The sequence below is a fragment of the Mixophyes fleayi genome, chromosome 6 (genome assembly GCF_038048845.1).
Source record: "Mixophyes fleayi isolate aMixFle1 chromosome 6, aMixFle1.hap1, whole genome shotgun sequence".
Taxonomy (NCBI): domain Eukaryota; kingdom Metazoa; phylum Chordata; class Amphibia; order Anura; family Limnodynastidae; genus Mixophyes; species Mixophyes fleayi.
This window is the reverse complement of record NC_134407.1, coordinates 149,303,830-149,448,008: the sequence shown is the minus strand read 5'-3', so window position 1 is coordinate 149,448,008 and position 144,179 is coordinate 149,303,830. Positions and strand designations below refer to the sequence as shown.

The window sequence follows — 144,179 nt, the reverse complement described above, 5'->3', positions numbered from 1 at the left end:
TATAAGGCACAATAGCGATAACATCGTCAATGCACATTGTCTAATAAGGCACACTGGTAATCACAGTTACTACTTTCAAGTTAACAATATCTGACTGGTGATGATGCAAGAATAATAACTCATCAAGACTCTTACGGTCACTACCGCACCCACTAGAGGGCTCCTTCTTATTCAGGTGTTTGGGGTACCATGCTATTCCCTATGGGTCAGGCGCCCCACTTTTAGCATCTACTGCTGAGTTAACTTGAATCGCAGCGGTACTACTAACACTGAATGTCACACCTTCAATATTAATAAATCAATTTTTAGGTAAATCACATAACATTAACATCATCTAAAACATTTGGTGTACCAATATTATCCCTGGTAATGTTACCATATTTTCCACTCAGTCCTGGGCTGACCTGTGCACAGGAATTTTGTAGTGTTCAAATGTCCTGCAGAGGTTTCCAGAAGGGTTAACAATCCCGATTAAGTCCCTGTACTTTCTCTCAAAAGGGTAGATGTTAAACTGTAGGCTGGGTTAAAGATTATAGCAAAACACAGGACTGTTGCTCAATTCAGTCACAAGATGGCGCTGTTCTCTCATAAATCAATGTGTCTCTAATAGCACATGTACTCTGCACGGGGGATAGAGTTCAGATATCAGCCCACGCAGGATTTAGCTGAAACGACAGTCTTAATGATTCCCTGCAGCCTGTGTGAAGGTATGATCTGAGGGAAAAGCTCCCAAGGAGGGCACAATATTCTTCCTTGTACAGGAATGCAATGTCAGTTTGGATAGATTCTCTCAACACTCTTCCCTCTGACGCTGGGGTGTGTGCAGTACACTGCAGGCTAGAACTTTACCTTGAAAAGGTTCTGTAGTTAGTCAAGACTGTCTTGGACGCCCCACTGCGTGTCCCCAGCCGTTCTCCAGCCGTGTATGCTGGCAATGTCACCTGTTCCAGCAGCAGATCAGTCTCTCTGCTCAGCTGCATGTCAGCTTCCCCTTTCTTCTACCATGCCACACACTCCTCCTTCCTGCACATCCTCTTCCTGTTACTTCCCCAGCCAATCAGAGCCTTCAACCTCCTCCTGTCAATCAGTCCTGGGTACGTCTTCAGAGCACAATTAACCCCTTGTAGCCTTGCATTTTTAAAGCGTTTATGCACTCCTCTGTGCTGTTCAACAGGGCTTTGGGGCACCACACATTTCCCTCCCATTTATTTATTCATGCCATCTCCCTTTCAGATTTAAAGTGTGATATATTAGATTTGCTGGTAGCATTTGACTTTTTGAGTCAATCAGGAAGTCAATAGAGGGCATAATTTACTTGCTATAAAAACCCTATAGAGAAAATATTTTAAGGACCATTAGTTCCCATGGTTGATGAGGGGTGGTTTGTCAAATGAATCCAGATATTTAAATTTAAACCTTATGAGAGAAGTCCAGCACACATACTGTACCTTCACATGTCTTGCCATCATCTGCCAGTCAATATCCAGCTTGACAGGAACATTTAACATGTCTGCCATCGTTGGTACATTGTTGCATGCAGATCCCAGTCCTGGTTAAACATGGGCTGCTCACTGTAGACATATATTGAAAGGATTAAAGAGGCAATTGCTGCAAACCTCCTACCATCATCATCATCAGCTATTTATATAGTGCCACTAACTCTGCAGCACTGCACAGAGAACTCAGTCACACAAGTCCCTGCCCCATTAGCGCTTACAGTCTAAATTCCCATTAACGCTTGTATCACACTATAATGGAATGCTCTCCTTTGGAATTTATATATTAATGACAGAGACTTATGTATTAATGTGTTTTGTTCTAGTAATATATATATATATATATATATATATATATATATATATATATATATATATGGACATTTTTTTTAGTATGTTGTAATGACACACCATGCATTGGTGAGTCTCCATATGTACAACAAATTATCCATTGAATAATGTCAATATTGCACATGTCTGTTATCAATATAGCAATATGTACTACTGCCACTCAGCAATTGCTGCTAATTATGTACATGTCTGGTACAATACGGCTATAGTGACTCACAATGCATTTTTTTAATCCTCTTATGCATAATAACCATTTATTAATTATTCACCTACTTCTAACAATGTATGGGGGCATGAACTATAGACATACTATAGATATACTTCTTAATTATTATTCTGATATCTGTTGCTTAAGAAATCCCCTACAGATTTTGTAATTGTGTAACCTGTGTAACTGTGAAACAGCCTGCCCCATTATTAAATTCCTCCTAGTAATGTCATTTTATTTGTCCACCAAAATTGTACAACATTGGAGTAATCAGTAAAAAATTGGTTGTATTATTCTTAATTTCACTGTTAATATAAACGCATAGTATAATTGAAATAGAAAATATATCTTTTAAGCCTGGTACCCCCAGGTATCTGCAATCTGTTGGTTCTGATCCAGCTACTTGGTTTTGGTGTGAGGTGGAAGGGACCGCGATGCCATGTTGGCACTGATCCGACGTCCACGCTGGTGATGTCGCAAATGAATTAACCACTCCCCCGCCTGGGCTGGCTACTCACACCACGTGATTACAGCCAGACAACCAGACCAGGGAGGATGCACATGTTATGAGTCATATCTTCCTCATTAACGCCGTGGCAGCTTCAGGCGGCCACCAGATTTGATCCAGATCTGCGCATGCAGAGACCCATCCTTTTAAGAAATCCCATCCCCTCTCATTGGCTAGTGCCCTCTAATGGCCAGACTATTTAAAGCACCACTTCCATTCATTTGGTGCCAGATCTTTGAGTCTTTGTTCTAGTGTGGTTGTGGCTTCTCCCGGCTCCTGTTAAAATCTCTGTGTATCCATGTTGCAGACTGTAACACCTCTGCTGATCCAGTCACCTGCGTCCAAGCAGCAGGAAGTTGAAGCTTCCTGCTGCACTTCAGATCTCCAATATGTTCCATGTCTCTTTCATCAAACCGCTAGTCATCAACCACTTCTCCAGAGACTCTTCAAGTACAGAATTTTAAAATCAACCAAATCTTGGTTTCCAAGAGCTCTAGAGGTAGAATTAAGTATCTGCTGGATTGGAGGGGTTTCGGCCTGGAAAAGCGAACCTGGGTCAAAGCATCTGATCTCAATGCTCCTATTTATGTGAAAAACTTTCACTCCAAATTTCGAAACAAACCTAGGTGTTCGGTGCCTAACTTTTAAAGGGGGGGGGGGGGGGGTACTATTACACGCCAGGCACAACGAGCCTGCAGTATGGTCCCGACTTACCTGATTAGATTTGCTCTCCACTGTTCTCTGAGGTGTAGAGCCGCGCCCCTAGTCGGCACAATCTTGCATGCGTAAACCCGTCCTTTGAAGCCTTCTATCTACTCTCATTGACAGACACCTCTCAGTGGCCACAGTATTAAAAGCACTCTTTTTCATTCATTCATTTGTCAGTTCATCCTTTTTTGTCTCTCACCAGGAACAAATGTGTTTCTTCTGGTGCCCTGTGCCTCCAGGCATTTCCAGGACTCCTGTGTATCCTGCTGCTACTATTTGATATAGTTTGATCCAGCTTCCCTGCTGCCAGCATCTCTGGACCTCAGCATCTACCATTCGTAGATTATTGCACCTCGTTACTCCTGTAACTCTGCTTCCAGGCATTTCCCAGACTCTCATGTATCCTGCTGCTGCCAGTTGCTATATTCTGATCCAGCTTCCCTGCTGACATCATCTCTGGACCTCAGCATCTTCCAGCTGCAGACTATTGCACCTTGTTGCTCCTGTTGCTAGGTCTCCAGCGATTACCAGAACTATTGTGTATCTGGCTAAGACCAATTGCTATATTCTGATGCAGTCACCCGACAGCCAGCATCTCTGGATATCTACTTTCTGCTGCAGATTGTTACGCCTTCTAGAGTTCGCCTCTTGCTCACCTACTGCACTTCTCTTGGGGAGTCTCTCCTCCTGCAGCATACCACTACCAGTTTATATCCTCTACTCTATTGTTTCTCCACTGGGTTTCACTTAGAACCAACTCAGAGAACCGTGACCTACGGTGTAAAGCAGCTAAGCCCATATCCCCTTGTGGGGGTCACTAGTGAAGACCTTTCATGTCGTTAGACTCCGCGTCTCCCAGTAGATGGCGCCAAACTAAGTAAACCCATAAAAGGACTCTCTGACCACTGAATTGTGACACATGGGTTTTATCAGTCGCTGATTGTGGGGTTCATAACACCCCTACTGTTTGATGACTGCACTTCCGGGATCCCCTAAGGGGAAGTAATAAAGGTTGGCAAGTATGATCATATTTCCAGTCACACTGGCCCTAGACTCTTCAGTATACCTGTGACTGGATCACTATTAAAAAACTATTGGTAAAAATGTATTTAAAGCGAATAGCACAGGGCACTTATTTATGTAATTGCATTTGACTTATTTTTGTTTAGTGTAAGATAGGAAGTCGTTATCTCTGAGACCCGGGTAGAAAAATTGTGTTTTTCTGTTTAACCTTGCTATAGGAAATGCCTATTTCTGATGTATATATCTGATACAATAAGTGTTTGTTTTGAAAGCCTTTTGCATATCCTAGTGAGAGGAAATGCATTCATGTCTAAGGTATATGTTTGAAGTCTGATAGCAGAAAGTGCTAACAAAGTTTTGTGATGAAGTGTCATGCCTGCTCTGGCCAAAGGCCCAGCAGGGGGTCGTTACTGTGTGGCCTTTTGCCAGAGTGAATTTCATAGATAAGTGTAAATTTTGTTACCCTTGAAATGCATGTAAATTTATGTTTGTGTCAATAGAGTATATCCTGTTTCTAAAAATAGACTATTTCTGAACTGTATAAAAGATGAGCTCTGTGAGCATGTAATCATTCTTCTGACTTCATCTGACCTGATCACACTGGTATCTTCCACCAGTGTGTGTGAGCAAATAAACCATCTTGCTTCCAAGACCTACTTGGAACCATCTTCAATATCGTTGTATTCCTGTGATCTACAGATTAGACCCTAAAATCTAATCCGCAGCAGGCACCTCCCACTGCAGCAGGAGGGGTGTATTCGTGATAACAAAAGGGAGCAGTGGCAAAGTAAGCCCAGTCGGTTCCCAGCAACAACAGACAGGGTGGCACAGGCGGTCCATCCTGTCACAATACCTACCTTCTACTGTTTCTGTAAGAATGCTTTTGTAAAAAAAAAAAATGACTGAGGTTTCCTTCTCACCGTACTTTTGTCCATCCATCTGTAATAAGTGTAAAACCTTGCTTTATATTTATTAGCAGGTTGTAAGAACTGTCCATATTCTGACTCTAAAGAGGCATGCTCATAGAATATCTGCTGGGCAAGCAGTTTGATGAATTTAATAATTTTCTGGCCAATACATGTTTTTAGTTATGGGCAAGGGCATCCCAGAAGAGTATCTGTTTTGTATACATTTGTTTACAATACATATTTAATTTAGAAGCTGACTTTGTGAAGAAGAAAAAGAAACAGCTGATCTATCTTCTCGGTTATATGCAGAATGGATTCTTTGATGTCTGCAGGGCACTTCTTATGTGTTTGGCCATGTTAGTAGCATTTGAAAATGCAATTTTAGTAATGGATGCAGGGGATAAGTTTTTCCTGAGTTAACTGTGACTAATGAGCCTGAGTCATTAAGGAGAGTAAAGCATAAAAAGGAGTAACTTTGCACCTGGGCAAAACCATATTGCATTGAAGGGGGCGGTAAATTTAAAATGTGTGTCCAGACTTGTAGTTGGAGTATGGAATTTTCTAGATGAATTTTAAATTTCAGTGTAAAAATAAAGCTATAACGTACTTGTGTGTTACTTGAAAAATTAGCCAGTATTTAACTTATGTGCAAAACAAAAAATTAGTTTGAACCCCTTGCATTGTAACATGGTCTTGTCCAGGAGACTGAAATAAGATACCTCTTCATTTAAGATTCTTAATGAATCAGCCCCTAATTTGCACCCTTTGCATTGTAAGATGGTTTGTCGAGGAGCAAACTTACTCTTTTTATGCTTTGCTCTCCTTAATGACTCAGACACAATATCTCTCCTCTGTAGTTTTTACCTCATCTATGCATAAAATCAATTATACACTATGTGACGAAACTAGTTGGCTTAACCAGCCTGTCCCTCGTTTCTCAAGCATAACAACATGTACTTTTTATAGCCCAGTTAATTTCCCCTAGCTCACCAGAGTGCAAATGCAGGGCCTAAGTCATTAAGGAGAGTAAAACTCTCCCCGTATTTGTGAGAATTTCCTTCAGGTGATCCATTTCCTCTCACATACTAGTAGGTTAATTGAATACTATTAAATTGACCTTAGTCTCTATCGATATTTCTGTGTGTGTGTATATATTAGGAAATTTACACTCTAAGCTCCAATGTGACAGGAACTGATGTGAGTGAGTTCTCTGTACAGCACTGCGGAATTAGTGGCCCTATATAAATAGTTACTACTAGTTACTGCTGCTGATGGATGCTATGTCTGCCCAGGGATAGGGTCACTAAGCTAGAAGCCTAAATTGTTTGAATACTCAGGGCTCCCGCAAGTTCCCCCTGCGTTGGGTGCAGCCCCTATTAGGTTCATTTAACTTTGCATGTTGCATCATCTCTATACGGAAGGTCGGAAACTTCAGATGTCTAAGTCTGGTTTGACGTGGCCTCACTCACGGTTGCTATTGTCGGAGATCAAATGAGACATTCAGGTTTGGTTAAGATTCTTAGAGAATTTCAATGGATTCCGCATTTGGCTCAGCCCTCAGGTTTCCAGTCAGTGATTAGATTTACACACAATGAATCGGGATTTAAAGGTGTCTGTGCTTACTTTCACAGGGATTGGTAAACGGCTCCTTGGCCGGAATCCTGGCGCCGCAGTGGCATAGTTAATAATTTACTGGTTTTAAAATTGTTCTCATAATAGTGTCCGCCGAACTGTAGTCGTCCCAGTGAGCTTCGTTATTGCAGGCTGTCTGTAACGGTCCGGAGACCAAATAGGAGCCCAGTGGCGTAAGAAAGGCAAGCCAAAGGAAGACTGAATAATAAAGAATGGTCCAACGTAGCCGGGTTCGGCACACAATAATTATACAAGTAAAGGGTTCCGTAAGAAGAGTAGTCGAAGATAAGGTGAGGTCGGTTCACGAGTAATAATAGCTGACAACAGGATGCAGGTATAGGAACACTAGATCACTGGCAGAGCACAATAATCTGGCAAGGGAGACAGGAAGTATCCAGGCTTTTATAGGAAGTCAAAGGGAGGAGGCAGAACATGCTGGAACATCAGGAGAGCATTAAAACTGGGCTAGAACAAAAAGTTAAGGCAAGGCACTGTCCAGCAGCTAGAATAGCTCAGTCAGCAAAGCAGCAGACCACAGAAGCAAAGTCCCTGTGTTCGAATCCTGTCACTGTCAACCTATTGAGACACAGTTCTGCACTGCCTAGAGCATGACTTTAATTTCAAGGCTAAGCACTTTCCCAGCGTGAACAATGATCTGCATATGTGCTCTCACGTTTTCAGTGGCATTGTTTTCGGGATTTGGCCCAGCACGCAAAACTCACTGGCACCCCTTGTTCTTCTCATGTTTGGCAGATTTACGAGCCAGCATAGTGGGGCGTGCCAAGACGACTCTGGCCTTTTCCATCAGAGTTGACTTGTTGAGTAAGGAGGACCTGTGTAAAATACAGTCAATGTTGTTGGCTGTAAAATTGTGCATCCACAACCGCATTCCTTCTGGGCAACTGACGCTGCTAGGGTACCCCATTGCTGGTACCCCTGACTTCTTCCTATAGATCAGGGTTGCTGTGGATGTATCGCCCCTGGCCTATCACACTGGCCAGAGCTGCTGGGTAGTGGGCAGAGCGGTAGTACCAGAAAGCTGGGTCCAAATCTCAGAAACAGCCAGGATTGGATTAGAGTTGGATCTAATCTGTAGGTCACAGGAATTTTAGCATGGAAGAAGCTGTCAAGCAGGTCTTTGAAGCAAGTGATGTTTATTTACTCAAGTGACCTGATAAGGACAGTTCACACTGGTTTAAGGTACCAGTGAGGTCAGAAGAAACAAGAATGATACATTTCAGTACAAACCAATGCTGTTTTATACAGTTTTGGGCACAGCCTCACAGGGGGTATGCCAGCCCTCTGAAGTCTGAGTTATTTTTAGTATCAGGATGCAATATGTTTCCCCAAACATGGATTTAAATGCAATTCATACTTAACAAAATGTACACATATCTGTGATATCCTACATCATGTGCTGTTTACAATGTTAGGCTTCCTGTGTCTAACAAGACATGCACACAGGTAACGATCCCCTATTGTGTATTCAAGTGTTGGTCACTCACATTGAATAGACTTACTTAGCTATTCCTGCTATCAGCAAAACAGACTCCCTCCCCACATATGCCTAATTGGAGATTTCCTCTAGCAAAGTTACAAAACACAAATGAATCTCTTTCCTGGCTCTGTCTCAGCCATAAATACATTTCCTATAAAAAAGTGAACATAATATAATAAAATAAGTACATTTCCAATACACAGTATCAAGAATCAGTACATTTGCAATAATATAAATTGGCACATTTTGCTAATAATTTAAATATATTATTACAGTAAGTTATTTATAAGTGATCCAGCTACACTTCCCCACCCCCTTTGTCCATGCGCCAACCAGTGGGCCATGTGCCCAGACAGTCCATCCGCATTGCTGTGAGCCTTTCCATTCCTGTGAATTATGTGAAAATCATAAATTTGAAGTGCAAGGCTCCATCTCAAAAGTCTGCCATTCTCCCCTGAGGTGTGTTGCAGCCACATTAAAGGATTAGGATCAGTCACAACAGTATAATGTCGTACATACAAATTAGGCTGAAGTATTTTCACTGCACAAATAATGGCCAAACACTCCTTTTCAATTGTTCCATACCCCACCTCCCGGTTGAGCAGTTTTCTGCTCAAATAGGCCATAGGGTGCTCTTGCCCATCTGGCCAAGTACTGCTCTCAGTCCATACTGTGACGCATCAGTTTGCACAATAAAGTCCTTGTCATATTTGAGCGCCAACAGTATTGCAGCATGATCCAGGGCTTCCTTCAATGATTGAAATGCCAGCTCACAAGCGGGTGTGCAGTCAACTACTTTGGGGACCTCCTTCTTAGTGAGATCTGTCAGTGGTTTTGTTACAGTGCTAAAGTTGGGTATGAAACGTCTGTAATACTCTGCGGTCCCTAAGAAGGCCAGTCTTTGGTTTGTGGGCCGGGGCTGGTCTTGGATTGCCTCTTCCTTAGCTGGTTCTAGCTTAACTCTACCTACCCCCACACAATGACCCAGGTACTGCACTTCTGACATCCCCATTTGACACTTGTCTGCTCTGATGGTCAGACCTGCCCACTGAATTTTTTCCAACACTTACCCTACATGTTTCAGGATTTACTGAAAATGGCAATGTCATTCAAGTAAGCCTGAGCAAAACCTTTACAACCTTCCAGCAGGTGATCAACCACACGCTGGAAGGTGGCTGGAGCGTTCTTCATCTCAATGAACTTAAACTTGAACAGGCCAAATGGGGTGATGTAGACTCACCGTTCCTGAGCCTCAGGGGTTAGCGGTATCTGCCAATACCCCTTGCTCAAGTCAAAGGTGGAAATATACTTTGTTCCAGCTAACTTGTCTAACAGAGCGTAAATTCAGGGCAGGGGATAGACATTAGACATGGTCACCTGATTCAACCGTTGGTAGTCTATGCAAAACCGCATTGTCTTGTCGTTCTTGGGAGCCAATACAACAGAGGTCGCACACGGACTATGCGATGGCTGGAAATATTGTTTATTTAAAGCTTGCGACCTAACATAACCAACTAATACACGATGCGGCACCCAAAATCAAAAGAACATAAATATTATGGGAATCCAGCATTAGTCCATAATAAATAACAGGATAAAAGCACAACATAAAATCAGAAGGGTGCCCGCACCAAATAAACCAAAAACAAAACAAATATAATACATTATTTAAAGCCACATCAAAAACCACCCAAAGAAACACTTGAAATCACCCCAACCACCAAAAATCACTACAAACCATCAAAATATTCTTAAGCAACAAAGAAATAAACTGAACGTTTAGATGTATGTAGCCATATATAAAAATACCAGTAATTATTCGCTCAAAATCTAAATGAAAAGATAGGCAGCCACAGATGGGAAGACATACCAGACTTTGGCTCCCCTACAGAGGCCTCAGACCCTGCCAGAGCCTGACCCGGTTTGCATTGGTCAACAGGCGCTTCTCCATATCCCTTAATTTCCACAACTCGTGGAGAATTTCACCCACCACCACTTCACAGAGAAGGACCTTTTGTCTGATGGAAACCTGACACCTAGCGTTCCAAGTGAAGTATCTAGTAACTAAACTAACTAAAAAAAGGGTGCCAAAATCAAAAACATGCCACCTATCCTTGAATGCACCATAGACCCATTTAGGGTAACTGAGCCCCGAAAGGCAAGGGATGCCCAAAGACCTGGAAACTCTCCTGTAAATTTCTATGTTAAAGGGGCACTCAAGCAAGAAGTGGTCCATAGTCTCCTCCTTCCCCTGACACTCCTCGAGTGGACAACCACAATCATCGACACTTCTATACTTCAGATTCCCTCTCACGTAGAGTCTCCCATGGAAAGAGAGCCAGGCAAACTTCAGATGAACTCTCCTGGAATTAACCAGGGAAAGACCTTCTGAGCATACATCACCTGGGCAGTCTCTCAGTGACAGCTGAGCCCAGAAGTGAGAGTGCAGGACTCTCCTCTCCAACTCCCTTCTAGAGAAGTTCCTGACTTCCCCCACCTCCAGGCCCCAACACCTTGTCACTTTCACTACCAGAGATGCATAGGTCGGGAGATACCCATGACGGACCCGAAAGGTCCTCACCCTGCCACCTTCCATCCAAACATTAAGAAAGGGATGCACCCAGACCCTAAAGCCACCTACCCATTGAGGAGGAGTCTCAAGAACGAGACTACTGAGGGGCAACTTTAAAAAAGTTGTTAGAAAAAACACCACTGGGTTAACCATACCCAGGCCACCATCCCTCCTCGATCTGTAGGTCACAGTTTGCTTGATCAGGTTCAGCCTATTCCCCCAAAGTAAAAGGAAGAAAACTGCATAAACCCTAGACCATAAAGACTGTGGAAAAATGCACACATAGCTAATGTACAGAAACTCCAGGATCAGGTAGGTCGTCACAACGTCTACTCTTTCCCTAAGAGAAAGCTTCCACCTCCTCCAGCTCTCCACTTTCCAGGAAGCTTCTTTCAGTTTAATCTCCCAGATTTGTTTGACATAATCACTTGGCCCGAATTGAATTCCTAAAATTTTGATCTTACTACTGGCCCGGGGAAGGCTGTCTGGAAGGTCGAACTGACCACCTTCCTCCCCCATCCAGAAAACTTCACTCTTTTCCTGGTTTACTTTCGAGTCACTGGCCTCGGAGCACCTGCAGACCAGAGTTGCTACCTCTTGTCATGGTGGAGGTAGCAGCACCTGCAAGTATTGGCACAACTACACAAGGAGGCGCGGAGTCTAACACGCCGCCGGTATTCACCAGGGACTCCACAAGGAAGTTTGGACTTCGCGGCGAACGACGTGCAGGTCGCGGCCCTCCCAGGTAGCTACTTGCAAGATGGCAGAGCTAGGAGTCAGGATCCAGGCGGGCAGATAAGGTACCGAATCAGAAGGCAAAGAGGAGTCAGCAGGCCGAGGTCAAACCGGGGTGTTCAGTGCAGGACAACAGGGAGATCCAAAAGCGAGGTCAGAGGAAGCCGGGTCGGTAACAGGAGAAGTCTGGCAATAGGAGATATTAATATAAAGCTGGAACGCTGGAGGCTAGATAACTAGTTGCTCTGGCACCCTAATGGTGTCAGAGCAGAGTATATAAAGGAAGTGGCCAGTCCTCATTGGTGGGCAGTGGGTCGGCGGTCAGAGGCTGTCACGGGCACTAGGAGTCTTTACCCAGGGATCACCAGGTGATGAGCTTACCAGAGCAGTGTAGATGGTAATATGGTACTCTGGTAGCGGGGTGATCACGGAACAGGAGACAGCAGAGGATAGAGATGCTCGTGAAAGTCTATGACTAGCAGCACTGGTAATATATATGTAGTAGTACACGAGGAACTGAATGGACAAAGGAAACGTGAGGGTAGTCAGTGGTCTGCGGTAGCAAGTTGTACCACTGCTATAGTGAGGAGGAATGTCCAACAGCAACGAGGAGGTGATGAGAGTCAGCGGTCTGCGATTAGCAAGTTGTACCGCTGTCTGGGTGAAGGAATGGAATCCAGGTGGTGGTATCTGGGGAGTCAGTGGTCTGCGTTAGCAAGTTGTACCACTGCTATGTGAGAGGACACTGGAACAGGTGACACAGGAAACAGGGATCAGTGGTCTGCCTCTAGCAAGTTGTACCACTGAATATATATGTGAGGAGGAGCACGGGGAGAGACTGCAATACAGAGGATACACGGGCACCTTGAACTTGATCCACAATGACATGCACAATATAGTAATGACTGAACAGCACTGCAATAATACAAAGTCACAGAAACTATCCGGGCAAAAGATAACACAGTCAATGATGGCAAAAGTCTCAGCGGATAGTAAGCTCCAGAGGAGAACAACTCAGTCCAGCAAGATATGCAATACACCAGCACAGTCAATGAGAAGTATGCATACTGTGGTTCAGGAGCAGGCTGTCAGACAGGAGTGCAGAGATACCTGAACGGTTGGAGGCCGGCAGGATACGAAGTCCCTGGAGGGTGAAGCGGTAATCAAGTAGGTGCAGCGCACAGGTAGGTAGACCAGCAGGGATAGTAACAAATACTCAGGAAGCAGTAGTATGTAGAACTGGACTCCTGGAGGACCCTGAAGAGTAGCGATGGTCTAGACGAGATGAAAGCAGCGAGGCGTAGATCCGATGCAGACTGGCGAGTAGACACCGGCAGGAACACTGAGAAGCACGGAGAGCGGATCAGCTGTGGCAGACACGAGTAGAACTGAGGGGTAGCAGCCAGCAGGACTCTGCAGGTACTCGGAGGTAGCGGATAGAAATCAGCAGGTGCAGTCACGATGAAACACGGGAGAGTAGAGCTGAGCTGGAACTGTTGAGCACGGAGAGCAGCGGATAGGAATCAGCTGGTGCAGACTCGAGGAAACACAGGAGAGTTGAGGTGAGCTGAAGACTGTAGTGCACGGAGGCAGCGGATAGTAATCAGCTAAACAGTCACGATGAAAACACAGGAGAGTTGAAGTGAGCTGAAGACTGTAGTGCACGGAGGCAGCGGATAGGAATCAGCTAAACAGTCACGATGAAACACAGGAGAGTTGAAGTGAGCTGAAGACTGTAGTGCACAGAGGCAGCGGATAGGAATCAGCTAAACAGTCAAGATGAAACATAGGAGGGTTGAAGTGGTCTGGAAACCACAGGAGAGTTGAAGTGGTCTGGAAACCACAGGAATCAGCAGCGCTGAATACACGAGGAAACACAGGAACACCTTCAGAGGCTCATGGGGAATGAGACTCCAAGATCAGGCAACGAGAACTCAGGTGCTTTAAATAGGGAGTGTTGCCTGATCAGCCAATTAAGTAAAGGGACAGGTACTGAAGGTTTGAAAGGGCTGCGCATGCGCAGACCCTCAGGATGGTGGACGGCCACGGTTCCTAAATACACGGGAAGAAGCACTCACAGTCTGGTGAGTGACAGAGGCGCTGACAGGAAGTCCAATATCACGTCCCGTTGCTATGGCGACGGGCGCGCATGCGCACCATGCCGCTGGAAGACACGTCCCCGTTGCTTAGCAACGGGACGCACAGCAGGAAACAGACGCCCGTCCATGCCTAAGGAGGAGGCGCAGGGACGGCGTCTGATACCTCTATTGCTTTGCAGGACTCGACAAGACGACAGTGACATCGTCAGCGTAGACCACCACCTTCAAAGGACACTCCGGACCCAACAGCACCCCTCCTATAGAGCTGCTTTCAATCTTTCGAAGAAAGGATTTATTGCAAACACATACAAGAGGGGGCTCAGGGGGCAACCCTGCCTTACTCCAATGTTGACCACAGAGGATGGACCTACCCAGCTCTCGGCCTGTTTGTAAATAGTACGAAGCCAATTCACCACCCGCACTGGAAGACCATACCTCAGAAGTAGAGCCCACAGGTACTCGTGATCCACCCCATCAAAGGCCTTCGACTGATCCAGAGCTAAAATATACTTTTCCCACTTCTCAGCCCGACACCGCTCAATGGCCTCCCGCGACAGCACTGAAGGTACTTCGCCCTTTCACAGTGCAATGTTGTAAAGGGGAAAGCATTTGACCGGAGATCTGCATCAGTCTATTAAAAAGTACCTTTGCCAAAATCTTTCTGTCAGTATTGAGAAGGACCATGGGGCACCAGTTGACTGATCCTTCCCTTTGGACAACAAAATACGTGCGGAAACCCTCATGGAGGGAGGCAATAAGCCTCTCTCCAGGCTCTCATTAAAAACCTCCACGAGGCGTGGAGCCAGAATGTCCACAAAAGTCTTAAAAAAACTCGGAGGTTAAGCCATTCGGGTCTGGAGATTTCTTTTTAGACAACTCATCTATGGCCATTCTGATTTCATCCACCGTTATATCGCTGCCCAAACACTCAAGCGAATTGCTGAGATCCTCAAGACCAGGTATCTCCTTTAGGAAATGGTTCATCTTCTCTCTGTCTAGTGATTTCTCAATCAGAGTAGAAAGACTGCATAACACCAAGGATGCCCTCCTTAGCCTTCCTGAGAACACCATCCGCATCGTACAGGCCTCTCACCTCTTTCATATCTACCAATTTCCTGCAGTAAAGCTAAGGGTCGGGCAAGTGGTACTTCCCGTATTCCCTCTCCAGAACCAAGGAAGCAAACCGGTCATATTGTACCTCTCTCATCTGAGCCTTCACTCGGGAGATTTCCCCACCATCTCCCTGTTCAGAGATCAGGAGTCCAAGTTTCCTTCTCAATGTTGAATAGGTATTTTCTCTTAGCAAGTTGTTTCTAGCTACCAGGTCACGGAAGAAACCCTGGGTCCTCTTTTTAAATATCTCCCACCACTCTGACCTACTCCAACCTGCGTCTAAAAGCATCTCTTGGGATTCAAAGAAGTGCCTAAAGGACTGTCTTATCACCTCTTCCTCTAGGAGCTTAGAGTTCATAGTGTGGCCATAGACCTAGACATGTTCCTTCTTTTTACGTGTTTCCGTTTATATCTATGCCTATAGAATATTATATTTTTGATCTAAGAGGTTACAAAATTGTCTTTATATATTACTGTATGGTTACTGACTTAACTTTACAACAACTAATTGTCAACCCTTTTTGGGTGATCTGTACTCAAATTTGGCTACACTACGTTTTATCGAGTATATTTGAGAATGCAGCACTTATTGATGTTTCGTAACATAATCTATCCCTTGTAGGATTCATTTCCTTGCTTTCTAATTGAAACTTAGGGCTTAATGCTCGATTGATCTCGTTGATCTTAGGATCTTTGTACTTTTCATATATGAGAAACGGTTGCCGCCAAACGTTGCTAAGTGTGACGTGGGTAAGGTGGCGTCTTATTACTATAGATGATCAAAAGAAGGGCCGCATAGGCTTGCCTTGATAAAGACATTAGTGAAACGCATGTCGGCGATTCGCGCTCACCGCCTACTCCACTCTATATATAAGCATATTGTTAGGTAGGGTTTGACTAGTTGATAGGGCTAATATGATCACTTTATAATATAAAATCTATGCTGCAAAAAGACGCTGGTAATCTATATGAAATAAGATGCTGTAAGCCACTATAGTGACGTATATGTAAGACATCTAAAGTGGATGTCCGTTATACTAACACTGTGGCACAGGCATCTCTACTTATCAGTTAGTTTATATTAACAACATATATTCACAGGGTATATCATCATGAGGTGATCTTTGTGGATAAGAGTATCACCTATTTGGTCAATCCCTAAACCTTATTTGGACAAAATACTCCCCTATTGTTAATTGAGACAGCCAGCATTTCATTAGTGAATTATATGATAAGGATTAAAGGGAGGAATGAGGAGTTAATGAATTCAGTAGGAGTTAAGGCGGTGTGCGTTAGCAGCTGTTTGCTGCTTCTTAACAGTTAACTCACAGCAGTCATAATTTATATTCACTTTCTTTTCTTTTATTATTTCGCTAATATTGTTTTAATAGCATAACTTAGTCTATATGGACATAATTTTATTGTATATCAGTAAAACTTATTAGCATGTTTTATAAAAAATAAAACCTTAGAGTGCCCTATTAGCCAAATTTTCTCTTTTTCTCTCATAAGATTACTGAATGGTCTTTATGTGTGAGTGAACCTCTCCTGAGAGTTTAAGAGTTTAATTGTGGTATAAGAATATAGTAAAACTATTTAATACTCAAACTCCAAGGAGTAATTAGGTTTTCCTGGTGCAATATATACACTTTTCTGGAATAATCTGGCGCTTCTGCCAGTGTGGCCTCACTGGCACATACTGAACACCAACTGGACGGCTGCTTGCAGGGTGCCTGGCTTCCTGTCCAGCGCCCACATTTTCACTTCCGGTGCACACCGGCGGTGAAATTGTTCTCGTCACATCAGCTCTATTACCTCCTGCACGGTCTGCATGGTCTGGGCAACTGCTCTGCACACCCACTTCCTGGCAGACTTCCGCAGCAGATTGACAAACTCCTCATGGGTGGCGTAAAGGTTCTTGTTAAGGTACCGGAACTTCAGAAGATAGGTCTCTGGGGTAAAAGTGTACCGTTTAAGGAGTACCCTTTTCACTATATCATAGTCCGCACACAGTCCTCAGAGGGCACTCTATGGTAGGCCTCCACTGCGCGTCCTTGTATTGTGGGCACAAGATGCTTAACCCATTCCTGTCTTTGTACAGTGTGTAGCCTGCAGGTCTATTCAAAGACTTGCAGGTGCTCATCAATTTTCCCAACACAGTCCTCAAATTTAGGGCAAGGTAGAGATGACAGTCCTGATCACCTAGGTGGTGCCTCCCCCCTAGGCTGCAAGTCTGGCGCACTTCCCACCATGCCTCAATGACCTGTGCCTGCTCAGCTGCCATTGCTTTGTCCCCTAAGGCCGCCAGCTGGATGTTTAGCACAGTGGCCCAGCCCTTATCATAGGTGTGAGTGGCTGGTTGTGCTGGCACAGTCTGTTGAGAAGAGGTTGCTGATGTCTCGGGGTCTAGTTCACGAAGCTCCTGACTGTCAACTGGACAGCTGCCTTGGACACTGCCTCCATCAGTTTCCTCCGCCTGGATACCATGCTACAGGTGTCATTCTTTCAGCAACTCTCTTATCTCCGCCCTGTTCATTGAATGGCTGAAGTCAACACCCTTGGCACTGCACAGAATCTCAAGGTCCGCCCTGGACAAGTTGGTGTGATCAGTCATCCTGTGCATTCGCCTGGCTGCAGTTATTTTTTTCCTGAATAACTCGGCTCTCCGCCTGGGGCTATCCCAACTCTTACCACCAGAAATCCGTGACAGGAAATATTTTTATTTGATAAATTGCAACAAGATACAAACAAACGTAAACCAGGTGCGGTACCCTGGTTAAAAAACAATTTAGGAAATTAGGGGTGGTATGCCCCAATAAAGACCAACATAAAGTCCAATAAATGTCAGATACAAAAACTTAAAACCATAGGGTGACCGCAGCACAATATTCAATATACACCAAAGAAGCAAACAACACCATCACAGCACACTACAATCTTTACAATAAGCAAGAAAAAACTGATCTGAACTTTGCTAAGTGTATGCAACCATATATAAAAGAAATTAATTGATCAAATCTACGGGGGTGCAGAACAGAACAGCCAAAGATAGAGAGGACCCTGGACTTCGACTCCTCATGGAGGCCTCACACCACTCCACAGTCTGACCCAACTTGCATTGTCCATCCGGGACCTCTCCATATCCCAAATTTTTCACACCTCGTGAAGAATGTCACCCACTACCATTTCGCAGGGAAGGACTTTCTGACGGATGGACACTTAGTTCATGCATTCCATGTTAGGTACCGGACTACTAAGCTAACTAAAAAAAAAGTAGTCAAATAAATATTCCAAAACCTACCTTTGAGCGCTCCATACACCCACTCAGGGTAACTAAGCCCCGAAAGGGACATTTCGAGCAAGAAATGGTCCATGGTCTTCTCCTTCCCCTGACACTCCTCCCGTGGGCAGCCATGATCATCAGAATTTCTGCACTTCAAATTTCTCCTCACGTAAAGTCTCCCATGGAAAGAGAGCCAGGCAATGTCCTAGCAAGTACTTTGGAGGAACCCTCCGGGAATTGACCAGAGCTAGTGCCTCTGAGCACACATTACCTGGGCAGTCTTTTAGTGACAGCTGTTCCGAGAAGTCTGATCACCTTTTCTTCAAGGAGCCTAGGGTTCATGTGCCAAAGACCCCTACATTTCTGAAGGGTTTCTGAGGCGTTCAAGGATACACACAAGCAAATGTGAGGTCTGGGAAATGGCGAACTTGCACATCCACCAGACTCGCCTGCCTAACCATACTAACTAAAAAGTTGGAATCATAGCCCAGAACAGTCTTTGAGCCTACCCTGTCTTTGGGCCTAATTACGGTGTTAAAATCACCTCCAAAGACTACCATCCTGGCTGTAAAATGATACGGCTTTATCTTCCTGAAGAGACATTTCCTGTAGCACTTATTCTGGATATTAATTAACCTCAGGTTGTGACACTTCAGATTGACATCCAGGATCATACACCTACCTACTTGTAGTTCTATAACTCGTTCTATCATACCGGTAAAAAGGACCGCCAACCCACTGCATGGCTCGGCTGCAAGAGACCAGAATGAAGGGCCATGCCTCCACTCTTGCTTCGCTTTATGGAGATACGCAAGCTGCCCCACTCTAGTCTCCTGCAAAAATAAAACGTCAACCTCAAGCGTTTTGAAAAAATTAAAGGCCACATAACGTGCATGCTTGGACAATATAGATGCCACATTAATGGTGGCAAATCTATTGGGTTGGGAAACTACCATTCTGTTTGCCTTGAGCAAAATCCCTAACTCAACATTTTGTGGGTTAGGTGGGCCAGGGGATTGGAGCACAGGATCCGGGGCAACTGGAGGCACCGGGAGGGAAGTGGATTGGGTAGACAGGGCTTCAGGAGAAACCAAAGGAACTGATGAAGGGGGAGGGACCTCCTTGGGAGGCAGAATCTCCGAAGGGGAAGGAAAAACCAGGGAGGAAGGTATCACTGGGGCCAATTCTTTCACAAACTCATAGGTGCCTTCAAGAAATTTTCCCCAATCAGAACTTTAGCTGTCAACTTCCCAGCAACTTTATCCTTTGGCTTTTATATTTAGGTTCTATGCCTAATTGGCATGGACTTTTAACTTTCCTCCTTCTCCTATCAATTCTGGGCATAAGATGTAAGCTACCCTCTCTCACTACCTCACCCTCTGACTCCTCATCACTTCTTGATTAGGGGATAAACTCACAGACTCTCACCCCTCAGAACACCATGCACCATGCTAGGGGGGTCACAGGTCTCCTGCAGCTGGTACCCTGGGATGACTGGGACTACCACCTCAGCCTCCATCTTTATAGTAGTGGTTACAGGGGCTGGTTTATTCGAAGCAGGGCCTGGGCTAGACACCTGAATCTTCACCTCCTTAGGGGCAGCTGGGCTTGTCTTTAAGCTGGTACCAGAGGCAGGTTTGCTTGACACAGGACCTGGACTAGGTCCCTGCATTTTAACCCCCTTAGGGGCAGCTGTACTTGCCTCCTTGCTGTTACTTGAGGCAGACTTACTTACTGCATGGCCTGGACTAGACTCCTAAATTTTCACCCCCTTAGGAGCAGTTTGGCTTGCCTCCTTGCTGTTACTTCAGGCAGGCTTGCTTGACACAGGACCTGGACTAGGCCTCTGTTGCTGGAAATTGCTTCCAGATACAGGCTTTTCTGGATCCTTGACTAATTTTACCTCTTGAACTTCCAAAGAAAGGCTAGGCCCAGAAGCCTGGGGACTTTCCTCCACACCTCCCCTGGGATCCTCCATCGTTTCTTGGCTTGATCCCAGAATCCGCTCTTTTTCTCTGCACACCCTGTCTGTTGTTGCTGGGAACCGACTGGGCGCAGTACGAGGGGCTTAAGCTGCTGCCACCACTGGACTCATTAATGGCATCCAGAACCACGTTACGTCTGGGTAACTGTTTTTGCTAGGGTACCTTCCCTTGCTGGTACACCTTGGGTGGAACCCCTGACCTCTTCCTATAGATCAAGGTTGCTGTGGATGGATTCCCCCTGGCCTATCACACTGGCCAGAGCTGCTGGGTAGTGGGCAGAGCGGTGGTACCGGAAAGCTGGGTCCAAACCTCAGAAACAGCCTGGAACAGATTAGAGTTGGATCTAATCTGAGTAAGTTTTAGTGTCAAGATGTTTCCCCAAACATGGATTTAAATGAAATTCATACTTAGTAAAATTTACACTTATCTACATCATGTGCTGTTTACAATGTTAGGTTTCCACTGAACAGCAGGGATCGGGTGTGGGTCTTAATGACATGTTTAAGCCCCACCCCCGCCATTCAACGACGTAAATTTCACCGAATCCGGGAGGTTTTCCTACTCTTCGGGACCCTGCTGGGAATTCCGGGAGAGTTGGCAAGTATGGTTTATGACTGGCAAAGGCAGTTAGGATAAGTTTTCCTGACAAAATAGAGGTGATATATTGTCTGACTGTGTGAATATATGATAAGATATTAAATCAGGGAGTAGCTAGAATTGCTTATCCCTGACAATAAAATACATAAGAATACTGCTAAATGTATGTGTGGATGCACTACAGAAACTACACAAAAGATCCAGTTTAAACAGCAAATTAGTCCTGCTAGGAAAATTTACAAAATGAGACTTAGCAAATGAAAGAATATGCAAGAGCATATAATTGGACTGCTGGAAATTGTAGCACAGCTCAGATCTATAGGAGAAGATTTATAATGCAACCACATAGTATCCATACTCCTGTGCAGTTTACCTGGCACCAGAGCCATCGTAACAACATTTTGGGCCCCCGGGCAAAGCAGTGCCCCGGGGCCCCTATATATATATATATATATATATATATATATATATATATATATATAAAAATGATTTTATATATGGGCCCTGCAGCCCAAGGGGCCCGTCGGAGGCAGCACAAAAAAAAAACAACCTGAAAAAAAAAAGAAGACGATACTTACCTTGCGGTCAGCTGGAGATTCGACTCCCTCCCTGGTCTCCTCCTCCGTCGCGCTCCGCAATGGATGTCGGGCGGGCGTGATGCCGTCACGCCCGACATGCACTGCGAGCGCTGCATGGAGGAGGAGATCATGGAAGGAGCAGGATCACCAGCTGACCGCAAGGTAAGTATTGTCTTTTTTTTTTTTTTTAAGGTTTTTTTTTTTGTGCTGCCTCCGACGGGCCCCCCTGGGCTGCAGGGCCCCCAGGCACCTGCCCATTGTGCCCAATGGGAAAGACGGCCCTGCCTGGCACATACAGTGCACTGACAAGTGCCCCGGAAACAAGGCCAGAAGCAGAACTCACACTATATTTTGAGAAAACCAGACTCATAGCTGAATATCAGCACAGAAAAGAAATTACCCTGGATAACATGGAAAGTGAATCAGAAAAAGCACTTAAAGTTAAGGATACCAAATTGCATAATAAGGAAACGAGAGCATGTTTTAGATGTAAGAAAATGAAACATTTATAGAAAGACTGCTTAATATAAAAAGCAGAACAGCAGAAACTAATTTTGAAAGGGTCAAAGCAAAGCCTTAAAACTACACTCACAAACATATGCACAAACAAGGGGAGTGGAACTTTTAAAGCGACAGTAACTCATCTAACCAATAGTTGATATATAGATTCAGGAACAACATGTCACATAACAAGTGACAGATATTTCTTTACTGAACTTGATATGAATCATAAAAAATAAAGCTATCTTGCAGATGGTATCAATATTACTGCGGCAGCTATAGGGCATTGTCTACACATATGCTCCAATGCAAATGGCAGCAATCTACCAATACCAGTAAAATATGTATTGCATATTCCCAGATTGGAAGCCACACTATTGTCTATAAGGTGCATGGCTGCTAAAGAACTTACTATTAAATTCCAAGATAACGTGCATTATCCGGAATGGAAGAAAAGTATACCTGTATCTTCTTGACATTGCAACACAACAGGTGAGATTAAGCACACACAGACACATTGGGCCTGAGTCACTAAGGAAAGTAAGGCAAAAAAGGAGTAAATGTTCTCTGGGTCAAACCATGTTACAATACAAGGGGTGCAAATTAGTTTATTATTTTGCACATAAGTTAAATATTGACTGTTTTTTCATCTAGCACACAAATATTTGGCAGCTTTATTTTTACATTGAAATTTGAAGTTGTTCTAGGACATGCCCTTCCCCAACTATAAATCTGTCCACACATTTTAAATTTACCTCCTCCTCCAATGCAACATGGTTTTGCCCATGTGCAAAGTTACTCATTGTTGTGCTTTGCTCTACTTAATGACTCAGGCCCAATGACTTTATTCATATGTGGCACAGACGACTACGACACAGACACCCAGACAGCATTACAGAACTGCAAAAGTGAGACCTAACAAAGGAGCTCACAGTATCCGACTACTCAACAATCATGAGGTGAGAATGCTGTATAAAAATAAAAGCCACAAGAATAACAATCCCAAAAACAAAGTGAGAGCAGAGTATTGAGACCACTTCATCTTATAAACAGCGACGTGTGTGGCCCAACGAAAGTGGTAATCGCAAAAGGGATAACAGATATAGTGACTTTCAGTGATGACTACTCCAGATACACAGACACTTACCTAATGCAAAGCAAAGCTGAAGTACTGGACAAGTTACAGGAATATATGGAACAATGACCAGAAATAAATTTCATAGAAATCCACTTGCATTTCATAGCGACAATGTAGATGAATTCTCTGGACACAAAATAGAACACTTCCTAAGACAACTCAGCATAGAGCACCACAAGACAGTACCCTACACACCAGAACAAAATGGGGAAGTCCTACGGAAGGACTGAAATGATCAGATGCGTGTTGACAGATTCTGGACTATCTGAAAAATATTGGGGCAAAGCCGCAATGACAGCGACTTATTTACAGAACAGACTATTCTCCAGAACAGTAGAGAAAACTCTGTATGCATTGTGGCATGGCAAGAAACCTAGTATATTAGAATTTTTGAGTGTAAAGCATTTGTCTACATTCCTGCAGAAAGAAGCAGTAAACCAGGCAGTGGAAGGAATTCTTGTTGGTTAAAGCAAATGTTCCAGAAACTTAAATCAAAATCAGAATAAGTAACTATAAGCAATAGTATGACATTTGTTGAGGAACCAAGAAATTAGGTGATGATCTCAGCAGATCAAGAGGTTGAAATCAGCTGCAAAGCAGATATCAAAGATGAAGAGACACAGGAGTGCAATGCATATGAAGTAAAGCGCTGAACCTGAGAAAACAAAGGTAAAACACCTGTGCGCCTCTCATTTAAAGCTAACGTAATGCGGTAATGTTTGCTGCAGGCTGCACCCAGACAGAGTGAAAGCTCCTGGATAAGTGCGATGGAATGTGGGAAACAAAAGGGCTGAGAGACTAGTGCACTGAACCTGAGAAAGACATCGCAGACTTACTAAGCTGCGGGTTTGAAAAAGTGGGGATGTTGCCTATAGCAACCAATCAGATTCTAGCTTTCATTTATTTAGTACCTTCTACAAAATGACAGCTAGAATCTGATTGGTTGCTATAGGTTACATCCCCACTTTTTCAAACCCGCATCTTAGTAAATCTAGCCCTGTGTCTTAATATTGTTTGAGTGACTACACTGGAGGGACATCAGGTGGCGCTGTTAATAAATGCGTTAATGTGTTATCACTCTGTATTATAGAAATGTACTCTGTTGTACAGGAATGTTCTAGTAATTGTTTTGTTCATATAAGATCCTGTCATGTCTGTATGCTAATAACTAAAGAGTTTTTTATAAAATTTAATACCACAAAGAACTTCCCAGTGTGTGCCTATTGACAGAATATGAAAGAATAGTTGAACTGCTAATAAGAAGGAATCCTGCTTTTGATTTTGAGAATTGTGCTCCACTGCCTGTCCTTGATGTACAGGCATTGTAATCATTGTTTGAGCCAACATTATAGATAGTCTTACATAATGTGTTTCTATTACATAGTTGGTAATTAGAAAATATATATAGGAAATAAGGGTAGCAATATATCAACAGTTTAAAAGAATTTCAACAAATTTACAGTTTTTGTAATTTCTCACTTTTTCTGTGTCTTCATATTTCTAGACTAAGAACTTTCTGTCAAGGATATATTAGATCTGAAGCTTTAACCTCCTGGTATTGACGCTGCTAAGCTAGGAGGCACGGAGTCTAACCTTCAAGTGTTCTCTGAAACCCACCTCTTCAGACAAGCTTATATTATCCCTCTACCACCCTCTTAATCTCCCTAGGTTACCCTATTACTGCCCACTACACAGTAGAGGGCAGTAATAGGTATATGTATGTTTTACCCAGTATTGTTTTATTACTGTTTATTCCCAATTGTAAAGCGCTACTGAATCTGCTGGCGCTTTATAAATAAATGATGATGAGTCTAACACGCCTCAGTTCTTCGCAAAGGACCCCCGCAAGGTAGTTTGGAGTACACTGCAAGAGACGTGCAGGTCACGGCCCTCCCAGATAGCTACCAGCGAGGTGTTAGCTGAGTAAACGTTGTTGTGCAGTCTTAGGTCAAACCGTGTGATCAACGCAGTTACCGAAGGAGCGGGCAAGAGCAGAGTCAGGAAGCCAGGGGTCAATACCAGAAGATCAATATATCCAGAGGGAGATCCAAAAGGAGAGTCAGGCAGAACTTTGTCAGAATCCATGGAGACAGGCAGAAGGCTAGTAAGCTGACAAGAGTGCTGGAGCATAGGGATGACTAGATACTCTGGCACCCCAAAGGCGCAGAGCCAGGTTTAAATAAAATAAAGAGCTTTCTCATTGGTGGCAGTTGAATTGGCAATCAGAACAGCTGACTGCTGACAGTAAGAGGCTGCTGGCATCTTCATTGCCTGGCAACAGAGACACGGTTGTTTGCACATGCCAGAGTGGTAGAGATGAAATCTCTGGTGGCACCGGAGGTCAGAAAGGGGCCGCAAGGACTGTCCAGAGAGAAGGCAGCCATCCTTGACACCTATTGTGCATGCGGGGATGGCTGCCTGACAGTATCACCCCTCTGCACAGGAAGATGTGTCCATCAAGGATTGTCTTTTGATGAAATCAGCCAGAAGATGAGGAGCATGGAGATCCTCCTTATACACCCACAACCTCTCCTTGGGACCAAAGCCCTTTCAATGGAGCTAGTACTGGGAGTGTCTACGCAAGTTGCAACCATTGAGAATGTGACTGATCTCGTACTCGTTGCCGGATGCAGTCAAAATGGGCTGTGGATGAGAGGATGTGAGAGAGAATTTATTGAGGATCAGTGGTTTAAGCAAGGAAACATGTATTGTGAACCTTCAGAGAGGGAGGAAGGTGGGGTCTGTAAGTTATAGGGTTGATGACCTGTATCACTGGGTAAGGCCCAATAAAACGTGTATTTCCAATTTCATGAAGGGCAACCAAACTCTCAGGTTCTGTGTGGAGAGCCACACCTTATCTCCAAGATGGATAGTGGGAATCAACTTACGGTGACGGTCAGCTGCATGTTTATACCGTTGTGAAGATTTCAACAAATTTTCCTTAGTTGAGGCCCAGATATAAGCAAAATCTCGAACCAGAGAGTGAGCAGCAGAAATTGTTGGTTCTAAAGTAGATGACAAATTGAGTAGGATGGGGTGGGCGCCATAAACTGTAAAGAAGGGGGAGGATTCAGAGGAACCATGTGTATGATTTTTATGGGCGAATTCAGCCCATGCGAGTAAGTTCTTCCAGTTATCTTGATTACCAGAGGAGTATAGAATGGAGAAATAGTTCAAGATCTTGGTTTACATGTATATTTAGATAAATATGTTGTCATGTCTTTTTGCAGACTATGGGCCTGATTCATTAAGGATCTTAACTTAAGAAACTTCTTATTTTAGTCTCCTGGACAAAACCATGTTACAATGCAAGGGGTGCAAATAAGTATTCTGTTTTGCACATAAGTTAAATACGGACTGTTTTTTTCATGTAGCACACAAATACTTGATAGCTTATTTATACACTGAAATTCAAAGTTGATATTTGTGTGCTACATGAAAAAACAGTCAGTATTTAACTTATGTGCAAAACAGAAATCTAGTTTGCACCCCTTGCATTGTAACATGGTTTTGTCCTGGAGACTGAAATAAGATACCTCTTCATTTAAGATCCTTAATGAATCAGGCCCTATGTCTTCTTCTAAAGTTTGTTAGTTTTGTTTGTATGTTGTCCTGGAGTTTACATGCACTTATTTCTCTCACAGTCCAAATAGGTTAATTGGCTGAAAATAACCCTAATGCATTTGTTTGTATGGTAGAGGACTGTAAGTTCAATTGGGGAGAAAAGTGACCCCGAACCTGAGACCACACCTGGATTTGAGTTTGCAACCTCAAATCCCTCTCCCTATTTGTCAGAACAGCAGAACAGCAAAGTTTAATGTTCAGTACCCCTGCTGTTTTAAAAATCTGCATTTTCAACATTCCAGCTTTTAATGTTTCAAGAATACTGACTAGATGTCATAAAACTTAAGGTTAATCTTAAAACTAATCGCCACATGTTGCAAAGTGCTTTCATATTTCTGTGACAGTCTGTTCCACATTCTTACTAAAAGTGGAAATGTCATCGGGTATTCTAGGATTATGTTTTGCTTTACTACATAATAGTGCCTTGTGCACAACATACTATGCAAAAACATGGGGTTTCTCCAGGACTTCATTCATTAAGGATTCAACATTTTATTCAATGCGCTATGATCCCTCCCAGACAGAGTTCATCTAGCCTGCACAGCAGCTGCCAGAGTTCCACTGTTGTGTGGGTAGTCCTTTATGCTGCTTTTACTTGTCTAATATGCCTGCATGATGTAAAAGAAAAAAAAATCACAGACAGACAACAAGTAATGTAATACTAAGGTTGTAAAACTGATTTAAGTCAGTATAAATTACTGATTTATTCCATACTTGCCAACTTTTTTCAGATGGCTTCCGGGAGCTGCGGGAGGGAGGTGGGCGTGTAGGGGCGGGGCTCCAGAAATTGCGTCATTTTAGCCCCGCCCCCGTGACATAATGACGCAAATGGCGTCATTTTACAGCAGGGGGCGAGGCCAAACGCCGCAATTCACTAGGAAGTGGGCAGATCAGGGAGATTGCCACACTCTCCCGGGAGTCAGGGAGACTCTCGCGAAATGCGGGAGTCTCCAGGATATTGCGGGAGAGTTGGCAAGTATGATTTATTCTTCCATTAGTATTAATAGGTAACTCAAATATGTAGTTTTTAAACCAATTTAATTTAAACTGTTTTGTTACCTAGCTTCCACACAGGAATGTACCTTTGTAAAGACAAATATACATTATTATTGCTATTTATTTATATAGTGCCACAAGTCCAGGAGATTCCCGAAATTCGGGTCAGTCTCCAGGGCTCCCGTGAGAGCTGGCATTTCTCCCGCATCCCGGAATTCCCTTGTTAAAATGACGCAATTCACCAGTTTGCGTCATTTTAGCCTCACCCCCCGCAACAAAGTGTCATTTTACATCCCCCCCATTAGTCACGCCCCTCTCTTGGACGTCGCCTACTGAAAGTAGGCAAGTATGATTTACAGTGCATATTTAATAATTAACATCAGTTCCTGTTCCAATGGTGCTTACAATGTAAATACTATACCACACTGATACGAAGGAGTCTAATTTGTCAACAGCCAATTAACTTACCAGTAAGTTTTTGGACTAGGGAAAGAAACTGAAGCACCTGAAGAAAACCCACATAAATAGAACCGATAGAGTCATTGTCAGAACTGAACCCATGTAACATCCCCTTTCTTGTAAATAATGTCAACATATTGCTCAAGATTAGATGCGTTTTTAAAATATTATTATTGGTCTTGGGTCTATATACTTTATCCATTCACCTTATCATTAGATTTTCAGTAATGGATTTCAGACTCTGAGGGGTATATTTTTCTAAACTGCTGGGCTGCAAAAGTGGAGATGTTGCCTATAGCAACCAATCAGATTCTAGCTTTCATTTATTTAGTGCATACTACAAAATGACAGCTAGAATCTGATTGGTTGCTATAGGCAACATCTCCACTTTTTCAATCCCGCATTTACCCCTAAATCTGCAACCACTTTACAGCCCATGAGACTGGAGTCTGTGTTACATAACTATCTCATACCTGCCCAACTGACTTATTTTAGATAGGATAGTCCAAATTTGCTATGGCTAAATAGTTCTGGGTTTCGAGATTTGGTGTCTGATCTAGCCCATTTGGTTGTAATGCCTGAGTGGAGCAAGGCCTTGCCTAACCATATCAGATGGGACCCAATTTGTGCAGATTTTCCAATTGGTAATATTGGGATATCCAGTAAGTCTGTCTCAACAACTCCAAGGCTCATGGGTGGGAGGGTATTAGGTCAAAATGGTCTTATTGCATTTAGGAACAAGAAGATAAGGTGACAATGCAAGCTATGTGTGTATATATTCTATACACAGCTGAAGGTAGTTCAATCAATAATTTTTAAGCAGACAGCCACCCATGTGACCTGAAATTTGCTTAATCCATAAAAGCTACACCATGCTTCCATTTGGTTCCTTGATATTATGAAACAATTATAGGAAGATATTCCCAACAATTCCCTCAGTGTGGATGCATTTGGATTCTGATTGCAAAAAACATAAAAGTTCAGGTATGAATTTGCAGTGAGAAGAATTGTTCGTGTCCTAGGAAAACCTGGAGACATAAGGGAAGTATATATTCCTGAGAACCAGTAGAGAGGCTACAAAGCAAACGGGAAGAATGAAGGAATACTTCTCTGTTGAGGACCCCAGTCTCCTAGAAAGGCAAAAAGTAAATTTGCTTTAAATATATATTGCACTTCATGAACCCCACCAGCTTCCACGCATTAGCTATTTCCACAGAACTGGATGTGCGATAGTTAATACAGAACATTAGTTCACATGAAAGATTGTTTGTCTTTATTATTAAATAACATTTAACTTACCACGGTAAGAAAACTGTGACCTTTATAGAGCTTCTATTTGCTGCACTTTAATGGGAACATTACAAAATGCCAGTAGAGACCGCAGAGCAAGGACAAGCTGGGACTCAAACAAATTAAAGTTTGATACAGCTGGCGGAAGGAGGATGATTGTTGTGTATCTCAGTACACATTGTCTGTTGTTATATTACTTTTCTATCACAAGCTTGACATTCTGAATGCTTAAGACGTATGACTGGCCTTTTCCCCTACAAATTTAACCTTAGAGTCATCTAATTGTGGGCTCTGACTGACCCAAGCTAAACTTGGAAGTATTGGAAGAAAAATGGGTGGCACCGTTTGCTTTCTATAATATGTATAATATGCAGAAGGTGCTACATGTTTATGGCATGTGGTGTTCAGGATGAATTAACGATTTGTAACCTGAGACTGTCTAGCAGTTATACATTATTGCTCCCATGATCCTTTCTCAGTAAGTGGCTGGTGACTGGTAAGTTAAAAATTAGAACAGCTGCATCATCCTTCCATATAGTCCCACAAGCTGTCGTTCACAGATTTCTATTACTTCAGTCACTGCCAATTCTAACATACAGGCACTGAATTAACTTTAACACTGGCCATACAGCTCTTGGTTTGGACTTTGGGACTTATGGGCATAAATCTGTCATTCAATGGTAAAAATCCAGTTCAGGTTAAGACCAGAACAGTTAAAAAAGTATTTAAATTTGTAACAGCCTCTCTTCTTTATTATATACCATTTTTCTGCTCCATATCTCTCAATAGTCCAGATTATAGCTGGAAAGTCCTGATTTGTACCACAACAGGGGATAGTGTGTCAGGAATGGACTTTGTGGCAATGTTAGTCTGGTTAGGTAGTTTCGGTGTGGTTTGGGCAGTTTAGGGGTGGTTTGATTTGGATTATGAACAGGGCTTTTGTTTTCCGATGTAGGGGCCTGATTCATTAAGGATTTTAACTTAAGAAACTTCTTATTTCAGTCTCCTGTTACAATGCAAGGGGTGCAAATTAGTATTCTGTTTTGCACATAAGTTAAATACTGACTGTTTTTTCATGTAGCACACAAATATCAACTTTAAGTTTCAGTGTACAAATAAGCTATCAAGTATTTGTGTGCTACATGAAAAAAGTCAGTATTTAACTTATGTGCAAAACAGAATACTAATTTGCACCCCTTGCATTGTAATACCGCTTTCATACTACCGCCCCTGCAATATCCCTGGTTTTTCAAGCCGTGTTTTTGCTGGGGCTCGGAGCGTCCCAGCTCAGAAATCATACTGCACTTTGGACCCGGGAATTTCCCGGGTTGACCCCATTCATACTGCACAAGTCTGTGCCCTGGCAATTTGTGGGAGTCATCACCAGAGCACTTTTCATTGGCTGAAAGCTGGAATACGAAACGAAACAAAATCTCTCTCTCTCTCTCTCTCTCTCTCTCTCCTTCCTATGCAAAAACCCGGGTTGCACCATTCATAGTGCAGGCGACCCGGGTCCGACCCGGGAATTACCCCTCGATAAATCCCGGGTTGAAGACCCGGGTTTTTAGACCCGGGATTTTTCACTTGTACCATTCATACTGCACCAAGACCCGGGTCGTTTGAGCTTGCCCCGGCAAATACCCGGGATTTTGGTGCAGTATGAATGGGGTATAACATGGTTTTGTCCAGGAGACTGAAATGAGAAGTTTCTTAAGTTAAAATCCTTAATGAATCAGGCCCTAGGTTTTTAAAATATTGGAAGAAATGCTGCTCCCTCTGTTTACAGGAAATCACCAAGACATTGTTTTCCATGCTAATTCTGATGTTTAGGCTGTGCAACTCTGTGTGTGGCCACTTCTACAATTGACAATGTGAAATGCTCAAAGCTCTGCAGGACCCTTCTGTTGCGTCCCTGCAGCAATATAATTATATATATAATTATATATAATATTATATATACCGGTATATATATAATAATAATTATTATTATTATAATTATGGTTTAATACTGGCAAGCATAAAACTGATGACACTTAAATAGCCTTAAATAAGTTGGATGGACAGCAGCTAAGACAACATTAGGCAATATTCGGAAACAAAATATAAAATAAATAAGCCAGTGTTCAGTAAATCCCATATTGTCCAGGAAATCAGCTGCATGGCAAGTGAATTGCCCTATATGGATACAAACAAAAACCAGTTGTCGCTGCTTATCCTTATTATTGCAAATCTGTTTATATGATGGTTTGAGGTATTTGTTCATATTTTTATCAAAACATTTAAGATTGCAACCTACAGTATTTAAGGCAATTTGGGTGTGGTTTATAAACAGGCCCTATGTTGCATGTCAACTTCCATACATAACAGGTCAGTTCATTTGATGTCAACTGCATTCCAGTGTTGTTTGAAGCATAGATATTTTGTGTAGACTTGCAAACATGAGGACACTTAATGTTGTCTGGTGTAGTACTCTGTTACCAATCTATTTCATATCGGGCCTCCTTTGTGGGGGTCAATTTCTTAATGTATCCCTAAAATGTGAAGGATGGGATATTCAGAGGAAGGACTAGTGGAGGTTAGTTTATTTAATGTTCCTTCAAATAATTAGAATTATTCTTAAAAAAAGAAAATCTGGCATATACAGTTTTGTGACAATGAACTGCATCTGAATTTCTCCAACTATTGCTCTGAGGATAAATTACCAGCTTGACCCCTATATCTCCAAAAACAAGTCTTGTAAAACTAATATTAACAAAAACAGGAAATACTAACATAGAATATGTTATATGGACACAGGTGAAGAAACATCCTCAGTGATCTGAAATTAATGTAAAATGGTTTTTTTTCTGGCTGTATAATAATCACTTATATGTTTCTTTCATCTGTATTGTTGTTTAATTGCACGGTTAGAACATCACAGAGCTTTAGTTCCACAAGTGTTTTCAGTTTCAGTATATAATTATTAATCACAGTACTTCAAGGAAACTGTATATGTTTAACTTGTTCATTTAACTGAAAATGTATCAACATGCAGACCGTAGATATACAGTGCATACTTTTATACTTGTTTATAATGCAGCACAAAAACTGGTATTCTTGAAGTGTAGTGCTGTATACAGGGTAGGGTTGCTCAGGCTAGGTTCCTCGGAAACTGAACACACTCGAACTTAGGGGATCCGAGTACAGAGCCGAGTCGGTACTTTCACACTTTTTCAGATTATAAAACTAGGCAAAACGCCATTGTGACGTCATTGGATCTCGCAAGTTTTGGAATCTATAAATACCGCCCTCCACGGCGATCTAGCGCCATTTGAGAGAGGGATGCAGAAGAGGTAGCATAGAGTGTAGAGCAGTTGGGCAGGCAAAGTTAGAGAATTGAAAGAGGAGGGTGGTAGCAGTGTTAAAGTAATCAGTAACATTCAGAAGAGCTCCATATCTCCAGTGTTAAATCTCATTGCAGAAAAATACAAATACTAATGCTGCTGGCAGGGTTGGTGTAATTCTGCAGTCCAATTCTACGGTGTTATATAGGTAACACACAAAAAGGAGAGCTGCATTGGTAATTCTCATTGCATAAAAATAAAAAAACTAGTGCTGTCAGAGTTGGTGTAATTCTGCTGTAAAATTCTACAGTTTTATATAGGTAACACAAAAAGAAGAGCTGCGTTGCTAAATGTCATTGCTGAAATACAAATACTAGTCCTTGCAGGCTTTTGTTCTGAATTTGCACCAAAAAGTGTACAGTGTTATCAAAATGGATACACAGCAGTACACAGAAGAGCAGGAGCAGCAAGCAGCTGCAGTCACCAGTCCTGATTATAAAAAACCCTGTACGTCATCTGGTAAAGCCTACCTTAAAATACATAGGGCTAGATTTGAAAAAGTGGGGATGTTGCCTATAGCAACCAATCAGATTCTAGCTGTCATTTTGTAGAAGGTACTAAATAAATGAAAGCTAGAATCTGATTGGTTGCTATAGGCAACATCCCCACTTTTTCAAACCCGCAGCTTAGTAAATCTAGCGCATAGTCTTTTTAAGTCAGGGAAACCAACATCTAAAAAAAACACATTTTACCGTGGTCAAGAAAAAAAAAGCTGTAATTCAAGCAAAGTCATCTGCCGAAGGAAAAAAAATGCCAACATCCCATTCTACACATGCAGTGGCAAAGAAATAATGAGGCCTTCACCTTTCTCTATGAGTGCGAGATCTAAAACTGTTACTGAGGCATCTTCTTGTAAGGTCACTCGTTACCAAGCAAGACCAAGTAATTTGGCCTCCAAAAGTGGTGCCCGATAACTTTTACGTGTAAACGCCGACCTGGAAGAAAACAGTAAGGCATTAGAGGAAAATGTATGCTCAGATTCAGAAATGACACCAATCCCTGAGGAGAGTCCATCCACGAGTGCTATGTGTAATTGTGACCATTCTGATAGTGTACCCATAAGAAGGCCCCTTTCAGCATTTCTGCTGATGTGTCCCTGAACAGCCCGAGTGTAGCCGGTGATACACCAATTGAGGATGCCACTTTGGAATTGGAACAGGATGAGGGGGATATTTGTATAGCCAACGAGGGGGCTACTGAGGATGTTGATGAGGATGATGTTGTTTGTGTAAGTCCTGCACTAGTGGAGGCAGTTATGGCACATGATAAGAAGAAGGCCATTGTCATGCCTGGACATAAGAAAAAAAAGCTCACTCCTTATGCGTGGAATTATTTCTACCCAAATCCTGCCAACAGTTGTCTAGCCATTTGTACTGCATGTAAAGCCACAGTCAGTCGAGGGAGGGACCTTAACCATTTACGAATCTCATCCATGTTACGTCACTTGACGCGATTACATGGTAAGGTGTTGGGAAAATCAGAAAGTTATGGTAAAAAAATAACAGCAAGCAGTCCATCATCAGCTAGGACCCTTCTCTCACCTACATCCCGATGCCTGCAATCTACACCCATAACACCGTCCTCATCAATATCCTCAGTAGCGATCCGAGTTAGTCCTGCATCCATGTTGCGAAGGCTAGATGATTCCTGCAATATCCTTGATTCCTCTGAAGAATTCTTGAGCGTTAGTCTCACTGCTGCTGCTGTACCTGCTGCTGGAGGTGAATCTTCATCCCATAAGCAGACCAAGAAGAAGACTACTAGTATTTTACAACAATTGACTGTTAAACAATCTTTTGCAAGAGGAAGCAAGTAAGAAAGCTGTCACCCAGTCGCAAAGCAGATCCCAGATGCCATGGCGACTATGCTCATATTAGATCTGCATCCAATATCAACTATTAATGCAGCTGGTTTTAGACAGTTAATTGAGGTATTGTGTCCCCGTTACCAAATTCCATCACGACACCATTTCAGTAAAAAGCTATTCCTCACCTCTACCAGAAGGTTCGTAAAAATGTTATTATTGGGCTGCAAAATGCCATTCTACCCACTGTACACTTAACCACAGGTATGTGGAAAAGTGGAACTTCATCTCCTCCTTCATATTCTCTAGTTGCTTTTCCAAAAGTCTAATTAAGGGAATCACTTGACTCAAGCTAACAGTGTCTGAGCTCACTTCACAAGTGACTATTTATGGTGATTTCAGCACCTTACACGACATGGAAAGTATTCTTCACTGCGCTGGACTAAAGTACATTCCCCTTCAAATTTGATTCTTCTTGTCCCAGCTGCAATCTCCTACATGCTGTTGTAGAATGCCGAAAATTACCCAAATTATTTCTGGGCACAGACAGCATCTCCTGAATGTCACTGTCATTTTAAAAAAATTTCGCTACCACCAAGTTGATTGTGTGAGCAAATCAGGAAATGTGATGAAATTCTCCCAGCTGTAATGGTCACCCAATATTGGTGGCCTTATCACAAATGACATATCCTCAAGAGAGTCCAAGTTGGATAAGCCATGTTGCAATGACATCCCTTAGTTTTTCAAACAGGTTGTCAGCGGTATACCTCTTAGTGTAGCAGGGGATACACAAATGTAGTATGCCACTTTGTATTTGCAAAAGGATGAGGGGGAATTTTCTGTAACTGATGACGGTGCTAATGAGGATGTTGATGAGGATGATGTTGTTTGTGTAAGTCCTGCACCAGTGGAAGCAGTTCTTGCCAGTTATAAGAAGAAGGCCATTGTCATGCCTTGGCAAAAGACCAAAAAACTCCATCTCCATGTGTGCAATTATTTTTACCCAATCCTGACAACATTTGTCTAGCCATTTGTAGCATATGTAAAGCCACACCGACAACACCTTCCTCATCAATATCCTCACTAGTGATTGGAGTTAGTCCAGCATCCAAGTTGCTAAGGCTAGATTACTTCTCCCCATCAAGGATTACTCTGAAGAATTCTTGAGCATTAGTTCTGCTGCTGCTGCTGATGGGGGTGGATCTTCAACCCAGAAGTAGACAAGGAAGAAGAATACTAGTAAAGCTGACACCCAGTTGCAAAGCGGATCACAGACACCATGACGACTATGCTATTATTAGATCTGCGCAAAATATCCACAATTTATGCAAATGGTTTTACATAGTTAATTGAAGTCCTGTGTCCCCGTTACCAAATTCCATCACAATACCATGTTACTAGAAAAGCAATTCCTCACCTATACCAGAAGGTTCGTAAAAATGTAATTATTGGGCTACAAAATGCCATTCTACCCACTATACACTTAACCACAGATATGTGGACAAGTCGAACTGGGCAAACTAAAGATTATATGACTGTGACAGCCCACTGGGTTGGGGTATTGCCTTCAGCAGCAGAAACAGCAGCAGCATGTACCCAACAATGCCAGATTATTTAGAGGCAGGCTACTCTGTGTATCAGCAGCTTCACTAAGAGACATACCGATGACAACCTGTTTGAAAAACTACGGGATGTCATTGCAACCGGACTCTCCTGAGGATATATCATTTATGATAACGCCACCAATATTGTGAGAGCATTACAGCTGAGTTCACACAATCTACTTGGTGGTACAGAACTTTTTGAAAAATGACAGGGACGTGCAGGAGATCTTGTCCATGGACCAAAAAATTTCGGTACATTTTCGGCATTCTGCAACAGCATGTAGGAAATTGCAGCAGCTGCTAGAAGAATTTAGTTTGCCCTGCCACCATCTGAAGCAAGAGGTGGTAAAAAGGGGGAATTCCACACTTTCTATGCTTGTGAGGATGGAGGAACAGCGAAAACCATAGACGCTTACTCCACAAGCCGTGACATTAGGAAAGGAGGGAGAATGTATTTTAGTCCAGCGCAGTGGAGAATACTTTCTGTGTTGTGCAAGGTGTAGAAACAATTTGAAGTAGTCACCTGTGAACTGAGTTCAGACACTGATTGCATGAGCAAACTGATTCCCTTAAGAAGACTTTTGGAAAAGTACCTTGAAAAATTAAAGGAGCAGATGAAACAAAAAAGTATGCTAAGTAAGTCGGAATTGTAGATGAAGTACTTTAATTGCTTTGCCAGGATCGAAGAGTTATCAATTTCTAGAAAAATTGCTAAATATGCTAAAATCATATTTGTGGTTAAGTGTACAGGGGGTACAATGGCATTTTGTAGCCCAATAATTAAATTTTATGGAACTTTCTGGTAGAGGTGAGGAATAGTTTTTCTAGTAAAATGGTGTTGTGATGGAATTTGATAAAGGGGACACAGGACCTCAATTAACTGTCTAAAACCAGCTCCATTAGTAGTGGATATTGACGAAGAGCTAATACTAGCATAGTCGCCATGGAGTCTGTGATCCGCTTTGTAACCGGGTGACAGCTTTCATACTTGCTTTCTCTTGCAAAAGATTGTTTAGCAGTCAATTGTTGTAAACTACTTGTATTCTTCTTCTTGGTCTACTTCTAGGTTGAAGATCCACCCCCAACAGCAGCAGGATTAACACTCAAGAATTCTTCAGAGTAATCCTGGATAAAGGAGAGAACTTGAAATCAGATCACTAAATTTTAGCAACTGTGCATGATCCTATGTCTTCTCTTTCTTCCAGCTGACCCAGATCTCAAGTGATGTAATGAGCTCCTGGACAGCAAACTGACAGCTCAAGTGGTACATGATATGATAACTCATCCTCCTTCAGTTTATTTGGCAACTGCTGCTAGGAAAAAACTTAGCTTACCCAAGATGCCCAGTGGTGATGCAGATGAGTCAGCACAACATTTTGACATTTGGTCTAGTGTAAAGGAATTGCCCAAATATCATGACAGCTCTGTCGTAAAATGAACTACAAATTCCACGGGAAGGCCATTACCTACAATTACATCTAAGTACAGAGACTTCTGTGATGGTGGATTTCAGTGGGGATGAATTAGTATTGTGTGAGGATGATGTACACACTGATGAGGGTGAGGATGATAACAGTGTAGATTGCAGGTGCTGGAATCTAGCTGAGAGAAGGGAGCTAACTGATGCTTGTATGCTTGTTAATATTTTGGGTAGAATGGCATGTTGGAAATTGTATACTTTTCTACAGTAAACTTTCACCTTTATTAGAGAGGTTTTTTTTTCTTTAAAAATATGCAATTTTTTTTTATACATTATTGTTTCCCTGACTTAAAACCACTATGCACTTGAACAAAGGCTTTAGCACATGACATAGAGGGATAAGTATCATCATGACTGAGACTGGAGAGTGACAAGGACACTGCTACCCCTCCTGTTTCTGTATGAGCTATGGCACAGTAGTATATCACTGGAGACTTTTAAGAACACTGACAGCCCTATTATTACAATTTCTGTTTCAGCACTAAATCCTGCCACCTCTCCCTTATCCCTGGGTTAGCTATGGCACAGTTGAATGTGACTGGAGACTTTTAAAAACACTGCCAGCCCTATTATTTCTATTTTACTAATGATAATTTGCAATGGAGCAATGGCATGTAGACTGTAGACTAGCAACAACACTGGGACCTCTCCTGTTTCTTTGTGAACTATAATAACACAGTACAATGTGACTGCAGATTATGAAGAACACTGACATACCTATTATTTCTATTTCACCAATGACAATTAGTAATGGAGCAATGACACATAGACTGTAGACTGGCAACAGCCAACAACACTGGGACCTTTCCTGTGAAACTGCCAAGAACCATACTACCCTTTCTGTGTCTCTCAGTGAAATGACGCTATATCTCCGTGAAGGGCAGTAGTACCAAACCAGCTCGGTTCTGTACTCGGATCGGTGAAGTTTGGGTGGTTCTCTGAGAACCGAGCCCGAGCATCTCTAGTATCAACTAATGCAATTTAACCACACCCGCTAGCTCTAATAGAGAGAAAATAAAACAAACTTAATAAACACACAGAAAAACAAATCCCCTTAAATAAGCACTCAGAATAATTCCTCAATGTATCTCACATTCTCAGTACAGCACTCCTTACTGGATCTAGCGTCACAGTTTAAACAAAAAACACTTCCAAATGCAGTTGAAATAACCAGCTCCATTAAATCGCTTACCACATCATTATAAGTACTCTTACTAGAACGTGGCTGAAGAAAGGATACACCAAGTCTGCGCCTGTGGCATTCCTGTGGATATATTTACTAAACTGTGGGTTTGAAAAAGTGGAGATGTTGCCTTTAGCCAGTGCTTTTTTTCCCATTGAACGCTGGGAACGGCGTTCCGCCACCTTTTTTTTTTAACTTTTTTTTAACTTTTTTTTTTCTCTGCTGTGCTGCTACAGTGCAGCACCGCATCTGTGTGTGTGTGTGTGTGTGTGTGTGTGTGTCCTGCTTCCGTCGGCCGGAAGCAGGGCAGCGGGAGGAGCAGCGATCGAACTAAGAAGAGTGAAAAGAAGTATGTAAAGAAGATAAGTAATACTGACTACAGAAAGCGGGAAGGGGCGAAAGTAGAAGAAGGCTACAGAAAATCAAAGGGCGAGCAGAAAGAAGGCTACAGAATAAAGGGGGAGCAGAAAGAAGGCTACAGAATAGAGGGGGAGCAGAAAGAGGGCTACAGAATACAGGGGGAGCAGAAAGAGGGCTACAGAATAAAGGGGGAGCAGAAAGAAGGCTACAGAATAGAGGGGGAGCAGAAAGAAGGCTACAGAATAAAGGGGGAGCAGAAAGAAGGCTACAGTATAGAGGGGGAGCAGAAAGAAGGCTACAGTATAGAGGGGGAGCAGAAAGAGGGCTACAGAATAAAGGGGGAGCAGAAAGAAGGCTACAGAATAGAGGGGGAGCAGAAAGAAGGCTACAAAATAGAGGGGGAGCAGAAAGAAGGCTACAGAATAGAGGGGGAGCAGAAAGAAGGCTACAGAATAGAGGGGGAGCAGAAGGAAGGCTACAGAATAAAGGGGGAGCAGAAAGAAGGCTACAGAATAAAGGGGGAGCAGAAAGAGGGCTACAGAATAGAGGGGGAGCAGAAAGAAGGCTACAGAATAGAGGGGGAGCAGAAAGAAGGCTACAGATTAGAGGGGGAGCAGAAAGAAGGCTACAGAATAAAGGGGGAGCAGAAAGAAGGCTACAGAATAGAGGGGGAGCAGAAAGAAGGCTACAGAATAAAGGGGGAGCAGAAAGAGGGCTACAGAATAAAGGGGGAGCAGAAAGAGGGCTACAGAATAAAGGGGGAGCAGAAAGAGGGCTACAGAATAAAGAAGGGGAGCAGAAAGAGGGCTACAGAAAAAGGAGGGAGGTGGAAAGAGAGGGCCACAAAATAACCAGGGTGCAGAATAGGGGTGAGAATAGCTAGCGGCCATATGTGAGAAAAGTTGGTAGGCAGCCGCAGCAGGTGATATGTTAGTGTGTAACAGGTGAGTGATGTCCAGTTGTTATGTTTGTTTTATTAAATTAACAAATGGGGCCTCCCCTCTAGATATCCTGCGTTTACTCCATCAGTCATCTGGACTGCAGCCTTGCCAGGCAACCAGGAGGAGGTAGGAGTTATTATTTTTATTTTACAATTGTCAAGTGTGTGAGGGGCAAGGAAGGGAGTAAATTTATGTATATATATATATATATATATATATATATATATATATATATTTATTTATTTTTTTCCTAAAAGATAAGACGTGAGTTCCGGCACCTTTTTTTTTACAAAAAAAGCACTGCCTTTAGCAACCAAACAGATTCTAGTTAGCATTTATTTAGTACATTCAACAAAATAAGAGCTAGAATCTGATTGGTTGCTATAGGCAAAATCTCTACTTTTTCAAACCCGCAGATTAGTAAATATACCCCCTTGTCTCTCTTACTTGCTTGTCCTCAAGTACCCAGCTGCGGATGACTCATTGTCATAAATCATCAGAATACATTGAGATTAAAACCTTACTACCTTTTACTTTCAGGTTTTCATTATACCATATTGATTAATTATTTCTATAACAGGAATTCAAACTATTCTTACCTCTAATCATTTCATCATGAGTTTGATTTCGACCAGGACCACCTATTTTTTCAAATTACATGTTCATACCTGCCCTGCTTGTGTGGGATTCCAACGGGTGCTCCGGTTTCCTCCCACAGTCCAAAAACATACTGATAGGCAGGGCCGGACTGGCCATCTGGCTCTTCTGGCAAATGCCAGAAGGGCCGATGGCAGTGTGGGCCGGTCCGGCTCCCTGCGATACCCCGATTTAAATTAAAAAAAATTTTTTTGGTATGTAGCCGTCATGACGTCACACGTCACACGATCGCTCCCCCTACCAGGGGCTTGCTGCCGACAGCTGCACAATATGTGCAGGTCCGTTCAGCAGTGACAGTGTGCTGCCTGGCTGCTCTGATTGTGTTTTAAACACAATCAGAGCAGCGGGACAGCACACTTTCACTGCTGAACGGACCTGCACATACTGTGCAGCCGCCAGCAGCCTTAGAACACAGAAAGGGGGCGGTGCCTAAATCGCCCCCCCCCCCCCTAAAATCGCCCCGGGTAGGGCAAATGTCTGGGTCCGCCCCTGGCAGGGAGGGGGGGGAGACAAACGGAATATGTGTGCAGGGAGGGGGAGGATGGTGAAAATGTCTGCAGGCGGAAGAGGGGGTGATTGAAAATGTCTGCAGGGGGGGCAATGGCTGTAGGAGGGGGAAAATAAAAATGGCCAATGTGTGGGGGGAACAGTATTTGACTATAATGTGTGTGGGGGACAGTTTATGACTACAATGTGTGCTATTAAGTGAATGTGGGCTGTTTGGGGAAAATGAGGTCTAATTATTAAATGTGATTATGAATTATTTAATGCCTGGGATGTTTGTGGGAAATGGTTATTTTTATTAAACATAAATGCTATTTAATTTCTTGCTGAGGTTGTTTGGAGGAAGGGAAATAGATTTATTTATTAAATGGGAATACTATTATTTTAATGTTGGGGCTGGAGTGAGGCCTAATTTCATAACGTGGGTGCTATATTGAGTTAAGACCGGTGCTGTTTGGAGTTTTCTAACTTTCATGTACCCATTTTTTGTTTCCAAACAGGGCCCCCAACATTCCAGGATCCAGACAAGCAGCAACTGATCTAAAGACACCAGCAGCTACAAGTGGTGACAATGACAAGACAGGTAAGAGAGAGCAGGACAGTCTGCCAACTGTCCTGAATTTGGTGGGTGACTGTCCCGCTTAGTCAGGATTTGGTCTGACTACAAGGACAGTTGGGAGGTATGTCCTACTTCACATTGTACTGCTTGTGAAGGCAGTACTGTGTGCACCTAACAGTAGTGCTCACAGTATTGCCTATGTATTTGTTGAAAATGTGTCTAATAACCATATTACATCATAGGAGCCCCTTGTCTTAAGTGCCTAGGGCCCCCTGAGACTAAGTCCAGCTCTGGTTAGCAGGAGGGAGCGGATAGCTACTCCCAGTTCCCGGACAGGACACAGCCTGCAGAGCAAGCCAAGAAGCTCTAAGTCTCATGAGATTTATTAATCTTGTGAGACTAAGAGTTTCCCTGCTCACTCTACAGGACGTTCCCACTCTGATGGATGTCAGCAGCATCAGAAGCATAGATAAGTACAGTGGACTGGGGGTGTTGTAATGTGCTTCTGGGGTGGAGGGGTGGCATGATAGGGAGGGCCTGATAAATGTAATGTTTTATTATAAGGTATGTAATGTATGTATCAATGCCCCATGTTGACCACGCCCCCAACATAATGTGGCCACGCCCTTAGCGGCACCCAGTTTTTTAATGCTCATCAACAGAGATGGGCCTGTATGCTTGAAATGCCAGGGCTGATTTTTAGTCCCAGTCCGGCCCTGCTGATAGGTGAATTAGCTTCAGATTAAAAATGAACTCTAGTTAGTGTCTGTGTTAGGGAATTGATGATTATGGCTTATTGCTTCAGCTAACAATCTGCAGGACATGCAGGAACATATATTTTAATAACGGCAAATGAAACATAGGTTACGTTACTTTGCTCTATACATATTCAATAGTAAGCAGAGTGCAGTAGGTTTCAAGGCGTCTCCTGCAACTCTTTCACTCTGTCATTTAAACTGGGCATTTGTTCAGAAACCTGTCAGCTTAGTATAACATAAGAGGTTTTCATCAGTCACCCATTAATATGCCGTCCTCGCCACACACTCAGCCCTAATATCCAAAATGGAAAGTGTTAAAATTGAGACTCCCCTGACATAGAAAAAGGATATAGAGATGAAAGAGTAATCAATCTCTCATAAATTATATACAGCAGCGGATAAATTATATATTAAAAGCTGCAGTAAAATGATCGGGAGGAATGATAATTTATTCTCCTGAATTCTATCAGATTAAATCCTTGGAAAGATCAAACAAAAAGTTATAAAATAGGAATTAAAGGTAATAAAGGCTCCTTGACATGAGATAATACTGCGAGCTGTAATGCATAATTAAGAGCTCCGGGGTTAACGTTAACGCTTTGCAGGAGTTACGTCTCCCACTCAGCCAGTTTGTTATTAAGTGGGGGTCACTCTTGCTGTTAGTAATAACGCAGACAAGCCTATGAGACACCAGTTTTTAATTCACTTAATTACTATACTAAACCAGTTGGAGTCAGCATAGCATAGCTTTGTCTTTGTTAGACTTAAAAGTGGGTTATTACAATTCTCAACTTCTCAGTAGTTAGAGTTGTGGTTATCCTAAACTTTGCAAGGAAATACACAAAAAGCTAGTGTTTGCGCACTCCATATGTTCTTACTCTCCTGGAAAAAATAGAGGAAACACTAACCTTCAAAACTGAAATTTTCAGATATGATCCATGAAAGTAAAACACATTGTTAAGTTTTAACTTGACGTTCCAATGCGGCTCTGTAAAAAAATAAAGTATTAGGTGCTTACTCCATCACAGGCAGCGAATGCTCCAACAATATGTAGGAAAGTGTCCTAAGAGGATTTGAATACAGGTCAAAGTGTTACTGTCAAATCCTAGCCCTGCCCCTGCCCTTGTAGTAGAAACAACCAATCCACCATCCATTTACCTTTATTTTTTAATTCCCCACTGTGTATCATGTCATTAAAGAGCCACCAACACCTACTTCACTAGGAAAGGGTGCTTGCACTGGTCTCCTGGGAGTCCATGAGAACTCCTAGAAATTCTGTAGTCTCCTGGACTTTCCGGGAGAGTAGGAAACTATCCGCATGGTGCTTTACATTATTTGCTGCAGAATGCTGAAAGAGAGTATCCATTAAATTACCAATTATGATGAAAGGGAGTACCTAAGCCATACCAATAAAAGGTCCCCGTTTATAAAAAATATAGGGCCAGAAATTGATTTGCCATGACACAGGCTATAGTTTTTCATCCAACCTGTACACCTTTTCCCCTTACAGTTTTTAAATGTCCCCATCTCTAACAGGACAGTGGGACTAAGGCACAAAATCCACCGATGAGTTAAAAACACCTGTACAAGTATGCACATAGCTCCACTCTCTTACCGTGATCCTTTCTCTATGGCTGTTAATTTAGTGTATTAGTGAGGGATTCAGTCACCATGCCCCCTAACCAGTCCAACCCATCTCCAAATGCTTATGCAATGGCAGATAAATGAGTCAGTAAACTTGCTGAGAGCAGCGTTGAGAAATCTAAGGTTCTGCCAAGCCTGATGTGGTCAGACAACTAATCAGTGAATTGATAGTGGAATGTGAATATCTACTCTGAGAGGCATCCTTGTAAGGGTGAGCATGCTATAATAGTCCATCAGAAGGCAGACCAGCTAAAGGTGAGATCAGCCCAAGAAGAGAGACTCTTAAAATGCTGATACTTAAAGAGTGGAAAGTAATCCCAGTATGAAAGAGTGTTAGCTCTCATGCCGTCATGTGAAGTAATGCAACTAAATAATGACCAGTTATAAAAGTGAAACTTTATTTCATAAGAGAGATGGACTGTTGCCTATTCATTTGCCAACTGTAAATACACTGCACTACGTAAGCTGCACATTTGACATTCACTTGTTACTAAACCTGCATGTGCAGGGGCACCTGTGCGGATAACTACCCACTGTATATCCACTGTATACTGAAAGAAAAGGACTGAACTAAATCCAGATGGTGGTCTGTCTTTTTCCAGAAGTAGGTCTCTAAGGGGGGAATTCAATTAGCGGTGGAGATTTTGATAGAAATCTATGCTTATTTTTCCCCGCATTCCATTGAGGTGAGAGGAAAAATCAGTGGGGATTTCTACTATAGTAACTGAAAAATTGCTCAGTCGCGACGTTCTTCAGTATAGGGTAATTCAATTCCCCCCTAAGTGTATGCATCTACACTACCCCAAATACTCACAAGGAGCTACATCTCTCAATGAAAATCTAACCAGTGAGGTCTAAAGTTTTCTATTATATACGTTTAAACTTGAATGTCTAAAGAGGTGATAAGATGATCCTATAGTAGATGGTATTAATCTACAAAAAAACTTTTCTTTCCTTCTTCACAATCGATTCTAATGTTAGCACAATTAAAGTCTAAGAACAGAGCTTGCAAAACCCAATGGTACACAGAAAAAGGACGAGGACAGTGAATATGCTGACATTGCATGCTTAACGCCTCATGCTGAGAAATGAGCTTGGGACAGGGGAACTAGCTGTATCACTACAGAGACAAGACTAGGACATGCTGTACTCTCCACAACAAGCCAGGAAATAACAGAATGTGTCTAACAGTATTTATTCCCACATGTACCTCGTATTTTAAAGAAGTACATGATACATGTGCAATTCCTTGCAGCTGACTGAAAGGGTCACTGAAAGCCTATCAAATGTGTGCTGTATTATACTAGAATAGTGAAAAGACTCATGCGTGTTTAATCGCTGACAATTTTGCTGCCTAGAGTTGCTGAACAAAAGAAGGAATGATTCACTCAAGAGATGACCCTTATTCTGTGGGGAAAAGCAATATTCCAATGCACTTCTGACTTTCTCTTCAGCAAACCAGGAAGTCCCTTTATATAGTTTTTCATGTACAAAGCAGGGAGCTGTTGAAGTAATATACAGGAAAATATTTTGCACATTACTGTAACAGGGATGATTAAGCCAGAGGGAAATTAATACCTGCAGTGTGTGTTTGTAACTTTATTTGTCCCCTCTCTCAAGGGGTTAAGTGGGCAGGCAACCTGAACATTGTGTTGGCCCATGTTGTGCCACTGTTGGAGGTCACTTGAGCACACTTGCTAACTCTCCCGGAATGTCTGGTAGACTCTCGAAATTCAGGTAGGTCTCCTGGACTCCCGGGAGAGCAGGCAAGTACCCCGCATACAGCAACTTGCTCCTCAAAATGGCGCGATTCGCGGTGAATCACGTCAATTTGGCCTTGCCCACCGTGATAAAATGGCATCTTGCAGTGGGGGCGGGGCCAACATGGTGTGAATCGCCGTGTCCCGCCCCTCCCGCCCTCCAACCACGCCCCCCTGCCCGAGATCTCCTGGAACTAAGTTTCCAAAAGTTGTCAAGTATGCACTTGGGCCACATTATAAAACTTTCCTGGCTGACGATGTTCTGTATATTAGTCTGGAAGACGAGTTGTAGTGATAAGTGTTGCATTTTACTAGCTGCTCACACTGTCTTTCTGTTTCCTTTGTTCCTCTGCCTCTTTTCTCCCTTTTTTTCCTGCTCTTCACTTTAATATTCTTCATTCCTCTGTCTCATGGTTTTTTTTGCTCCCACTTCATTCATGGCTTTCTCTCTCTTATTTTTCCTTCTAGATTCTGTCCCTTCTCTCCCAACTTCCTTTTATTGCCTCCACATGTGTTCCCCTTCATCCTCTCCAGCTCCGGTCCCTTTTGTCCGCAGTACCTAGTGCCCAACTGCAGTCTCATAGAGAGCCCTAGCATCACCTCTACAGACGGGGCCCCGGCACCTGGATGCATCACCCCTCCATCCCTACACTAACTCCCAGGGTTTCTCTTGTTCGCGATCACCGCTCAGTCTCCAGGTGAGTGAGTGTTCGAATCATGCTGCCAATATTGTGGTCTGCAGAGGAAGGATAAACTTCCACCCACTGCATACATGGCTCAAAGGCATTCTAGGTGACAGGGTAGTACGGTCAGTGCTCTGGCTGGATCCCATATCCGCGCTGCCTCACATGCGACAGGCTCACCGCTCATAGTTTTCGCAAAGCCAATTGAGCAGTGGCTGCAAATAAGGCTGAGGGTTATATTGTACTTCCCCCACACCTCTCCTCCTGACACTCACATTTTAGACACTCCAGATGGCAGGAGCAGCCCCCTGTGCCCCCAGCCACACTTAGTGGCATGTCCTCGCAGGCTGGCAGTTGCTTGGTGCATTGCTATCAGGCAGTTACATCGCCCCTCACTCCTTTTTGAGGTTCTTGGTATCCATGTTAGGTCTCTTTGCTTCCCTGAAACTGTTTAACTGTTTGACACAGACTCCACCCGCGCTGCCTTTTTGGTTCTCAAGGCCGGTGCTTGGCCATTTTTGCTTGGGGCTTTTGTGCCCTTGTGAAGGCCAGTTTCCCAGCTTTATTCATGGTCACTTCAGTACGCTAGCCCCCCTTGTGGATACGCCTTTCCTGCTGCATTTCCTGCAATACGAACAACATTCTCAACCCTATTAGCAGTTGCTGCCCTTGGGTCCCATGGGCCATTCCAGCTTAGGAGCCCCACTTCTGGTACGATATCCTTCCCCATTGGTGAGTAAGGTTATGGAGTCCCCTGTTGATTGTGCTAACTTTCCTCTTCTAGCAAGTGTTTCCAATGAAAGAGACCAGGGCACTGAGGGGGTCCATTGATTGGAGGGACTATGCTGACTTGTCATCCGATCACCGGGGATTAGCTGCTGCTTCTGGCTCCATGGATGGCTCTGTCCGGGTGGGTGAAGATTATTTGTTCTCTGTTAATGAAGTTGTACCTGAATTCTCAGATTCACGCAGATTTATCGACGACTCTTTGGGTCCAGTACCTGCCCCCCCCAAACTTGTTAAAGTATTGCTCAAGCATTTTGTCAAGAAGGATGGCCCGAAGGCGCAACGGCAAGATTTGGTCAGTCGTGGGGCTCATGGTGGTACTGGCCAAGAAATAGTGCGCTGTGCCTGTAAGACTATTTTTAGCAGAGTTTGTCTGTCTGTGCACGATAATATCTACAAGGGTCGTTACATGGACATGTAAGAAAAAGGTGACTGCAGTTCAAGCTAAAGGGGCGGTGGGAAAGCCAGCTACAAGACTTATCATATCTGGTTGAGTGTTGTGTATGTGTTTGCTACCTGCTACCTGGAAACAAGACCTCATGAGCACATGGATATATTTAAATATATTCACATGATCCATGTCTTCTTCCCAGTTTCATGTTGAGATCTGGTTGAAGGCTTCTGAGAAGGGTAGAGTTGGGGCTAGAGGCACCTCGACTAGAAGAATATCTTTTCAAGGGATGCTTGGCATGTCATATCATCTGCACGGTAAATGCTATACCTTCAACAATGCCACTGCTATAGAAGGATGGCGTGCAAGGCTTTTTGCACATGTGTCTACGATGTGGTGGGGGTCATGCGATAAAGCCACGTGGGGCATATGCATATGTATGTCCATGAGGTCATGTGGTCTGTTCTTTATTGAGATTTATTGGAGTTTTTACTCTCTTTTAGAAGGGCTAGTGTATAAACAGTATATGTCATACCACATTTTTGTGGATGTTTGTATGCGATATATGTATTCGGTACATTCTCTAAGATTTTATTATTAAATATCTATTAGGTACTTCTGTGCAACTCTCTGTTTTTTCTTTTTTGTACGTAGGGGTGATAGGACCAAAAGCTCTGAGATAGTTGTTGCTCGGTAATGAGTATTCCCTGATTATACTGGATAGCCTTGGCAGATTGCTTCACCGCTATCTGAATAAAGTGTAGACTGAATTTTTGTGTTTTGGTCTGTTTCTGGTTTCCGCTTACCAATTATGTGGTCGGTTCAGACCTCATCAATTAAGAATTTAAAATTTGCATTTGTGTTTCCAGAGGTGCTGGCGGACAAGGTTAGCAGGGATACCTTATTGGGGCTTGTAAAAGGGTAGCTATTTCTGTGCTACTTCCCTTGTTATCATGAGGGTCTAATTATGAGGCAAATATTCCAATAATGCTAATACTGTAATAACCATTTAATAGCTACCTTCATTATCACTCACAAAGGGTAGGTTGTAGTTTAAACTCAGTTCTTATAAAGATAATTCGATTTAAATGTCTGCTCTATTTACTCTCATTATCACAGTATAATACAGGTAAGAAAGAATATCATATCATATCAAAAAAGAATTTCTACAAAGTCTCATTAAAGATAATATATATCCTTATTAACAATAGATATTTTCAGTAACAGTATTTACCCATTACTTGGACGATTTTTTTGGTAGTGGGGATTGGTCAGTCCTCGAAATGTTCGGACACCTTGTTTTCTGTTACTGCTCTGTGCTAGGGTCCCAGTACCCATCTGTCTTATTTGGGCATGAAATTAAAATGGTTCTAGCGCTCTGTCTGCTGCCCGCCGATAAGGTCTGCAAACTGCACTCGATGATCGTGGAATTTAGGGGTCCCCAAGGGCTGCATTGAAGAAGGCATATTCTCTTTTTGGCTTTTCAATTTTGCCTGTAGAGTTGACCCTATGGGTAGGATTTTTTTACGTATGAATAATGGGCGACTGTAGGTGTTACCAGACCTCACTGCTGTATTTCCCTTTCCGAGGATATAAAGGAAGATTTGGCAATTTGGCATGTGTTTCTCTGGGATTTTAACAGGCTAATCTTATTGCCCGTGCCTCCAATATCCAGAAGGGAGTTACAACTTTTCATTGAGCTGTGGGAGCTGCTGTGCTTGGTGCGTATTTTGCCGGTGAGTGGTACACCACTCCTTGGCCTGGGGGTCGGGTTAGTTCTGGATGGACTGTTAACCTGGTTCTGCTTGAGTTGCTTCCGACTGTGGTGGCGGTTGAGTTGTGGTCACAAACGTTTCAAGGCAAGCAGATTATCTTCTCGTGTGATAACCTAAGCACTTTGCAGGCCATTAATAAGAGAGAGCATTTATTTGTTAGCTACAAAGGTTTGTTTTGCATTACTTGCTTTATAATATTAGTTTCTAGGCCAGACATGTTCCAGGTGTCAAAAACGGGGTGGCTGATGACTTGTCGCGTAGATTCTGGGATAAGATTAGGGCTTTGATGCCTGATGTGGTCCACATTGGTCTCCCTTTATGTCTGGCAAATTGTCAAGCCAGCATAGAAGGTTCGGCAAAACTATCATTGCCTGTGATGGCTAGTGTCTCAAACATTAACTCCTAGAACAGGCAGTAGAGGACTTCACCTATAGCAGCTGCCTTTCCTGTAGAGCACACTTTGCTCACAGGTATTCACATGCCCCCAGGTCTTAACACATAATTAGTAGGAGTTTAAGTTTGGAGACCGTAGCGAGAGAGGTAGGGGGAATTCCTGGAGTAAAGACCAACTTGGAATACTCCAAGCTACAGGCCAAGGTCTGAGGCAGCTGGCAGACAGACGCGGTCCAATAGTCAGGCAGAAGTCAGGGCCATAGATGAACAAGCAAAGTCCAGAATACAGGCAGTGCCTGATTGCCCATTGCCCCAACCTGTGAGAGTATTCAGGCATAGGTTGTGGCAAGAGGCAATCAGGCAAGGTCAAAGGTTTAGGCAAGGGTCACAACAGGAGATCAATCAAAGTTGAGAAGATAAATAGCAGGTCAGAAAAACACAGGTAGTGAGCGTTATAAGCGGCAGGGAGGCTAAGCCTTAAATGCACAGGTTGACCAATCAATGGGGAGGATCCTAATAACATAATCTGCCTTCTCAGGCTGTTAAATAATTAGTCTGATGAGGTGCGCATGCTCCCGGCTGTCAGATTAGCAGGAATGCGGTGATGCGAGGTGTAGCTTCCTGGCTGTTGCCCTGGTAGCAGCCGGGACGTGAAACCCAGAAGTGATGTCCTGGCTCTCAGGGCAACAGCTGATTTTATGGCCCCTGCTGTGAGTGACATTGTCCCATCACCCTGAAGAGGTATAGAACCTCCTGGCAGTAGTGGGTAGAGATTCGGAATCCTGTGGCCTACATAGTCAGAGGTTTACACCAGTGCATGCTTTCTTTCATTTGGGCCAAATACAAGAACGGGTGGTTATATATAAGGCCTTGCTGTTTATCTCCTTCTTTGGTAAACTTCATGAAGGTTGATGTGTCTTGAGGGTTTTTCATCAGCAAAGTATTGAGCGGTTGGTCATGGCACCGGTCCAGCCTGATCAGAGGAGGCCCGTTACCCTTGCGATGTTAGGGGACATGTTGCAGGCTGCTGAGGGAGTTGAAGGAGTTGCGCATGACACCTTTGAATGTTTGCTGTTTAGCACAACATTGATTATGTTGTTTTTTGGTGCCTTGCGAATGTGCGGATTGGTAGCCTCTTCCAGGTTGGCACCGAAATGTTAGACACTTTATTATTGCCAGTTCTTCTCCTGCAAAGTGCAGAAGCTGAAGACTGAATCACTGGGCAAGGGGCAATGGGTTGTTGTTCAAAAGTTGATAGTGAAAATGTCTACACCAAAATGTCTAAAGTCATAAGGTTGATACAGTTATAAGGGCGACAGTTATAATGTCTACATGTACAGAAGGTCATACTTAAAATGTTGATGTGTAAAATATGTGCAGGGTTGTAAAGAGGACAGTGAAAATATCAACATAAATCACTAGATTTAAAATGGCAATACATGAAAAAAAATGGTCAAGAAAAAAAAACCGACGTGAACTCCCCCTCCCCTCAAACAGCATAACCATCACTGGTGCTGCAAGCCTAGGCTGGTTCTAGCAAAAACAGGGGTGGAGGGGGGTCAAAAAGTGTGGGGTCACACCGTTTTTACTACTACCAGCACTAAGATTTGCAGTGCGGGGTCCTCCTGCATAATGCCATACCAATCACAGGTTGGTTAGCACATGGCTGGATTACCTAGGGAGAACGTGTCCAAACAAAAAAATGCATATACCTTCACCATAGGCTTACCTAGCCCCTATGGCTATTCCCACATCTCTGGGCAGTGTGGTGGTGGGGGGGGGGCATAATAATAATAATTTGATAGCAACAAAGCATTTTGTCCCAGGTGCTCTACAGGTCGAAGCATGTCCAGGCTGCCATTAAGTGTTTGGGCATGCTGTCGCTTGTAGTACTACAAGCACCAGAATACCCAAGACTGCCAGGGCATTGCAGCACTTGGGAAACCACAAATGACAGCATGCCCTGGCACCCAGGGCCTGCTGGGACCCCTGTAGTGCACCAAGAAAAAATGTACATAAAACACAGACACCAGTGTAAAAATTAATTAAATTGAAATAAAAACTACCTACCAATTCCTACACTACCCTCATTCACCCTTGTTATTGCTTACCTACAACCAGGGTCTTCATCTGTAATACATCCAAGGATCCTTGGAAAAATAAAAAAAACATGATATACAACGCAAGACTAGCTCCTAAGAACTCTGCCGCAAAATGAGCTGTTAGCATCAGTATTATTTAGAGCAGTCATATTTATAACATGGAGTTCAAGCCATGGGAAATACCCATGTTATAAATATGACAACTGCCACTATCAGCACAGGGATGGGTAAACATAGGGGGGGTCCAGCATTTTTTTTATTTTGGACCCTTTCTCCATAGGGAATTCAGCTTTGTGCTACCGTCCTGGGGCTGGCTTGGCATAATGCAGGTTTCCCTAATAGAGTGCCTCCAGCCCAGGCAGGCAAAGCCTAGTGCAGGTAATAATAAACTCTGAGGCACCTTACTATTTTTTTTCCCACCATTTTGCTAATACCAGTCTAGGTTGTCAGCACTAGTGCTGGTTAAGCTGTTTTGGGGGAAGGCTGTTTTTTTTTTAACATGTCTTACAAATTTGTTTTTTTTTTAATGTATTCACATTTTTAATCTAGTGATTTATGTTGACATTTTGACTGTCCACTTTAGACTTGTAGATGATTAGCAGGTTGTTTGGCACTCATTCATTTTGAACAGGGACAGCCACACCTGCGGCTGTAGTTGATGTATCAATACAATGCATCCAGGAGTTGGAAAAGTGGAAGTTGAAAGCTTTTAGGAGGTATATGAAGCCTTCTCTGCTGTCCTGATTTTTCGGTTCTGTTTTTCATCTCTTTTTGCCTGAGTTAGATATAGGGCTTTGGTTACTTGTTGCTTTTGAAAGCAAGGGTGCGAAGGGATTTTATCTGATTTTTACTCTAAAGTGGGCCTAAAGCTGCAAGGTTTTTTTATAGAGATGTTCACTGACCCCCGTGTTCTGGTTTGGGTTTTGGATCTGGATTAACTTTGTGTTTTGGTTTCTGCAAAACCACCCTCATGTATTTTGGTCTTGGTTTTGGATATGTATTTTTTAGGAAAATTGCTAAAATCACATAATTTTGCTTTTTTTGTTCCTACATTATTATTAACCTCAATAACACTAATTTCAAGTAATTTTCAGTCAATTTTGACCACCTCACAGGTCACAAAATTATTTTCATACACTTTAGGAAAAATACTGCAGCGACCTGGCTGGATGCTAAGCAACAGAGCAATGACTCAAACACACGGCATTTCCTAGCACATCTTGAAAATATTGGCACACAGCAGTGGCAGAAAAGAAAAGTGGTGCAAGATGGATTTGTCCTTGGATCATGAAACCAGTTATGGTTCATTTGATCGCTCCACCCACTTCTTGGATAACTGTGGTAATTCTACAACTAATCCATGGCAGCGAGTGCTGACCCTCCTGGGATGCGTGTTTTTATCAGACTCCAATCCAGGGTGCCAGAAAATGCACTAAAAAGAGCCATTGTAATTCCCAGCAAAAAGCAAGTTTATCAATGAGCTTCAAATCAGCCCCAATAAACCGCTTATGGTGGACCACATACTATATCATCTTTAACCTTTACCAGAGTTAACTTAACAAACTAAAATAACGACACGGAGACTTGAATTGGCGTTTGAAAGGTCAGGAATTTATTAGAGGCGAAACCTTCTGGGGAAAAATTGGTGGCCAACACAAACAGACCAATCAGCATCCAGGCCACACCTACCATTTGTAAATTCGGTCCAAACTAATTTGGACCCAACTAGGCGTAAAATGCCAAACTCCCCCATTTGGCATATTAGCTGAGGCCCGCCCACCTAAGCGGAGCCCCTTAACCCCGAAGGGCTATTCTGACTAATTGCTCAATCCCTTTAAGAGGAGAGTGCCTACTACGCCTTTAATGTAACAAAATGGCCGCTGATTGGGCTGCTTACCGCCACTTGTAAACACAAGTACCAATACCACAAATAGGGGATGGGTGGGTGGGTAACAAATCTTTCTGGCAAGAGGAAGTCACATCCTTTTCCTATATGTTATAAGCCTCCTCTGGAAAACTAACCCCTCCCCTTCCCGCTCCACTGATTGGATAACTCAGGTTTCTACCACCACCCAGATAAGTTAACTCCTGGTATGCCTGCACTTTTTCCTTTGCCTGCCCCCTCAGCGTTTATATCACCTCGGTCTCATTCAATCCCTCTGTTGTATTAAACCGCTTATGGTGGACCACATACAATATCATCTTTAACCTTTACCAGAGTTAACTTAACAAACTAAAATAACGACACGGAGACTTGAAATGGCGTTTGAAAGGTCAGGAATTTATTAGAGGCGAAACCTGCTGGGGAAAAATTGGTGGCCAACATAAACAGACCAATCAGCATCCAGGCCACACCTACCATTTGTAAATTCCGTCCAAACTAATTTGGACCCAACTAGGCGTAAAATGCCAAACTCCTCAATTTGGCATATTAGCTGAGGCCCCCCCGCCTAAGCGGAGCCCCTTAATCCCGAAGGGCTATTCTGACTAATTGCCCAATCCCTTTAGGAGGAGAGTGCCTACTACGGCTTTAATGTAACAAAATGGCCACTGATTGGGCTGCTTACCGCCACAGCTAAGGTTCCCCACCAGGATCCGCAGCCCGCCACCAACTGACCTCTCATAGCCAAACAAGAAAACCAAATATCTGCTCTATAAAGTATGCCATACCCAAATCAGACAAATGTACACCATCGGGCCTATAGTACTGCGTCAACACAGCCCTTATGGACAGATAATTAATGCAGCCACCACCTATTTCCTGAAAGATCTTCCGAACCGCCCTATTTACCTTCCCACGGGCTTTCTCAATCCTAGCAGGTTTATCCGCCCCTCTCCAATTACGCCTAGGGATAATATCGGACCATATAAGATGAACTGTTGGCCAATGTAACTTGATGGCCCCGACATCAGATCTTATCTGTTCAATGAGCTCTAAACTGGACCACTAACCCAGGTCATTTCCCCCAAGGTGAATAAAAAGTTCTGAAGGGCGCCCAAACCTACTCTCAGTGTCTTTTAGAATCTTCAACAGAGATGCCCAACGCATACCCCTAACACCTATCCATATTATTGAATCCGCCCAGGGAAATCTGCTCACATCATGAGCAGGGCCGCTCTTACCGGCCCAAAAAACAAATGAATGGCCGACCAGCCAAATACTCCTCCCATCCTGACGTACACCTGCAACATGGAGTAATAATGCACGTAAATTAAAATGGAAAACGTAATATAATTAATACGAAAAACGAAAAATTGCCACATTCGCGCATGACGCAGGGTGACCCATGCGGAGGTAAAACCGGAAACCCCAGGGTGCCACCGCCAATCAGGCCCACAGAGAAAAGAAATGGCAAAACCCTCCGTGCTCCCTTTCAACAAGGTAAGCAACGCAACGTCATAGGTCAGCCGTACTACATCGCACTGCCTAAGTCTAAAGCGCCACAGCCGGCCTAACATACCGCTTAAAACACTTAGACTTCCATCTACCCAAAGCCATAATGCTCTGCTCAGACACACCTTCTTCTGCTGCTACCGTAGCTGCCCCTATCCTAAAGGAATGCGTCCCATAGTCCACTGCACTCAAACCAAGCTTAACCACGCAACTTTTGAATACTGTTGAAAATTGAAACTTCGTAAGGGGAAAACCATCACTATGCTTAAGCCAATTACCACCGGGGGCAGGAGACATATCCCTATACAATGTTGTCAATTCTACTGGACAAACTGCTATATCCTGGTTCTGCTGCAAAGTCATCCACTTCCCTCTACCCAACGCATCAGTCTTTGATCTATGAATTTTACAAGCAATACTCTCCTCCTGCACCACAACATTCCTAGAAAGCAAGCCTGAATCAACAGCCGTCCTAGACGAGGCAACCAACTCACCTATTCTAAAAGCCCCGAAAAAGGCCATAACAAAAGCCAGCCGAAACAAAACTGCCTCAAACTTATCCGTCGCCACAACCGAGATAACATTCACAAGGTTCACTAACATTCTCTTATCAATAGGTCTACGTTTATCTACTGCCGGGGGGGAAATTCTAGCCCAGCCCTTTAAAACCTTACGCACCAATGCCTGTTTGGTAACATCCCGACTACCTGTAATCTGCAGAAAAAACGAAATACCAGCCAAAGCGGACACCATATATGCTTTAGATCTACCCGCTTGAAAACAATACCACACAAACGCGAGCATGCGCTGCCGCCCCGTCTTACCTCGAGCCTCCTCAGATCCACAAAAACCCTCCCAGGACGACCAAGCTTCCCGATACTTTTTCAACGTCCCAGGTGCAACCGAACGCCTAGCAAGATCCTCTATGCCGGCCTTATAATCTGCCAGACAAAATCGGGGCATGAAACACCAGACACATCAGCCGCGGAGCTAACAAACGAAACTTATTCCAATCGAACCTAGACAAAGCATCCGCAATCCTGTTATCTACCCCAGGTACATGCCTTGCCCTAAAAGTGATGTTGAGAGTCAAACACCTATAAACCAAATGTCTCAATAGCCTCAGAGCTGGCAGGTAGGTGGCCCTCTGATTATTAATAGCATGGACTACCCCCAAATTGTCGCACCAAAAAGATATACTCCTATTATGCAGACAAACACCCCACAACTCGATAGCCACGATGATGGGGAACAACTCCAACAGCAAAAGATTCCTCGTGAGACCCTCCTGACGCCAAGTATCTGGCCAGGCACTGCACACCACTTCCCATCCAGGTAAGCCCCAAACCCGAAAGACCCAGCAGCATCTGTAAACAATTGCAACTCCACGTTATTGGCGCCAGGTAGGGGCCACAGACAAACTCCATTAAAACTCTCTAAGAACAAACGCCACATGGCCAAATCATCCCTAATCTCCTTGGACATTCTCACAAAATGCTTCGCCTTTGTAATGCCAACCGTAGCCCTCTCCAGCTTCCGGCAAAACACCCTCCCCATGGGAATGACCCTACAGGCGAAATTAAAAAGACCAAGCAGTGACTGCACCTACCTCAACTGCACTTTACACTCATCCTGGACTATGTCAATTACTCCCCTCAATTTAGCCACCTTCTCTGCTGGGAGCCTACAACAACCTGCAACCGTGTCAATCTCAATACCTAGGTATGACAACCCGGCCACGACACACCAGTGTAGAAAAGTGCTAAAACATTCAAAAAACGCACATGACACCGAACATCCCATAGGTAGACATTTATCCACGTAATAACCATCGGACAACCGAAAGCCCATGTACCGAAATGAAGAAGGATGCAGGGGCAACAACCTAAAAGCATACTCAATGTCCAATTTCGCTAACAGCGCACCCGCGCCACATCCCTGAACCAATAACAATGCATCCTCAAAAGATTGGTAACAAACCGAACATTCAGACTCTGCAATCGCATCATTCACAGATGTACCCTGCGGGTGAGATAAATGCTGGATTAGCCGAAACTTCCCCACCTCTTTATTTGGCACCACCCCCACCGGGGAAAGGACTAAATCCTGCACTGGAGGAACCGCAAAGGGGCCACACATTCTTCCCAAAGACACCTCCTTACACACTTTCTCGTGCACCACCATAGGCAACTCCGTAGCCGATTTCAAATTCCGTGGCGTACCAGTCTGCACCACACCTGTCACCGGCAACATGAACCCAACATTGAAACCATTCCATAAAAACTCAGCAGACCCCCTATCAGGGTACCATCCCAGCCATTTCCCAAGCTCAACCAATACAATGGGCGTTACCGAGCCGCGCCTCCAATGGCGGGTCTATCAGTAGTGGCAGGACCGCTCCTTCTGGGACACTCTCTCCTTGGGTGACCCCCACTGCATGCTGAACATACATAAAATTTTTTTTAGCCCAAAAGGGATTAGGGCGCACACTGGAGGTAACTGGGATAATGACTTTGAAAAAGTGCTCTATAGGGGCACGAAACGCGTCAGCGGGGTTTCTGTGTACTCTATATCCGGATCTGCATGTGCCTTTCACTGAATTATGTATGTGTGGCATATCTAACTGGCAAAATATCCCCCACTACTAATCAAGTGTTTCTGGGGACTTGAGTATTACCTGCTGGTCCATACAGAGGGCTTTCATCATAATTCGCTCTAAGAAAACCACCCGAGTGTGCTGAATAATCTCCAGCTGAAAACAAGACGGCATTGTATCTGGGATTTAAATCGCTAGTGGAGCCGGCACTCTGGAGGTGAGCCGCATTTGGAGACAGCAATATTGTCCGTAAATCGGATTATTAGATCCTCTGGTGGACCACTACTATATCAGGTGACTGAGAGTTTGTTGTTACTTGCCATACACATTGTCCGTATATGGAGGAGGCCGTTACAACGGGCGAATACTCATAGCAGTTATTATCTGAGACCATACTATCAATCAGTGCACACTGTTAAGTTTAATATTTGGATCCATAATCAAGGTTCTACGTGTATATCTGGACTATTTTTTATGTGTACACCATCGTTTTCTGCAGCCGCGGTTGTTATTTGTTTGTTCTGTTTTCGTTTTTAATTTATTGTCAGTTTATATACGTGTTTCTATACAGGTTATTTGGATTATTAAGTGACTGTAAATTTAGCTCACTTTGAACATAAAACCATTGTCAATTTGATTAAATACAGAGTTATAATCTAACCAATGTGGATTGTCTTTTCTCAATTGAAAAGAGAACCTCCGTATTAATTGTTTTCTAAACTGTTCACTACTAGCAGCGCGACCCCCATCTGTTGTTTTATGCTGAACATACATGCCTGAATCTGCAGGCCGCACCTCTCTCACATTTTCCCCTGTTGAAAGCGAAACACTTCCCTCGAAAGGACTGACCAAAACGCACCGGGGACTGCCTCTGTCTTGCCACACCCACATCATTACCAGCCATCCTCGGCTGTGTCACATCCAACCACACCTCCACATCCTTACACCCGAAATCCATCAATGCCATTCCATCCTGCTTCCTCCGAAAGGCTTCGTCATACCGCCTCCACATGATACCCCTGGATCGGGTAAACATTCCTTGTATCAAATAAATATACTTAATCACGTTCATGTGCTCAGCTGGCCTGGTTTCAAGATAACATGCGGCAAAAACTAGGAAGTCCTCCAAACCAACTTTGAAAATTCCTATATGCTTCCTCTCCCACGCCAGAGCGTGACCGTGCCGCTATCAAGCCATCTTTAGCCCTCTTTGTGATGGCAAACATGTCAACGAACCGACCAGCGCGTATCTTACTGCGCACACTGCTCCTGATATCACGCAGGACCGCTGTATTAGCACAGCGCACAACATCACCACCTGAGGTACCACTGTCCTCCCGAGGCTCCCCGCCTCCAACCTCCGCCCTACGGGGGGAACTATGCAGTTTCCTCCTCAGGAGCCTCACCAACTTTGCGTCTGCATTCTCAGACCTGGTCGGCACCTCACTCTCCGAGGCTGAAGAACTAAAATCGGAGCTAGAACCAGACCCCCTGCTGGCATGCTCACAGATTACGCGGCCACCTCCTTCCACACTAGACGATGGGCCCACCGTGGCCGATGATGTGGCTTCCGCAGAAAAAGCACACCCAGAATTCCGTCCCGATCTCACACGCCCCGGCAAACCTGCAGACGGGGGAACAGAAGAAGAACACTCCGGCCTGGGACCCCCCGGTTCCCCCGCTCAGCGGCAGTGCCAAACTTTGATGTCTAAAACTCTGGCTAGATGCCATTACCGCACCTGCCTGCCGGCTCTGTGTACTCGGCGTCGCCGTGCAAGGAACAACCCGAGGACCCACCGGGGAGGACGCTGAACCCTGCCCGGAAACCGGCCCCCCAGTCATCAACTGCACGTCGCTATGCCCTAACAGCACTGACGGTGAGGAAGCGGGAACCCGAGGACCCCCTGATCCTGCCACCCCAAGAGTGCCGGCCCCTGTGGAAGAAGCATTTGAGGTTACAACAACACCCGGCGAGCCGGGACCAGAGAAATACGGCCCATAAGCCGATGGAGGAGGAAAATAAACCTTGACCTTGTGGCCCCCCGTCCGAACTAACCCCTTGTCACTGTAAGGGGGACTGTTGGAACCCTGTATCCGGCACCTGACCCGGCCCATATCTCATTGCCCATGGAGGATAAAACCCCGCCCCAGGAGGGGCAGACATCGCCGTGGGTCCTACAGCGGCCTCGGGGTTGCCCCTAGGGGGAAAGGACGTGTGACCCCCCCGGATATTGAATGCCTGACCCCGTTGAACAAACTGTAGTGAAACTCTGTGTAGCAGAAACTGCCGCACCTGTAGGGGGAACAGGCCAGGGAAAAGAGATGGGACTAGGGAACCAGGAGAAAGGAGGGGGGGATGAAGGGAAAGAAATACCCGGAAGAAAGAATGCCCCAGGGGGAACATGGGGGGGGAGAGGGGTGGTGGAACTGCTGAGACTGGGACGTTGGAGGAAGGGGGACCTGAACAGGGCTGGATGTGACAGGAGGGGGGGCAAGGGGGGTAGAGACACTTGCTGCCAGAGAGGGAGAAAAGATAAGGTACCTTGCTGGGATGGCCAGGGAGGAAACTGCAGCCGGAGCTAGCTGACAGCTAGAGTGTATGTGGGAAGGAGGAGGTTCTAACACCTCAACAGACCCCTCTTGAGAAATGGCACAGCCTGCAGCCTCTCCCCCCTCCGCACAAAGGACCCCCGGGTCCTCGGCGGGGGGAGGATCAGGAGAGACCCCCACTACAGTGGGAGAAACAGCTACTAAAATGGCCGCCGGAACCTCCGCTCCAGACAGCGCATGCAGGGCCGGACGCGCGCGCCCATGTCCGCGCGCTCTCCATCGCGCAGAAGCTTTTTTCGCCGCCGCGACGGCGGCAGAAGGACCCACCCTACCCGCTACCACTGAGGGGAGGGGGGCGGACACCTCCTGCGGCGAGTCCCGGAGCTGGGATCGCCGCTTAGCAAGGGGGACAGAGTGGATGGCGGCCTCGACCAGGCGGTGGGGGGGACGCGGACACGCTTGGCCCAGAGCATGGTGGCAGCACAAGCACAGGGAAGGGAGGGAAGAAGGGGAAAAAACACTAATTCTGGTCAATTCTTTTACAGTAGACAAGACCAGGGGGTAAATGTATGAATCTCCGGATTCTTCATCTCTGGCGTGTTCAGCCTCTTCAGCGCTTAAATTTAAAGCGGCGCTGCATTGTAAAGGGAAGTTTCCCTTTACAATGCAGCGCCGCTTTAAATTTAAGCGCTGAAGAGGCTGAACACACCGGAGATGAAGAATCCGGAGATTCATACATTTACCCCAGATGTCAAAATGTTGTGCTGAGTCATCTGCATCATCAATGGATTTTTCTAACCACACAACAGTATATAGCACATGTAGGTAACATTGGCACACAGAGGTAGCTGAAATTTGAAGTGGTGCAAGATGGAATTGTCCTTGGGCCCTTCTACCCACCATTATGTTGGATCTTAAAAAGGACATGCACACTTTAACAAACCAAGCACTTCAGCAACAAAAGTGCCACTCCTTGTGGCTGAAGTGCTTGGTTTGTTTGGGCCCCCACAAATCAAAGTAACAATGGGCTTAAGACACCTAAGGTAACAGTGCTGTTAATGAACTCTACTGTGGAAAGATGTTGTTGCCATCATCATCAGCTTCATCCTCACCCTCATCAGTTTGTACATCATCGTCATACATTATTAATTCATCACCGCTGGAATCCACCATTACAGAAGTCTCAGTATTTTAATGTAATTGGTGGGAAATGCCTTCCTCGTGGAACTTGAAGTTCATTTCTATGAACGTCATCTCTTCCACATTTTGAGGAAGTAGCCACCTACGCCGATCGCTGACAAAGTTCCCGTCTTTGCTGAAAACTCTTTCCGGGTACACACTGGAGGGTGGGCAGCTTAGGCAGTGCAAAGAAATTTGGTACATGGGTCTCCAAAATTCCTTTATTTTCTCCCAGTATGTAAAGGGACTGTCTCATGTGTCTATTTCTATGCTGTCATGAAAATATTCCTCAACCATCCTTTGGATGTTGATAGTAGGATCAGGTGGAGTTACAACAGAAGTGTCACTTTTTTGGTTAATTCTTTTAGAAAATGTTGTGCTGAGTCATCTGCACCATCCCTGGGTCTCTTGGGAAAGCTAAGTTTTTCCTAGCAGCAGTTGAGTGAGAAACTGAATTAGGAGACGCCGTCCTGTCACCTAACACTTGAGCTGTCATCTTGCTCACCAGGAGCTCCTTGCATTTCTTCAGATCTGGATCAGTTGGAAACAAAAAGATGACATAGCTCTTAAGCCGTGGATCAAGCACAGTCTGATATTTTAAGGAGCTGCTGTCTGTACAATGTTATTTAGAAAGCCTAATATATTGCACAGGTGGTGCCTCCTTAAATTACCACCTTAAGAACAGCAAACATAATGTGCGGCATGAAAGTGACATCATCCTTACCTGCCGTCTTCTTCATACGTCACCATGGTTTACGGTCACTGTTTAAAGCTGTCAGTATTACCAGTTTGCCGGGGAAAACACCTTTGGTCTATTCTTGTCGACGTATCTGCTATCGGCGAGATAAACATCGTAAAAGGCACCCCACCCCCGGTTATAGCGTGGATACTCTCTGTTGCTGATCTGCTCCTGTCCTATTCCTGCCTTGTTCCAGTGTTCCTGTAGATACTCTGTTCCTCTGTTATTGGACCTACTGTTGTTGATCCTTTCCTCTGTTTCTTGATTCTGCTTTCGTGCTGGTGACCCTGACCTTTTGGCGTGGTATTTGACTACTCTGTTTGCTTCGGACACCTGACCTCGGCTTACGTCTGACCATCAGTTACCATCTGAACTGCCTCCTCTGGCCCTTTGTGATCGAAAAATGTTTTGATTCTAAAAAAAGTCCAAGGTCAAGTCCATTTTCTAGTTCAATGGAAAAATCGTGGTTTGGAGGAACGGTTCTGGGTTCCACGGAAGCATCTACACGCTGACAAACTTATCTGGAAGTTCTTCAAATAAATTTCTAGGAAGCCAGGGTGTCGGGGTCCCTTAATCCCTCCTAAAGGGGGGGGTACTGTTACGAGCCACGGCGGCAGGCACCACCATGACTCCCTTCCTTCTGTCTCCTGCGTTCTGGACGTCTCCTTGACGATCAGGACTTCACTTACAGCCCAACCAGCTACAATAAGAGTTAAGTCCTGGGGGTATCTGATTACCTGTGAGCACATCAAGCTCTACGGGAAAGGCAGCTGCTATAAATAAAGACCTCCACCGCTAGTTCATTAAGTTTATTACAAGACCAGCAGTCTAACACAATGGAGCTCTCCTCTTTGTGTGTAACCTATATAACACCGTACACTTTGACTGCAAATTCAGTAGACCAAGCCTACCAGCTCTAGTATTTGTATTTCAGCAATGACAATTAGCAATGGAGCTCTCCTCTTTGTGTGTGACCTATTTAACATTGTACACTTTGACTGCAAATTCAGAAGACCAAGCCTGTCAGCCCTAGTATTTGTAATTCAGCAATAACAATTAGCAATGAAGCAATGGAGCTCTCCTCTTTGTGTGTTACCTATATAACACAGTACAATGTGACTGCAGATTTACACCAAGCCTGCCAGTCCTAATATTTCTATTTCAGCAATGGAGCAATGGAGCAATAGGGCACTCCTCTTTGTGTGTTTCCTATATAACACATTATGTAACTGCAGATTTAGAAGACCAAGCCTGCCAGACCTATTAAATCTATTTCAGCAATGACAATTAGCAATGGAGCAATGGAGCTTTCCTGAATGTCACTGGAGACTTTGAAGAATACTGCTATCCCTCCTCTTTCTATGCTACCTATGACGCTAGCCAAATTCTCTACAGACTGCCACGAACTGTGCTACCCCTTCTGTGTCCCTCTGTGAAATGGCGCTGGATCGCCATGGAGGGCAGCACTTTTAGAATACAATACTTGCAAGATCCGACGACATAACAATGATGTTTTGCTTTGTTTTCAATTCCGAGGGCTGGCGAAGGTACCGAGCTGGCTCGGCTCAGTACTCGGATCATCTAAGTTCAGGTGTGTTCGGTTCTCGGGGAACCGAGCCTGAGTATTTGTAGACTTTTATGTTTTTTATCTTCGCATGTGTCTCCTGTGATTTTTCTCCGGTTGTCCTCCTCCTGTTCTTTGTGTTTTTGTTTCTCAGTTCTTCTTCCTTTGCTCTAGTTTGGCTTCCATTGTTTGCTTTCCCTGCAGTCTCCTTTGCAGGACTGTATTATTTTCTGCAACTGTGTACTGCATTGATCAGATTTCCCTGCAAATCTGTTTAGTTGGCCACACCTTTGTTCACTGGGCTGCTTTACACTGGGCAGTGGTAGACTCTTCTTTATTTCCCAGGTCTGTGGTGGTTTCCTAGCTGGGTCAGCTGGGTTTGCCCTGTTAAGGGAAATTGTTAGGTGGGTTTTGGCCATGTTTAGGTATGGGTTTAATTTTTCATATACAAACTGACCTGTCTTGGTTACATTCCTTATGGCCTGACTTGGCCCGTTGTATTGCTGACTATGGAAAATTACATCACGTGAAAACGAGAATCCTCTTAAAGCGGCGATGGACGGACCCGGCTGCCATTCATCTAATGTATGTATAGGGTTAATGGTATTAGGGTTAGGAGTTAAGCATAGGGCTAGAATTAGGAGTTAGGAGTTAGGGTTAACCTTACCTTTACAAGTCAGCTCCGGCTTGTAAAGGTAAGGTTAACCTTAACCCTGACTCCTAACTCCTAACCCTAACCTTAACTCCTAACCCTAATACCCCTAAACCTAACCCCTGAAATAATACTTACGTTAGATGAATGGCAGCCAGGTTCATCCATCGCCGCTTTAAAATGAGTCACGTTTTCACGTGACGTCATTTTCCACTGTCAGCAAGACATCAGATCGTCACATGAAGTCATCTGGGCCATGGTAAGTCAGTTTTTTTTCATGTCGGGGTAGTAGTCCTTCGGAATCCTCACGTCATCATTGTCCATGTCAGGGTAGTCAGTATCATTAATAGGTACTACATCCGGTATTGGAATGGGTGAAAGGGTAGGGGGCGCTACGAGAATATTAGCCTATGGTGGCCTGAACCCTTAGTCAGGCCCTGAGAATCATACTCACTGCTGGAAACAGAGCTAGTACACGTGTTCCCTATGTTCAGCCGCAGTTGCAGTCATCCTGGGGGAAGTGGAGATAGCAGACATAGCAACAGCAATGACAGTTGACAGCAATGACAATTAAACTCAATGGGTTCATCAGCTGAATTGAGATGGTATTCAGTAGATCCTCAAAGTAATTTGCAGTGAGGACCCAGTGAACTTACCAAGTAAGGTCCAGCTAGAACAATGTCAATTTGAAATGTGTAATATTAAGGAGAGACAGTGTCCTATATTTAGAGGCATAAACCTTTAAAAAAAAATAATTAATTAAAGTACACACATTGCTTACACACATTTGGAAGCAACCATTTTATGGACTGAACTAGTGTTAAGAAAGACTAATGAGCCTTTAGGAACTTGCATGAGGCAAATAAGTGCACTTCAGTGATGTCACTATAGGGGATATACAGAATAGTCTGTGCCGTACCTTTCTACAAATCACCTCTACTGAAATCAGAAAAGCAATAGTAAGTGTAAGAAAGTCACCCCCTTTCCTTCTGGCCTCAAGAAAAATGGGAGAACACAAGTAAAAAATCTGAACCTAGGAGATGAAGTGAGTTTCCAATAAACTTTACAGGTCTGTTATTAGATTCAGAGATATGCTGAAAATATATAATACAACATTAGGAAGTTCACTATGTCACACAGGGAGTTCACTATATATTAAGGCTCATTGTTAAACAGAAAAAAATGCAAACCTTCTTAATTTGCAGCTTTGTCTGTCTTCTGCATTTTGAGGTGCAGGTTTACTTTCTAGTTCTTGGAACTGCCATCAAAAAAGGGGGATGTTTTATAGCTCCAACTGAACATGGTGGAATTAGAGAAAAATGTAGCATGCAAGTCTTAACTTTATTCCTCTCATGTCCTTACTCAAAATAGTACACACCCCCTCCCTTAAATGCTCTTTTTCATCTAATTTAAATATTCTTGTCCGCAGAACAAAACTTTATTTTTGCAGGTGGCAGCAAAAGTAGATGCACTCAGGTTGGGTACGAATTTCCATTTCACAAAATACAGTCACAAAGAATACTGACACGAAAATGCCAACTCTGAAATTATTGACAAGTAGAAAATACCTAAAATTGTAAACACTGACAAATTAGAAATGCCGACAGCCTAAATACCTACATGGAAGAATTCCGACACATATGAAATAATGAGTGTGATTACCGACAGTGAAAATGCCAATAGTCACACTGCCGGCATCAAAATGCCAATGCGAGCTGGTCAGGTGACATTTAAATAGTACAATTAAAAAATTGCTGTCATGGCAAACCCTCTAACAATATAAATATACCTTGCATCTTATTTTTCATTCAGTGTTGCGTGTTCCTCCATAGAGAACAAGGTACCATCATTTGTTATGGTTTATTTTTTTGCCAAGCCTGTTCCAGTGGAATAATTATGGGGTCCTTGGTACTAAAGCAAAGAAGATTTCTCAAGACAGTTTGAAATATTTTGGGGTCCTTTGGACTGAAGAAAAGAAGATGTTTACATGGATTATTGCAATATTATGTGGTTCTTTGGACTGAAGAAAATATGTTTTTCATGGACTATTGGAATATAATTTTTGGTAGGCTTTTCTTTTTTTTTGAACTACTCCTGGACCTGAAATATTATTTTTTTGGACAGCTACAGGACCTTTGGGAATATTTTAGTTTTGTTTGGGTATTTTGTTTCAAGCCTTATTGGATTGCAAACTTAGAAGATTGAATCCTATACAGATGAAGACATCTGATGGTAAGTATTTTGGTTTTTATTATTTTTAATAAAAAGATGTGGTTATAAACAGGGAGTTGTGTTTTATTTCAGAGGTTTTATTATTTTTTTAAACGAATGTGGTTTGAAAGAGGCTATTGTGTTTTATTTACATTTTACAATGTGGTACTACAGGTCACAGCAGACCCTGGGTGTCAGGGCAAGATGGCACTTGTGGTTCTCCAAGTGCCAGCATGCCCTAGCTGCCATAGATATGCTGGTGCTTGTAGTTCTATAAGCACCACCATGCCCAGAATGTTAATGGCAACCTGGGCTGGCTGAGACTTGTAGTTCCACAAACTAAAATGGTGTTTTTAACTTTTTGATACAATACACTCACTTTATTACTATACACTGACCACCCCAGGGGTATAGGAAAAGCCCTAGTGCTTTCAACACAGGGCTGGAACTTCGTAGAGGGGGGCCCCACACTTTTTTTACGGACTCGCTAGGCAATCCAGCCCCGTGCTAAACAGCCTGGGGTTGGTTTGTCATCAATTAAGGGGGTCCCCTGCCGCGTCTCTCCTTGCCAAAGTGCACCCCACCCCAGCTGGTTGGCCTAGTGCTGGTTTTCATGAAATCGGGGGGACCCCAAGATCCCCCCCCCAATTTCACAGAAACCAACAGTAGCATGGCAGCACTAGGGTTAATAGTGTTTATAGAGGGTGGCCCCACGCTTTTTATTTTTTTAAATTGTTCTATTTTTAACAGTATACAGCCACCAGACCCACTCACATTGCCACCTTAATGCCAGCATTTTCATTGTCGGCAATCACACTGTCTGTATTTTAAGTATCAGGATTTCTTACATGTAGGTATTTAGGCTGTTGGCATTTCTTACTACTCAACGTTATGTATTTCCTACTTCTCAATATTTTCAGTGTCGGCATTTTCGTATCGCTATTATTTGTGTTGGTATTTTGTTAATAGCAAATATGAATACCACCAATGCATTCATTCTCTTACGCCACCTTCAGGAAAGACAAACCTGATCTACTGAATTTCTGCCATCAGATGGTGTATCACCACAACCTTTGCTTGACAATCCCATCGCCTACCACTGAAAACAGGTGCATTTGTGCAATGAGGCTTAATGTCAGAAAACAGCATTTGCATGGTTCTTGTGCAATTTTGTAAATGAGCATTAATGTGCAGGAGTACCAAGAGAGGGGCTGGTACCATACGGGGTACAGTGTACTGGCCCCAGGCCTGCCTGTCAAAGAGGGGCTTGGTCGGGGTACATAGGAATTTGCATAGACTGCAATCTTGAGTCCATTGCCATAGAGAGGCAGCACACCATTTACTTTACACAGGCACAGTGCGTGCATATGTTCAGGTCTCATCCCCACGTTTACTTCCTTCTATTTGACCACATGTAAGCATCACATGAGAGAGTCTCCTCCTAGTTTCTCTATTGGCTGGATGAAGTAATTGTGAGTGGCTTCATCTAATACCACTATCATACTGCCGCACCTGCAAATTCAAGGTTTTTCAAGCCAGGTTTTTGCAGAGTCACAGAACATCCCAGCTCAGAGACCCCATTCACACTGCACCTTGGACCCAGGAATTTTACTGTTCAACCCCGTTGGCTGAAAAATGGTGAGGCAGAATTCAAAGACCATGAATGGGGTGGAGAACCCAGGACACATTATCGGGGATGCAGCTTACCCCTTTGCTGCGATGGTTGATGAAGGGCTTCACCCAGCAAAATCAACTTTCTGTGCATCAAATTTGATTCACTCATACCCTCAGCTCTGCTCAGATGGTGGTTGAAAATACCTTTGGACGATTGAAAGGACGTTGGTGGTGTTTATTGAAGCGCAACGACATTGATACCAAACTTGTACCCCATGTAGTTGCTGTTTGCTGTATTTTACACAATATTTGTGAAATACAGAAAGAGTAGTTTCTAGCAGAGTGGAATGTACAGGACTCTGAACTATTATATAAACTGCCTGTTGATTCTACAACTTATTAGGGAGACCGTAGAAATAACTCTGCAGGACTCATTCGTACCACCATCACCGCGAATCTGTCATCAATAAGTGAGTAGAACAGACAAAGGGTTACCTGAACATAATATTTTTATTCAAAATATTTTTTAAAGGGTACATATTACGTCATATGCACCATTATAAATATGTATCAAATATAAATCAAAATAAAAAAATGCGTGTTTTTTCAAAAGGTCACAACACTATTGTAGTAAAAAAACATATAAAAATATACAGTTTGGACACACATGTGCAAATACAGTAGTGCAAAATAAAAGTGCTTACATAATAAACATTTTGCATATATAGAACATTTTAAATATTGTTGCCTTAAAAACAGGCAAACATTATAACTGTACTTACATACTTTCATTACCTATAACTGACGGTAATGTGGGTAATCAGGGTTTTGTAGAGTAGCAGGGTACTCAAGGTTATGGAGAGTAGCCGGGTAGTCAGGGTTATGGGGAGTAGGCGGGTACTCAGGGTTACTGGGAGCAATTTGTGGAGGATGATATGTGGTGATTAGTGGCGTACCAGGGTTAGGGGGAAATATTTGTTGCCCTCTATTACATGAAGGGTAAGGGCCCTAAATTTAGTATGGAGTTCTGGTTGTGGTTGTGCATGTCCTTGAGGTCATGGAATAAGGCGATCTAGGTAAGCCATCATGAATTCACGGTTCTCTCTCAGAATCCGCTCCTGCATACCCATTATTTGCGTTATGAAAGAGTCCTGCAACTCACAGTCATTGTCCATGAAGCATTGGAGACGTGCGTCTTCTTTGGCCGCCATAGTCAAATCCATTACCTTGAGCTGCTCTACCATTACTGTGGTCATGGCTTTTGTTGCTTGTTCCAGCTTATTAAGCTTCTTCTTCCTTTTAGGAACATTGAAAACTACAAATGGGAAAAAGAAAAAAAATACATCAGGGACCCCGAGGATGAATGAATATTGCTTCAAAATTAAATAATAGTATTGTAAGCTGATATGAGCTTGAGGCCTCCTCTCTCCTACAAAGTAGCTTAGTGCTACAAGAAAACGTGTTCATGTTTTAATATGTTTTTACATTTAGTTTTGTAGATATGGAGTTTTGTATAGTTTTAAGTTTAGTTATGTTAAACTTTCATATATTTATTTATTTTACTTTAAATATGTTAACATTAATAAACTTACTGTTTGAACGTATTGTTGGGTTCTACGACGATGTCGAAGGTTGTGCCGCTGGCAAAGGTTGGGTCTATTGCAACGCCTGGTTGTCTGGTGAAGGTTGTGCCGCTGGCAAAGGTTGTGAGTCTGCCAATACCTCTGCAGACATATTAAGGGTTTCTTCTGTCACATTTGAACACTCCAAATCAGCATGTTCTTCCAGCGGATCATCGCAAGTCATCAGGGATGGCACGGTTGAATAACTGCTTTCATCTGTAGGACTTTGAGCAAGCGGCAGCTTGATGATGACAATGCGATGGGATTTGCCAGTGCAGAATTGCCAAACACTACGTTACATTAATCATAAAATTGCCATTCCATGCGGGCAGCACCACTCTTTCTCCTGTTGTAGTCATGCACTTTAGAGTATTGTTTGCAAAGTGATTTCAATATATTTACCACCTGTTCTGGCTGCGCTTTATTCCACGCTGTGTTAGTATTTTTGAAATGTTATAGTACACTGTTGCATCCTTAACAGTGCCTGTGCTCTGTTTCTTTATTTTCCCCTTTCCTCTAAAGGCCAACACCTCTCACACCTCATCATCTAGACAGTGTGCCATGGTTGCTCCTTACTTTCTTTTCTGAGCATGGAAATTACATCATCCTCCAGCGTCCCTAACCCCCCAATCAGCATGTTTATGTTACTCCCGAGTCAAAAAAGCTGGGTCGCAACGTTCACACTGCTCCTAGACTGACACGGGAATAACCCTTCAAAAGTCCGGGGTCTAATTCCAGGGTCTGATGACCCGGGATTTTGCACTGACCGCCTTTCGCACTGAGCCTCAATGCGGGTCATCGGAGCTCGCCCCAGCAAAAACCTGGGTTTTTTAGTCTGTGTGAATGGGGTATTAGTTGCGCTGGGGCTGTGAAGTGCACAGTAATAGGCCTGGTCCAGTAGAAGAGGAAGTGGTCAGAAGTCCCCTTACTAATGGGTCTCTGATGTGCAAGGTATGGCCCACTCTCGACTCTTTCCCTTCCTCCACCCATGTGGGACTGTCTCTATTACCCCCACTATTTCCCCTTTGTTTCTCTAAGTATATCTTGAGATGCTCTGCACCAACAGTACAGAAAACATGTTATATAAATAAATGTTCAATTATGACATCTAAAATACACATACAATATGCTTGACATTTAAATATCCCTGAAAATTATATAACACCTCCTAGTGGTGTCTTAGTAAACCATGCATCCCAATGAATACGTGAGGGGTCATCTGGGGTTCGAGTTAGGCATTTTGGAATTGACTCAAGCTGCTTGCTATGGTGACAATCCAGCCCAGTCTGCTGGTGTCAGAAAGTGACACAGGGAAAGAAACACAGAGAGACACAGAGAGAGAACAGAGTTGGTGTGATATATAGCTGGGGACCTGGGAGAGTGGGGAGGATGCTCCCAAGCTCCCCTGGCATTGCCTGGGGGTGTGAGCCCGCTGACTGCAAAAGGGGCAAGAAATGTATGCCTGAATAGGGGGAGAGTTCACAGAGCAGAGACCTCTGGAGAGAAGGGGGAAATTTATGCAAGTGCCAGCATGCATACACGAAGCAATGTAAGAGCTGCGTATGTGCTGGAGATAAACTACACTGTGATTCTGACTGAACTGTAAGTAACTATGTAACTACTGTGACCAGGAGAACCTGATATGCACGGTGATAAAACCAGCACTGTGGCTGCATATACAGAGGGAGGAGTCACTAATCCCAGAGAGGGGGAGAATCCCATATCACTAAAGAGAACCCCAGTGAGGGTGGCTGTAAGAGGTTTGGTAGCTGAAGTGTCAGAGCCAGACGTACATAGAGAGAAGTGTCAGAGCCCAAAGGAGAAATCATCCCCGCAGAAGATGGGTGAGCTGCAGTTGAGAGTTACACAGCGTGTGTCAGAACTGCATGGAGGAGAAGCTACCTGCCTCTTAGCATCAATGTCAGTGCCCCTGCAGAGGAGGGTGACTGCAGTGAAGTATGGACCACTGAAGTGTAAGACATGTGAACTATGTTATATTACATCTAGATAACATTAAAAAATGTTCAGTAGGGGTAAGGAGATATATTTGCAACCATATCCATATTGCTCATTACGAACTATATATATATATATATATATATATATATATATATATATATATATATATATATATATATATATAATCGTGCTAGAGGGAGAGGAGTGTAAATAAAGAGTTCAGTTTGTCATAGAGATGACCTGACGCCTAAATTATTGTGACTTTTGTTGCACTGCACCACAAAGTGACATCACCTGTGTCCCGCTACTTACAAAGAAACACCTGCATGTTCAGGGTCCCCCTGGTCATTTACACCCATGCCATCAGCTAGCCAGGGCTTGAGACGGAGGTGCATTGTGTCACCTTTGCACCTACCCTACACACAGTGACAGGGGGTTACAATAATTTTGTTTTTTAATGCATTTTAGTAAGTGCTCAGCAATGCAATTAACTGCTATAGTATACTTTTTCTTCAACAATAAACTTGACAATACATATGACAAAAGTTTATATGTGAAGTACTGCTTCAGTTTGAAATCAGCTACATTTTATCTGCCTAGCTGCTTAATATCTGCAAATCCCAGTATCCAAATCCCTCCATGTCTGTCTGTCTTACCCTGTTTGTTTCTACATCTCCCAGTATCCCAAAGTGTGTCTCCCCCATTTAAGGTTAATCATCGTTCTCCTTTGTTCATGCTTTGTATATTTACAAATGTTGCCCTGCCTCCCCATGTGTTTTTCTCTCTCTCCCCCCCTCCATTCCACTCCCCCATCTGTTTCTGTGTGGCTGGAAGCATCAGTTCCATCTGCCTATGTAGTTGCTTCATTCATCACTATCAACTTTGGCCAACAGGAGGTTTTTGACCTTAGCCAGCTCCACAGGCAGGGTCACTCTCGACTCTTAAAGCCCAGACTAAGATAAAAAGGGGTGTAGTACCTATTAACGGTACTGACTACCCCGACACAGAACAGAAAGACATGAGGATTCTGAATGAAGTCTACACCGACCTGTGAAAAAACCTACTTACCGGAATGCAGATGACTTCACATCACGACTCCCTGTCTTGCCGGCTGCAGAAAATGACATCATGATCAAACGCAACTTAGCTTAAAGCGGCGATGGATGGCTCCGCCTGTCATTTATGTAAAGTAAGTACACTTTTAGGGGTTAGGGGTGTTAGGGATATTAGGGTTAGGAGTTAGGGTTAACCCTAATCCTAACCCTAACCCGAACCTTAACCCCTAAAAGAGTACTTACATAACGTAAATGACAGGCTGGTCCGTCCATCACCGCTTTTAGTCAAGTCTCGTTTGCTCATGACGTCATTTTCTGCAGCCAGCAAGACAGGGAGTCGTGATATGCAGTCATCTGCATTCCAGTAAGTAGGTTTTTTCACAGGTCGGTATAATCTTCATTCGGAATCCTCATGCCGTTCTGTTCTGCGTCGGGGTAGTCAGTATCGTGAAACTGACTACCACCAAGCTCAAGACCATAAGGTCTCTTTGGTTAAAACCTGCATCAGAGACTGACATGTTCAATTGACTTTTGTAGCCCAGGCAAGAATGAAAAGAAGACAAAAGAGGAAACCAGGAAAGAAGACAAAAGAGGATGAAGACACAGAAGAGATGGAATGAAGCTTATTTTAACTTTTATATAGGTATGTAGGGCATATATGATATTTGTATATATTATTATTATTATTATTATTATTATTATTAATAATGTATTCTTACATTTATTATTATTTTATTATTGGCTATGTATTATGAGATCTTTTTGCATAGTTATGGAAAGGGTTTATGTGCTGTTTATATTAACAGGTTGCATCAAATTTTGTAAGAAATATACACACATTTGCTTTTTGTGCTAGATGTTATGAATGGATCAAAGATTTTTTTGTCTTATTTCTGTTCTGCATGTTTGTCTGTGTTTTGTGTGGCTATGATTACTATTTGGAAAATGGCAAAGAATAATACAAATATTGATGTGATTTCTCCATGGATGTATTTTGACATGGACATATTTGACATGGTTAATCCTGAAAAACCCCTCAAACATTTTAGAACAGACTGATCTTTTTTGATAAATCGTTCAATTTTGTTTCTCAGTGTTATAACTCAACTCTTTTATGTGGATATTTTTTTCAGTTTATCAGCCCCGTTTTATGGCCCAGAGTGGTATTGACAACTCACTTCATCCATTGTCACCATTTAACTGTCTGGTTATGTCAATAATATATAATATAATCGGATGTGTAGATCTTACTGAACTATTGCATATCTCCCAATTGTGTTGATTTAGTTAGGACAGTCACAATTTGAAGGCTTAGTCTTGCCATCTTGACTGGCCCAGTGTAGTCCTAATTAGGCCAGAATGTTGGGAGGTATGAAAGGGCACTGAGAGGTGTGTGTTGTGTGCAACTAACAATGTGGCCACTCTCTTGTTGGCGATGAGTTGGTGCAGAAACTCTGTCCTAACGCCATTACTCTCTCCTAATTCTCCTGGAACTCTCGGCTGCATTTGACACCGTTGACCACTCTCTTCTCATACAAACGCTGCAATCCCTAGGTCTTCAAGACACTGTTCTATCCTGGTTCTCATCCTACCTCTCTAATCGCTCTTTCACTGTTAATTTCTCTGGAGCCACCTCTGCTCCTATCAGTTGGAGTACCACAAGACTCAGTGCTAGGTCCTCTGCTGTTCTCTATCTATACCGCTTCTCTTGGAAATCTAATACGTTCCTTTGGCTTTCAGTATCATCTCTATGTGGATGATACCCAAATCTATCTATCCTCTCCTAATCTCTCGACATCTGTGTTGTCCCGTGTAACTGACTGTCTTTCTGCCATATCATCTTGGATGTCCTCTCGCCAACTCAAACTTAATCTTTCTAAAACAGAGTTAATAATATTCCCACCCACCAACAAGAGCATACCTGACATTTCTATCTCTGTTGATAACATGACCATAAATCCCACCCCACAAGCTTGCTGCCTAGGTGTAATCCTTGATTCACACCTATCCTTTGTTCCCCACATTGGCTCTATATCTAAATCATGCTACATATATCTAAAGAACATTTCCAGAATCCGCACATATCTCACGCAAGACACTACTAAAACCTTAATTCATGCACTTATCATCTCCTGCATTGACTATGGCAATTCCCTTCTTACTGGTCTTCACAAAAACAGACGCAAACCCCTACAATCTATTTTGCATGCTGCGGCAAGACTGATTTTCCTTGCAAATCGCTATTCCTCTGTTGAATCACTCTGTATGTCTCTACACTGGTTGCCTGTCTTCTACCGAATCCAATATAAAATACTTTTACTAACCTACAAGGCCATCAACAAAGCTGCACCAACATACATCTCCTCTCTTGTCTCAAAATATCTCCCAACTCAGCAACTCCGTTCTGCAAAAGATCTGCGTCTCTCATCCACCCTCATTACATCCTCCCATTCCCGGTTACAGGACTTTTTTCGGGCTGCACCCACTCTATGGAACTCTCTCCCTCGCACAATAAGACTCTCCTCTGGTCTACAAACTTTTAAGCGTTCTCTGAAAACCTACCTATTCAGACAAGCTTATAATATTCCTCAACCACCCTCTTAACCTCACTACCTTTAGCCTGTTACACAATTTCACACAAGACAACTACCCCCTGACCAACATTGTTGTGTGACAGGATCATTTAGCATATGAGTCACTTTTGCCTTTGCAGTCTGGCTGGGCCAAGATGCAAAATGTATACTTAACCTCATGTGTCAATCTCCCATTATCCCATAGATTGTAAGCTTGCGAGCAGGGCCTTCTCACCTCTTTGTCTGTTTTACCCAGTTTGTTTATTAGTTTATTATGTTTGTCCCCAATTGTAAAGTGCTATGAAATATGTTGGCGCTATATAAATAAATGATGATGATCATGATGATGATGTCCTAAGCATCTATGGAGGGGGCCTCCTGTTAGTGTGTACTGTACTAGTACATTTATACTAAATCTAACAGATAGAAAGTAATACATTACAGTGTCAGAACACAGAAAGTACCACACTAAAGAAAGCACTTCTGCAGCAGAGGAAGACGCACTGTAGTTCACAGCTAGAGTAGCACTACATGTTTCAGCATGTCCTACTATCCACAGGCTCATTGTTTCACCAGAGCTGGAGAACTACAGGTTTAGTTATTTTGTTGTACAAGGTAGCACATGGCAGAGAGCCCTATATAATAAGTATATTTGGTGTTGATGTTGACACTGATAATGTGTGACTTTGTGTTATAGCCAATTAAGGCTTCCTAATAAAAACATTTGAATATTAACGTTAGGAAATGCTCTTGTAATAGTCCCGTTGAGTTACCATTACTTGTAAAATTCAGATAGATGTAATGTACACATCTAAGATATGAATATGTGGAAAGCGGCACTGATCTGGAGCAAGAATTTCCTTGTCAGTAATTAAGCAATAACCACAGATGGTGAAGTCTATAACTGGTGCTATATGAACTTCCCAGAGGTGATAATCACTGTTATAAATCCTAACACTCAAAAGACAATAACAAAATATTTTCCATGTCTTTAGACTGGCACATACAGCTGCTTTCTATTGTACAAGTCAAAAATTATCTCAGGATTTTATCTGAATAAATATATATATAGAAAAAGAGTATGAAAGAAAGTACTCCTGGGACTTCATTTACATGGCGTTCAAGCTTGAAATAGGACCCTCCATCAAGGATCCACTCACATGCCCCCACTCAATGGCTAATCTAGTAAATACTAATTACTACACTAATTAGATCATTAGTTTAAATTAATTTTATTGTTGGCAGCATAAGAATCATTAAACTCTAGTCCAGAGCCCACAAAAGAAGAAGGGAGAGGACGTGGTGTAGAATATTCTGCACTCCCTTCTTGTACTCCTCTGGTGTGCTGTGTGATCATGTGATGCGGAAGGACTGCTCCCATTCAGTCTTATTCTGAAAGCAGAGACTAAGTCAGAGTGGGGGCACAGAGCTGGGGTCAACAGGTGAAAGTTTTCTGGAGTTTCCTACTGCAGATCACTCTGCTAGATAGCATCACTGTACACCCATTATAAAACCAAGGGGTATATTTAACAACCCTGCAATAGAACATTTTCTATTGTCCAATTTATCAATAATAGCATGCTCTGCTACCCAGTGATACTGGCTGGCAGTTCTAAGAGTTTAATAAAATAGAAGAAAAAAATAAATAAATTAAACAAGTAAAAAAAAAAATGCTTTATTTTACTAATACAATATTATTTCCTTAGCTTACCTCCAGCTATCACCATCTTTGGTGAATAGGCAAATAGGCTTTGCAAATTTGGTAAATTGGAAAATAGTTTCCTTTGTGCTTAGCATGGATAAGCTTTGCTGGAGGCCCCCGCAAATTTTATAGCGGGCAATAGGCAGTGATAGCCTTCATAGGCCTGGGGGCTTTGTTAAATAAATTATAACTTTGATAACTAGAGCCTCATGTCACAGAACTGAGTGGAGCTTGCTTATTAAAACTTGTAAATAGACAGACTTATCAGATAAGTACAAAACAACTAATACCCCATTCATACTGCACCAAAATCCCGGGTTTTTGCCGGGGCGAGCTCAAACGACCCGGGTCTTGGTGCAGTATGAATGGTACAAGTCAAAAATCCCGGGTCTAAAAACCCGGGTCTTCAACCCGGGATTTATCGAGGGGTAATTCCCAGGTCGGACCCGGGTTGCCTGCACTATGAATGGTGCAACCCGTGTTTTTCAACCCGGGTTGCACAGAAAACAAGCTGATTGGCTGTCTGCCTGTCTGTGGAGGATGATGTCATAGGTGGGAACTCGTGGAAGATTCGAGAAGGAGTTTAGGAGAAATGGAGAAATTTTTCAGCCAATGAAAACTGCTCTGGTGATGACTCCCACAAATTGCCAGGGCACAGACTTGTGCAGTATGAATGGGGTCAACCCGGGAAATTCCCGGGTCCGAGGTGCAGTATGAATGGTGTTTCTGAGCTGGGACGCTCCGAGCACTGGCAAAAACCCGGCTTGAAAAACCCGGGATATTGCCGGGGCGGCAGTATGAAACCAGTATAAATGTTAAGGTAGTTGTGCATACCAACATGGAACACAATTTACCATTAGCATATGGGATTAGACAGTTCTCTGCCATTGCCAATACACCATAGAAAATGTGTAAAATTTCTGGAACTCTGCAGCCTTTAAGTTGATTGGAAAAGGGATATTAGTGGTACTATTCACCTCCTGGAAAGCAAAAGAAGAAGGGAGTGTGTTTAATTTAGATATATAGCACATTGCAGGGGCGGTGGGAAAAGTAAAAATACTGAATGAATGACATGATGACCTAGCCCCTTATACTTCAATCTTGCCTACATCAAGCCATGCTCAAATATTCTGTGCTGCTGTTAATATTGCATATATTGTCAGAAAAGTTGTGCCTGCAATGTCCAATTATGTATGCCTACCTGTGCAATATGATAACCCTTTAACAGTAACCTGATAGACCAGGTTCATTGGGCATGTGAATTCAAGACAAACGTTTCCAAAGTAAAGACTTTCAAGAAGTTTATCCAACAGCAAAACTTGATAAGATAAACAGTAAACTCTCTTACTTTAGATATATTCTTTACCTGCTCTCAGGCACACCGCAGGTACACATAAACACAAAAACTTAAATACAATTTTGTAATGAGGATTGTATTGTAATAATTAGTCTTTTTGACTGTTCCAATTACAGTGGAATTGTGCACATTTCCCCGCAAGGGTGAGCTCCTTCATCCCAATAGGAATAATCGTATTTTAAAGTGTACAGCAATGAACAGCAAAAGTGGGACAGGAGTTTCCAACAGGATAGCTGGCTGACAATTGATGGCACTACATTCTTTACATTGAAAGGTATATTTTTATTAATCATATTGTTCCCACCACCACTACCCTTAAGCTCTGGTAATATATAGCAAGAACAGTTTTTTGAACCATAGTGCAGTTCAGTATAAGTTCTTGGCTACTTTCTGTAACATGAAATAGGAAACTATGCGTTGGAAGAGCAGATGGATAGCCCATTCCCCTTTTGGTACATTGCAGAGAAGCACAAAAGTTAGATTTTCTTATGTGTGTAAAATAGTTAGAAACATGCAAAGTTAGAAATTTGTCAACTACAAGGGGCTCCCTAACAATAACTATACAAAACATTCTCTCATCTCACTCTCTCCTTTTTGCAAATTGCTGTAACACCTGAACTGCTTCCTCTATCATAGATGGAGGGCTGGCACAAAGTAGCTATCAATTATGTTGGTGGTGGTGGTGGAAGGAGCCCCTTTTACCCATCCACAGCCCCAGATGAATTGATGCAGAAAAGTGAATACGTGGACCAATAGCTTCCTATTGTTCCGTGAGGTCACACCTATCCTAGACTATGCACCCAGCACTGACTTTTCCCAAATCTGCACAAGCTGCCCCCATGAACCATAGAGAAACATCTGAATCAGGGCCAAAGATTCCTTTGTGGCCTTGAGTGGGAGCATTAACATAGAAAATCTTATAAGCATATTGACAGACCCTTTCCTCCCCATATGTGGAGTCTTGTGCTTTCAGACTTGTTGCTCTGACTGAATACTTGAGTCTGAAAAATGTTTTTGTAACTTGCAAATAGGGTGCTCTTTTCCCTACTGGCATATGCTTCAGGTAATGACATGTACAGTTCACCATTGAGGAATGCAGTTTTGATGTCATGATGCCTCACTTTCATCTTCTTTCTCTTTTCAACTTCATATTTTTGCAAATATCCCTTTTCCTTCATCTTAAAGCACCAATCCCCCACCCCTCCCAGTTACATGCTATCATGGAGAGCCAGTGGTCTGAAGTTGAAAAATATCTTCATCAGCAGTTTTAATCCACATCTGCTTATCGTGGATAGGCAATCTTTGCATTTCCTTGCAATAGTCTGATTGAGGCTGTTTTTGTTTGTTTTTGAAAAATATTTCCCGGTCTTTTTCCAACCATCTAGTGCATTTCATGATCAATATTGATAGTATTACTGATCTGTTCTTTAGTGAGCTTCCTTATTACTTTGATATTCCTATGTCCTAGTTGTTAATGCAGTGTATTAATGCACTTCATACTGGATATCGGGTTTGCTTGGCAGTGTTGAATATTCCTTTGTCCTACAGCCTGTAAAAATCCATCAGTCATGTTTCTTCCGGTAACAGTGTGACTCCCTTTTGTGATGCTAAAGCTGCTATTCTGGAATGTCATGTCACAAATTGCCTTTCTTTGTGAGGTTCTACACTGGCAACAGGTTGCTTTTAAAACTGGATTCATACAGGTAATTATTTAATGATATATTTCCAGCGTGTGTAGGAGCAACATGGCAGTGAAGATAACTTTCCCCAATTGCCTCTGATGTATTAACCTGTTCATTAGCTATGGTAACTCTTTCCATCTTTATTTCATCTATGTGGGAGAAGAATCTGACTCAGGAGTCAATGCACCACTGATGCTTTGATGACGTAACCACTCTTTAATACCTGAAGTGTTTTCAACCACTTTTATAGCAGTTTTGGCTTTCTCTTTTGCTTCTTCATCTGATTCATTCTAGTTTTACAAACTTGGCAGTTGATCTTCTGAATACAAAACATGTCTAACAATGCTGACAATAGTTCTTATCCCAATCTTGTTTCTTTTTAGAGTAGATTGTAGTCACATTGTTATTGCTTGTGATCTTTCCCACTTGCGTTCAAGTATGCCCTTAACATTTTTTTAATGTGAGCTTGTTGTCTGGTCGAGCATTAAGTTCGGTCACAGGCATTTTGGAGATCACTGGGTAACAACCGGACAAGGACGATTTTTAGTTCTTTTCCAACATCATACAATCTCTCTACCATTTCTAAGGTAACATGGAATTATAATTAGTCCCGCATATGAGGGCACTTGGCTAAGTTTATTATAGTTTTCTGATTAAATACAATTTTTTACTGTCATCTCTCGTTTATGCACTATCTGTAGCTTTTCCCACATTGCGTTTACAATTTCAAGTTTACATATGTGCACAATTTGATCATCATATATGTGAAGGGAAATGGTGCTTTGATCTTTTTGACCTTTCTCACTACAATCATCTAGGAATGGAAAAGGCCTGGTCTCTTGTGTATATTTCCACATACCTTCCCTTAATATCTGCATACCCATTTTAAACTTTTGACCTTCACTATTCCCTGGATTTTAGCGCTCAAAGGAAATGGAAGTAATATTGAAGGGAATTTGAACTTGAGCCCACAATCACTCCATCTGCCTCTCATGTACTGGAGCAGATATTCCAATGCTCTGATCCCATCAAAGATAACCCGACACGCCCCGGTGTGGTACTCTTAATAAAGCCCACAACAGGGCCCCTATCTACTAAGCAGTGGTCAGACATGCGGATATTACATAAATAAACATTATTCTTGCAATGTATACAAAAAAGGAAATCAGTCCCTGGCAATGTAGCCTTAAATAGTTGAATTCATTATATAAAGGTAAACAAAGTTACATGTTCAACCACATTGACAAGAGTTCACATTTCACAATAAACCTCATACTATCTCTTGAGTTTTTTTAAATACATGATTCACCCTTACAATTATGTGTGTTACCAGTCTTTGTACACTGATAAGAATTCAGGGGTTGGCTGGCCTGAATGGACATATGCCCCCCAGGGCGGTCACATAGTGGGCTACCTTGGACTGAGTCGCTGCGCCACCTTCTTTTTTTTCCATTAAAATGTTCCTAATAGGCTGCTAAGTTGAGTCTTGCACCCCAGGCTAAAATTTACCATCCCACTCCTGTGTGGAATCCATTTACAGAGGGCACTGGTTGGTACAAGCATAAGATCTGCTCCCTGCTTTCACCCAAAGTGCTCCAAACATTATCCTTTTGCAGCTTACAGATAAATGGAAATCATTTTGATGTCAGTGTACATGGCTGGAACACCCCCTAATGATATATAGTGCCATTTGCAGTTCTAATCTAGGTAACATAATAAATACTCTATCATCTGACTGGGAATAGTAAATTAACTTAGATAAAACTGTTCTACATTCAATCACAACCATTAAGAAGCAGAGGATGGGGACTGGTGGGCAAGAATTGAAAGTAATAATAAGTAATGAATGCATTAACTTCGGGTAAAGGGACAGCTCTGCATTCTACTCTATCAAACTGAAATTAGAAAAGGAGTAAAAGATGCTGGCACAATCATAAGCATTTGTATTTATTACATCCTCCATGTGTGCTGGGAGGGAGCATGTTTAAGTGTCAGTCATATTAGGATTAATGGATTATATTGAAAGGGGTGGTGGTCCTGGAATCTGTTAGCAAGTTATGAGTTATATTTGTAAAAAAGACCTTTAAATATAAGGGCATGCAATGAGATTTATGAAATATATTAAAGTGTATGTCTTGCAGTCATCTATAATGTGATTTATATGTTATTCTGGGTGAAGGAACATCCTTGCAATCTGTTTATTATAATTTCTAGTTGTACCTAAAATGAGAAAAAAATTACTTGTGATCTAAAGTACCAGCTGAATTACTTTGGATTAACTTTATAATCATGTTCCTACAGTCCTATCAAGTATCTATATTCCTAAAGTTACCTACTATGCTATTCATATGGTAGAGTACATCACATATTTTTTTAATCTTAAGTCACACATGTTGGATTCTAATGGGTCACTATTATTCATCTACATTGGCTCAACATAGTACAACATGTGGCTCTTCTAATGACTTGTCTGAAATATATAAATATGAAACAGAAAACCATACAGACTGAAGTCATCCACCGGCAACAGTAAGTGCCTCCTTATTATTATTTGCACGATTTGAGAGGCGGAACAGGGTAGGGAAGGGGCTGACTAACCTAGGCCATGTGCAGTAAGGACGGTCTAATGTAGGTGCGGCCGTTTCAAGTCCTGGGTTTGTACTCTTGTTTTCATCTGTATATTTTGCTTCCACTACAATGCCGACTGATAGCGACTGCTGACACGGCACAGTCTTTGATTTCAAACTACATGTATGCATGTCACTAGCTATCACAGAACAACTATATGCAACTAAGATCATATTTATTTATGTACATATTGTAAAAAAACTAATATTTGAAAATAAATATTTCTATAAGATTATACAGTTAAGAGTTATTCTTATTTTAGGATATATAAGAATGTTTATGTATTCTGATGTGACCTTTTATTGCACTTATGTATGTGCGTATACTGCAGTCATCAACATCATCAACATCATCAACATTTGTTTATATAGTGCCAGAAAATTCCGTAGCACTTTACAATTGGGAACAAACACAGTAATAAAACAATACTGGGTAATACAGAAAGAGAGAGAATAGGACCCTGCTCGCAAACTTCCAGTCTGTTCTTTATGTCTATGTGCGGCAGGTACCGTTTAGGCAGAGAGTAGTTTCACCCAGATTCAAATCAAAACATATCTTGAAATACGATTGGATTTGAATATGACCGGAACTACGCTCAAGTTCCATATTCTTTTTTAAAATGTAACTTGCAAGCAAGTTATGTTTGGACATGAATCAGTACAATGGATAGTACATTTGGTCTACTATACCTGGGACCGCGCCCTAAGATTGTTTTCCTGACAATACTTGTGCGGTTAGTGACTTAATTTTACTATACTGTCTGGTCCATTCCTGTATTCCATATTTTTCTCTTGCCCTGTTTCAAATAGCACCCATTAGTCAGGCCTCCATTAAAGTTAGGCTTTGGGTCTGTCCCCACTGTATTGGACCCATTAGCAAGCCTCCATTAAAGGCAGGCTTTTGGTGTGTCCTCACTTTATAGATGGTAAGCAGTGAGAAATGCTGATGCAAAAGGAAATATAAATATATGCATATATTTAAAATACAGCGCTAAATCAGTGTAATAACAAATTATTAATTTGCAATTTTAGAGCAAAGCATGTATACATATGAGAGTCAAGGTATAGTAGTGGTGGACAATTCATGTGATAAATAAAAAATATGAACATGTCTCTTATGAGATTTCAGAGAGATTTCATAGAGACATCATAGATATTTTATCACTGGCAAGCTGGCAAGTGTCCTCAAAACCCAAATAGATGTAAAACTGTAATGGAAGCTGTAGTTTTTGATGACTGTGTTTTTCGTAAATTGGTTCATGTATTGTGGACTCTCTTTGTTAGCATTCTCAATTCCTGGGCATCCAGTTTTGTGAAAGTGATGGGAGAAAGATATGTGCTTGGTTATTATTGAATTTATTTACCAAGTGAATAGCAACATAAAAACTTAGAGTTATAAAGTGGTTGAACAATACAGAGTGATGTGATGTGATGTGATGTGCAGCACCTGTTGTTCCTGACAATTGTGTGTTTTCTTTGTTGCCCTAGTTCACCATAACCCCTGTGCTCTCTCCATTTGTGTGATGTATTTCATTTAAGATTTCAAAGTAAGGATGTTGTAAGAAGAGGCTCTTTGTACTAAGTGCTGGGCATTCATGTCAATAAGTCATGTTTTGTGCAGGAAGAAAAAGTAGGCAGACTCCCAATCTTCGCAACAGTTCCCAATAAACGGTGCATACTTTTACACCCTCCCCTGCAGCTACATAAATAGATGTAATTGGACAAAAGCAGCATTTGCATCTTGGGACTGTACTTCTGCCTGTTCGCCATTGGCCCTTTCTCTCTTTAATTACACAACCCATATGTTTTACTGAACATTTATAGAGAAATAAAGTTAAAAGTTCCCAGGAAGTGTATATTTTATTTTTGCCTCATTTGGTATTGTTATTGTTTTAGTGCTCTGTAGACTTGTATATATTTTGTCGTTATGTGTTCTTAATACATAGTTGCCAACTGTCCCTAGTTTCCAGAGAACGCTCTAAGTTTTAAATATTTGCTACTGGACAATGTAGCTCTTGGATATGTCCTGTATTTCAATATTCACCAACTGCATAATAAAATCCCTCTTTTTACAAGTTAGATGCAAATGTTACATCTATTCTTCTGTTATGGTAATAACAAATTGATATTTATTGAGGAATATTTTAAATGCATGGTATATGCTATAATAAAAATCAGTAAACCTGACATGATGCAGATTGCAGGGCTCAAAAGTCCATCAAGGCAGAAACGCGATTGACTAACTTACATGATGCAGCTCAGCAGCAAAATGTCCCTGGAAACTATTTTAAAATGTTACCAATCATGGATAATAGTAATTTAAAAATCACCTTATTTCAAAATCAATTAGAGAAAAAAATCCACTTTCCCATTTAACTGGCCTAGATTTGTTTAGTAAAGCTAATTATACTGTAGTAAAGAGAAATAGATTTAACTCCTGCTACAAGAAACCTTTAAAGTGAGTTTCTCCCCTGCTTCCATGTTTCAGGTATAAGAGTATATCAGTTTCCAAGATGCTGGTACAGGCACAAGAGACATAAACATTTCAAACTGCGGTTTAAAGTGCATCATGAACATCTTCTGTTTACGAGTTGGTTTCCTGCCTGGAACCTGTTCACAGATGTATGTTTGTAGAAGTGGATTTACTGTTCACTCTCAGTAAAATCAGGTGAAAGTCTATTTTAATTATCTTCACAGTGCCAGAGTGAATAATAGCACTGCCTACCTATTAACAGACTAGTAATTGTGACTAGTGCTATCTCCATGATCATCACACCAGGAGAAATCAGCTCAAGTGAGCTAATCAAAAGAGATAGATGTGAGGAGCAATTATCAGCTGCTACTTGAGAACACTCTGTATTGCACATATACAAGTCCTTTCCTGTGATGCAATGTTATACATTAACATCTGTAAATATTTATTATAGTGAAAATATACTGTATTAGTATACATACTAAGCAACAGAGAACCTATCAACATTCCTGGTTGTTAAATTTGGGCAAAATAGGCCCCTGAATTCACCCAAACCATATCCATATCCAAATATGCCCAAACAATGCTCCTTTTAGATATTCCTGCATATGTAAAGTGTGTATGTCATCTACACTTAATACAAAGTATTATTTGTGAACTAAACCTATATTCATGAAAAGGGATTCATTTACATGTAATATACAGTATAATATGGAATGCATTTTCATTTTCATTTGATCATACCTCCCAACCATCCTGTTTCCAGTGGGACATTCACGATTTTGGTGCTGTCTCAACCGTCATGTATCTTGTCCTGATCAGTGGAGGAGAGGCAGAGAGGTGTTTGTTTTATTTTCATTATTAATGTGTAACTGGCCATTTTGCAACAGAGCCACTTCCTGACCAGGATGAGAAGTGCTCTTCCATACAAGATACTGCTGATCTTGATAACAACATTTCAATAAAGTCTATTTGGTTGAGTGCCTATCTTGGAGTTTAATATTGGGGTATTAATGTTTCAAGGTGACTGAGTGGTGTTTTGGGGTAATTGAGAAATGATGTATGGTGTACAGTATTTTGCAGCAAGCTATTGGTGATTGCCTGGGGCATTTAGGCTGCCTGTGTGTTTTGTGGTAATGAGGCATTTGAGGTGTATATTTAGGTGTCTTGGGGGTAACAAGAAGTGATTTGGTGTGAGTGTCGGTGGCTAGAGGTGATGTGGTGTTCAGGGTAAATGTAGGTGTTTTGGGAGACTTGGGCAAGACACCCCACTTCTCACAAAAGACATGCCCCCTAGGCAGTGCTTCGTCATGACAGTTTGTCTCTCTTTGCAAATTTTAAAAGTTGGGTGGTATGCTTTGATACAACAACAGAACTGCATAACTGTTTATTACTACATTAACAAAACTGTGAAAATACACAAGTGACGCTAGCATAAGTATATGCAACTCTCATAGCGGCTGAGATCACAGGATTCAATGCAGCAGCAGGGATCTGTCTTAATGACGCCAGGATGAGAGGCAGAGTGGTGAAACCCGACGACATGGGCTACCAACCCAATGTGCACAAACGGTACCCAATGTTAGTATAATTAATGTTTTATATTGTTTAACACTTGTTAGCTAGTGTGAAAGAGATCATGTCCAAGTGTGACATTTATGATTGAATTCCGCTTGTCTGTGAATCAGGACCACCATAAAATTACGAGTGGTGTGCTTTATCTAGTACTCTGATATAAATTTGCAGCTGAGACCTAAGAGACCTCCATACACTGGATTACTTATTTTATTCCAAACTTTACTGTATTTGTTGTCACTATTCATAAGCCTTGGATGGGACTTTTAGTTCCTAACTAATTTATCTGATATATTAGCTATATATGTGAATTTATGTGAAAGTTGCATACACCAGTCATATATGTTTTAATTTAATTTAATAATTTTGCTTAACCTTTAAATGTGCTTAAGATGAATACATTTTGTAACGTAAATGTATAATAGGTTTTTGTAGTATATGTTTTTTCTTTACTTTTCTACATTTATCTACAGTCTTTTTGTTTTTGCAATTTAGTGCACACATTTATTGATCCTAGGCTCCACTATACCTATTTTTAACAGGAAATTTTAAAATATTTTTCTTAATGAGATAACTAAGGCAAATGAATCTTAGTTGTAAAATAACAGTTGTTAATATCTGTGTTATGTTATAACACCCACAGAAGTGTTGGTATGCTTGTGAATTCACACATTCACATCTAAACAAATTTCAAAATTAAAATTTTCAGCCTCTGAGTGCATAAGGATTAAAGCCAATTCTGCAGCTGGAGGAATCTCAGTTTTATAAACTAAATACAGTCTGGAGCTGACTGATATACCACAATTTGACAATAAAATATGGTAAATGTATTTTTCCTTAAAAAAAAAAAAAAGCAGGGACTTTTTTTTCCAGCAATTGGAACACAATAAAACATGTCAATATTTTCCTTTGAATTGCAAAGCATTTGAGAACTAAAAGAAAATCAAAATGTTTGTAAGGCTAGCCCACATTATAATACTTTGCCAGAGAATTTAGAAAACATTATTGTTGGAAACGCTGATATTTTACATGAGCAGAATAAGCCCAAAATAATATATGGATTTGTGCATGTACTGTAATACACAGAGCTGCACATGCAGTGCTGAATTACTGGCTCAGTAGCATAGGCACTCTTCAAAGACTTGATGGTGACCGCTGCTAACTATACATAATTGGTGATATGTCTGCAGTTATGGATTTCTAGATTTCGATCATTTCTACTTGGTTAAATAATTTTGCTGAGAGGGTAGGAGAGAGGAGCCCAGTAATGTTGGAGGTGGGTCTACCTTCCATATAGGACCATATTAAAAAAAGTGGCATTTGCTCTTGCAGCCCACTGTTCTTAAGTAAACTCTGGACAGATATGTTCCAGAGGTGTAATGTGTTGCATGAAGTTACATTCACGATTAGTATACTCAGTGGCTACACTTGGATCAGTATGAATTTGGCTTGCTGCAGGTAACAGATGTGACCTTCTCCCACCAGGTGTTATACTGGGAGAACCCCTGCCTGTCTAGGCCAAAATACATATTAGTAGTGCAAATATAAAAATAGGATAAGCCAAAATTGTATGCTTATTAGGGCACAACAATGTGAGGATTGTCTGACGGTAGACACCGAATTCCCAGAATAATCCTCTAGTACCTGGCTAGTTGTAGTCATTAGCAGCCCCTTTACCCTTGCTGGTTATGATTACAGGTAGTCAGTTGCCCCCAGGTCTGGTGCACGCAGTTCTAGACAGGTGCCAGCACAAGAGAATATTGGACATAAAGGCCAAAACAGATGTGTAAGGCAAAGGCAAAACATACACAGAGGGCTGTGCACCCAGATGAAATACAAGAAACACTTGCCAGAATAGTCTAAACTGAGTCTAAAGTTCAGGCAGATGTCAGGGTATGCAGTATTCCAAACATTAGTCAGCATCTAGACAAAGGCCAGAGCAGACCACAATTCAAAGAACCAGGAGCAAGCAGAGATCAGTATTAAAGTCATCTGCCAACTTTTAAATGGTATGTGCAGGTTAACCTTAATATAAATGATTCACTATTCAACAAATTTTAAAATATTCTCTGTATCTGGCATGTGAATATGTGTTTTCGTCTAATTTAGGGATGCTGAATTCAGTGGAAAAATCAGATTATCTCTAAAACGTTACATTTATTAGATACACACAAATAACAAAAGCAGTAATAGCTATATCTGAAAAAAGTAAGATATGTGAAAATTTCAATTAATCTCTATAGAATTGAAATACTCTCATCATCTAACCTTAGGGGGTAACCACATGTCCTGTGTACAGTCCTTGGGGTAAAAAGTTCCCATGAAAGTTCTCTGTATTGACCTTTAATGTATTTGTGCATATTATTCATGTATTTGTGCATATTAATCATATCCCCTCTTAGACGCCACTTTTCTAAAGTAAACATGCCTAAACTTGCTAACCTTTTCTTATATCTTAATGAGGCCATACCCTTTATCAATAATGTCGCCCTTCTCCTTACCCTTTCTAATTCCAAAATGCCTTTTTATATAGTGATCAGGTCCTAGAGGATTATTCTGGGAATTCGGTGTCTACCGTCAGACAATCCTCACATTGTTGTGCCCTAATAAATTCCTTTTTATATAGTGGTGTCCAGAACTGGTCTCCGTATTCAAGATGAGTTCTTACCAATGATTTATATAGTGGCAAAATTACACTATAATTGCACAATGTAATTGTTAATAAAAGATAAAATGTAAAGTCGCTTTGCTTTAGGGAAATAGGATGTACAAACGCTTTCCCCTTGTAGAGTGTCTCATTGGTCTCACTATAAAAGAACCAGCAGTAGTCTGCACTCATTGAAGGGTCCCATAATTTTATGAGACTCAACCAATGGAGGGTACTTGACGTTTTTCTCTCCAGCAACATATGTTTCTCTCTCTGGCCACTTCTTTATGATTCTTTATGGTCGGATTCATTAAGAAAAATTAAGCAAGTTTTCTGGACAAAACCATGTTGCAATGCAAGGGATGCAAATGAGTTTATTATTTTGCACATAAAGAAAATGCTGGCTGTTTTTTCATGTAGCATACAACTTCTTGATAGCTTATTTGTACATTGAAATTTAAAGTTGATCTAGGACATACCCTACCCCAACTATAAATCTGCCATCACATTTTAAATTTACCTACCCTCCAATGCAACATGATTTTGCCTTACTTGTTTACTTTTGCTTAACTTTCCTTAATGAATTAGGGCCAGAGTGATTTTTAATGTGTTCTATAAACACAGAAAACAGCAGTACTTTGTGAATCCACTTTGCAAACCTAAAAACAGTGTAACTACCTTTAAGTCACAACAAAGATTCCATCCATTATCCTCATGCTTGATTCCCTTCAACATTTCCATACTTTCCTAAGTATCTTTCATGTCTACTGCATACAGGGGCCAAATTTCTAGTTGAAAATCTGTGCTTCCCTGTTTGTGAGAGAGGTGGGTCTGTTGCCTTTGGGAATAAAGAAAGGGGAAGGTCCCAAACCACTAATGGTTAAACATGCAAAAACTGAAATCCCAGGCACAATATAAATAAGTAGAAGATTGTAGTGTTGTAAAGGGACAAATATAGTGTGCTAAAATGCAATTTCAGGTACACAGAGTAATGATAAAGGTCAAATAATGGTACAAAACAATGTATTATGCAAAACAAAACAAGTTCCAAGTGCATTGGATAAAAATAAGTACATATAAGGTAAAATCCAATTTGGTCTCCATAGTTTCAAGCAAACATTTTGAAGCATAGTGGTCACACATGAATGCAATAGGTGCGTATACTGTGGGTCACATCAACAGGGCATAACACATGATAAATCCTGATATAAGACCTCCATCTAGGTGGGAGATATAGGTAAGCAATATCAATATGGCACTGAAATGTAATGTGATCTTCAGAATCTATAAGCTATCCAGACAACAGATATTCTATATTGTCAAAAAACTGCAAATGCCAATCCTGTTTGGTAGCTGTTAAGTTAAATGTGGGCTACTTGGATGAATGCTGCTGGATGATATGCTCTAAAGTAAGTAGCAGAGGGAATGTTCAACAGTCAGAGACGCCAGGTGTTTAGTGGCATAAATAGTGTATCGGAGCTAGTAGCTCCACTTTTCCGTGATGGCAGTGATGATCAGTAAGATAGCGGGACTGGGGTTGTGGATGTCACTCACCCTTGGAGTAGGTTGAATCCCCGAAATGTTCGGTCCGTTTCACCGTCCCTCTTATTCACCGCTGGATATCTCATGGATGTTGTGGCGACTGCTCACCTTTCTGCATGCGCTGTAAAGGATCTTGTCCTCTGTTTGAGTGTAGTAAATAATGAATGAATAAACTAACTTGTTATTTGAGGAAGAGTCTGGATGTATTACCTACGCATTTCGTCCTTGTAGGCTTCGTCAGGGATGATCAGAATAGAATTGAATGTAAAATGCGGTTCCTTCAATTTAAGAGGAAAACCTAATTAGCATAGTGAGGATTGGTTCTCTCATGATTGGCATGGCAGTTAACTGTCCCGAGCGGTCCTTAACTTTCCCTTTTATCACGATGTAGCAATAAATGAGCATACAAAATTACAAAGTATACATGAGCAATGATGTTATTTCTAATGTTTTTAATATAATATGATGCTCCTTGCTATGTTCTTATCGATGATCAGCATAATTTCTTAAGCTGTGTGATAGCTATAGTTTTTTCATCGAGTTCCGTTAGAGCTAACGGTTTGGATGGTTACTTGTGTCACGTATAGTTTTATGGAAGTGGAGAGGGCCATCCATTCCCGGCAAGAGAGAAGAAGCGGTAATGGCGCCTGACAGTAACCTTTTAAAGATGTAGAATAACAAACTATAATGGATTGCTGCTAGAGTGGAGAAAATAAAGTAATACATTTTTTGTAGGGGATCAAATGAGTAGCTGTCACGGGCACTAGGAGTTTTACCCAGAATTCACCAGGTGTAGCTACACTTACCAGAAGTGCGGACCTCTGGGTAGTGTGGTGAATCAGTGGAACCATACAGTAGAATAGAGGAAAGGAATGTCAATAGTATAAATGCTGAGTCTTGGCACCATGGAACTGTGATGGTACAGCAGTTTAGTAAACAGGATAAAATGAGGAAAGGGTCCAAGTGCCTTAGCATGCAGGTAGCATATAGCAGGCCAGTACTTGATAACTGGATAACGTTAGGCAAAGACAAATCAACAATATAGTAGAAGAGTCAGCGACTTGCAGCTACAATACAGAGGCGCTTGTAGACTTTAGTCCAGCTAATAGGTACCATACATAGTAGTAGCTATATCACAAGGTAACATGAATGGTCTACAGCTGGTAAGTTTCACCACGGATATGTAGAGAAGACTTGTCCAGCGCAGGTGTGTAACAGAATAGCGTGAGTGGTCTCCAATAGGCAAGTTGTACCACTGATGTGAAGGGAAGACTTGTCCAGGTGCAGGTGTGGAACGGAGTAACATGAGTGGTCTGCAATAGGCAAGTTGTACCACTGATGTGAAGGGAAGACTTGTCCAGGTGCAGGCATGTAACGGAGCAACGTGAGTGGTCTGCAATAGGCAAGTTGTACCACTGATGTATAGAGGAGACTTGTCCAGAAGCAGGCAGGTAACGGAGGTAGCGAGAGTAGTCTGCAGCGGGTAAGTTCTACTACCGATGTGGAGAGGAGACTTGTCCAGAAGCAGGCAGGTAACGGAGGTAGCGAGAGTAGTCTGCAGCGGGAAAGTTCTACTACCGATGTGGAGAGAAGACTTGTCCAGAAGCAGGCAGCTAACGGAGGTAGCGAGAGTAGTCTGTAGCAGGTAAGTTCTACTACCGATGTGGAGAGGAGACTTGTCCAGAAGCAGGCAGGTAACGGAGGTAGCGAGAGTAGTCTGCAGCAGGTAAGTTCTACTACCGATGTGGAGAGAAGACTTGTCCAGAAGCAGGCAGGTAACGGAGGTAGCGAAAGTAGTCTGCAGCAGGTAAATTCTACTACCGATGTGGAGAGGAGACTTGTCCAGGAGCAAACGGATAACACGAGCAGAAACAGGAAACACCTCAGAGTCTCAAGGAATGAGAACCAAGAACAGGCAAAGGTAATAGGGCAACAGGTGCCTTAAGTACTGAGAGGTGATTAATTAACCAATGAGACTAGAGGCGAGGTATTAACAGTTCAGGGTTTCTGCACATGCGCAATCTTAGTCAAGATGGCGGACGGCCGCGGCTCAGGAGAGGCGCCAGCAGGAGCGAGAGAGACCCATGTCCCAACCTAGAGGCACTAACAGTCCGGTGAGTGACACACCTATTGCATTCATGTGTGACCACTATGCTTCAAAACATTTGTTTGAAGCTATCGAGACCAAATCGGATTTTACTTTATATGTACTTATTTTTATCTAGTGCACTTGGAACTTATTTTGTTTTATATAATACATAGTATTATACCATTATTTGACCTCTATCATTACTCTGTGCTCCTGAAATTACATTATATCACACTATATTTTTTCCCTTTACAACACTACAATCTTCCACTCATTTATGTTGCACCTGGGATTCCATTTATTGCATGCATACAGGCTGTGCTGGGGGGCAGAAAGGGGGCATCTGCCCTCTGACCTGGTCCAAAAGTGGGCTATCTTTGGGTGGGTACTTGGGCCACCTGCATTTTTTTACTTTAAAATGTTCCTAATAGACTGTTGAGTTGAGTCTTACCCCCGGGCTAAAATTTCCCAGCCCTCCCCTGACTGCATAGGCCAGAGGTACTGACGGGAGCTTGTTCCCATTATGGAGTAATATTGCTTTCAGACTACTCTTCAAGAACTCAATAAACTGTCACCACTCGCTAGTATTGCTGTCACGGTCACTAGGAGTCTTGACCCAGAATTAAACAGATGTAGCTTTACTCACCAGAGGTGCGGAGTCTAACACAGTGGCTGGTCTTCTCCAGGAATTCCCGCAAGGAAGTATGGGTTTTAGCGGCTTCCACTGTGCAGGTCGCGGCCCTCTGGAGAGTATGGTAAATAGACGGATACAGCTATACACAATGAGAGCAAGGACCTCCTTGAGCTGGATAGGAGGAGGAATGCCAGAAGATTAGATAGTCTCTGAATAGTAGTAATAGTAATGACACAGCGAGATTGATGACCAGTAGTAACTGGGAGAGAGAGGTTCCGAAGTGCCTAGAATGCAGGTAAACTGTAACAGACGAATACTTCACAACTAAAGGAAATATTATACGAGCAGCCAAGTAGCAGGGAAGTTAGCGACTAGCAGATATTACCACATATACAAAGTAGAAACTCAGTCCCGGTACTAGATAACATACAAGGTAGCGTGGAGCAGTTTGCGACTGACAGGTATTACCACTGGCGTGGATTAGAGAATTGTCCAGGTGCAGGCAAGATACGAGGTAGTGTGGAGTGGTCTATGGCTGACAGGTTTTACCACTGGTGTGGAATAGAGACTTGTCCAGGTGCAGGTAAGATACAATGTAGCATGGGATGATCTGCGGCTGACAGAATGAGGACCAAGAACAGGCAAAGGTAGTAGTGCAGCAGGTGTATTAAATAGTGAGAAGTAATTAATCATCCAATGAGGAGAGGAACAAGGTTTTAACAGTCTGTAGGTCTGCACATGCGCAGACCCCTGGTCAACACGGCGGGCGGCCGCGGCGCAAGACAGGAGCCGGCAAGGCGGAGAGAGACCTAGGTCTTGAGTCAGAAGAACTAACAGTCCGGTGAGTGACAATTGCGCTGAGCGACAAACTCAATCATTAATCGTTAACATCAGTACACAAACACACATATTATATATATATATATATATATATATATATATACATATATATATATATATATATATATATATATATATATATTATACACATCAACCTTGATTCTGTCACATTTATATATATATATATATATATATATATATATATATATATATATATATATATATATAATACAGTCATGCCCTTATATTAAGGTTACATTTAAAAAACGACATTATATCATTGGAGATCTGTTAGAGGGGGGGCATGGTGGTTGAGGGTCTAGATTTTAAAAAGTATTAAAGCTATTAAGCTGAAATTTGACATGCAAATGTAGAATCGTCCATAGGTGCCACATGCCAAATTTCTGAAAAAAAGAATAAAAAAATGACAATGTAGGAACAATCTAAATTTCAAAATCTCACTGTTTTTTTCCACTTCCTGTTTTGCAAAAGTCGCCGTTTTTCTGGGTTTTTTGGTTGAAGGTAACTCGGTGTACAGGGCGTTTAAAGACATGTGGTAGGTTTTGATAGAAAGCTATTAGAGCTGAAGAGTGCCTTTGAGGGTACACAAGTTTAACAAAGTTAGTTTTTTCACAATTTGGTAAAATATGCCCCATTTTAATGATAGGGGATTTCATAACATTGCGCATGTCTGATAGAGGTGTGTGCTGGGTGTACTGAAAGTGGCTTCACTTGAGAGTACAAATATGGCTGACTGACCCTTTCACTATTTTCTTCTGTGAGCAGGAGAATTTAGCCATATTTATTGGGTACAGGGGCGATGGTTGGTGTTTTGGGGCTGAAGGGGGCACACTATACTAGTATTATCCCTGGCACCGCTCTAATTTCACGTCACTGAGGGGTGGGAAATTGGGGGACCCCACGCAAAATTTTTCCCCAATTTTCACAGAACCAGCAGTGGGCTGGCAGCACTAGGGTTAATAGTGAATAGAGGGGGAACCTCACACCTTTTTTTTTTTTTTTTTAAATCAACACAGAAAACCTCAGAGCACTTTTAAATTTTGTGGAACTACAGGTCCCAGCCAGCCCTGGGTGTCAGGGCTTGTTGGCACTTGTGGTTCTCCAAGTGCCAACATGCCCTGGCTGCCGTGGGTATGCTGGTGCTTGTAGTTATACAAGTAGCAGCATGCCCACACTATTTAGGGCAACCTGGCTGGCTGGGACTTGTAGTTCCACAAAACAAAATTGCGTTTGTGTTTTTTTTTTTTACACTTAAATCGCCGTTATTACCCTACACCCACCGCCTAATTTTTCCCCGATTTTCACGGAACCAGCAGTGGGCTGGCAGCACTAGGGTTAATAGTGAATAGAGGGGGGACCCCATACTTTTTTTTTTTTTGTAAATCACCGCAGAAAACCTCAGAGCACTTTCAAATTTCCCGTTCTTGGTTGTCAGCATTGATATGCTGACTAACACCATATTATTCAGCACTGTACACAGAATATTTATTAATTGACTTCAGCCTGGCCGCAGTGGTACTTACTATTTAATTTCCCTAACAGGAATAATACAACACACTTATTAACCCAAGGCATCAGTGAGAAGTAGCAATGGTAACATGTGCTTCCATGTAATAGTATAGTCCTATTGCTCAATATACTGTACATTATGCAGCATATCCTAGTATACAGTAAGCTACATCATTCCAAGTATAGCCCTATTGCAGCTTTACAATATAATTCTGGGTATATAGAATAGCTACATCACTATGATGCAGTCTGTATTGTACACCTGGCTGCTCTCTGTATTGTTTTAGCGTTAACTAGGATGCAGTCTATAGCTATGTTTGACAGTTCCGATATTCCTCCCTATTCTTCTTGAGCACCCAGGCAAGGTAATAGTTGTCTTTCAAACTTGCAGAATGCTCAAATAGTATCCCCTAACTACAGAATAATCCACAGTTGTTTTAGTCATTTGAGTGCAACATCTCTTAGACTAAGCACAATTGTAACGATTGTCTTAGGAGGAGAGCCCTGGGCTGATAGATACACATGTTAGCCTGGTTTAGCGCTGGCCAAAGAGAGGAGCAGAGTCCAACAGGTCCCCCGGTCTTCACCAAGAACTGCCACAAAGCGAGATGGACTTTTGCTGCCAGGAACATGCAGGTTGCGGACCTCTGATCAGTCACTAGGCGTAACACAGTGGAGATAAAGTGAAAGCCAAAAGCAGGTCAGTTAGCAGAGGAATGGTATATTGGGGTTAGCTTGATACAAAATCAGTGTGCAGTAGGAAAGGTCAATAACAAGCCGGAACCTGGTACACAGGCAGTAGTGCAGTACAAAATCAGGATCTGAGAGAGAGTGGTTAAAAACAAGCAAAGACAGATATATGAGGGGTTGACAGGCAGAGAGACAAGCAAAGGGAGAAGCACAGGTAAGCTCATCTTCTGAAGCAAACAAGGAGTTAGACATGCAGGAAAATCTATTGCTCTAACACTGTTGCAGTGTCAGAGTGAGCTTTATATACTCTGCAGATCTGAATATGCCACATCCCAGTCACCATCATATGACCACCCGAACCAGGAAGTGTTAAGCTCTACACAGAGACAAAGGAAGCAGCAGCACAGGAGTGTGGAGCAGGTAAGTTTTGTGACAACAATTTAGTAAACTGTGGCGCATAGTCAAGATGATTGATGGTACTGTCCCAGGGAGGGGAGTGGTGAAATTGGAGTATTTTAAAAAGCCCATATTAGTCCCATGGGGTCATTGGTTTTCAGAGATTCCAGAAGTGCTACGATTAGATATACTTGAATTATTCGAAATGCTTTGAAATTTGATTGAATTTAGACAGTTTAAGGGCCATGACCTTATTTGTACAATCTTGATTTTTTGGTCAAGTCAATTCGGGTTTTAATATGGCATTCGATATCCTATTTTGAGTTTACAGCTCGCAGTTAAAACAAAAGACATAAAAATTAACTATAGAATATTGTCTAAGCCTAAATGGCTACATTTTCTAGTAATTCTAAAACTTTTTTTTTACTTCGAACAGCGAGCATTACTTTGAAGGTCAAATTCTCCATTCACATTGAAAACTGTTAAAACTAGTTTACAAGGTCAATTATTGATTTTAGTTAGTATCTTTTTGTTTATCTAATGATCAATAAATTATTGAAAGTTTTGAACTTTGCAATCACTTTGAAACAAATTTGAGCATCTCTACTGTATTTTAGTGGTTTGAGTTCAAGAAGTCTGGCATCTTACCCTAAATGACCTCTAGGGAGTCTTTTCAAGTCCATCGTTCTAGTTTTGACCTTGTCTAGCACTTGACCAGAGATACGTTAGGCCTAGGACTGACAGATGAGCCAGCGATAGAGCTGCACTTTAATGATATATAGCGCAGAGTTCCAAACAGCAATAAATATTTGAAACTGTTGAAACATTGAATACATTTATGGACAAGCTGAGACCAAGACCAAAACTGTCTAGTAAACCTGTTTAGTGAGTAAGACTGTGAAGCCATGCAGCCTGAGTATGATGAATAATAAGGCCTTGGTAAATTGTGTGATGTCCCATGTCTAGCAAATGGGGCAAGAGACACGTGAGTGAAGTGGAAACTGACCAGATGCTAGTTGGTCAGGAGACTTATCCACATGGACACAGTGGACCTGATTCAAACCTGGACACAACTTGCCGTAAGAGACGTTTTGCAAAAAAATTGCGCTGAACTTGTGCACAGTTCCGACCGTATTAAATTCCACGCATATCTCAAGATATGTTTTGATTTCAATCTGAGTGTAAGTATGCTCTGGCTAAACAGTAAAAGGTGAACAAAAATGCATTCAAATGAAATATAAAAGGATGGAATAAAACATTTGAAAAATGACACAAAATAGACAAAAATGCATTCAAACAAAATATATAATAGAATGGAATAAATTCCTTTATGCATTGATGTGTATCTTAGATCTTAACAGTATATTCATATTTTATTTTTTTACATTCAATACATAAAGATGCTCGATGTGTATTGTACAAACAATGTGGCTTTATAGTCTCTTAGTTGTATACAGAAGGATTCAGCTAGCTAGTGACATGCATGCATTTACTTTTTAAATCAAAGACTATGCTGTGTCAGTCATCAGTATCAGTCAGCTTTTACACCTGCTTGATTGTGAGTGCAAATGATACTGGTGAAAACAAGTGTACCTACGAGAAATACAGGACTTGAATCAGTCGCACCTGCATCGGAACGCCTTTATTGTACAGGGCCTATTTTAGTTGTAAGCTGTGTTGGACAGGATCATGAAGGACCCATCGGGGGAAAGCAATGACCATGAAATATTGTGTACACCATCGCAAAGCTTGAAGAGGTGTAGACAGCCTCCAGAGGGGGACAAGGAAATTAAAATAACTGCTCCACTCACCTCACCTCTAACTGATTCTTCTCTACTTTTAGCAGAGTGTCAGAAAGCAAGAATCATCACTCAGTTGACTGGGGCAGTGAATATTTACTTCCTACACAAGAGACACATGGTGGCTTGTAGTTTGTGTAGGGCAGAGGCAAATGCAAGATTTCTCCAGAGGGTTTCCTTGCCATTCTACCAAAGTTGGCAAGAAGATCTGACATCATTGGCTATCATTTTAGCCAGTGGCTGCTTTCCAAACCCTTCCCAACCACTTTAAAATCACCACCATTGCTGCATGCACTACTGCTAGGTGCAGGCAGCTCACCTTTCAGGAGCAAAGTAGTTTGAAAAGATATATCTCCAAATGGTTCTTGCAGTGGGGACAAAGTCCTGACTGACCAGTAATCCAAAATGTTCCACCTGCCACACCATAATCAGGACAATTGTCAGGCTGTCCTGCCCTCTCCTACCTGTTCTTGCAGGTTTCACTTTGTGAAGATACCGGGTTTTCTGGTCCAATTCTACCCACTTCACGCTGGCTGTCCATCCAGGGGTGCCATACTATGCCAGGGAAGCCTACTCTAGTGACTTCTAAGGTTCGTATAGTCCAGTGATAGCTAACCTGTGACACTCCAGGTGTTTGCGAAACTACAAGTCCCAGCATGCCCTGCCAGCTATTAGATAGTTATCTACTGGCAAAGCATGCTGGGGTTTGTAGTTTCACAACACCTGGAGTGTCACAGGTTAGCCATCACTGGTATAGTCACTCAGGCAAATGCAGTTAAAAAGTAAAACAATACATTTATTGTAATAAAAATAATCACTAGAATATAATATACACACAGTAAATGAATGTCAGGCAGGTTCACCACATTATCTGTCCCTTACACCACTAGCTTAAGGTGTTACAGTCACCTGCCTGTCCTGACTTGACGACCCATGGATCTGCCGATGTATTTCACTGGTAGAGAATGGCAACTCAACGCCATATCATGCACCTTCCAGGAATCAAATCACATAATCTTCTCCCCTCCTGGAGTGGTTCTTTATATTTAAGTTCAAATTTCCACAGTATTTCCCCCTCCTTGGATAAACCCCTGTTTCTCTCCCTCTTAAAACATTGGTGGGTGCTGGATCGGGGAGTGTAAGGGGGTAGTGGAGATGAGCTGTGCTTCCACAGGAGCCCCCTGCTGGGTTGCAGACAAAATGTCTGGACTAGTCCTATGGAGAACAATGGATAATAATAACTGGCCTCCCCCACATCCAAAAATAGGGTAGCAGTCAGTCCCTCCCAAAATTAACCCCTTAAACTACCTTGCTTCCTGTAGAGAAAGGAGAGGGAGAATGAATGTAGCTACAGCCCCTCCTCTGTATCCTGGAATCTCATCCTTATCCATAAGCCAGCTTGATTCCATGAATTGCTACAGTTCACATTGTAAAACCTTCCTCCACTCTGCAACCTCCCTGAAGTCTCTCCAGTTGCTGAATTGCTTTACTTGTCACCGTCTTCGTTCTTCCCCTGCTCCTTTTGTCTGATGCACATGACCTATTGAATGGCACTGCAGTGCTGTTGCGGTTAGTCTTAAGAGTGCAGGTAGCAGTGCACAGACTAGGTGTATAATAAAGTTCATCTACTGTTTAAACCTTGAGATTTATACGCAGGATTCAAAACATTAAAAATAGAAATATCACCAAGGGTAACAATCTTTTAGGGATGATTTTTAAAAATGAGACCGTTGCTTTTAGTTACTATGTCCTTGGCCCTCTACACTTTTGATTGTACACTTCCTCACTGGGTGAACTTATCAGCTTCTTCAGCCTCCAGTACCACCTCTATGCCTTCCCTCCTCACTAAGGTATCCTGCTCCCTCTTTACAATGTCCTCCTGGGTGTCTGATCATTTGCTTAAATTCAAAATAGACAAATCCAAATGTATAATCTTCCCTCTGTCTAGACACTTCACCCCTCCCATTCTCTACATCACTATTTGTTATACAAACATACCTTCTTCTCCCCAAGTTTGGGGAGAAGAGGGGATGTCACGTATGACTTAACCATATCCTTAACCCCCCCACATCCACTCCCTTACCCAATCCTGCCAATTCCATCTTCACAATATCACCCATATCAGACCCTTCCTCTCCACTGATGCCACTTAAACTTTCATCAATTCTCTGTTCATTTTCCACCTGGATTACTGCATCCTCCTCCTTATTAACCTCTGCAGCTCCTGACTTGTTCCTCTCTAGTCCTTTCTCAATGCTGCTATCCATTTAATCTTTCTCTGTCGCTGGTCTACATCTAGCTCCCATCTCTATCAAGCTATACACTGGCTCCCCCTCCGCTATAGAATTCTTTTTAAACTCCTCTCCTTCACCTACAAAGTCTTCTGTAACTCCACTCCTTACGTCTACAACCTTATCTCCATTCAAACTCCCTCTTGTCCTTTACAATCTGCTAACAACTGTTGCCTCACCTCCCATCTGGTTACCATGTCTCATTCCTGCATACAAGATTTCATCAGTGCTGCCCCCTTATCTGGAACGATCTCCTACATTCTATCAGGCTATACCCTAGCCTGCTAATCCTGAAACATTCCCTCAAAACCCACCTGTTCAGGAAAGCCTACACTTCGTCCTACCTCTTCTTGATCCTCTTTCACTCATCTCCCTCTATCCTCCTCTGCTTCTCTAACTATCTTCTTGCTAATCTCCCCCATCTGAGTACTGAGTATTGCTCCCTCACAATGACGCCCTTCCTCATTTCCTGTCAGCTTGCCCCTTCCCTTTAGATTGTAAGCTCCTGCAAGCAGGGCCCTGTTTTCATTGTGTCCTCCTCCTCCTCCAGTTACTTCTGCCTTCAGTTCCCCAGCTTAATTTTTGCACCTCGACAATAGGTCCCTGCCCTTGGATCTCCTCTTCTCCCTATCCTTCCAATCTTCATCACTACTCTGTCCCTGACAGTCGCGCCCCATCCCTGGGCTGAGGTCAGCCTGTCTCACAGCCCATCTCTCCACCTCTACTTTCCTTGCTTCTATTCTTTTTGATATCACTTTGTCTCAGCTGAGATGTTTTTTTAATAGCAGTCTGTTTTTGAATTTGTAATGCCCTGTATGACGGGGTTTTTGTCCATGCTCTATGTATAGAGGCACGGAACATTGTGGTTCCATTTTAATAAAGGATAATAATATATAATAATAATATGTTGGTGGCTCAACTATAATAGAGCAAATTATTAAAAGTGGAACCCTCAAATGTACTTTGATTTGAAAAATGATGAGTTCAAAATAAGTTAATTCACATTGTTATAAGACTGAAAAACAATATTAATATTATATACTATATATATATATATATATATATATATATATATATATATATATATATATACACACACACCACTTTTAGACATGCGCTAATTCACTTGTCTCTATTTTAATACAAACATTTTATAGAGGTAGCTTCCTTGAAAATAAATAGATAAATCATTGAAAAAGTGGACTTACAATTGATGGCGCACAGCAGATTGTAGGTGCTAGTAATAACCATCCCAAAATACTTTTAATGACAACTTTTTTGGGGGCGGGTGAAATATGATTACTCTGCAGTGCTCAGAATGTAGTGCTTCTATTTAACTATCACTTTGAACAGTACTATGCCCATAGATCTCATCAGCACCACCTTTGACTGCATGAAGGAAACATTTATCATTAAATTGTGGTAGATTAATTCCTCAGCATTAGCAGAATACCAAAGGATTGTTTAAACATGTGTTAAAACACATATGGTTTAACTGGACAAAACATACCTTCAATAAGGTACAATCCTTTAGACAGCACCCAGCCAATAACTGGGTGCTGTCTAAATGGGTTGGTTTGTCATTATGGCAGGGGGACCCCTGCCGAGAGTCCCCTTGCTATAGTGCCAACCACCAGGGCCTGATTAAGGGTTCTGGCCGCCCTAGGCTAATACGGCCGCAGTGCCCCCCCCCCCCTCCTCCGAATATATAGGTGTATAGGAACACTCCTGAATATGAATGTTCAGGTGTATTCTCCAGCATTCAAATTTAGACAGATTGTGCCATTGTCTCTTACCTGTTCTTGCTCTTCTCTCTTGCAACTTTGTTATCCTCTCGCTGGCTTCTGGAAAGTTGGCGTCCTGTTTTGAAAATGCAAAAATGTATTATAATGCAAACCCTGAATGATTAGGCCCTTTAGTAAAAACAAAACACTCCATTATGGCCAGCTAAAAGTACCCCATTGGACAGGCATATATAAGCAATATCTGAATATTTGTTGTCAATCAAATACAAACCTCTACCAGCCCCATCTCACTAATATTTAGTATTCTAGTGATTGCTGAGACCACCCATGTGACCACCACACAATCATGAGATTCTGCCCCCCAAAGCTGCTGTATTTTTTAAATACCCCCTGCAGCCATTTTCCTTAACTACAACCCCCCCACAGCCATTTTCCTTAACCCCTGCTGCAGCCATTTTCTTTACCTCCCATCCTGCATCCATCCCCCTTGCAGCTATTTTCCTTACCTCCACTCTGCTAGCTAGCTATCCCCTCCCCCGTCACATATATCAGCCCCCCTCCTCTGCCCTCCTTCATACATATCAACCTCTCTCCCTCCCTATAGATTTTCATGGCAGCCCCCCCCCCTCCCACCCTATAGATTTGTATGACAGTCCCCCTCTCCCTCCCTTTACATATGCATGACAGTCCCCCCTCTCCCTCCCTATAGATATGCAGGGTAGTCCCCCCCCCTCCCTATAGATATGCAGGGCAGTTCCCCCCCTCTCTATAGATATGCAGGGCAGTTCCCCCCCCTCCCTATAGATATGCAGGGCAGTTCCCCCCCTCCCTATAGATATGCAGGGCAGTTCCCCCCCCTCCCTATAGATATGCAGGGCAGTTCCCCCCTTCAATTACCTGTAGTTGTGCCAGCGTCGCTCCTCTCCTCAGATCAGCAGATAGGAAGTGAAGACGTCCTGCTTCCTGTCTGCTGCACAGCAACAGGCAGCCTGGCGATTGGCTGTGTGTTGCTAACCACTGACCACCATTGCTTTTGATTGTCGAGCCCTCCACCCCCCCGCGGCGACCCCCCCCCTCCCCCACCCCGAAAAAAAAATGAATGGGAAAAAAAAAAAATGTAAAAATTTGTTGTTTTTTTTTTTTTAAAAATACCCACAGGGCAGCGCCCCCCGGGACCCAGCGCCCCAGGCTGCAGCCTGGTCAGCCTAGTGGTTGATCAGGCCCTGCCAACCACCCTGGCTGGTTTACCTAGTGCTAGTTATGTGACAACCGCGGGCACCCAACGCAAATGTTTCCCTTATTTTCACACAACCAGCAGTAGGCTGGCAACACTAGGGTTAATAGTGCTCGGACGGGAGGACCCTATGCATTTTTGTTTGAACATTTCTCTATTTTTACACTTTTGACAGCTGCCGGACCTCCAACTTTATAGACGGGGCAGTGTAACAGTGATGTGTTTACTTGGAAGCAGCGTGCAGTATGTAGCGGTTTTTACAGCAAACTCGGGAAAGTTTGCTTAATTGCAGCTTCATACATTTGAGACTTGTGTAGCTAGAGTGGCAAACAGTTGGGACTTTGATCTCTATCGATTTTGGAAATGCCAATTTTGACAGACACACATCTCTGGTGATTTTACATAAAATCTTACTTTAATACATCTGCGAGATGAAGCACCCGTGAAAAAATTGCGGGATATTTAAAATCGGACCTTGATTTACCCCCTAGTGTCTGTCTACTGGTTAGCCGTTCCTTTGGGGTTGTATACGTGCTGAGCTTGAGACAGCAGCCTGATCTAACTGGAGTGTTTTAAAAGGTCACCCATGATATTCAGCTGAGCATTCAGCAGTATTATTATTATTATTATCATCCTTTATTTGTTAGGTGCCACAAGATTTCAGCAGGGCCGTACACAGTACAAACAGAAGACTATACAGGGTGAAACAGTACTGAACAATAAACAAAAAAAAACCAATACTTCAGAAACTCCAGACAGGCTAATGAACAGGTTTGGAGACAGGAGGGTAGAGGGCCCTGCTCATTCAAGCTTACATCCTAAGGGAGGGTAAATAAAAATCAGGTACAGAGGGGAGCCAGTTAAAGCATGGGGGAGAGAAAAGGGGGACCGGGAGGAGAGAGGGGAGAAGGAGCGGAGGAGATGAGGGGGTTAAGTGGATGGTTGGTAGGCTTTGAGGAACAGGTGAGTTTTAAGTGCCCATTTAAAGGAACACAGATTAGGAGAGAGACGGATAGAGCGAGGAAGGTTGTTCCAGTGAAGCAGGCCACACGGGAGAAGTCTTGTATTCTGGAGTGGAAAGAGGGGATCAGAGTGGAGGAGAGGCAATGGTCATTGGCCGAACGCAGGGAGCAGGCAGAAGTGTGAATGGAGATGAAGTTAGAGATATAGAGGGCAGTAGACTGGGAGAGAGCCAGTGTAAGGCAAGGCAGAGAGGGGAGATAAAGGAGGAGCAGCGTGAAAGGAAGATAAGTCTTGCAGCCTCATTGAATTTAGAGCGGAGGGGGGCGAGATGGAGTGGGGGAGGCGTGAAGGGAAGTGCGTGGATGATAGTATTGGTGGCATCCTAAGAGAGAAAGGACCAGATACGGGCAATGTAGCATAGTTGGAAGCGAAAGCTTTGGGCAAGGGATTGAATGTGGGAAGCAAAAGAGAGAGAGGAGTCGAGGGTGACGTCCAGGCAGCAGAGTTAGGTGACAGAGGAGATGGTGGTGTTGTTAACAATGATTGAGAGGTTATGGTGGGAGCAGAGTCTAGGGGGAGGAAAGATAAAAAGTTCAGTTTTAGAGATGATAATTTTGAGAAAGCGTGAGGACATCCAGAAGGAGATGGCAGAGAGGCAGTCAGATACACGAGAGAGGAGGGTGGAGGAAAGATCAGGAGAAGATATGTAGAATTGAATGTTGTCAGCATAAGGCGATACTGAAGACCGAAGGAGGAGATGAGAGCACCAAGGGAGGAAGTATAGAGCAAAAAGAGTAGAGGGCCGAAAACAGAGCCCTGAAGGACTTCTACAGGGAGAAGGGAGGGGGTGGGGGAAGTGCCAGACGTGGATACAGAGAAGGAGCGGTTAGCGAGGTATGAGGTGAACCAGGCATGGACAGATCCAGAGACGCAGAGAGAGAGAGAGAAGAGTTTGCAGCAGGAGTGGTGGTCCACGATGTTGAAGGATGCAGCGTGGTTGAGGAGGAGTAGGGAGAAGTGACCCCTGAATTTGGCTGATAGGAGATCATTAGTAACTTTGACCAGGGCAGTTTCGGTGGAGTGAAGGTGGGTGGAAACCGAATTGGAGAGGGTCGAGGAGGGAATTGTCCGAGAAGTGTCTGGTGAGGCTGCTGCAGACAATCCGCTCAAGTAATTTGGAGGCATAGGGGAGAAATGAGATAGGGCGATAATTAGCAAGAGAGGTGGGGTCAAGATTGGGTTTTTTGATGATAAGAGAGATAAGAGTGTGTTTAAATGAGGAGGGGACTACGCCAGAGGATAGTGATAGGTTGAAAAGGTGTGCAAGGTAAGAGCAGGCAGTAGGAGAGAAAGAGCGAAAGGGAGAGAGAGGGGATTGGATCGAGACGACAGATAGAAGGTGGAGAGGAAAGAATAAGGGAGCGAACTTCTTCACCTGATGTAGGGCAGAAAGAGCACCAGAGTTGGTTGTTGGAGGGAGATGAAGCAATGAGAGTGGCGGCAGAAGGATGGGAGGAGGCGATGTTCAGAAAACTGATGGCCTCAATTTTGGAGGAGAAAAAGGTGGCCAAGTCAGAAGCGGAGAGGGAAAGCAGGACAAGAGAGGGGGTTGACAGTGGCAAAGAGGTGGCGGGGATTGGAGGACTGAGAAGAAATGAGGGACTTAAAGAAGGATTATTTAGCGAGGGTGAGGGCAGAGCAGAATGAGAAGAGGATACATTTAAAGTGAAGGAAGTCAGCCAGGGAACTAGATTTTCTTCAGAGACGTTCAGCAGTGCGAGAGCACTTTTGGAGGAAGCAGGTGAGTTTGGAGTGCCATGGTTGGGGAATGAGGCGGCGCCGGCGGATATAAGAAGCCAGGGCAACAGCATCCAGGGCAGTAGTGAGGGAGTGGTTGTAGAGCGAGAACGCCTGGTCAGGGCAGGCCAGGGAGGGAAGAGGTGATAGGAGAGTTTCAAAAGAGGAGGAGAAAGAGGTAGGGTCATTAGCATGAAGGTTGCGCCTAGTGAGGGTAGATTTAGGCGAGGTGGGAGCAGGGGAGGAGGACATATTGAAGGAGAGGAGATGGTGGTCAGAGATTGGGAAGGGAGAGTTGGAGAAGTCAGAGAGATTGCAGAGAGAGGAGACAAGGTCAAGGGAGTGACAAAGACAGTGGGTGGGGGATGAGGTCCACTGAATGAGCTCTAATGAGATGGTAAGGGTGAGAAGTTTGATGGTGGCAGGGTCAGAGCAGTTGTCAATAGGGATGATAAAGTCACCAAGTATGATGGAGGGTAGGTCAGAGTAAAGGTAGTGGGGAACCAGGCAGCGAAGTTGTCGAGGAACAGGGAGGTGGGGCCGGGGGGACGGTAAATGACAGACCCGGAGGTGGATGGGAGAGAAGAGACGTATGGAGTGTACTTCAAAGGAGGAGAAAGAAAGGGAAGGTACAGTGAGAATGACCTGAAAAGTGCAGCTATGAGATAGGAGGAGGTCCACTACACCTCATGAGGGCTCATCCAGTCTGGTGGAGTGGGTGAAGGAGAGGCCCCCATAGGAGAGAGCGGCGGGTGAGGCGGTATCAGAAGTAGTAAGCCAGGTTTCAGTGATGGCAAGAAGGTTAAGAGAGTTGGAGATAAAGAGGTCATGGATGGAGGACAGTTTGTTACGGATGGTCCTGGAAGTCCAGACACCACATGAGAAGAGGAGGGAAGGAAGTGGGGAGATGTGGATGAGATTGTTAGGGTTAATGGAGCGTGGGGGAGGGTGAGAGATGGGACAGTGAGAGTTTGGACAGTGAAGGGGGCTAGGGGAGAAAATGGGTATAGGAAAGGAGCGGGGTGGCATGGTGAGAGACAGGGGGACGGGGAGCGAGAGAAAGGGGCAGATGAGGCATTAGGAAGGGTAAGGTAAAACCTTAGGTGAGGGCAGCAAAAGGCAGACAGTAGTAGACCAGTGCAAGTTTAGGATTAACAGAACAGAGTAAAACAGTAAATTAGGACTAAAGGACGAAGTAAAACAGAAAGGCAGTGGCAAAAACAATATAATGTAAAGTAAAAATTAGAATAAGGTTAGGATAAACATATGGTGAATTGAAATGAAACACATGGTAATAGCTGTAATGAAGGGCTACAGAGAGCCGGTACCAGAAGACAGTAAAGATAGGTCCTACCAGAAAGAGGGTCCAGCCCGGGGGCTGTAGACCGGTCCAGGAAGAGTTGAGTGAGCCCGTGAGAGGGGGGTGATTGTAGGATCAGGCGACCAAATGGAGGATTAGACCACAGGCGATGACGTCGTCTCCAGGGTGGAGTGGGCCTAGATGAATGTTGGGTCAGGCTCACCGGAGGGCTAGTAGGGAAGCAGGTGAGGCCAGAGAGTAGGGCCCAAGCCAAAGCCTAGAGTAGAGTGTGATATCAGACAGCTAGGCCTGTAATTATACTGTCATGAGCTGAGTAGATGCAGGGGCAGAAAGCTCTGCAGCAGGTTCCATATAGATTTAGCTGGTGATCACTGTGTGTTTACTAAATAGTTGGAGCAGGAGTAAAATTAGGTGAAATAATAGGGAAGTTTATTATGATTAACACACATGGTGGCAGTTTAGTAGAGTCCTTTAGGCTGGAGAGTAACAAATAATAGTGAACAGCAATACAATCCAGTATATGGAACAAAAATAATAACAGCCAAAACATATAAGATATAAGCCAATGTCATTGAAGTGCAGTTAAACTCAAACTCAAAATAATAATACGAAGTTGCAGTCTTACATGGTAAAAAGCTGGAATATACAATGATGAAACAGTTCAGTCAAAAACCAAGTAGCCAGGATCAGAAATCAAAAGAGATGCAGTAATATAGGAAACAAACTGGTGGGACACTGGAACAAAATGTTTGGCTCAAGCTGGAGATGAGAGCAACAATCTGTACATAGGAACAAACAAACAATGGCCAACAATGAACAGAGCAAGTGGCAGGAATATGAAGCAGGGAGGCAGGCACAAGCAATCAGGTGAGAGAGGAGAGTAACACTTCCCAGGTAAAAAGTCAACGAAGTCGACAGCCGCAGCACCTCTGGTGGAACAGAGAACTGTATGAACAATAGCTGTACAGGACACAGTCCTAGCACAGCGTAGAGATCTATAGTTAAAGTAACTATTCCTAATGTAAACACTGTCAATTATTTATTACTATTTTTGCAACTGACAAGTATGTGCTGGGTGTGTTCAATAAAGGATTGGACTTAATCAAGCGATGTTCTGGCACTCGTTATTTTACCATCTCTTATGTGAACTATACTTTATTCCTGTGCCATTAGCATACTGGTTTTCAAACATGCATGTGCAAGGGCCCCTTCTCATTCTTCCCAGCCACAAAGAAAGGGGAGAACGAAAGACTTAGCAAGAGACAGGTCCACGTGGGGCTACATCAGTCAATTGGCTCATGCTTTAGTAATTGAGGTTTATAAATATTCAAATATTATTTCACTCTTTTTATTCTAAATGCATCTTCTACTGATTATATATATATATATATATATATATATATATATATATATATATATATATATATATATATATATATATATATTGTAACAAAAAAGCACCCTTCTCTTGGCACTTTTGTTACCTTCTGTTGCAAGAATACCCAGTAGACATCAGCAACACGAAACTTCTTATTTTCAATCAAACATATTTATTGTTGGCATCACAATAAATAACACTTCTGTCAGGATGACACCAGCAAGCAATACCTTTACTTGCACCTCCTGGTGACCCTAAACACTAACTAGACATAGCCCAGCTCACTAATGACTGGCCAGCTAGTTCAGCGTCAGTCACCTCTGACAAGAGCACAAATCCAGGATTAAATACAGATGTCTCCTCCCACAGGCTTGGATGACTGACAGGCAACACTCCCACCTTGTTTTTAAAGGATGGCTCCTCAGGTGTTCTGTAACGCCTAATCAGCACAGCCACCCCTATCAGCTCTGTGGATACAAACACGTTAAAGCATGCAAGTAAATCACTTTTTACATCTACTTTACAACATGTCTCTGACCTGTACATTACTGAACTTAAGCCCAGTGCTACACCTGTATATAACTTGGTCTGCAGCCTTTTACCTGCAGACAGTTAGCACCATAGCTAATTCCACTATTAGAGGCCTGTGGAAAACCACTCCCATTGCCACAGTATGTATATATATATATATATATATATATATATATATATATATATAAGGCTAATGTTGCTCCTCACCTTTATAAATACACACACAAAACACAGATACAAAATTGGTAAAATGTTTACAAATGACGCTTTTGTGTACTTGTCTATTCCTACTGACTAGATTTTCCTCATTTCTTGGGCTTGTTTTGGTTGATTTATTTAGATTTTTTTGTGTGGCAGATACCATTCATTTTATTTACACTTAGGGGGGTATTCAATTGTTCGCCCGGACCGCCGAAAAACTCGCGCTCTAAAACTATTACCGTTAATACGGTAATATTGCGTGTAAAAACCGTTCATACGGTAATTTACTGAGTGAAATTCAGCGGGTAATTACCGTATTAACGGTAATATTTTTAGAGTGCGAGTTTTTCAGCGGTCCGGACGAACAATTGAATACCCCCCTTAGTGTTAAATTAATAGGCAACAAAGTGTAACTGCGATGCCACCTAAAAGGCAAATGTCTGCTGTGGGAATAACTGCACAACAAGAAGCAGCAAAAAGACGAAGGGCAGAGCTGGATAAAGCCCCACGACAAACTATGAATGATGACCAAAGAGAATGCGAAAGTGATCATCATCGTCATAAAAATATGACTACTCACCAAGAGGTAATATCACATCAATGCATACAAAGTCAGTGAATAAGATGTCACGCCACACCATTCTTGATGTCGTAACTTAAATTAAACAAATATTAATGCTCACAACTGTGGACCCATGATATTACTCTCATTTTGACAGACTTTTAACTAGTTGCAGATAATAGAGAACTGAGGTAGGTCATGATGCCACTGCTCTGCTCCTAAGAAGTAAATCCTAGTGGGCAGAGCCTTGTTGCCCTACACCACTGACAAATGGACTCCTATAGCACCTGGTTTCTCGATATACCAAAGAACATACATTAAAATTCTGCTCAGTTAGATAACGGAAACATTACTCTTTAATGTGCCATTTTTGCTCCCCATTACACTCAAATGGCTCTTTGAAATGTGATTGTATTCTCACATTCACAGACTTATAGATTTGTTCTTGCTTGAGCATTTTTAAAAGAAAATCAACAATTTATAAACCTGCCACAAACATTAAATCCAAGTAATTAATTGCTAATCAATCTAGAGCCAAGCCGACACCAGAAAAATGAATCAATTTCCCTTTCTCATCAATAGGATACTTTAAAGACAAAAATACATTGTGCTATTGGAGAAAATGGAATTTATTAGAATGAATAATATCTGAAGTTTCCTAACTCTTTTTTTTCAACCATCGCCCAGTTATGAGTCAGATGAAAGACTAATAACTAGTAACTTTCTTCATATACAAAGGCATTTGTCCCATTAAGCTGTGTACTCTTTAATAGCATAGTTTAAAAATCCAGGTTTTTCATGAAGACACACTTTTGTTTTAGGGGGCACCTAAATCACTGAATGAGTGACATAATGTCACTCATCCATTGTCTTTATTGTCACCTTCCTATGAGCAGGCCGCTGACAAGGAGGGGAAGCAGTCTTACCTGTGAAGCAAAGGCCAGTCTGACCACACAAGGCAAGAAATGGGTGGGATAGTGCTCATCAGGTAGACTAGTGGGCATTGCACAATGGGATGTGGACAGAGCACCACCTCGATAGCTCAGCCCTGATTGTGTACAGATTGAAGACAGAAATTCTAGCATTATACAATATTACACAAGTGTCTTGTATGAGGTGGTCCTCATTGGTAATCTGTCAGGTATACATTCTAATTTGCTGTAGAGATTTACAGTCGCACAGACCATTTCATATTTAATTTCCAAAATAGAGAGAAAAGTCCATTGCCTCATTAAATCCAATTATCTTGTATATATAGAGGAGAGTGCTACCTGGCAACTGAAAGATTTATAAACCAAAAGAGATACAAAGCAGTTGGTTAACCTAGTGCACTTTGAAAAAATGAAATGTAGTTAAAGCTTAATGACTTTTATTTATTTAATAATAAAATGAAATGAATGAAAGTAAATATGTTTTAACTATATTTGACTACAATACATTTGTACACTAGGTTTACCAATTCTGCTGTGCTTTTTTAGGCATACATTCCATCATCCAGCACTGCATACCAACTACAGGGCCATGAATGAAACAACCCCCCACATCTAGGGGAGGAAAGGAGTACCCGGACTGCAGGAGAGAGACATTACAGCTCGCTTGAGCTGCATCACTACACAAACGTGAGTAATCTGTTAGGAACTATTTACCACGCATATACCTGGACTCTCATGTATAATTCTCATGTTTGGAACTATTTATGATTATTCTATACTACTCTAAACTTCGTTTGACAATACCATTCATATTGACAGTCATCAGGACAGTGGATTATATTATACTTCAGAACAATACTTTATTGAAATTCTTCAATTGAACCAATCTTGTTTGAGACTTATTTGACCTCTGTATGATATACTATTTGCATTTATTTCTAAATGCACAGATCCTGCTTGGAGCATAGTTTTGAACACTTTTGAACACTATCAGAACTATTCATAACCACCCATTGGGTGTTCAGATCCATGTACTATAACTTTTACTTTGTTTTGTTCTGGCCAGAACTTATGTATGTGTTATCTGTTAATAAAGATCACTTTTTATGACAAGTTTCACTTTGATATACACCACATTCATACCTAGAAACATACTACCCTTATGCGTCCAGGAACCTATATTTTCTCTATACATTCCATCATGTACCACATTCACACTAGGGGCTAGATTTACTAAGCTGCGGGTTTGAAAAAGTGGGGATGTTGCCTATAGCAACCAATCATATATTAGCTATCATTTTGTAGAATGCACTAAATAAATGAAAGCTAGAATCTGATTGGTTGCTATAGGCAACATCCCCACTTTTTCAAACCCGCAGCTTAGTAAATCTAGCCCTAGGTCATGTAACAGAAGTAGAGATGCTGACTGACCCCTGTGTTTTGGATCTGGATTACCGTCCTGTTTTGGTTTTGCCAAACCGTCATTGCATGTTTTGGTTTTGGTTTTGGTTTGGTTTTGTTTTGCCATTTTTGAAAAAAATTAATTTGTTTTGGTATAAAATAACCTAATTTAGTGCTCCACTAGTTTCTTGGATAAGTGAGGTACTTCTAAAGCTGATAAATTATGAAAAAAACAGTTTATTCCCTGGTAGGCCATCCTTAATGTGAACACTTGCCTGCAAATTATACAGACAAACCTGGTTGTCTACCTCCTCCATCTTTGATTATTGGCAATGTAGCCATCGTCTTTGGGTGTATATTACACCCTCCACTTGTAGTTGAATAGAAAAAAGCAGCCTGCATAGACTGTGAAATTAGAAAGTGAAATTAAATTGACCAAGGTAGTTTGGTAGCTGTCTGCATCAGACCCCCTCTCCACTAGGAGTAAAATAGAAAACTATTCAGCCGTTATAGAGCCTAGAATATAAATAGAAATTGAGAAAGGCAATTTGGTATCTGTCTGCATCATAATCATCAACATCATCATTAGTGTCCTCGTCGCGTACACAAATCTCCCCCTCATCCTCTTCTAATTCAAAAGTTGCAGCCTCAATTGGTGTATCACCGACTACACTCGGGCTGTTTTGGCACACATCAGCAGAACTGCTGAAAGGAACCTTCTTTATGGGTACACTGTCACTAACAGAATGCTCACGATTAGACATACCACTGGTGGATGGACTCTCCACTGGGATTGGTGTCATTTCTGATTCAGAGAATATATTATCCTCTAATGCCTTACTGTTTTCTTGCAGCTCGGCTTTCACGCGTAACAGTACTTGTGCACCACTTTTAGACTCCAAATTACTTGGTTTTGTCACGAGTGTCCGTACAAGAAGAAGGCTCAGTAACATTTTTTGATCTGCCACTAATAGACAAAGGTGAAGGCCTCATTCTCTCTTTGCCACTGCGTATGTAGAATGGCATGTTGGCAAAAACAAAAATTATCGGCAGATAACGCTTCCTCAGTTACACTTCTTTTTCCCTTCAACTCGGTAAAAAATGTTTTGGTGTGTGTTTTTTTGACTGATTTCAAAAGACTGTGTAGCTTGACATCGCCTTTCCCAGATGACGTACTGGGAACACTAACATCAGGACTGGTGACAGAACCTGGTTGCTCATTCTGCTTATATGTGGACTGCTTTGAATCCATTATGAGCCCAAAGCACTTGTAGTGCTACAAATTGTTTTAGATACTGCTGACAAATATGACAGCCAGAAATATTAATGCAAACGAAAAGCCCTTGGGAGTGCTAAATATTATATTTTTAGGCTGCTGAAAAATAGTACTTTTGACAGCCAGAAATATTAATGCAAAAGAATGGGGGACACCCCAAAAGCACTTGTAGTGCCAAATATTGAAAAAAAAAGACTCCTCTATCCTCCTCTCTTCTCTATCAATTGTAATCAGAATTGTAATCAGAATTGTAATCAGAATTGTATTCTCTGCTCTCTCCCTCTGTCAAATGGCGATGGATTGCTGTGGAGGCAGGTATTTATAATTTTGAAATATCGCGAAAACATAGTCCCGAGATCCGACGACATCACGATGACGTTCGGCCTCGATCTGGAATCCGAGCGGGCGGGAGAGTCTCGGTATTCGGATAGGCAAAGTTCGGGTGGGTTCGGTTCTCGGGGAACCGAGCCCGCCCATCTCTAAACAGAAGTGTTCTGGTCTTCCTTTTATGTACATAAAAGAGCAAAAATGTGATTCTTGCCATTGCTAAACCATACCTAGTACCATATGATATGTGACCAAAACTTTGCTGGGCATCCACAAAAATATTTAGGTTATAAATGGATGGCATTGAGTACATTTCCCCAAATTTACAATATAGGTGACTTGTATTCACGACCTTATCAAATAAAGCAAAATAGTGGGGTTCTCCATGTACGTTTTTCTTTTAACCCAGCTTTACTGAAGGCGCAATAACTAGATAGATGTTTTCTTTCTAGAGTTGAATTATCCAATTAACAAAGATTGAGGCTCAGTGTTGCAAACCATGGAAAGGATATGACAAAGCATCATTAACAAATTCAACAATTGTTTTTATTAGATCACAAGCTTATGTTGTATTTTCTTAGCGAATGTCCGTGAGGTTCCCAAATTGCGAGGATTCCTCCTAGACTCCTGGAAGAATAGATATTTGGATGAGACTTGGCTCAGTAGCCTATTAGTAACATTTGAAAAGACAAAAAATGCAGGTAGCCCAGTCACCCAGTCCACTATGGGATTGGCCTGGAAGGCAGATGCAACCCTGTCACCTAGCCCAGCCAGCCATTGGTTGTTAGGCCCCACCCCACCACTCAATGGTTATGGCATCACCATGCCCCCTCCCACACTTGCCAGCTGACTTTCTTTACGGGATCTCCCAGAGAAAAGCAAGGGAAATTTGGCCAGTATGCATATGTCTCTGCAATATCATATAGCTCAGTTGACTCACAGGCTACTAGTGAATGAGACTGCATTCTCGTGGTTACGTCTATAGATCATAATATTACAAGGAAGACCCTAATACCTCTTTGTCTATCTGTTAATACCCATTCTTTTTTTTATCACTGAGTTGGTTTCCAATTGTTAAGCACTGCAGAGTATGTTACATGCAGTCAGGTGGAGAATATTGGGTCCACAAATTATTGAGGTTGGAATAAGCAGATTAATATTCACACACAGGAACAATAAGACGTGTTACATATGAGGTTTATCTCATTGTGCTAATTTGTTAACAGAGCTTTATAATGTTTTCAAAAATTGTATTTTTCTGGCTAGTAATGAGCGGACCCCCAACTGGAGTAAGCAGTGAATACATTTTCTTTGAAGTAGAATAGAGAGATGTATTGTTTACTGCATATTAACCTGTCAATGGCTGAAGTAAATTGTGCTCTTCTATTAAGATATACAGTATAATAGGGTAATATTCAATAATCTTTTCCCTTATTATGCAGTTTAATGAAGTATTTCAGCTTCTAAACAATAAAAATCCTTCCCTTGACTTTCAGCGTTTGCAGAGATTTTTTGCCCCCATTTGTGCTAATCACAGCTGTTCACATGGGAGAGATCTTCGGAACATTGTATATGCAGAATTGCAATCCTGCTTTTATCACTACAACAGCTGCCTCAGGCTAAACATTTCATCCTGGGATGCAGCTTTGGTGACCTGCAGACTCTCAGCGAATTCAAACCGAATTCAGCAGAGCAGCTTCTTCACTAAAGACTTACAGGAAAGTTTCCTTGTACTCAGTAAATGACTCAGCAGGGGCTATTATGTCACCATATCCCCTTCTGCTTCTGTTAACAATACCTGTATTTTACTACATTAGAACAGACTGAACTCCACCCTAGTACTTCATAATTCCATTATTCATACTACAATGATTATTCTAGGGTTATTAAACACAGTGTGCATAAAATACAATATATTTATATATATATATATATATATATATATATATATATATATATATATATATATAAATAGCAGGGCGCCTCATACTGTAGTATTGTAAGTAATATAGTAATCTATATAAAGGTGTTAGTTATGCGTACCAAACATAGACTTGCCAATAAACGTATCAGGTTCTAACTCCTTGTGTGGCAGAGTACTCCTTCTGGTCTCATCATATGAAAAACAAATGTATGGAAAAGCCAGTAATAGTGCAGTAATTTAGTGTAATCAATATCACACCCGGTGACATAGGAGAAGATAAGTGAAAAGGTCGGCTCACAACCACCAAACCAGTGAGAAATTTTTCACAAATAAATGTGCATCTCCAACTCCCAATGGTATTAAGCGTACCAAATATTAAAACATACAGCGCTTATCTGTCACTGATCCAGAAATGTCCTCATAGGCACACTTTTCTTATATAGCTCAATTTCCCTATGTTTTCCCCTTTTTTATCCTTCATCAATCATACTGTTAACTCCTTATCTGAGGGTTGGTCTGACCCAGTTGGTATGGCTGCAGTTCTTGGGACTTATCTGTACCATGTACCTAAAACTCCTCGTTCAAATCCCAAAACTCCATTTCTTTCACCATGATTCTCAGATCCATGTTTTAGTATTCTTGTAAAGTAAATCATTTATAGTCCAGACTGGAGATTAAAGTGGAATCAAAGATGTACCCCAGAAGCCTCCAAAAAGCAATTCAGCGCCAGTACTCCCCCCTCAGCTACTGACGCCAACATGCCTCTCAGAAAAATACCCAAGAACTGCAGCCATACCAACTGAAACAGACCAACCCTCAAAATTTCTCACTGGTTTGGTGGTTGTGAGCCGACCTTTTCACTTATCTTCTCCACTCTGCCACACAAGGAGTTACAACCTCATACGTTTATTGGCAAGTCTATATTTGGTACTCATAGCTAATACCTTTATATAGATTACTATATTACTTACAATACTACACTATGAGGCGCCCTGCTATTTTATTCTAGATCATTTTTCCAGACTAACCATCCTGTGTTATGCAATTTCGGCTGCCGCTTGGAAATAAGACAGTATATGTGATACCTGGGAAGACTACCCTATCATGCATTTATACATGTTTTTGTAACATATATTGCTTCGTGTTTATACATCTGCTAAACTCGATTGTATAACCTAGCGCCATTTGTACTATTTTTTGTATTTTGAGATAGATATATATATATATATATATATATATATATATATATATATATATATATATAATATAATATATTTATATATAATCATGTAGTCCCTCGGATGCTGATGTCAGATGTGGATGGATGTTGATGGATGACAAATTTGGCCAGGTGATGACTGTGTATGACAATGTATGTTTTCATCTAACGGCGCTAATGGTGCCTCTTGGTAGTAGAGAAGAACGATAGGGTCAGTCTGTGAACGGAGACCTTTATTAACAGACTAAGCAGTCCGGCTCACACGTGCACATATGTACAATGTCTGGCCTGGAAGCGATAAGTTTTCCCTTACCACTTTGCTAGAATTGCAGGGGCAGCTGAGTATCTCTAACCAGTCTTCGCTTTAGATTTTTGTTAAATTGTGTTGTCATAGGAATTTTTATCACTGCAATGAGCAGTGAAAGGGGAATATTGATAGGTCCCCTGTCCATGGTGCTGACGGAACATACACTTCCAAAATTAAAGTAATTTGTCAGACCTAAACATAATATCAGATGACTCCACAGAAAATAACTCATTAATATTTTTCTTAAACACAATAATTATAATTTACAAGACAATTGACAACAATGAGATTTCCTCATAATCGTCTGTCATATAAAACAGTACTATTCTTGACAAAGTACATTTGTAAAATCACATTTCTCAAGTTTAGTTAAAAAAACAGTTTAATATGACTTTAGAAAAACACAATGTGGCTTTTAAATAAGCTTGTAAGCTTGTTGTTCCCTGTGCGGCTTTCAATTGGCTCACAAAAGACTAAAGATTGCGAACTCATGACCTTAAATAACTTTGCCACTTTCTCATTATGCCTGATAGGTGTCAGAGGAGAGTGGAAACAGGAGAGTTTAAAGAATCGATATTAAAAACCAAAAATCATTTTTTGAAAGCTATCTTGAACCTCTTGATGGTACAAGGATTCAAGGGACAACCAAAATCTTAAAACTCTACCCCTGTGTAAGCCACTCTGTTAATGCTGTTGCTGTTAATCCCTCCTTTTTATAACTTGATTCTCATCCATGTTTTGTAACTGAGACAGAAAACAATTTCTCCATTCATCGCTATAGTTACTGTTCAACGATATCAGTAAATTTTCTCTCTTTTTCTAGGCATCATGCTCAATTTGAGCCAATCGGAACTACGTTCAAAATATTTGTTTTTTTTCAGGTGGTTTACGATCTGGCTTTGCAAACACCACTTGATACATTGCACCATTTTTATGTTTCTCAAGTATAAAAAACCAACAATGCGATTTCAGCTTTGGTGGTTTTAAATCATGCCGTTTAATGTATGGTATCCCTGTGATACATTGCGGTTTGCAAATTGTACATCACGTTAAAATGGTAGCTTGACAAAATCACATTTTAATAAATACTGGCCTAGGTCTTATTTACGAACATTGGATTTAGATGCACAAATTGCACTGAACTGCAGCAACTAATAAAAAAATAGTTTTTTTTTTTCTTTTGCAAGAATACTTGCAAATTTCCAAGAGTCCTGGCCACCATCACAGATTCCGCTTCCCCTTCTTGCAGTGGTGGGCAGGGCCTGATGATGCAAATAGCTTAATCATAACCCCGGGACTGCTGTGTTAAGAAACAAGTTGTGTCTTGTGTCATTGTGCAGCAGGGTCATGATAATGCAGAAAAAAATGTCCAAGTTAGACAATAATAGCAACTGTGTGAATTGTTGCTATGATTTAGATCAAAGTTTTTACCTAAATGCAAGGTAAGTCAATACCCTTAGTTATGTAAATTTAGAAACAAAACTCAGTAATGACCCCACTAGGTATAAATGCACTGCAATCCATAGAATCCAGTTAGGTTATAACTACCATTTCCCTACTGCAACTTGAATTGAAAGCAAACATTTGATTGATTTTTATGGGTTACAGCATAGATGTACAGGGTGCACCACGTTATTAAATAATCCAGTATAAAGACTATTTGCTGAAAATGTACTTTTATTGCTTTAGTGCAAATTAGACAATGTCTGGATTGCTGCACTTTAACACTTTTGCATTTTGTTAGGTAATAGTCAAGTATGATTTGAGTTAGTGTGTAACCTAAATCTCTACTGTTGACAGTCCTTAGGCGCCTTAAATGTATTCCTCTATGGGTAAATTGATAAAATTATGTATTATTTGACTTGATATTTTAATTAGCAAATAAACCCACAAGCTTACATAAATGCATGTATTATGCATCCATCTAAAATAAGTAAAAACTTATAGTGAACCTCTCCAGCTATATCTCCTCTATGTACAGTATGTTATACCTCTCAACCTTCTGTTGAAGTCAGCAAATTGGATAAAGTCATTTCAATTAATATCGAGCAAGCTTGGTTGTCTTTGTCCGAAAATATGCGTAGAGCACGCTACGGCGTGGAAGGGCGTATCCAGCCGCAACACGTGACAAACAGTTTCTACACTTTTACACATATTTGTACAAACATATACAGTTGTAAATAGTACACATTAATTGAAGTTGCAACACATAGTCATTTATGTCGAAATATAGTAGTATTCATGTTTAATATTATAAGTTATATGCATATTAGTAAAACCTATGGTTCAGGTGTCTGATATCATTTTAATCCCCTATTCATCAGCAGCTGTCCGGTTTATTCGGCGAAGAGATCGCACATTGCATACTCTAGTTATTGATGTTAGGGAATAAACCTTTAATATGATGCTGACTATAAAATGCTAATGGACTAGTTGAAACTGGAGTCTTGGCGGGAAAAACGGAGCACATTGCCTGGAGAGATGACCCCCACCTTTGGATTCTTTAGTTTGAACTAGCCTATGATCTATAACCCCCTGGACCTTCCTGAAGCCTGGACCAATAGAAGCAAGCCACACCACCTGCATTGTTTTACTGTATTTCTGTTTGCATATAAGCAGCTTTTCATCTAGTGTTCAGTCATCTTGACCACAGACTTCAGACCTGAATGACTGTTCACTGGATCCAGAGAGCCTGCGATAAGTAACGGCTGTACTTATTATTATTTCGCCTGAATTATTCTGCTACTTTTTGAGAATAAATATTTGGGCGTTGGAAACACAAATCGAGATTCGACAATCGTTATTGGATAGCGACAAAACGTGCATAACACTTCCGAACTTAGGTGGGACAATCCTGATTATAAAGTTCTGTCCCGTCATCTCAATAGGAACAGCTTTGTCCTGGTTTGTGGGAAAGGTGGGAGGTATTCTGTTCACTGCTGCTCTGCATGGATGAACAGTGATGAAAAGGAAACCAGTGTGCACAGAAGCACTAACCATGGCCTGGGGGTGTGGTCATGCCCCATCGGGACATGACCACGCCCCTCAGTCCCGTTGCTGTGTGGCCAAATGTTGGTAGCTATGGTATGTTGAAAATGAGTGATCTTGTTGTGATCGCCTACAACCCAGTTGTATGTTCTATCAGCAAGGTGCTTAGTCAAAAGATTCTTTCGGCTCACAGCACATAACAAATATGCATGCCACCACACTCCACACTTAAGAGAAATATTTAGAAATGATTGTAAGCAGTATATCATGATGAACATGGACACATACATTTTATTAGTGCTCACTATTGCACAGTAGAGGGTTAATGCTTTAAGTAAGCAGTTTTTAGTTGCTACACAGGGAATGTAACCATTTATGTGGGCTGATCCAACGTTCATGAGAATACAGCCTATCAATTCACTAAGATATAGGGACACCAGTGCTGCTTTTCACAGATTAGCAAATTCTTAACATTTGGGTAGTGACCTCGCGACAAGTTGGATTGTATTGGAATTAAACCAAGTGAAGTGAAACAATGGAAATTGTTCTAAAAGGTGATCTCTGTGGTTGGACTTACTATCACCTATATAGAAACTAGGTAGCAAATGGCTTATAACAAAAAAAGTGCTACCTCCCCATAATACTTACTTTAGACAAATACAAAATAAAAATAGAAAATATTGTGGGAAGGTCCTTTTATGTATCATAGTCGCACTATTGGGAGTTGCAGCATTTAGAACATCTTTTGACTTGTCAGCTGCAGTGGAACTACAAGCCCCAGTACTCTCTTCCAGTTTATGTCAAGCAAGGCAAACTGTGTCTTTAATTCCACAGCAGTTGAAAAGTCACATGTTACCTTCCTCTGTTGTAGCACATATACCTGCTGTTTGCTTGGGCAGAAAAGAACTGAGCAACTAGAGAATAAAAACACAAATTAATTTCATTAAGTTCCATGTCCTTTGCTAATGTGTTCTTTACATAGGTGATAAACCTGATTAATTGCATACAAACTGCATGCCGCATTGTGTTGGGGCCGTCATCTTATCAGTACAGCCAGATTGTGCTGTGTGCAGCAGAACAGACACATGATGTGTTTATAGGTCTACGCTCACATTTAATCTGGGATATTATGAATTTATGGAGAATCTGATACGTTTATGGGTGCCATTAATAGGACGCTAAAACAAACACATAAAATCAGTGCACCTTGCCTCAGCTGTTTGTGTAATTATGTGGGAACACATCCTATGAAGATCAAATAGCATGCGTTTTATTATTATTATATCAATGGCTGCAAGAACATTACGAGCAGTAAAAATTTCAGTGCTGGGGTCAGCTGTTTGATGCATTGAAATAAGTTAGGACTGTAAAGAATTATATTCCATTAAATACTATTGTGCCTATTTGTTAGAAACTAGTGATAGGAATTGTTTTGTATCACTGAGATAAACCTCCTATAACCATAATTTGCTAATAAAATATCAACAGGTCAGCTGATACTCATCTGTGCGGCGATACTGGCTGGGAGCAGTAAGACTTAAATTACCGTTTCAGCAAGAAAATCTCCAGGAATATGCGCATTTTTATGCACATCTAGTTGCTATCCAATAACGACTGTCTACTTCCAGTGATTTGGTTCCAAAGCACAATTTGATTTAATAGCAAAAGTAGCAGAGTAACAATTCAAAATAAAATAAGTACAGCCGTTAATTTAGCAGGCTCCCTGGATCCAGAATACAGTCATTCAGTCCTGAAGTCTGTGGTCAGAGAGACTGAACACTGGTCCCAGAGCCCCCGCTTATATACATTGATACAGTGAAAACAATACAGATGATTTGACATGTTTCCATAGGTTCAGGTTTCAGGAAGGTCCAATGTAATGCAGGTCATTGGCCAGTTCAAACGATGCCATCCAAGGGTGGGGGGGTCAGCTCTCCAGAAGGTGCATACTAATCTTCCCGCCAAGAACTAGTTTAAACTGGTCTATTAGCATTACACACACACAATACCATACATGATCATTTATTCCCTATAATTCATGTCTAGCAAACGCAAGGTGCAATCATTTTGGCGATTGAACCGGACTTCTGCGGATAAATAGCGGATTAGAATGATACCAGACATGATATGTTTCCTGTGACCTGAACCTTAGATCTCACTAACATGTATATAACATTATAATATTTCACCATAAACCCTGCTACATTTCATTACAAATAACTATGTGTTGCAACTAATTTTAGTATGAGCTAATTACATGTGTGTGTATGTTCGTGTAAATGCGTGTATAAGTGTTTGCACGTTTTGTGGTTAGATACTCTCCTCCACTCCGTAGCGTACTAGTCACATAACTTCAGACATAGATAATCGGATTGTTAGATATTAATTTGAAATGGTTATATCCAATTAGCTGACTTCGACAGCATGTATGACCTCGCTAGCAAAAACAGACTTGGGCTATCAGTTCTACTTGTAGAAAATAATGGGATTTTTTTTTTTAAATAGATTAAAAAAATAATAATAATTTAAATAATGAAACCTTTTCAGTGCTATCCACATAATGAGAATCAAGGCTATATATTTACCGCCACAATCCTTGTTATATATTCTTCCCCATGAAAGCCATTACTGGCAGTGCTATTGCCGGTGATAACTCCTTGATTGATAGGGAGACTATATAGGGAGAAGCCCGACCTAAGGCAAAAACACCCATTTTTGACAGAGGTAGGGTTTTTCTCACTTTGATAAATAGAGCCCAATACGACTTAATTACTGAACACAGAATATGCAGATGCATAGCATATTTTGTTTTGTACCAATGCACCTATTTGTTCTAATAATAAGGTGCTCATAGAATTCCTGGTTTGGAAATATTGGCAGCATGGCAGAGAGTAAAGGGAGAGCACAGACAGCATGGCAGAGAGTGAAGCAGGAGCCCAAACAGCATGGCAGATAGTGAAAAGGGGCAAAGACAGCATGGCAGAGTGTGAAGTGGGGTCAAAGCAGCATGGTAGAGTGTGAAGGGGGGTCAAATCAGCATGGCAAAGTGTGAAGGGGGGCCAAAACAGAATGGCATAGTGTGAATGGGGGCCAAAGCAGCATGGCACTGGGTGATGAAGAGGGGCCAGGAGTAGGAGGGGATGGCAAAAGCAGCATGGAGGGTGCAGTGTGATCATAAGGAGGCACAGAATGGTGATTAAGGGGCACGTAATGTATGTGTGGTAGGTGTTGACTAAATAATGGGTGCTATTTTCTTTGTAGGGTGATGATGGGGCAAATTTAATTTTATAGTGGGGACTATTAATTTAAGATGGGGTGGTTTGGATGTGGGGCTGAGTTTGAGGAGCATGAGTTCTATTTATTAAATGTGAATATGAATTATTTAATGGCAGTGTCGGTTGCAGGAAATAGGTATATTTATTATATGTAAATGCAATTAATTTATTGCAGGGACTGTCTGGAGGGAAATAGGTTTATTAAATGGGAATACTATTACTTTAATGTTGGGGCTGAAGGAAAGCCTAAGAATTAATTGTGGGTCCTATTGATTTAACGCCGGGGCTGGTTGGAATTTTCTAAATGTACCCATTATTTTTTCCAAATAGGGGTCCCAACAATCCAGGATCCAGACAAGCTGCAACTATAGAAACCAGTAGCCACAGGTGGTACAGGTGACAAAAGAAGGTAGGACAGTCTGTCAAATGTTTTGAGACTAGTGCATGCTTGGCTAACCTGTGGCACTCCAGGTGTTGTGAAACTAAAAGCCCCAGCATACCCTTCCAGCAAAGAGCTGCTATATATTGGCAAAGCATGCTGGGGCTTGTAGTTTCACAACACCTGGAGTGCCACAGGATAGCCAAGCCTGGTCTAGTTGGACAATCCCGATTTATGGTGACTGTTCTGCCCAATCTAAAGGGCAAGTCAAGACTGTGTACTCTTTATATATACACACTGCATTCACACTACACTATGGTGCTAGCTGTCCTTCATGACTGGCCACACCCCCACTGGTGGGCCCCTAGCATTGCAGCCCCCCGGTGGGCCCTTCATGACCCAGTCCGACACTGTATATATGTATATATATATATATATATATACATATACATATATATATATATATATATATATATATATATATATATATATATATATATATATATATATATATATATACACACATATATATACATATATATACATATATACACATATATATACATACATATACATACATACATACATATATAAACATACATATATATATATATATATTAATTATATATATATATATATATATATATATATTAATTATATATATATATATATATATATATATATATACACACACATACACATATATATATACATATATACATAGTCAAGTCCATAAATATTGGGACATCAACATAATTCTCATTTTTTGGGCTCTATACACCACCACAATGGATTTGAAATAAAACAAAGATGTGCTTTAACTGCAGACCTTCAGCTTTAATTTGAGGGTATCTACATCCAAATCAGGTCAACAGTGTAGGAATTACAACGGTTTCTATATGTGCCTCCCATTTATTAAGGGACCAAAAGTAATGGGACAAAGTAAAGAATCCTACATCAAACTTTCACTTTTTAATACTTTATTGCAAATCCTTTGCAATCAATTACAGCCTGAAGTCTGGAAGGCATAGACATCACAAGACACTGGGTTTCATCCCTGGTGATGCTCTGCCAGGCCTCTACTGCAAATGTCTTCGGTTCCTGCTTGTTCTTGGGGCATTTTCACTTCAGTTTTGTCTTCATCAAGTAAAATGCATGCTCAATGGGATTAAGGTCAGGACATGGACTTGGCTATTGCATAACATTCCACTTGTTAGCCTTAAAAAAACTCTTTGGTTGCTTTTGCAGTATGCTTCCGGTCATTGTCCATCTGCACTGTGAAGCGCCGTTCAATGAGTTTTGAAGCATTTAACTGAATATGAGCAGATAATATTGCCTGAAAAACTTCAGAATTCATCCTGATGCTTTTGTCAGCAGTCCCATCATCAATAAATACAAGGGAACCAGTCCCATTGGCAGCCATACATGCCCACGCCATGACACTACCACCACCATACTTCACTGATGAGGTGGTATGTTTTGGATCATGAGCAGTTCCTTTCCTTCTGCATACTTTTCTCTTCCCATCACTCTGGTACAAGTTGATCTTTGTCTCATCTGTCCATAGGATGTTGTTCCAGAATTGTAATGGCTTTTTTAGATGTTGTTTACCAAACTCTAATCTGATCTTCCTGTTTTTGTGGCTCACAAATGGTTTACATCTTGTGGTGAACCCTCTATATTCACTCTTGTGAAGTCTTCTCTTGATTGTTGACTTTGACACATATACACCTACCTCCTGGAGAGTGTTCTTGATTTGGCCAACTGTTGTGAAGGGGTTTGTCTTCACCAGGAAAAAAAATCTTCTGTCATCCACCGCAGTTGTTTTCTGTGGTCTTTCGGGTCTTTTTGTGTTGCTGAGCTCTCTGGTGCGTTAATTCTTTTTAAAAATGTTCCAAATAGTTAATTTGGCCACACCTAATGTTTTTGCTTTCTCTCTGATGGGTTTGTTTTGATTTTTCAGCCTAATGATGGCTTGCTTTACTAATAGTGATAGCTCTTTGGATCTCATATTGAGAGTCGACAGCAATAGATTCCAAATTTAAATGTCACACCTAGAATAAACTCCACACCTTCGACCTGCTTAATCGATGATTAAATAATGAGGGAATAGCCCACACATGTCCATGAAATAGGTTTTGATTTGATTGTCCCATTACTTTTGGTCCCTAAAAAGGTGGGATGCACATATAGAAACTGTTGTAATTCCTACACCACTAGCATGATTTGGATATAAATACCCTCAAATTAAAGCTGAAAATCTGCAGTTAAAGCACATCTTGTTAGGTTTAATTTCAAATCCATTGTGGTGGTGTATAAAGCCTCAAATATGAGAATTGTGTTGATGTCCCAACATTTATGGACTTGACTGTATGTATGTGTGTGTATGTATATATATAAATATATATACCTAAACATGTATATATGTGAGTGCATATATATATATGTGAGTGCATATATATATATATATATATATATATATATATATATATATATATATATATTTATTAGAACAAGATATCTACATGGCGCTTAACCCAGTGTATGGACACTTTCACAAATATGCAATGTGATATAATAAAGAAATAAGTTATAAAAACACCTTTACAAATATGTGTGTGGCTGCCAGTCTTCAAAAGCGGATGGTTAGTCCGGAAACAAATAGCATAGCAGATACAGAAGGACAGCGCCTTCAGGTGTATATAATATGCAGTCGGTAGATATAATACAATAATCGCAGAACAGTCCAGAGGGTGTATAACTAGACGGTAACTACTTTAGTAAACCGTATATATAGTTCATATGACCAATGTGCAGGATAGGTGTAGATTATTCATAGACGAGCCAGCACATATCAATAAAACACCATGCAATAAAGTAATAGGATGGCGTGCGTACCAAATATAAATAAGATTACCGCTTATCTGTATGCTCGCTCCTTGGTCATCCCGAAATGTAGTCTTTAACCAGGTCTCCTTCGGCCGTGGGACAGCGATAATAAATAGAGTATGTTCTAATAATATCACAACCGCAACACCATTCTCATCCGCTCATTAGGAGGAGAAAATATATGAAAAGGTCATATGGTGTAGTAATTTATGTTAACAATTTAATCAGCAGATAAAATATTAAAATGCAATCTCACAATATATATAAAATAGAAGAGCTTATCTGTAGAATACAGGTGAGATCACTTGTCTGTTAGATCCCCTGGTGGTAATAGATGTCCCTCAGCAGGCTCCATACAAAAGCTCTATAGATATAATTCCCAGGGTACAGCAGTATTCCCCAGTGTGTGCAATAAGGGCCTCAAATTTCAAAGACTAAGGTCAGTAAGATCCAATGGCATTTGCTTCAAGATGAAAAAAAATAAAAATAAAATAAAAATAAAATATATATATATATATATGATGTTCACTGGTCCCCATGTTTTGGATTTGAATCTGGATTAACTTCATGTTTTGGTTTTGGCAAAACCGCCTTTGCGTGTTTTGGTTTTGGACCCCGATTTTTTTTCTAAAATCCCATATTTTTGCTTCCCCCCCCTACATTATTATTAACCTCAATATTACTAATTTCAAGTAGATTGCAGTCAATTTTGACCACCTCACAAGTCACAATATTATTATTCATACACTTTTAAAGAAAGACTGCAGCGACCTGGCTGGATGCTAAGCAACAGAGCAATGACTCAAACACATGGCAGTTCCTAGCACATCTAGAAAACATTGCCACACAGCAGTGTCAGTAAAGAAAAATAGTGCAATTAGCAATGGAGCTCTCCTCTTTGTGTTTTACCTATATAACACAGTACAATGTGACTTCAGATTTAGAAGTCCAAGCTTGCCAGACCTGTTATTTCTATTTCAGCAATGACAATTAGCAATGTGGCTCTCCTGAATGTCACTGGAGACTTTGAAGAACACTGCTACCCCTCCTCTTTCTATTTTACCTATGATGCTGCCCAACTGCACTAGAAACTGCCAAGAACTGTGCTACCCCTTCTGTGTCCCTCTGTGAAATGGCTCTGGATCGTTATGGAGATCGGAACTTATAGAATCCAAAGCTCGCGAGATCAGACGACGTAACAATGACGTTTTGCCTCGTTTTCAATTCCGAGGGTGCGCGAAAGTACCGAAACGGCTTAGCTCGGTACTCGGATCTGCTAAGTTGTGTGTTGGTTCTTGGGGAACCGAGCATGAGCATCTCTAATTTATATATATATATATATATATATATATATATATATATATATATATATATATTTATTAGGTTGTTGGATTGAAAATGTACTAGTTGTGCTATTATACACAAGAAAGAGGTAAATATAAATTCAGTGCATTTTTACCTCTTTAAATGTTTTTAAGAGAAGGTCTACACTGGTCACAGTGCTCTGCAATAAAAGCAGCTTACAAATATATTTATAGAAGTAGATAAAGTTAGTCACCACCAGTGTCGTTTGTCATTGAATCTAGTAGAAGCCGCCAGACAACACTGGGCGGTTGCTGCTTTATATGAACATCTGACAAGTACTATGACAGTTTATCCTTGATCTACTTTTAGTTTGGAAGCTGTTTTCAAAAACATATTGTGGTTTTAAATAAAACTTATATGTGAAATCAATATTGCAATCAGGTTTGCAATTACGGGGATTCCCAGTTGCCCCCTCCCTACTTCCAGGACTCATTGACAGGCTGGTCCCTCCCTTGGGACCAGCAACTTTACTGCTGTGGATCTGTTCTGCCCTCCCTTCTACACTATATGTCTCACTCCACTTTTTACTGCACTGACATCCCAATGCACGTGGGATGGGCAGCACATGACATAGTTAATTCCCACTGATGCAGGAAATAAGAGAGGCAGATAGTAGAGTCTGCCTCTGAAATCTACAGAGCCGAATGGTAGAAGGTAAGTGTGGCAGGAGGAGAGAAAAAAGTAAGGCTCGTACTGTAATGGAGGTGAAGGCTGGGGATTACTTTCATAGTTAGGGTGGGTGATAATCATTTAATAGTGGGTGGGGAACAATAATTTATTAGTAGGGGCAATTTATTTGATGGTGGAGACTATTTAATTTAATAGTGGGGACATAGTATTAATTTAAGGGAGTGTGATGGCATTATTTAGTTAAAGCTAAGGTGGTTTGGGGATTATTTATTGAATGTGGGACTGAGTTTAGGGGAGAGGGAGGACTATTAATTTAGTGTGAATTACAATTATTTAATATTGGGGGAAATAGATCTATCTATTAATTCTGAATGCTATTAATTTAATGTTGGAACTCAATTTGGGCAATTATGTCTATTTATTAAATGTGAATGATATTAATTTAATGTCAGGACTGGTAGGGAGAAAATAGCACTTACATTTAATAAATAGACCTATTTCCTCCCTACCAGTACCTGCATTAAATTAATAGCATTCACATTTATTAAATAGACTAATTAATTTAATATAAGGGCTGGTTTCAGGTAGAGAGGCCTAATTATGGTTCACGCTCAGCTAGACTTTCCATATGTTATATACTGTTCCTATGCTTTTTCTGTACAGAACTCTACCTTTCCAGGATCCAGACAAGTAGCAACTAAGCGTAAGACATCTGCAGCTACAGATAGTGAAAGCAGCAAGAACAGGCAGGAGAAAGCAGCACAGTCAGCCAGCTGTCCTGATTATGGGGGGCTTACATCCCAATGATAGTTGGGATGTATGTGCCACTTCACACTGTACTGCTCATTAAACTTTACCCTAATTTAGTAGTGCATTGTGCAGCAGGACATATCTCCCGACAATCCTTGCAGCTGGAACAAAATCCTCATTGAGGGAGACAGTCAAACAAAGTTAGGACTACCCCACCAGAAACAGGACAGTTGGCTACCATTGCCGGTGTATTTGAATAGGATCGTAAAAGTTGTAGAGCAGCCTAGCAATGTCTCAAATTATAGCCACACTCCTTACATGCACTCTGGTAAGGATGGGGAGAGGCAAAATGCCATGCTTTCAAATATCTCCAAGGGGTAAATGTATCAAGCTGAGAGTTTTCCGGCAGGTTTGAGATACCAATCTAGATTCTAGCTATTTATTTAGTACATTCTACAAAATGATAGCTAAAATCTGATTGGTTGCTATAGACAACATCTCCACTTTTCAAACCTGCCATAAAACTCTCAGTTTGATACATTTACTTCCATGTGTCATAGAAGATGCAATCTTGTCACGCAATTGCACATGTATATTTTCAAAAAGCAGCAAAAGGTTTTTATGATGAGTGGCCACAATATTTCCAGTTGGTAAATGCCACATATAGTCTAGTTAGTCGAATAAAAGCTCTTGTAGTCATAGGAAGGAGCTGGTTAAATTACTTCCATTAACCCATTAAAGGATTAAGTTTGTTTAAATTAACAAAATCTGTAGATTTTATTTTTTCAGAGTAAACAACTAGTTCATTTCAATCAAGACCTTGGTAATTATTTATTGTTACACACTGATCTAACAAGACAAATGGTTGTTATCTCAAATTCTTATTAAAGTGATGAAGCCGTAAAATCCACAAAGCATGGTATTACTATTTTATATTCAATATCCTCTAGCCATTTACAGCTGCGCAAAATATAGACAGAGACAGCAGGTGGTGTGATGCCTTCATCTTGGTATTGAACCTGACACAGAAGTTTATGCTGACATGTCATCACAGAGAGCTGGGTGTTATAGTGATGAATATTCAGTTACAAATGGTTAACACAGGTGATAAAAAAAGTGAAAAATAAATAGTGATAGATGGAATGTTTAGATGTTCCACGTCCTCCCTCTGGGTGCATTTACATTGTTAAATTCATTCAGGAGCGGCTGGTAGCACAAGATACTTCAAAGAAGCTTGTGTTGAGCTTTGAAGCCGTAATATTATCTGGCAGCGGCAGAACATGTGGTGGGAATCACAGCTTTAATTTCAAACAAACTGAAGCCGCGTTAACACACAACATAAAAAGACAGATGAATCTGGAATTGGTCAGTTTGGCAAATTGAACAACATTAGCGTCTTAAAGATATAGCATGTATTTGAACACGGTCAAAATTACTTTTCATACTCAAGATGGAACATGAAATGAATGTTAACTTCAAATCATGTAGGAAATGTCTGTAAAATGTAACAGATTGTGCAATATATCTCATGTCCTACTAGTAATGTATATACTCATATATTAAGTATACCTGTCACTTACACAGAAAGAGGCAGTCATTTTGCTGAAGCACCAATCAAGAGAGTGTGGCCTATCCATTCACAAAGGAATAGTGGCATAACTAAGACTTGAGGCATACAGTGCCTCATGCCTCAGTAATTATGATTTTTATTGTATTTAATAATTCACATCAGCTCTTGACCCATTGAAGCTTACATCTGAAATTCCCTACCACACAAACACACACTAAGGTCCATTTTTATCAGACGCCAATTAACCTATCAGTATGTTTCTTGTATTGGTGGAGGAAACCGAAGCGCCAAAAGGAAACCTATGCAAACATAGAGAGAACATTCAACCTCCACACAAATAGTGCCCTAGTCAGGCTCAAAATGAGGCAGTGTTAACCACTCTGCCAGTATATCATCTAGTGATGTTACTGTTTCCTAGTGAATTGATAACATACCACTGAACATTCAAAAAAAAAGCAGGACTCATTAGGACATTCCCCACTGAGGCCATAGCCTATATGTCCAACTAGTCCCAAAATTGTGTTTTGGCTCAGTCCACAAAATTACTGCATTCACTGAGTGTAGGCAATGGATATACTCAATTGTACACATACCTTTTAACTCTGGTTGAATGTTCTGCTATCGCGTAACACTTGCAATCCGATATTTCCACACGTATTGTTAATGTTAAACACAGGGCTTGCAGTGGTTGCATGGAGAGCATCTGCTTTGCGGCCTGGGGACTTAAGGGTCCGCCTCATCAGCGCCTATTTCCCTTTGAAAGCCACAATTTTGTTTTACCTTTTATGAACTCTGACCTTGGGTCAGTGACCTCAGAACACCTTGTACACGAGGACAGTAGAAGAACATTGTAAACCTGTTACTTACCTACTCTCCCTGACCATGAGACTCTTAGGACATCTGCCCATATCATGCCCATTTCCTAGTGAATCACTTCATTTAGACCATGTCCCCATGGTGCAATAACGTGATTGTGGCAATGTACCTTGGGAGTTGAGGGCCAAAACTACTCAGTTTGAGCCTCCCCGCACACTGAGTTATTCTGTTCCTGTCTGCAGATAGTGAAAGCCAGATTGCCTTACTACATTATAAAAACATTTTCTACAAATAATATAGGATAAAAATAAGGTATAGAAAAAGATCCTTCTTAAGCTACTTAAGTTTATAATAATCACAGTTTATTAGAGTAGGTATTTGTGAAACATTTCACATAAGCAACAATAATAAAGTGACTACATGCCAAAACATGCCCTATTTTGGAATAAATTGCACTGTGCGTGCCCAGAAATGGATTTTATGCCAGTAAATGGAAGAACATTCAATTCATCTTCGAACGCAAAGGACACTTCCAACAGCCATGAAACGGGCAAGGGAGGGGACGTATTCACATAGTCAATGTACAGTAAGGGCGTGTCATTATTATTATTATTATTATTAATAATAATAATTTTTATTTATAGGGCGCCACTAGATGTCCGTAGCACCGTACAGGGACAAACAATTACAATACGAGGTGAGACGGCAGGGTACAGTAAACAAACAGTAACTCAATAAGGTCAAAGCACAGCTAGAGAGAGGGAGGAGATCCGCAAACGCCGGAGCCCAAGAGGGAGAGCGTGGATGACGTAGAGACCCCCACAGAGGTGGGGGATAGATGCAGAGCAGAGTTAGAAGTGGAGGAAACAGGAGGAGAGATGGCCTTGCTCAAGGGAGCATACAATCTAAGGAAATGGGTAGACAGACAGAGAGACACAGGGGTGAGAAAAGTGCGCGCAACCACATCTGATTCAGGCTTTGGGATTCTGTATGGTATGTGTTTTTCAGTCATATCCCTTGCGCTAGCTACAGGTCAGGTGTAAGTGCGGATCGCTTATGCATGATAAAGCATGTGTTTGCAATCAAGAGCAACTGAGCTACTGTAAAAATGTATATTATGTACAGTAGACATTCATAACATTCTGATAGATGTATTTAATTGAAAAAAGAATACTCTTTTTATTAATTATTATATTATTAACAGATTACAATAAGTGATTTTTTTTTGTTTTCTGTACATTCTACTGGGACATTATTTTCCACATAGGTATTGTACGTTTGTTGCAGTGTATCGTGTCGGTCTGAAGATGGCAAGTGCTGTATATGCCGAGCGTACCTATACCCATATTCAAGAGACATTTCTTCAAATCCGCTTGTAGTTAAATACACACCTGCATATGCCTGAATAACGCATATTTTGAAATAAAAGCACACTACATTTCTTTTGTGTGCGTTAATGAATCAGGTCCACAGTGGGTTTTTTTAATACACTTTATTTCTCTTGTTTTTTAATGATGATTTGATAGTAAAAAACCTCATAAATTTCAAGAACAAAGCTTATGTTTTAATAAATTAAGAACAGTATTTTAGGAGAAAAAAAAAACGATTACAGGTGGAAATTCCCAATAATTTGAATTGCCCCAATTCTGGTAGGACATCCCGATTCGCGGATCCCAAAAGAGACAGGGATTAATAGAAAATAGGTGGAGTTCTACACAAATTTGTCCATTTGTAGATAGAGTTTGGTTGGAACGGGGTTGGGCTTATTTTGTCTAAATGTTTTACACCTTTGCTGTCATTTGTCTGCTGCATGCTATGTTTTATTAAAAATTATATGTTAAAAGTCTATTGCAAAGGATTACTTTAAACATCAGGTGAAGATCACTATAGTGGGCCCCATCCTCCTTTGCAAAACAAAATTTAATATCTTGCAATGAAATACTAAAGCTAAGATGTACCTAGTGCAAATGGTGCTGTTCAAAGGATTTTTGTATTTCTAGATTTTTGAGAGAGGGATCAGCATTCTTGTAAGGATAAGGTCAGTTTTCACTCTAGCAATATGATTGTACTGAATTTTTATTTAATTTAAGGTCAAATCACAGTGGACATCTCTTTTAATCGGTTGAGCCTTGTCTTCCTAGAAGATAGACTGAATTTCTAATAGTGCAAATGTTACCTCTTAGTGGAGTGGACACTTAACAAATGTGGCCCACCTCTTTCAAATGAGAATGCAGAATACCACATCCAGAATCCAGATACAGGGAAAACAATATTGCTGTAGATGAATTCCATACACAAATAAAATTTGTGTTAATAATTTTATGCACAAAGGTCCACACATTCGCCTCATTCAATTTTTAATCCTACAAAAGAGAGTTGATAGGTCTCAGGACTAAACCGCGCAGACCTGATGAATTGGTTCAATCAAAACTACTTTATTACACGCTAATGACTTTACTTGTTCAGTCTGCTCTGGCATATTGTACGAGTGGTTAGCAGATTTTATAATCATCTTTGACAGCAATGAATTTTTTTCAGCATTAATATCTCCCTAACAATACACACTGCTGATGAATGTACTGGAAAATGTAATAAGTCAGGAACTAAAGAATGCATATTAAACTGGATTTGGCTGTGAAATTTTAAACCTACTCTTTAATATTTGTTTCACTGTGCTGGTAATATATTCATCATTAACAAATTCTTTATTAGGCCCCAGGGTCCCAGAATAATTTTGTAAATTGTGGAAGGGTAATCAAATGTCACCAGCAAATAACGCTTACAGTCATGTTCCATATGGGACCCATTCATTCTCATTACACTAACTCCTTACCTTATAAACAGTGGACATAGAGTTGACAAAAGCAGATTGACAAGAGTTTAACATGTGGCAAGGTTAGTGGTAGAGTGTTAGTCGATCCATCATGACGATGGAGTGTGAAAATGGAAAACAGTTATAACAAAGTTAAAACAACTTGGCTAAAGGAAATAAATCACTTGTATATATCATGTAGTCACCTAATGAAGCTACTTAACATAATTTAGGGTCAAGAGCCATACTTACATGGTGCAACCCATCTATGTGTCTGCAATTAAGCATACGTTCATAGTATTGGTCATCTGCACATCTTATAGTATGTATGTATTGCAGATTTAAATGCCATGCACAACAAAATCATTTGACCCATCCCCATTGTGAATTACAATTTTTTTCACAATATACTGCTCATTCCATCTGAAATCCATATAAACCCTAACAATAAAGGGACATTGGGGCTGCTTTTATAGAATGTCAAAATAAGGGATTAGGTACTGTGGAAAAAGTAACCACAATAGGCCCTAGCCAGCAGGAAAAGGTGCAGCCAGGGTTAATGATCCTGCTGGTACCTGCAGAAAGGAGCACATTCTCAGGTGCACGACATGGGTGTGATTGCTGTGTGTGTGTGTGTGTATATAAAGGATTGTGGGAAATAGTGGGTGGTGCTTCCGATGCTGGCAAGCAGTCGGACGATAGTGAGGGGCTGTGGTCATAGTTAGCTTGTCAGGAAGCTGTGGACTTTACTGTTTATGTTATGTTGTTTATGCTGTTTTATGCTGAAATAAAACAGCTACTGTGTAAGAAGCCTAGACTGAGGAGTCTCTTATTTGGTGATTACTACAGTACCTTTAGATAATTTATAATATTTAGCACTATTGGCCACAGTAAGGTGTACCAAGAAGGCTATCACATGATTGTATGTAAATGTTACACGATTAGATGTGATGTCCATTTTGATCATGTATGCCTTACTGCTGCCAGGCATCTTGGCCATTTACGGTAAATATACCCATTCTGCCATTAGTGTCAATCCTCTTTACATCTGCATATATATATGCTTCTTCTGCCTTGTGGATGAAACAGAGTGCCAGGCATCACAAATAAAGGTTTATCCTGTTTGGCATGCCCTCTCGCCAGTACTGCATTAAGCATTGTGTGTATATAAGTATATATACATTATATTCTGAAATTATGTGACTACGGTTCTTAAATGTTGTCATGTGGGTTCTTCGGGTGCAGCTAGATTCCCTAGGCAATTCCCTAAAAGAAAAACCAACAATTGTGACAGTTGGGGCACCCAGTTCACTGTCAATGCCCCCAAGAAGTTTTTACAGCCTGTAGCTCAAGACTCTGTGGTACTCCGTCCACTGACGGTTGACCACATGATGTCAGAAATGCTGATCGATCCCAAATCCTGCATACTGTAATAAAGACTAAAAAATGGTTTTCAGGATTTAGACTTAGGTAATCAGAGCCTTTAGAGCACCCTGTTTATGCCAGGGCAATGTCCCTTTGTACCCCACTAAGCCACTTACCACAGGGTATCTTCTACAACCTGAGGACTTAGGTGGAGGCTCAGGGGCTGCCCTCTGATTAAATGGACACCAGTCCTGACCAGGGAATGGGAATTATCTAAAGATTGCCTGGTGGTAGCCACCATAGGTACCAGACTGGGCATAAAGAGTGTCTCCATACCAGACTCAGTGTTTCTTATTTAGGACAGGACCGACTCTTGTTGGGCTGGTCTAGGATTGCACTGGCGATCAGATCTACATGTCTCTGCTGGCATTGCTACTTTGTGGACCTGCCGAAAGAAGGAGGACATTGGGCTTAGTCCTTGCACCACTGGCAGAGGAGTGAACAACATGGAGACTACGATAGTGCCCCAAGGGAACTGGTGACTACAGCCCGTTTTGGGTACGGTGTTTGGTAGGTTTTGCTACTTGTTTATTGTTATTATCCTGTGTGTTTGAGATATAGATATATATATATATATATATATATATATATATACACATACACATATATATATATATACACACACACACACACACATACAGTCAGGGCCAAAAGTTTTGAGAATGACACAAATATTGGTTTTCACAAAGTTTGCTGCTTCAGTGTTTTTAGACCTTTTTGTCAGATGTTGCTATAATATACTGAAGTAAAATTACAAGAATTTCATAAGTGTCAAAGGGTTTTATTGACAATTACATTAAATTTATGCAAAGAGTCAATAATTGCAGTGTTGACCCTTTTTTGAAGACCTCTGAAATTCGCCCTGCCATGCTGTCAATCAACTTCTGGGCCATATACTGACTGTTGTCACCCATTCTTGCCTAATCAATGCTTGGAGTTTGTCAGAATTTGTGGGCTTTTGTTTGTCCACCTCCCTCTTGAGGATTGACCACAAGTTCTCAATGGAATTAGGGTCAGGGGAGTTTCCTGGCCTTAGACCCAAAATATCAATATTTTGATCCCAGAGCAGTTAGTTATCATGAATGATTTCAGGATGCTTTACTGTTGGCATGACACAGGGCTGATGGTAGCGCTCACCTTTCCTTCTCCAGAAAAACGTTTTTCAAGATGCCCCAAACAATCAGAAAGGGGATTCATCAGTGAAAATGACTTTACCCCAGTCCTCAGCAGTCCAATCCCTGTACTTTTTGCAGAATTTCAGTCTGTCCCAGATGTTTTTCCTGGAGAGAAGTTGCTTCTTTGCTGGCCTTCTTGACACCAGGCCATCCTCCAAAATTCTTCGCTTCACTGTGTGTGCAGATTCAATCACACCTGCCTGCTGCCATTCCTGAGCAAGCTCTGCACTGGCGGTGCACGATCCCGCAGCTGAATCAACTTTAAGAGACGGCATTGGCGATTGCCGGACGTTCTTGGGCGCCCTGAAGCCTTCTTCACAACTATTGAACCTCTCTCCTTAAAGTTCTTGATGATCCGATAAATGGTTGATTTAGGTGCAATCTTACTAGCAACGATATCCTTGCCTGTGAAGCCCTTTTTGTGCAAAGCAATGACGATTGTCCTTGCAGATAACCATGGGTAACAGAGGAAGAACAATGATTTTAAGCGCCACCCTCCTTTTAAAGCTTCCAGTCTGTTATTCTAACTTAATCAGCTTGACAGAGTAATCTCCGGCCTTGTCCTTGTCAACACTCTCACCTGTGTTAACAAGAGAATCACTGACCTGATGTCAGCTGGTACTTTTGTGGCAGGCCTGAAATGCAGTGGATATGTTGTTTTTGGGATAAAGTTCATTGCCATGGAAAAGAGGAACTTTGAAATTGCAATTCATCTTCTTACTCTTCATGACATTCTGGAGTATATGCAAATTGCCATCATAAAAACTGAGGCAGCACACTTTGTGATAAATAATATTCATGTCAAAAATTTTGGCCATGGCTGTGTGTGTGTGTGCATATATATATATATATATATATATATATATATATATATATATATATATATATATATATATATATATATATATATATATATATATATATTACAGGGGGGTAGCATTGTGATGCGGAGCGCAGTAGTGTGATGCAGGGCATAGTAGTGTCATGCAGGACAGTATTCATTCTGTCTCATTTCGTTTAAATTAAGCCCGCTACGGTCTCCCTGCCATATGAGCCTGGTTTTTATTTGAGACCATCACGCCTTAATATCGGGCCGTCATACTGCCAGGGTGCGTAGATCGTCTATGATCTGCCATATTAAGTCATTAGTCTTACCCTGTCCTACATTGTTGTCCCCCCTAAGTAAACAATAAGGATGTCAGGGGCCTGCTGAATAGCCAAGCTACTAAAAAGTGTCCCAGCAAAATTAGGCCAGCACATCCCTCTCCTCCCAAACCACTGAATGTGTATTGAGGGCTTAAAAATGGACCTATTTTGAGCCATGGGCTGTCTAGCAGCTGTCGAAGTCATATAATTGGATGAGCGAAAGTATATTAGTTAATATTGTTTTATCGTGCGATTGCACTCAGTATGCCACGCTGCACATGGCATGGCACGATCACGCGGTAAAATACGCACGCACACACTCGCACTACAACATTTAGTTATGTATATATTTCATATTTATATTGATTCCATTCCACAGTGATTTATGAGCAGATAGTATTTAGTTTATTATTAGTTTATATATTATGATTATATGTACACTTTAGTGTTATTTAAGGTCCAGGTTATAGGAAATGTGTCATGTCTGGTATCATTTTAATCCCCTATTCATCAGCAGTTGTCCGGTTCTTTCGCCAAAGAGATTGCACATTGCATACTCTAGTTAGTGATGTTAGTGATACTGACTGTAATGTGTAAATAGACTAGATTAAATCGGTTTCTGGGTGGGAGAATCATCTGGAATGTTGACCCTCAGCCTTGGAGGGGGTTGTTTCAACTAGCCTATGACCTGTTTACACTGGACCCACCTAATGTCTGGACCTATAGAAGCAAGCCACGTCATCTGCATTGTTGTCTCTGTAACACTGAGTGTATATAATATAGCTGTGCTGGCACTGGCCTCAGTCTTCCCGGACCACGGTATTCTGGAGTGAAGTACAGTTCGCTGGTACCAGCTAGCGCAAGCGAGCGCAGCGGTATGTATTTATCTTTTGGTATTGGCTGTTCTGTATTATAATCTCTATCTATAATCTATTATAATCATGTATTGGATTGTTAAATTTTACATCTGCTAAAAATAAATTACTTTGTGCTTTGGAAACACAATACAATCGCTTATGTAATGCTTATTTGAAAACGATAGAATTACTTTAATACAGCCCCGTAGATGAACTGACCTGGCTGACCTTCCAGGCTTGAAGGGGCTTTTGGGGGAGATCTGTAAAGAGAATAACACCATGATGTCAAATCTCACATTGTAATGACTCATGATCACATTAAAGTATACTATGGAGAAAACATTAAATATACAACCCTGCGAGCAAGCTGTGGGGGTTGGGGGGCAACCCATATGACAGAAAAAACGTAAGACATTGAAAATGCAGTACAAAATAACAGGGCTTTATACTCAGTAACTATCACGTCTTTGGCTGCAACTATCAGCTTATGCAATAAGGACAAGTCGATGCGTTGCCTGGTGTCAGATGCAGTGGCTTGGCACCTAGCCCATCCCTACACTGCTTTTTTGCCTAAGAAACTTTTTGTGAAATACCCGTAAAAGTAGCTGTCATGCTTGCCCTGGAAACACCTAATCTATACTTATGCCAAACATATCTTAACATACATTGCCATTGTTCTGAATGCTGACCTCCAGCTCTAACAGAGAATTGCACGCAATCACGCCAAGCCTCCCTGTAAGCCCTCAAGATGGAAGGAGCCAATGATCTCTCCACAAGTCCCTCCATGCTGGCTCATAAATCTGCCAAATATGAGAAGCACAAGGTCAGCATTTGGAGCAAGCTCCTGAAATTTGCCCCAATTAAAACGGAAGAGGGTGCCTGCTAAGGAATTCTCCACCCCCGGCACATGCTTAGCTCTAAACCCAACATTATGTTCAAGGCAGCACAACAGTAACTGTCGGATGAGCCTGATAGCAGGGCTTGATGTTGTTTGCTTATTGATTGGACTATGTGTAAGTTATTGCACCAGAATGTTAAAATATGGTCCTTAAGACAATGAGCCTAAAGTTCCATAGCAACTAGTATAGAAAAATGCTCGACCACCAAAAGATTTGCAGTCAATCCTGATGAAACCCACGATGAGGGCCATGGTGTGGCACACCGTGCACCGTCGAGGTAGGCTCCAGACTCAGATGAGCCATGGGCGTCTGTAAATAATTGTAGTTCGTGACTGGAGACAGCCAGATGCGAACCCTGTTTATTTCATCTAAAAATTTAAATCAAACTTCTATCTAGTTCTATGCCCAGAAACGACAGACACGTTGTCTGGCCTTCCATTTTTCCCATGGGTTGGGGATGTCAAAAACCTGAAAAAGTCGCTGGGAGTTAAGGGGGCCCAAGATGAGGTAATTGTCAAGGTAATAAGAAAACCCTCCATGGCTGCTTCTAAGCTTTTACTGATGGGCAGCTTAAAATCTTCTTAAAAACCCTCACACAGTAAATCTGACATCTCGTGATCAGAGTACAATTGTAGCCACTTGGGCATGGCTGCTAAAGAGATCGGGGGAGGGGCTTTACTTGGGAGGGGCCCCTTGAGTGGCCGTAGCCCAAGCCAGGGTGCCCCGGTCCTCGATTACATTCCTTGCAGTGACATCTCTATTAAGAAAGGGTGTTTGTGTGTGAGTGTCAATGTAGCTGCACACCCCCAAAAAATGCTATATATTGTAATTTTTTTATATTTATATTTACACTGTACAGATCGGGAGCAGTCTAGTAGCAGTACCTCTACTAGTAAAAAAGGTAATGCGGGAAGAAACTTGTCAAAAGTGTCCTCAAATTCCAAACACCATTTGTCAAATTTAATCTCAAAGAAAACATCAACTTTTGATGTAAGGAGCAGGAGTAAGGGACAAGCTTCTGATGAATGTGATGATATGTTCAAAAAAAGAAAAATAGCTAACATTCCATACACCACTTGAAGTGGCAAAACAAGGCTATGCCCAGTTTTTTCTAGTAGGGGTACTAGAATGGCCATTCCAAAAAAGAATGCCCAACACAGTCGTGCATCTTCCTTAACTTCCCATTCACTACCTTGACGCTCAGAGTGTACGGCTATCATTGTCACCTCCAAGACAGCCCAGTGTCAGAAAATAACACTGAGGCTGAAGAAAAACTTGGGCAGTCAAAGAATCCTGAGGAGAATCTATGGAGGGTATCCATGCTATACTTGAGTTTGAGGTTTCAGATTCTGTCACTGTCAGCCTCCTTCGAAAAGTCCTCAACCATACAGAAAAGTGAGGAAGTGTAGTAGTATTGAAAGAAGTATAGAAATTGAGGCGGCTACTTTGGAAGTTGCAAATGTGCAAGAGTATAAGGGGGTTAATTGTGGGTATGAAAATGAATATGCTGTACATGGATGAGATAATGAGGAGGATGATGATGATTGTGTTGAAATTAAGACAGCCATCAGTGCTAGCATCAGCAGATGCCTATGATAATCATATCATCTTGCCACAATTTATTTCCCCCTATTTTTCCGCCACCAGCACTAGCCTGGCAGCAATAGGGTTAATAAAATTAAGAAGGTGGGACCCCACCCATTTAAAAAAAACAACTATTTTTTTAACACTTTATAGCCGGCAGGTCAGCTAGCTGTAATGCCGGCCGACCCATCGGGTAACTTAGACTTGCCCTAGAGCTGGAGCAAGAGATATGGAAGGATTGTAATGTTACTTCCACGGCTGTAGAGCTTGCTACTTGGCTGTATGCGCTTGAGTTTGGCACACTCACACTGTACACTGCCTACAGCCACACGCCCCTTCCCCAGTTCGATCACTCCTCTTTATCGTAGGCTGTATTAAGTCACCTTTCTGTGTATTAGAGCACATATTTGCCTGTTCTGTGCATGCGCAGAGTGATTTTCAGAAAAATATGCTCAAAACCGGCCGATACATGCCCAAATGAATCATGCACAGCATCTCAGACAGCTCCTTTGAATTCTGGGAGGGAAAAAAGGAAATTTGGAGCCCCTTGTATCATCTATTTTCAAAGGGAAATGTAATTGATGCATACATCTTTGATGAGGATGATGATGAGGGTGATGATTTGTCACGATTGAGGATAATGACCGTTGATATCCAAATGCCCTTGATTCACTTATTATCATCCCTATCTATTCTCTAGTTGAACAACCAACAACAAAAATGTTGGCTTTTGTGGGGGCACAATTAAATCAAGCACTTTAGCCACAAAAGGAGTAGCCGCTGTCACTGAAGTGCTCGGTTTGTTAAACTATGGGCATGTCCTTTATCAACATATGCATCTTGCACGATT

At 41.7% G+C, this 144,179-nt stretch overlaps 1 long non-coding RNA gene across 2 annotated transcripts; it reads left to right on the top strand.

Moving 5' to 3' along the window:
- Positions 1 to 71,509: 71,509 nt before the first annotated feature.
- On the top strand, positions 71,510 to 112,967 carry LOC142160423 (uncharacterized). Of its 2 annotated transcripts, XR_012693216.1 has the most exons (4): positions 71,510 to 71,792; positions 73,742 to 73,847; positions 78,953 to 79,110; positions 112,862 to 112,967. It is a non-coding gene; the product is annotated as an uncharacterized LOC142160423 (long non-coding RNA). The 2 variants fall into 2 exon arrangements; XR_012693215.1 differs by lacking the exon at positions 78,953 to 79,110.
- Positions 112,968 to 144,179: the final 31,212 nt, after the last annotated feature.